General features: G+C 39.0%; 1 pseudogene across 1 annotated transcript; it reads right to left on the bottom strand.

The window, feature by feature from the left end:
* Positions 1–74,416: 74,416 nt before the first annotated feature.
* LOC147623284 (germin-like protein 8-2 pseudogene) lies at positions 74,417–75,301 on the bottom strand (annotated as a pseudogene). The gene has a single exon (XR_015269361.1). The product of XR_015269361.1 is annotated as a germin-like protein 8-2 pseudogene (transcript).
* Between the last annotated feature and the right edge of the window lie 68,878 nt (positions 75,302–144,179).

The raw sequence follows: 144,179 nt of genomic DNA on the forward strand, positions 1-144,179 counted from the left end.
ACAAGCTACAAGCTGCCGAAGGGATGTATAGCCGAATCTTTTCCTTGCCATTGGAGAAGGTGAGCTACAACATGTGAAGCTTCTTTTGAACCACAAGCCCAAGCTTGTCAATGGCTCCCTTTAACCACAGTGCCCTTTCTCCTCTTCACTATGCAGCTTCCCATGGCCAACTAGATGTGCTTTCGCTGTTTTTGGAGAATGGGGCTATGGTAGATACATTGAATCATCACCAACAGATACCATTCATTTTTGCTTGCAGGCATGGAAGAGTAGCTTGCGTTGAGATGTCGGTGGAATGGGGAGCTAATGTCTTCATATTTTATGCATCCCGTGGCAGGAGTTGCATGTACTACATTGCAAACAGTGGGCCTTTAGATAATTTGGAAGAAGCCTCTGATTTGGGAGCACACCTTTGCATTTTGTGGCCCAAGGTGGGTCAATTGAATGAGTAACAGAGCTTTTGGCATGGGGTGCAGATAGGGTGCAAAAAAACTCTCAAGGGCACACCCCTTCTTCATCGTTATGTAATACCATAACACAACATGTGCATGTGCAACTTTTCCCTTTGGCTGTAGAGCCCTTGGTATGGCCATTTCCGTGGCAATTTATGAGCAATCTTGACCCTGAAGCACAAGTTCTCTTGGAGGCTACCATGGCACATGCTATTGATGCTTTGGAGGAGAAGCATATACTTTTTGTTAATGAGAAGCGGATCTTTTATGTACTGGCCATGCCCAGGTCTCATTTTTTATCTTTGTATGCCTGGACTTCGTGCCGGAAGTTTTGCCTGGATAAAGTGGCCAGTGATTATTGTTAAAATTGGTTTTTGTGCTTTTGTTGGTGTTAGAGTAACCTTCCTACCGGAGGCTTTTCTCGAGGGATGATAGTGGTAATACAGTAAGTGATAGCTTGTTGGATGAAGTGCCCAGGAGCTCTCAGAAATGGCTTGCTGTGGATGAAGTGCCCAGGAGCTCTTAGAAATAGCTTGCTGTGGATGAAGTGCCCAGGAGCTCTTAGAAATAGCTTGCTGGATGAAGTGTCCCCCGGAGCCTAGATGCCAGTGTGCTCCGACCACTCCGCCCCCAGTGTCCTCGATGGCTTCGACCACTGATGCCCTTTGCTTGCTCTGCTGCCGTCATTGCCGGTGCCCTCCACCCTCCGACCACCGATGCCCTTTGCCTACCGTCATCATCGCCGATGCCCTCCACCCTCCGACTGCCCCGTCACCGTCGGAGCTCCTTGACCGCTGTCACTGCTGGCGCCCTCCGACACCTCCAAGCTCCCCAATCGCTCCGACCTTCTCCGACCCGCTAGTGCCCTTTGACATCTCCAACCGTCGGTGCCCTCTGACATCTCTGACGTGTATCAACTCTGATGGAGGCAACACCCCTCCCCCTTTCTCCCAACGTAGGGAGAGATTCTCTTCGAGATCCTGAGCACCATCTTCCTTTCCCCTCTCCTTTTCCCAAGGCAGGGAGAGATTCTCTTTGAGATCCTCTTGAGCACCACCTGAGGAGGAGGACACCCAAGGAGGAGATAAAGGGAGCACTCTTTTGGCAGCAGGACACAGTCTCGGACACACTCTCATGGACGAGGACACTCTCTCTTGTATCACATTCATTGTAGCACATTCTCGGTGAGAGCAGAGCCTTTCTTGTACCATTCCTTTCAGTATCTTGATATACAGTGTTACACTCTTGTGGTGTGGGTCTCTCTCTCTCTGTATGAGCGAGGTGAGTGGGTGGTCAGTGGTGTGTGGTGTGAGTGAGAGGTCTGTAGGGATACTACGGTGCTAGAGGTGGTGGTCGGAGAGCACTGTGGACAGTGTAGAGCATAGGCCTTGCCTGTCTAGCTGGTGAGGTGGACTCATCCTTGGCGGGTATACTTCCCTGAAAGGATCCATGCTCCCTTTTTCCCAACCCTAGTGTTTGTGTCCGTAGTCCTCGAGTTCCCTAGCGAGGATCGGTGGAGTCATCCACAGTTAAGACAAAATTTGGTCATAGCCCAGAGCTCTGCCAAGCACACGTCCCAAGCAGCAGTGTTTTGCCCAAATCCCAAGCCCTCTTGAATCCTTGCGTTGAGCTGTTAGAAGCACATGGCTTTTGTTTGGGACATCATAGCATAGCGGAGGCTACACTCCAACCCACACACTTGTCAATCCGTGAATGCAACCCGGTTAGCGCATAGAGGCTATCCCGAATGGGAGAAGAAGAGTTAACCACACACTAATGACCCCTAGTCCTACTCAATCCTTCTCAACACTCAAGCAATCAATCTTACATAATCAAAGCATCAAGATTAGGCTACACTTAAGCACACAAATGCAACTTATGCAAGGAACCTAATATGCAAAGAGCTATCACACAAGCCTCAACTACACATTATTTCAAGCACAAGCTTCATCAAGAGCTCTCTATAACTCACAAATCAAAACATCATTAAGAAATCTAGATTAGCAAGAGTGTAGACCAAAACCTCATATCATTGAAAATGTAAAGAATAGAAAGTACATGATTGAAACAAGAATGGAGATGGAGAGCCTTGGGAGAGCACTTGAGAAGGAGCTATGGAGCAAGCTCTCTCTATGAGCCTCTCACCCAAATGACCAAAGAGTGTGCTCCCTCTCTCAAATGGGCCACCTTTTATACAAAAATTCTAGAACTTCCAAAAGTTCCCATGTGGGATTATTGTCAAGCCCCCTCCCACATTCATCTACAACTTTGAACTCTTTTCAAGAGCCCTAAGTGTCTTTTTTGTTGCATCCTTGTATTGATCTTCATTTGCATGCAACACTCCCCCCTTCCTATTTTGCGCACGTCCTCGAGCGCGGTAGTAGCAAGAGCTGCAACAAAAAAAACAATTGATACGAGTAAAGTCCCTTATTGAAAAGAAAAGAAAAGAAAAGAAAAGAAAAATCAGCAATGATGACTTCACAAGTGAGCATACAAGTGCAGGGCTGATTAAAGTTTTAATGAGTACTAAAATGGGTGAGTAAAGACTGGTCAAAGTGAGACTTAAGTAGTAGATAATGCTATGCAAAGGCAAGTGTGCTTTGTACACCGCCGGTTATGACCGTAGTCTCAATGTCCTACCAGTATGTAAGTTACTCCTAAATGGCATACCTACTCCTAAATATGAGCAAAGGTGATTGGAACTCTCGTTTTTTTTTTTTTGATATGTGTGTAGAAGTTGATGAAGATTAAGGTTCTATCCCAAAGAGACCCAAGCAATGGCCAAGAGACCTCCGCCAAGAGAATCTAAAGACCGCTAAGTATCTCAAGGGCGACAGACCCTTTTTCTTTCTTTTATGACCTAAGGAATACCCCATGGAGATGAGGGCATCGGTCTCGAGGGCCCATAGTGTACCCCAGAGTCCTACCAACATCTATCAAGGCGATAGATTCCTCAAAGGTCTTTTTCTGAAGCTTTTAGACACCAGTGTTCACCCCATGGAAACCAAGGCATCGGCCCCAAGGTGCTAAGACAACCTCAGGTCCTACCAAGCATTTCACATGGCGGTAGACACTTCATGTCTCAATTTACTTTGTACATATTTTTTTTAGGGTATAATTTTTTTATAAATTTTTATTATTCCTAGCACCTAGCTCATATCTAAGAGGTAGCTACCACTAGGGATAACTAATATACCTTGAAAACATAAGTACTTGGTATACTCCATTGGTATATATCCTACACTGTCTTTAGATAGAAATATCTTTTACTAAGTCTTCTAAGACTCTAGAATTCACTCACCATATTTTAACAACTAATCAAAAATTGAAACCAGCCAACATTGTGTGAACATGCAAACCATATATTCGAAAGATAAGAGCACATAAAGAAATAAAGATTAAGATTTGAATACACCTGTTGTAGTGCCCTTTTGATGTTGTTCGTTTGCATTGATGCATTGCTGATTTTGTGCAGATTACTCCTCCTTGATCTTTATAAGCGTAGCATGTCTCCCCCCTTCCTAGTTTGTTTGCACGATAGGTGGACTATTGGGGCGTGTTTGATGCACTTGTTACTTACGGAGATTTCTGCAAAATTTTTATTAACAAACACAAAAAGAAAAGAAAAAAATAACATTTGCCATTGGTGCCAAACACCGAATATAGCCGACGGGAAAAACCCAATGGGAGAAAAGTGCCCTGGCTTGTCGATCTTATTGTGGAGTCGTTGAACTTACCCTTGCGCTGGTGGTGGAGATTATCTCAAAAAGAACATAATCCTTTAAAGGCGTAAGGCACCACACTATTCAAACATTGATCTACCAAAGAGCTTCAATTGTAGTGTTAATGCCTTATCTTTGGTTTTAGGTATGTCCTTCTTGGGTGGGAATTTTATCAATTGTCGAGGAATTTGAGCAAGATAAGAGGATTTAGGCATTGAAATGCTAGAATCTATGCTCAAATGAGACTCCTTTGGAGTTGGATGTGTCTTAGGTACACCAGTTGATGATGGAATTGTGTAACAAGGAGAATTTGGGACAACTGGTGTTTCAATACATGTTTTAGGAAGATCAACACAAGTAGATTTGTAGGTGCTATCACAGCCACCTATCCTATCCTGAAGAGTTTGTGTTGATTTCTTTTGCACCCACTGATATGGAAAATTAAGGGAGGCTCTTGGCATCTTTCTGAAACACTCTTTTACCTTTAGCACAGCATGGCATTTTGGAATCTTTTTGAAACACTCTTTTACCTCTAGCACAGCATGGCATTTTGGAAGCCAAATTGCTGTTGCACCCTCATAATAGCCTTGTGCCTTAAGAACCCGTTTTGGGACCCATCGAGTAACAATCCGAGGTTTGGGCTTGGAAATGATGTGCTTCTTAAGAGGCTTAGCAACTGGATTAGATGGTACAATTTTGTACGCATCTTTGGGTAGCCACATTGATAATTCCTTTTTGCCTGGCCTTCTTTGAGCAGCAACTAGATTAGTTGGAACATGCCAGCCATGGCCCTCACTTGAGTACTCATCAATTATCCACATCATTTGTTTTGGAGCTTCAAGAGCAGATTTTGAATGTGGGTTGGGTAAGGTAGAAAAATTACCCCTTTGACACGATAAAGCTTGTGGAGTAGCCGAGACTTCCTTAACATGCAATGCTGTTGTGGATGCATTCCTATAGTACAAATCATCTAAAAGGGCACATGGTTGTACCATTCGTATAGGAATAATATCATATCCATCTGAGTCACAAAATTGAATTGGCTTCGGTAAAGCACATGTCGATAATGTTGCAAGGACATGACTCCATTCTAATGGATCAATTAAATGCTCAGGGAAGGGTTGTGGAATGTATGCCTCGTCTGATACACTTCGATTACCCTTAAGTCTCTCAGTGTTGAAATCCCTACATGAGGCTCCACACATCCATAGATCTTCTCGCCCATCTGTTAATGTAACTCTCGAGCCCTCAGATGAAGCAGAATCAAACTCATCTATTGGAGACCTTGTTACATCACGATATGAGTGATTCCTTAGGTTGACCCTTGTGATGACAGAATCATGTCGGAGGTACAAGTAATTGTATCCCCAATCTTGTATCATTTTAAATTGTCGCATGAATGGTCTACCTAATATCACTTCGTAGTTTGGATGTTTTCCAAAATCCACTACTGCAAAGGTGTGCTCATATTCAATCCCACATGTGGTGACCAATATGTTCTCGAGCAGCCCAAGGGGATGTTCTAAGCTTCCATCTGCTAGCTGCAAGCGCATCCTGGTACTCCTAATAGCTGGTTTGCCCCACTTTTCCCAAATGGACCTTGTCACAATGCCCACTCCTGCTCCACTATCAAGTATTGCAGTTGAAGATACTTTTCGCACTTCTAATGGGAGGGTAGCATTTCCCTGATCGTCTTCACAAAATTTTCCTACTTTGTTGATAGGAACTGGCATTACATGCTTTGTCTCAAGGTGTATAGTACACTCATGGTGACCCTTTTGTAGCAATACCTTCTCTGACAAACATGTGGCAATATCATTCCACAACTCAGGTTTAAGCTTTATCAACTCAAGCAAAGGTAAGGTACAAGCCACTGGTGCTGACAAAATAGCCTGCACCATACTCATATCTTTCTCCTTTGTCAACCTTTTATGCATGGAGGGTATCCTCAAGGTTTGAGAACAGTTCTCATATTCTCCCAGATATGATGGTAAGGTTTTCATTGTATGCTTACTTCTAGGAGAAACAATTGTTTGAACTTCCTCCTGGATGCTCGGTCGTCCAAATTTGTTTTCCGTGCCTCTGGTAAAATCCACCTCAGAGAATGGAGGCGAACTAATAGAAGACATGTTCTCATGAACTTTCTCATGAACTGCAGCCCATATCTCATTTGCCATGTCCTCATTAGCATCAATAACTTCATCATTGCATGGGAAGACAAGGCTAGGTGGTGGCAGATTACCCCCTTTCAATTGAGTGTCAATTGGTGCAGACCTTTCGCTCTGAGCTTGTGAAATGAACTCACTTTTCATTTCCCGACTTGACGACACTTCTGGTATGGTTTCTAATGTTGGCTTAAGAGAGGTTGGGCCCCGAGGAATAGGTGGTGGTGGTCCCTCAAGTATTGACTGAGCTTCCCTAATGAGTTGCTGGTGTACAGCTAGATTGATCTTCTCCTCACGAGGGTTTGGGTATTCTTGAAGCTTTTTGGGTAGCTCAGATAAAGCTGCAATGCGACTTCTATGAGCATCCATGATGGCATCTAGAGTCTCATTCACTTTATCCACAAAAACAGAACCCCCAGAGCTATCCTCAGTCGTACTAGCCTCATCTTGTTTAGCACTAGGCCCAGGTTGAGGTTGATGTTCCTCATGCACTTCTTGGGATGTAAAAGTTTTATCCCTCATGTTTTGTTTAGAGGTTTCCTGAGAACTAGTGGATGTACTTTTAGTTTGTTTGCTTCGGTTCTTCTTCCTCCGAGTGGTCTTTTTTCTACTAGACTGTAGGGTCTTGTCCACTAGATTTGTCTTTGCATCCCTAGTTCGAGGTGTCTCATCAGTTTGCATTTCTGCATTTCGTGTCTGTGATCGAGTCATGACTCTAAGTGGCACGACATCCTCATTCTCAGATGAAGGTGGCGATGGAACTGTACCTACAAGGTTGAGTGAGACCTTTGGTTGAGAGGTGCCTTCCTCATGTGGTTTCAGCAGACAGTCTTTTGGGAAGTGTTCTACACAACACCCTAGACAATATCTTTCAATTGGTGGAAACTGTTGTACTGTTATATTGGATCGAGATGCTTGCCTTGAGCGATGTGGACAATCACGAGCCCAATGGGGTTCTCCGCACTCATAACAGGGGCCCATTGGTTTGGCCTCTACTTTCCTTGGCTGCCATTGACCTGAGGGGCCTGGAGTCCTAGGTTGGTAGCCACCTAGCAACATTAAAGAGTTTTGTTCCCCTGATTGAGCATCCAGTGCTGGGCTTGGGTATGCGGGACTTTCAAAGATATTTTCTTTGGATGAATATGATGCGTATTCTTCTTCCACATAGCCTGGGTTTACCAAGTCTCTACACATATTTGAATTGTCATAGTCGACAACCCTCACAGGAGCAGTCCCTGGAGCTGGAGGTTGAGCACCAAGAACAGGTCGTGCTTGCTCTTGTGCCATCGGTGGCTTACGTTCAAAACTAGTATATTGTTGATACATTTGTGGAGCCACTCCACCCCTCGGCTGCTCACGTTCCCGTCTCATTCTCGCAATGCGAGTACATTCCTGTGTGGTGTGGGTAAAGTTCCAAGCACAGGCTTGGCACCACTTCTTTGTGGGTTGGTTTGTGACTAGAGGAGAAAAGGTATTACAGTCCTCTGTTTTATGGTCACCGCCACATGCTCCACAAAGATGAGGACCTGTAGGAAGTATACTCCTCATTCTCTGCTGCTGTTGTTGTGGCTGCATGGGTGGACGATAGGTCTGTCCCAATCTCCTTAGTACTAAGTTAGCTATCTGGTCTGGATTTACTAGCGCGCTAGACCCTGAACTTTGGTCATCACCCCACTGATTTCTAGGTTTCACCTCAGGGCCAGAACCATCTTGGAACTTGAAGTTATCGGTGAAATCCATAGCATCATGGCAACACTCATTGAAACCTGTATGCTTCTTTGCATAGAGATGTGTATGCAGTGTCGAATTTTTGAGGCCTTTTAAGAAGAGAGAAATTAATCGACTTTGGGCGGGCTTCTCATCTTCTGGGCAACGATTAATGTACTGCTTCATTCTATTTACACAGTCTCGAACACTCTCATTTACGCCTTGCTTGAAAGAGTAGATGTGTGCTACCGTGTCATGTTGAATTCCCATCAAGGAAAAAGCAGCAATGAATCTCTCTTCCAAAATTCGTAAAGAAGTTTTGTCTGAAGCTTCTAATGCCTAAAACCAAGCAAGGGCTTTTCCTTCAAGGGTGAGTCCAAACCCTTCTATTTGAGTATGCTTATCAGCAACTTGCTCAGCTCGAACTGCTTGCCTAAAAGCTGCTACATGATCGTATGGATCTCCCGACCCTTCATATTTCTTTACCAATTTCTGAAGAGTTGATGGCCTTACTTGTCGTGAATACTCATCATAGGGCCTACGGCCTCTCACTCTCAGTGGAAATTGTTCCTCTCTTTGGAAGGATGGTCCACATGTTTCCAAAATTGGTGTGGGTACCCTATTACCAGCCTCACCAAACCCTTCCAAAGATCTTGTCACCTTCGTTTCAGGAGGTGCATTTATGGGAGGCTGAGTTGGCTCCCCTATCCTCTGATTGTTATAATGAGAAAGATGTTGGTGTGGTGTGACTTGTGGTCGCACATGTGGTGTAGGACGATATCTTGGTATCGGATTGGGATTCCGAAAGGGTTTCAGCAATATCTGCCAAATTGCCTACCGATTGGGTCCCACTTTCCTGCGTAGGTACTCTAGAAGGTGCCCTAGGTCCTATGGCAGAATCTACACGACGTCCCGACCGCAAGTGCATAAGGTCAAAATTTTGTTTTGGTTTTGTTATGTGTTTTTGTTTTGTTTTGGTTTTGGTTTTTTGTGTAAAATATATATATATATATATATATATATATATTATTTAACCTACCTAATCACTAAAGGCAACTAAAAAGAATATGTGTAGTGTACTATCTACCCTATTTTTTTTATTTGCTTTTTAAATGTTTTTTTTTATTTAATGATTTAATGATTTAATGATTTTTACCTTTTTTTTAACACAAAAATTATGAATCACACTAAAAAAAATACTAATTATGCACAAAGTTACAAAAATGAAAAAAAATATAGGTTACACTAATTATGCAAAAAATTAAAAATATGAAGAAGTACAGAATATGCAAAAATAATAGACTCCTAAAAAATACTCAATTTTTTTTCTCTTTTTATTTTGTTTTGTTTTTGTTTTTGTCTGTTTTTGTTTTTGTGTGTTTTTTTTAAACTTATAAATTTCGTGCCAACTATAAAAATATGAATTTACTAATTATGCATCTTTTACAAAAATTCTAAAAAAATAAAAAAATAAAAAATGCAAGCTACCTTAATTATGCAAAAATTTAAATGATGAACAATGGTTTCCAAAATACAAAAATAAATTTTTTTTTTTTGGGTTTTGTTTGGTTTTGTTTTTGTTTTTGCCCCCTTTTTTTTAATAACAAAAAGTTAAAACAATGCAAATCACTCTAATTATGCTAAAAATTACAGAAATAAAAAAAATAAAAAATATGCAAACAATATGGACTCCTTTAAAAAAAAAATTTTAATTTTTTTTAATTTTTTATGTTTTTTTTCCTTTTTCTCTCTATTTTTTTTAATATTTAATTGTTTTCTTTTTTTCCTTTTCTTTTCTTTTTTTTTATGTTTTTTTTCTTTTCTTTCTTTCTTTTTCTTTTTTAATCTTTTTTTTAAAAAAATTTAATTATTTTTTTAATCTTTTTTCTCTTTTTTTTTAATAAAAAAAATATTATATTTTTTTGTTTTTGTTTTATTTAAAAATACAAAAAAAACATTGAAAAATTAATTTAAAAAATAAAAAAAATAAAAAAATACCACCTACCTTATCTTTCGCTCGCCGTTCGCCGGATTTGCCGCTGGCGCACGTGGTCGTCTTCAACGTGCCAGCTGCTCTTCTTCACCCCACCGCCTTCTTTGCTCTGCTCTGGTTGCGCTCCTTGCCCTGGCTGCAGCAGCCTTCAAGCTAGCCTTCGCCAGCCCCTCTGTCTCCTTCCACCACTTCTACGTCACACAGCCGCCTCTCCAAGCTCTCACCACCCCTTTGCTGCTCATCGCCGGCCCCTTTCACCTGAGTCGGCAGCTGCGTCTTCGCCTCTACAGCCAGCCAGCTTCTCCGCCTCTTGCCGGTCGCCTCCACACCAACGTCAGCCCTCACTGGCCGCCTCCAGTTGCTTCAGCCCGCCTACGCCTCTGTTTCAGACGCCGTCAGCTTCTTCGCCTCTCCCTTCGACTTCTGCTGTGGCCCGTCACCACCGCCTTCGCACCGGCCAGTTCAAGTTTTTTTTGTTTTAATTTTTTTTTATTTTTTCCTTCTGCGCTCGCTTTACGGCAGCAGCAGCCGCCGCTTGCCACCTCCTCGCCTCCTTGCTTTCACTTGGCAGCCTCGACTCCCTTAGCTCTGCAGGCGCCTCTGCAGGCCGCGCCCTTCGCTTAGCCAGGCGACCAGCTGGCCTTCGTTTCCTTTCACGTAAGTGTATAATATATATATATATATATATATATATATATATATATATATATATATATATATATATATAAGCTGCCTTCTGCTGTCAACGTTTCTACGCTTCCCACTTCTACTCCAACGCCTTCGTCTGCAGGCTGCGCTCAATGCAGCGCTCAATACAAGCTGCGCTCAATGCAGCTGCCACGTCAGAAGTATAAATATAGTGTGTATATAAATGTTCTCTTCCTCGCTATAAGCCGGCCGCCCACTCCAACTGGCCGCCCACAGCCAATGTATATATATGTGAATATATAGATATATATATATATATATATATATATATATATATATATATATCTATATCTATTTATTTTTCTTTGCTGCGATTATGGAAATGCCTCCCCACACGATAACAACACAACAAAACATCAAAAGAAAGGTCGCCTCCTATGCTTTCAACCTACCTCTTGCCAACTTGCAAAAAATACAAAAAAAGAAAGTACTTAAATTCTGATTAATGGCGGGATTACTCAACCGTAATGGGGTTTAAATTTTTTTCTTGCTTCTCATCAAAAAAATGAAAACACACAAGGCACCCTTGAGATCACACACTCAATGCCCTTGCAAACTCTACTCTAATCTACCCTAATCCACGATTTTGCAATCAATGGAGCACTTAGTAAGAAGTAATGGTTAACATCCTTCACTAACTTAGGTGTGCGTTCCCCGGCAGCGGCGCCATTGTTTGGGACATCATAGCATAGCGGAGGCTACACTCCAACCCACACACTTGTCAATCCGTGAATGCAACCCGGTTAGCGCATAGAGGCTATCCCGAATGGGAGAAGAAGAGTTAACCACACACTAATGACCCCTAGTCCTACTCAATCCTTCTCAACACTCAAGCAATCAATCTTACATAATCAAAGCATCAAGATTAGGCTACACTTAAGCACACAAATGCAACTTATGCAAGGAACCTAATATGCAAAGAGCTATCACACAAGCCTCAACTACACATTATTTCAAGCACAAGCTTCATCAAGAGCTCTCTATAACTCACAAATCAAAACATCATTAAGAAATCTAGATTAGCAAGAGTGTAGACCAAAACCTCATATCATTGAAAATGTAAAGAATAGAAAGTACATGATTGAAACAAGAATGGAGATGGAGAGCCTTGGGAGAGCACTTGAGAAGGAGCTATGGAGCAAGCTCTCTCTATGAGCCTCTCACCCAAATGACCAAAGAGTGTGCTCCCTCTCTCAAATGGGCCACCTTTTATACAAAAATTCTAGAACTCCCAAAAGTTCCCATGTGGGATTATTGTCAAGCCCCCTCCCACATTCATCTACAACTTTGAACTCTTTTCAAGAGCCCTAAGTGTCTTTTTTGTTGCATCCTTGTATTGATCTTCATTTGCATGCAACAGCTTTTACGAAGAGAACTTGTGCATCTCGATCCTAAAAACCTCATCATCCACACTACCTCTAAAGCCAAAAAGATATAGGCGTCAACCTTCGTACAACCAGTACCACCCCAGAAGTCTTTCTTCATTGGATTTTGACAAAATTACTTTTGATGCGCAAAGATTCTATGAAGGAAACCCCCACATCTAGGTGCTGAGATCAAAGAAGCTAGTGTCGTAGAATTTTTAAAACGCATGCTCGAACACCAAATCCAAGGGGGTGTAGAGACCCAAAGCCATGTCTCTGTTGACATTAACTTGTTGAAGCATTGTGCACTTTAAGCCCAGGCCATAGGGCTTCTCGAAGGGCTGAGCCTAAAGCGTAGGGCTTCCCGGATCCCCTCCCCCTCCCCCCGCTTGTTCAAGCACATCAACGCATGTATAGAGAAGGCATAGTGTTACCTTTCCCTTAAAAAATCTAGGGTTGGTATCCCTTCTGCACCTTGTATTCATGGAATCTACATTCAAGTTTGCTTTTAGACACGGTGGAAGTACAACCAAGGATTGATTAGGCTCAGTGTGCTCCTTTCATGACATACTTTGATCTCCTCCCTTTGTTCCTTGAGGTGCTTCTTGTTGTTATGGTCCCTAGCGTTAGAATGAGTTATATATGTCTTGTTGCTGTTGTGGATGTCTGTAATGCCCCTTTCATGACATGCAATGGTCTTCTCCCTTCGTTTCTTGAGGTGCTTCTTGTCGATGTGGTCCCTAGCGTTAGAATAAGTTGTGTTTGTCTTGTTGTTGTGGACATCTGCATTGCCCCGATCGACATGTAGCATTTGGTGACTTTACAGTCTCGCCCTCACTACACTGACTTGAATTTGAATCCAATATGTGGTTAACATACTCCCCTTCCTAAACTCGATCGCGTCCTCGTCGTGATCGGTAAGAGGTTGTCGAGGCAAGCTAGGAAGTGTCACACTTGGTTGGTTCTCCTATCTCTCCAGAAATGAGAGGGAGTGGGGGAGTTAGTAAGATGGAAAGAAGTTAGTGGAGTACTAGCGATTAAGTAGACAACTAGTCTTATGGGCTCTGATATGAGTTTTCTTTCTTTCCAATCTTCTAGAAAGCACATTGTAAGTTGAAGTTTCATATCATGTTTGAAAAAGTAGTTCGGATTAAGTTTGATTGAAATTGGGTTTACCTTTCTTGCCATATCCTATTACCGTACCTTCTATCTTGGCTTGATCTATAGAAGCAAATTCTCCATATTTATGACCAACCTTTTCTTTTGGAACCTTCAAACAAATAAAAGATTGCCTATTATGAATTTATGCGCAACCATCAAATTTAGGCGAAATAAAATATCTACATGACCGAATTTGTTACCATATTATAGTAGTGATGTGTGTGAACACACTTAGGACCGCCGGGGCACTTTTTCCCTCACTAGGAGGTTTTTTCCCCCGTGCATTGTATATACGCCCATTATCTTCTAGGGCTTGTTATCTTTCATTTTTGGCACTCATAATACACTACTGTGTTGTGCTCAAGCTTCCTCATCTTCTTGAAGTTGTGTGTGCATTCCTGCAACCCTAATTCCAACAATTGGTATCAGAGCAGGCTTCCTCCTCCCGGGCAGCATCACCGGCACCTGCCGCTTCATCTCCTCCGATTGCAACGAGGTTTCACGAGCGTCTGCAGGTCGTTTCAGAATTTTGATCTGAAGTCATTTCGCCCTCCGTTTTTGCATTCCAAGTACTGCGCAGGCAAAATCGTCCTACTGTGCAGATTTTCTGTCAATATTAAAATCTGCAGGACAGGTGCCCATTCGTCTGTTTTGGGCTGTGCTACATAGCACAGGTCGATTTTATACAGGTTTACCTCTTACAGACAGCATTTACATCTAGTAGTACAGTCATTGGCCATGGCTGACAACAATGATGTATTCCGCATGTTGGCTGCTGAGGATAAGTTGGATGGCACCAACTATCCATTGTGGGCATATATGATGCGACATGTATTGGTAGCAAAGGGGTTATGGAACATTGTGCAGGGTATTGATGCACGTCCTATTGTGGCTGGGAATGCTGCAAACACATCAGAAACAGGTACTGTAGATGATGGTGCAGGCACAAGTGCTGTAGCAGCTGTTCGAGAACCACCACTTTCAGCAGAGCAGATTCGTTGGGATGGTAGAGATGCGCAGGCTCATGCCTTGATTGCGCTGTCTGTCAAACGTACCATTATCCCACATATTCGCTCTTGCAGGACTTCTAAGGATGCTTGGGATGTACTTGCCACATTGTATCAGGCAAGAAATGAGGCTCGTGTTGCTTACCTCCGAAAACAGTTGGAGAATGAGCATATGAACGAAGGTGATTCTATGGATAGTTTTTTGACAAAGATCAAGGATTTCAAAGAGCAGCTCATTTCTGCAGATGAAATCCTGTCAGACAGTTCACTTGTGCAGACTGTTTTGAATGGTCTACCAGATTCTTATCAGGGTTTTGCTTCCACTCTTCGCTTGATGATGAAAGGCAATCCCAATGCCTTATCATTTGAGGAGTTAGTTTCTGTTTTGCTGCAAGAAGACCAGTCAAGGCAAAACAGGAATAATATGCGTGTCGCAGATCAAGCTTTCGGTGCTAGTCAGAGAAGCGGGAAAGGTAAAGCTGGCTTTTCTTCTAGTAAGCAGAAATCTGCAAATGCTGCGCAACCAAAGAAGGAAGACAAAGATGAGAAGAAGGGTGACAAACAGAAGACATTTTGCAAGTACTGTAAGGGAAATGATCATGTCATCAAAGCGTGTCCTAAGCTGGCTGCGAAAGAGGCTAAGAAGAAAGAGGCTGGTATGGCTGTTGCAGATGCCTCTCCTTCTAACAATGAATCTGCTAATGTTGTGCTAGATACAGAATGGGCATTCAATGCGCAGTGCAGTTATGACCCATCTTTGCATGACACATGTATGTCTGCAGTAGATTCAGATGTATGGTACTTTGACAGTGGTGCCACTAAGCATATCACCTCGCAGCGCAGTTTATTCACTTTCCTTGAGTCTGCTCCCACAGGGAATACTGTCACTTGTGCCAATAACTCCTCTTATCCCGTTAAAGGAGTTGGACAGATTGTGCTGAATGTTGCAAATGGCAACACCTTTACACTTTTTGATGCATTGTATGTGCCAGGGATCAAAAAGAATCTGCTGTCAGTCTCCGCATTTGCCAAAACAGGTTTGGTTGTAAAATTTGTGGATGACAGATGTACTGTTCATGATCTCTCTTGTGGTGACATCATTGTAGCATCTGGAACACTATGTCGAGGGCTGTATAAGCTCAATATGGATGGCAAATGTGTAGAGGATTCAGCATGTGCTATTATGGATACGCAGGCTATTTCAAATGCAAAACTGTGGCATGCACGTTTTGGTCATCTGAATTTTGCAAGTTTGCTGCGCCTGCAGAAATCTGAAATGGTGTCTTCTTTGCCTAAGCTTGAGGCACCTGTCAAGCATGTTTGTGAGGGCTGCATATTGGGTAAAATGCAGCGTGCTTCCTTTCCCAAAGATGGATCAGTGAGAGCTGAACGCAGATTGCAGCTTGTTCACAGTGATGTTTGTGGTCCCATGCAAACTCCATCATTTGGAAACTACCTTTACTTCGTGACTTTCATTGATGATTTTACCAGGCATGCATGGGTATATCCTTTGAAGGCAAAGTCCGAAGTGTTTTTGTGCTTCAAACAGTTTTTGGTTATGGCTGAAAATGTGTCAGAAAGTAAGATGGGCACCCTCCGTTCAGATCGAGGGGGGGAGTATATGTCTTCAGAATTTAATGCATTTCTGGCTGAGCGTGGGATAAAACACCAATGTACAGTGCCGTATACACCACAGCAAAATGGTGTGGCTGAGAGAAAAAACAGGTCTCTCATGGAAATGGCAAGATGTATGGTTAAGAGTCAAAGTCTACCACATGGTTTTTGGCTTGAGGCTGTCATGTGTGCCACTTATGTACTAAACAGGTGTCCCACCAAAGCATTACAGGTTGTCACTCCATATGAGGCTTGGCATGGCCGCAAGCCATCTGTTGGCCATTTACGTGTTTTTGGTTGCCTGGCATATGCGTTAGTGCCTGTGCAACATCGCAGAAAATTGGATGACAAAGCTGTCAAATGTATTTTTGTTGGATATAGTGCTGAGAGCAAAGGCTAAAAAAAAAAAAAAAAAAAAAAAAACAATTGATGCTGGAGATCACTTTGATGTCACACTCTATCAGACAGCTGTTGGTTGCCTCATTTATGTATGCATTACGAGGCCAGACATTCAGTTTGCAGTCTCACAGGTGAGCAGATTTATGCATAGCCCAGGCATTAAGCATTGGCAGGCAGTGAAGCGTATCTTTCGCTATTTGAGTGGTACTCGGCATCTTGGGTTGTTTTATCCCAAGGGGGGATCATTGCCGCCAGATTTACATGCTTTTTCAGATTCTGACTGGGCTGGTTGTTATGACACACGCGTGTCCACGAGTGGTTTTTGCTTCATGCTTGGAAGCTCATGCATATCATGGTTGAGCAAGAAGCAGCCTACTGTGGCCACTTCTAGTTGTGAAGCTGAGTACAGGGCAGCTTTCACAGCTACGGTTGAGTGTGTGTGGCTCAGACGCCTTATGGCTGATTTGGGTGTTGGGCAGCCATCTGCCACCACCATCTTCACTGACAGTCAGAGCGCATTGGCAGTTGCGCGGAACCCAGTGTTCCATGCTCGTACGAAGCACATTGAGGTGCACTACCATTATGTCAGGGAGAGACTCTCTGCAGGAGAGATCAGTTTGGCTTATGTGCCAACACAGGATAACCTTGCAGACCTTTTCACAAAGGCTCTGCCTCGTGAGAAGTTCGAAGCTTTTCGCAAAGCTTTGGGCTTACTCCCTTTTGTGGATTCGTCCACATAGCTAGACACTTCCCTATACATGAGTGCTAGCTCTTGTTCACCGCATCACTCCAGGGGGGATTTGTTACCATATTATAGTAGTGATGTGTGTGAACACACTTAGGACCGCCGGGGCACTTTTTCCCTCACTAGGAGGTTTTTTCCCCCGTGCATTGTATATACGCCCATTATCTTCTAGGGCTTGTTATCTTTCATTTTTGGCACTCATAATACACTACTGTGTTGTGCTCAAGCTTCCTCATCTTCTTGAAGTTGTGTGTGCATTCCTGCAACCCTAATTCCAACAGAATTCTCCCCCGTAATCTTTTCATCTTTCTTGACAAGTAAGCATCAACAAAAGGGCCTTTGCATATAGATCATGCCATAAACTAATTTTTGTGTTTCCTCACTATTGCTGCTTGAAATCCACATTTGGTGGACTTTGTCCAAGGTGACATTGAAGGTCTACCTCCTTTCGTGCGTCCTCCATAAGAATAATCAACCGGATTCATGGCAACATCTCAAACAATGGGGTGTTTGCCTAATCATCGGCTTTCCCCTACTTTTCCAAGCTCATGTATGCCATGGTTGGGATTAGACCCTATACCAATAGTAGCTCGGTATCACAAACCTACAGGTTTGTGAACACCTAGGAGTAACCACACAATACATTATGTATTTTCTTTTTCAATTGTTTATCTTGGGTAGCCTAACATCCTTGCAGAAAAGAAAGGAAGGAGATAAGGCCACGTGGTAATAATATCTTGCATGCGGTAATAATATCTTGCAAAAAAGCAAGGAAGCCACGTGGTATTTAAAAACAGCCAGAAGGATCTAGGTCAAAATAAAGAAGGCCTACACACTGTCTTATCAAACACGTGGATAAGAATAAAAACACTATTGAGCAAACCATAAATGCTAAAAGCCTATGGCAACATTGACAAGGGCCAGGATGTAGAAGATCTTGAGATTACTTGCAGCATTGTCCTCAGGGTGGGCTGGTTGTCTTCTCACTTAAGAGGCTTTCAGGTCCTAAAGCTTCTCGGGAGCCTTTATAGTCCAAGGTGTCCAAACCGCTGTGAGTTCATCATTTGCCTCTCCACCTAATTAATCTGCAGCGAAAACCTTACTGCTATTTGTGTATTTTTGTATTTAGGGTTTGATTCGAGAAAATATTGCTTGATTTCCTTTAGAAGGTCCTAGATGTTCTGCAAAAAGAGCCACTAGAAGCACTAGGTGTACTCCATGCTCTGAAGCTTGCAAAACAAGTTTTTTTAAAAAAATTCTTTTACCATGTTTTGGGTGTGCTTGGGTACCATACTTCGTGTAGTGCATATTTGAAATCTTAAAATGAACATGAATTTGAAAGCATACTTGGAAGCAATGGTAGATTGACATCCGCAATCGATGAGCTTGAAGCCCGTTCTTATGTTTGATGGGGATTCAAAAGTACCTCACAAATTAGAAAATTACAAATTCATTACCACATTTGAAAATGAGTTTGTATCATGAATCAATACGTAGGACTAATGGCCGCCTTCAACACTGAAGGTGTTTTGGTCCACTTTCGATATCAAAAGTGCTATTTGGGAAACGGGGGAAGGGCACGTTCTCCTATGTTTATTAAATTTCGGGGACGACTATGCCAACTCCCTGCCATACTTTATGTATGGTTTTTAAAAAAAAACTTCACTCACACAAACGAGAACGAAAATCCTATGACTTGATGAATGACATGTAACTCAGATCGAATTGTGGTAATGAATTTGCAATTATCCACCTTGCGATGTACTTTGAGATCTCTGTCAATGTCTATATTCACAGGCTTGATGTTCATGCTGGTTCGAGCTCTATAAGCTGTTCATATAAACTTGAGAAAGATACCCGTATGAAGAAGACGTGTTGCAGAAGTAATATGGGTTGCAGTGTCCATCTTCATTCAAGCGCTTCAAGATGTATATGTGAACGGAAGGACACGTTCTTTCCAAATAAGTTGACAAGCAATCAACAGGATAAGGGTACCCAAGCATTCTAGTTTACTAGCTTGGATCCAAACCTCGCTTCCATTCGGGACTAAGTACCCATGCACCCCTGCAATTTCCCACCATTTAAAAATAAGAATCAGGTACTCGGCCTACTTAACCACTGTATGAAGGGTGCCTTGCTTTTTGCAAGAACTCCGAATCTGAGAGGAGTTGCTAAACCTGGAGATTTGGGGTTGCTTTTGGCAGGCACCTACATGAAGGAGAAGAACAGAGCTAGTGGACTTGGTCTGGGGTCATATCTGAGCAAGGCGACTTCATTTGGTGATATTCCTCAGCAGGTCGACTTCATACAGGGCTGATCGACTTGTTAACAAGGTTGCAAATTCAGGTTTTCAGCAGGGCACGTTTTTGGCATCAGAAGCGTGCTGTTTTGCTCTGGTCGCACTGTAAACATGCTAGACAGCAGACTTGTGTCTACTTCTGGAGGTGTTCCAACCAACCCCAAGGCAGTGGATATTGTTGGAAAGCTCTGGTAGAAAGCAACTACTCACCGTACAGGGGAGGTGCAGGGGAAAACAGGGCGGATGTACCTGTGAGAAACTCTTGTGCAGAGTGGATGTATGTGTGAAGAGACGTGTGCAAGGCGGATGTACCTGTGAGAACTCTTGTGCACGGTGGATGTACTTGTGAGTGAAGATACTTGTGCAGGGCCTGCACCTGTGAATACTCTCAATTCTATTGTTTGTTGTGCAATGTGTATGTTTGATGCACTCGGAGCAATCATGTGAAGGCCGTCATCTTGTACTTAAAAGCAGAATCCTTTTGGTAATCTAACCTAAAGGAGGAGGAGGGGGGAGGGGGGGGGGGGGGGAGCACGGTGGTCGGTCTTCTTTGGTCCCTAGTGTGGTGTACTATGCAATTTCTCTTAAGTGGCCTTGTTATGTCATGTTAAGTGCTCTTAATCTTGTTTTTTTGGGGGGAATTGGCCCATTTTCAGTCCCTAGTGTGTTGTACTCAGCAATTTCTCTTTTGTGGCCTTGTTATGTCATGTGAAGTGCTCTTTATCTTGTTTACAGCTAATTTGATCCCGAAACACAAACCCACCCATTACAGAATTATTTACGTCTGTTCTCGCTCAGACATCCTCTGGCATCAACCTCCAAGGACCAGCATCAGCAGGTCTTAGAATTACTGACACCACCAATAGTCGAATGTCTTACAGATTTATTTTCTGAGTCCATTATAGTGGTATTGGTGTTGGTTCTGTTGAATCTAACAATTGCATCTCCTGGTTGACTTCCACCTGTGGTATCTAGACTGTCCTTGGAATCCATGTGGTCTTCCCTTGGATCCAACTCCTATAAGGAAACTCCCTCCTTGCTGAGTTACAATCATTGCAATGCCTGTCTCTTCCTTGCATGCTTCTATAAAAATTCTCTCGATGTTGGATCTTGCTCTGACATTGTGCTCGCCAATTCTCCCAATGCTTCATGTCTACACCAAAAACCTCCTCTTCTTTCTTAGAGATGTGAATCTGGATCATCTCCTCCCAAACCATGAGGGAAAAGCCAACTTTCCTATCTGGTCCTAGACTTGTGACATGCAGGCTCTCTACATCCCCTAGTGCACGATATTGGCTGCAAGAAACCCTAATGAAAAGCTGGGTATTCCCTGAAGTCCCTTCGGGCCTTGCAGCAGGTGCTATTGCTGGACTATCGGCACTCGAAGCCTTGTCTACCATCTTTCTTCCTCCGCAACGCACAGTCGAGCTTTGTTGACGAACGCAAACACACTTCGCATAGACTCTCTTGCCCTAAAGATCTGTGGGCAACACGAGCCTGCACACGTGCAACCGCTCCCTTGAACCTTCTAGCCCCTGCGTCCCATTGTGCATCTCACACGTATCTCCAAATCTGAGGTTGACAAGTGGCACGTCACTAGTGGGGATGGTTACCAAATCATTTGAACTTTTGGGCGTGTTAATCACTTATTTAGGGCCCTTCTTCATATGCATCCATTGAAAAATTAAACATATGTTTCTCACATGTATCTTTGGGTCTCATGTGATGTTCGAGTTGCCAATTGGCAAGGAGTTGCTCATGGTGTGGGGATAGTCCCCACATCATATGCACTTATATGTGTGTGACCTTTGATAGAGAAGTACTAATACTAGTAAGATTATCAATGGAAGGTTGGGAACTTGATGATGTTCATGTTCTAGTGCACTAGCCTATGATATTGAAACGAGGTTGCCATTGCATCAAGAGCTCATATGGCACCACATAGTACAAGTCATCACACTCGTTCGAGTAACTTTGGCACTTCTTGACTTGGATTTAAAAAAAGGAATACTATGAAAAAACGTGGCCAACTTCCATCTAAGCTAGGTACAGACTAAACACCTCTAATGCTATTAGTATTAAAGAAATGCACGATAAACTATATTCAAAGTTTTTTCACTTTGTACACCTTATGCGCATGATGAACAAGATTCTTAATTGCTTTAGACTAAAACACCTCTAATGCTATTAGTACACCTTATGCATTTTCTTCTTCCTTCTTGTTTGCCTTTACATCATGATTTTAAGAGATAATGATGGTCTCATAAATTATATTCAAAGTTTTGTCACTTTGTACACCTTATGCATTTTCTTCTTCCTCCTTGTTTGTCTTTACATCATGATTTTAAGAGTTGATGGCGCTCTCATACATGAAGGAGCAAAAATCAACATAATCTTCCATGCTTGAAGAATGGATTTTTCTAAGTGCACTCTGAGGTTGTTAGTGTTCATTTATGCTTTAATAAAATTTCATGACAAATTCCACCTTGATTAGAAACTGATTAGTATGTATAGAGAAGGCTATGTTTATGATAATCTAAGGTGCACTTTGAGGTTGTTATTAGTGTTTTTAATTATGCTTTAATAATTTTTCATGGCAAATTCTACCTTGATTACAAACTATTCTCAGTATGTATAGAAAAGGTTATGTTTATGATACTTTTAGTAAAACTTGTGCTTAGCTTAATGTGTTCTACCTAAGGTGTTAGCATGATACGCTGGCTACTTTGGGGCAGCTTGGACAAAAGTGGGACATTTTCAAGCTTCCTGAATCTGTGTTCGATGTATCTGGGCTGAGTTATACAAACCCAATCACACATTCCCACGTTTCCATGCCCACATACTTGGCTCGAGATATGTGGCAACCATGTAGGTTAGACAAGAATTGCCATGACATATCTTGGGTGAGATACATGGCACCATGACCGAGCAATCTAGTCAGCATCTCAACGTATCTCGGGCGAGATATGTGGAGTTGCTGACTAGATTACCCAGTCATGTTGCCATGCCAACTCAATATGTATAATTATATCTCGGGCAAGATACGAGTAATTGAAATAATACGAAATATTATATCCTGGGCGAGATATAAAAAATGAAAAATGTTTCTTAGGCACAACAAGAAAATGAAATAATGTTTCTCGGGAAAGATATAAAAAAGGAAATAATGTATCTCGGGCGAGATATGAAAAAATAAAAAAATGTTTCTCGGGTGTAGCAAGAAAATGGAATAATGTATCTTGGGCGAGATACGAAAAATGAAATAATGAATCTTGGGTGAAATACGAAAAATGAAATAATGGGCAAGATACAGATAATGAAATAGTGTACCTCGGGCGAGAGAAGAAAAATGAAAAAATGTGTCTCAAAATTCTAATATTATGTATCTCGATCGAGAAACTAGAAACGAAAAAAACTCAGGCGAAAACTAATTAAGTAGAATGTATCCATGGCAAGATTTATATTCTAATATTATCTCGAGCGAGATAATAAAAATAAAGAAAATGTTGTCAGTGGCTACGTATCTCGCCCGAGACAACTGGGCCCTAAAATTCCCTTCTTTTTTTCTTCTTCACATTTTTTCCTGTGCACTTTCGCTATCTCTATGTGCTTTTGCTATCTCGTCTAAGTTGCCCCTATCTTGCTGTACTTGTCGATCACGCCCAAGCTGTCGAGCACTTGCTATCGCCCCGAGCTGCTGTCGCCCTATTTACCCTAAGGTGTGGAGGGTTCCCCTGTGTTATCGAGTGACGTTGTTGCCAATGTGCCCCTCCCTTTTTCCTTTCCTTTTTCTTTCAGATCGCTTTTGATCACACAGATTGAGAGACAGAAATAAAGAAATACAGCAAGAGAGTGCCAATAAGAGAGAGAGAAATACAGCAAGAGAGTGCCAACAAGAGAGAGATAAATACAGAAATATATATCATGTGCTAAAGAGAGAGAAAGAAAGAAAAAATGTGTGCTAAAGAGAGAGATTGAAATAAAGAAAGCGTGTAGTAAAGAGAGAGATTGAAATATTGAAATAAAGAAAGCTTGATTAAGCATGTACTAAAGAGAGAGATTGAGAGAGAGAAATAAATGGCATAGCTCATCGTCAAAATATAGAAACAAAACAAAGTCATCTCACTTGGGTGATACAAAGCTATCCATGGAATCCCATCATGGAATACCAAGAAACATGGAACATGAGAGGAGCGAGGGGTGAGAGAGAGAGACAAATAATGGGAGAGGTTTTTGGAGGGTTTTAGAGAGAGAGAGAGAGAGAGAGAGTTACATAATGTCCACCCTTTAGTTGTATGGGGACGCCCGGATGCTAGTGTGCCATCCTAGTCAATTGGTATTATGGGTGATCCCACATTAAATACTGATTACTTAGTCAATTGGCATAGCTTGAGACCATGCTTGACGGGTGTATGTTATTGAGGTGTAACAAGTAGTGCCATGCTTGACAACTATATTGTGGTCAAGTGAAACAAGCTGACTATGCTAAACAACTGCACATGGGCGAAGCGTAACAAGTGGTTTATGTAATTGATATGTCATGCTAATTGAAAGTGTAACAAGTGGCAATACACACCATGCTAGATGATTTGTATAATGATACTCTCATCATAGTGAAACAAGTGGTAAGTGTATGTTGTGTTTGTGCCTATCAACGTTTCATATTGGGATTAATTATAGAGAAGGAAAATTGATTGAAACAACTAATGTGCTTACGTTTGTGAGATAGGTGATGAGCAGTGCATGTGTCGCATATGGAGGATCTTGTTTATATCATCTTGGAATATTATTATTTCATATTATTTTGTTAGCCACGTGCCAAAAGATTGTACATATTACTAATTGTATATATTTTAGAAGAGTTTTGATTATTTACACTTAGTGTATGAACAAGCTCTAGTGTGTGACCTATTTTTGTAAAAGTGAAAAAGTATGCCCAATTTTGTACGCACAACTATTAATAGCTCCTTGGGCTATTTATTGAATAGAAATCTCAAAATAATCATGTCATGGAAGTGGAGCTACACGCATGAGGGGGGAGATTACACCCAATCATGTGTTCTTTGATTTTATGCTCTTGAGTTATGCTATGGTATCTATGGTTTATTTTTGTTACTTATTAATTTGTGGATTAATCAATTCTCCATGTTCCTTGGTCCTTGTTGTAACAGAGAGAGAGAGAGAGAGAGAGAGAGAGAGAGAGAGAGAGAGAGAGAGAGAGAGAGAGTATTAAGTGTGTACCAAAGACCCAATGGGCTCTCATATCTCATCATCAAACGGAAAATAAAATAAAAATAAAACAAAGTCGTGATACAAAACTATTCATGGAATCCCATCATGGAATATCAAGAAACATGGAACATGAAAGGAGCGAGGGGAGGGGTTTAAGAGAGAGAGAGAGAGAGAGAGAGAGAGAGAGAGAGAGAGAGAGAGAGAGAGAGAGAGAGAGAGAGAGAACATTAAGTGTGTACTAAATAAAGACCCAATGGCTCATCATCAGATTCAAAATAAAATAGAAACAAAATAAAGCTTTTTCACTTGGGTGATACAAAAAGCTAATCTTCCTCATATTTACACCTACCATGGGCTCCTTTCTGGGGCTCTGATCCCTTTTGCAGGCATCACCAAATTTCTCCTCACACCGTGTTCAAAGAAAATGTTAAATAGAAACAAAATCAACCCAAAATTGTAAATTCTTGAAGAAGAAATGTGCACATGGGGGAATTGTTCAAAAATAAGAAAAAGCCTTTGAAATTTTTCTTTGGGTAATAACCCTAAAACTTTATAAGGTTCATATGCACCGAAAAATTATAGAAGTCCAATTGTGCACATGTGTGTGTGCCTCTATGTGAAAGCACTTAGATCCCATATGAATTTGAAACCTTTGAACCTGTAATTAAATCCAAAATGTGGAGTTTACCCTAGGACCAAGAACATAGGTAGAAATAATATTAGCTCCTTGAAAAAAATAAAATAAATAGAGTAGAAAATGGTAAGTGGTAAAATGTACATGGTATTTGGTAAGTGGTTTTAGTTAGGTTAGAAGGTGGAAAGAAATCCATGATTTTCATGGGTGGTTTATGAATGCATGGATACATGGGACTAGTGTCATGCTTGTCTCTATTTGTTAACAAGAAGTAAGTATTAGTTCACTAAGGTCCAAGCCCACAAAATGAGAGGTATGCATGAGTCACCAAAAATTAGGCATTAACTCTTAGAGCGCTAGTGGAGCATGCAGAGGCTAGAATCCCCTAGGCTAGAAATCCATGAACTTTTTTGAAGCCTTCTATGGAGTCATAATCACCTTCTTACATACTCTCTTGCACAAAGTACAAAAAATACTTCCTAATTTAGATAGTAGAGGACCTTGAATTTTTGGCGTTTATTATAGTTGATAGAGCTTATGTGGACAATCAAATTGAGGAGAAAAATTCATGGACTTCTTGGCAGCTTGGGGAGTGCAAATAACCAGAGCTAACGGTACTTCTACATATTATTCAAGTCTTACTGTAGCAAAGTGTTCTTAGGATGCACATGCACATGTACATGGGATGGGTCTAGGCATATGGGCTTAGGGTCATTTACTTGCACATGCACATGCACATGGGATGGGTCTAGGCATATGGGCCTAGGGTCATTTACTTGTGGGATTAGGGCACTTGGGCCTTGGGACTATAAAAGGCATGTGCTCTAGGACTATCATAACCTTTTGATACCTTTTGAACCTTTGACCTTTGGATACATTCCTTTTCAGCCATTCCTTAGTATTAATTTCTCAAGCTTTCCCTAATCTAGGCTAACTAGGCTAATCCATGACTAACCTAGATGTTACTTTCTTTCATTGGTATCTGAGCTCTGGGCTTAGATCTTAATGCTTTGATTAGGAGATTAATAATTTTTGGATTACTCTTATCTTAGTTTTTGGAAATGCATTTTCTTGATCATGATTAGTGTTAATCATTTTTAGAATTGAGTTTTACACAGTTTTTAGATTTGCTATTTTCTTGTTTTGAGAAGATTAGCAATCAAACTTGTGCTAGTCATTTTTGAATTTGTATTAATCACTATTTTCAGAACCCTGATCCACTTCACAGTTTGATTTCTTGAAGTTCTTGATCTTGATTTCTTGATTTTCAAAATTAGGGTTTGTAGAGAATTCTAGTAACAAATATTCAATGATTTTCTCGCATTATCTTGCTTAGAGAGCCTATAGTTTCAAATATCAATCCTTAAAGCCCTTATTTCTTCAAAATCAATCCCTAGATTGCTAAATCTTGGAGTTCTTGGAGAAGCATTGCAAGAAAAAGATTGCTATGTAGAAAATCAAGGTTGCTGTGTAGAGTTTTCAGATTATCGTGAAGAATATTCAGATTGATGTGCAGAGTTCTCAGATTACTGTTACAGAGTTGCAAAGTGCTGTGCAGAGAGCAGATTCATTGTAATTCTGAACAGATTTCAGTGCATTTCAAGATTAATGAAGTTTTCAACAAATCTTGGAGTAAGTGCACAAACTTGCTATTGGGAGAGACTACCAATGATTGATCGGTTGGTAGCCTTCAAGGATTTACAGCAAGTTGGGCAGCATAGGAGGGGTCTTCTAATCTAGCTTGCCAAGGGAGCATTAAAGGGTCTTGACAACAACATCAAACAAGATTACATAGTTTCTTCATTGAGCTATAACATCCCTCAGAGAGTGGTTTGCAAGACAATTTCCATGTATGCTTGAAAAATATTGATGATCAAAGGCAAACAATTGGTAGCACATTGAGCTATAACAACTCTCAGACAGTGGTTTGCAAGACAATTTCCAGGTATGCTTGCAAAATATTGATGATCAAAGGCAAACAATTGGTAGCACATGTGCTTTGACAAACAAAAGTCACATTATTTAGAATTTGTACATGAAGACTCCAAAACAGATGTATGTCCTTCCTTGTCACAAGCTAATTGTTAAAAGGAAAAGCTACCATAAACTAATACTAAAAAAAAGTGAGAAAAGCAAATCAAATTGAGGAGAAAAATTCATGGACTTCTTGGCAGCTTGGGGAGTGCAAATCACCACAGCTAACGATACTTCTACATATTATTCAAGCCTTACTATAACAGAGTGTTCTTAGGTTGCACATGCACATGGGATGGGTCTAGGCATATGGGCTTAGGGTCATTTACTTGCACATGCACATGTTATTATGATGCACATGCACATGCACATGGGATGGGTCTAGGAATATGGGCTTAGGGTCATTTACTTGTGGGATTAGGAAACATGGGCCTTGAGACTATAAAAGGCATGTGCTCTAGAACTATCGAAACCTTTTGATACCTTTTGAACCTTTGACCTTTGGATACATACCTTTTCAGCCATTCCTTAGTATTAATTGCTCAAGCTTTCCCTAATCTAGGCTAATTAAGCTAATTCACGACTAACCTAGATGTTACTTTCTTTCATTGGTATCTGAGCTCTAGGCTTAGATCTTAATGCTTTGATTAGGAGATCAATAATTTTTGGATTACTCTTAACTTAGTTTTTGAAAATGCATTTTCTTGATCATGATTAGTGTTAATCATTTTTAGAATTGAGTTTTACACAGTTTTCAGATTTGCTATTCTCTAGTCTTGAGAAGATTAGCAATCAAACTTGTGATAGTCATTTTTAAATTTGTATTAATCACTGTTTTCAGAGCCTTGATCCACTTCACTGTTTGATTTCTTAAAGTTCTTGATCTTCTTGATCTTGATTTCTTGATTTTCAAAATTAGGGTTTATAGAGAATTCCAGTAACAAATATTGAGTGATTTTCTTACATTATCTTGCTTAGAGAGCCTATAGTTTCAAATATCAATCCTTAAAGCCCTTATTTCTTCAAGATCAAACCCTAGATTGCTAAATCTGGAGTTCTTGGAGAAGCATTGCAAGAAAAAGATTGATGTGTAGAAAATCAAGGTTGCTGTGTAGAGTTTTTAGATTATTGTAAAGAATATTCAGATTGCTGTGCAGAGTTCTCAGATTACTGTTACAGAGTTGCAAAGTGTTGTGTAGAGAGTATTTATTGTAATTCTAAACAAATTTTAGTGCATTTCAAGATTAATGAAGTTTTCAATAAATCTTGGAGTAAGTGCACAAACTTTAACTTCATTTCATGTTTGTTGAATATTATGCAACTATGGCTTGCTCAACAAGCAACAAACAATAATACTTGGTGAAAGATTAAGTGAATCTTGATAACTTTTGACAAAGATTATATAACAATTGCAATGAAATTGTGAAAGCTTCAAGAGCTATGAGTTACAGAGAACAACAATGAAACGATGCAGCTCTTGAGCAAGAAAGTGTGTAGAAACTGTTAAATCTTTTCAGATTTGTGCAAAAGCAAGGTCTTATCATACATTAGTGTTAATCTTTCAAAGACTAATGTTAAACACACTTCTACAACAAATTTGATCAAGCTATAGTACTAATTTTGATGAATGGAGGACAAGATTATCAAGCAAAACAATTTCATGGGTTGTTGGAATGCAAGTAAGATTGACAGTTTGATGCAAAAGTTGATGTATGCATGACATAATGACTTAAATCCATGTAAAAAATGATGCATACTAGGCAAGCAATGATGAATGTATTCCCTGTGAGATGGATTCTTGCTGCAAGTGTTTGTTAATCAAGAAAGCCTCACTGGGAGTTGAACCCAGACCATTGGCACTTAGCCAATATTCTCTGTACACCATAAGGCTTGAGTTGTATTAGGCTGTTGGGAGAGACTACCAACCATTGATTGGTTGGCAGCCTTCAAGGATTCACAACTCGAGTTGTGTTGGGCTATTGGGAGAGACTACCAACCATTGATCGGTTGGTAGCCTTCAAAGATTTACAGCAAGTTGGGCAGCATAGGAGGGGTCTTCTAACATAGCTGGCCAAGGGAGCATTAAAAGGTCTTGACAACAGTAGCAACAAGCTTACACTTTTTCTTCATTGAGCTATAACAGCCCTTAGACAGTGGTTTGCAAGACAATTTCCATGTATGCTTGAAAAATATTGATGATCAAAGGCAAACAATTGGTAGCACATTGAGCTATAGCAGCCCTCAGACAGTGGTTTGCAAGACAATTTCCAAGTATACTTGCAAAAGATTGATGATAAAAGGCAAACAATTGGTAGCACATGTGCTCTGGCAAACAAGAGTCACATTATTTAGAATTTGTACATGAAGACTCCAAAACATATTTATGTCCTTCCTTGTCTCACAAGCTAACTGTTAAAAGGAAAAGCTACCATAAACTAACTGTTAAAAGGAAAAGCTACCATAAGCTAACTGTTAAAAGGAAAAGCTACCATAAACTAATACTAAAAAAAAGTGAGAAAAGCCTATGTAGAAATAGAGGTCTCATTCTTAGCAGCTGAAACCAAAACAAGCTTTGGCTGCACTCCTCCAAGCTTGTAAGTGCCATCAAGAGCATTGGGAAGCCCTAGCGTCTTCAGTGCAATATGGGATGCCTTCTGATTAGAAACCATCATATCTCCAAACCTCTTCAGTGCATCAGCACAGGCAACATTTTGATGACTTGAGAGCAGAGGTAAGGCCATCAACGTTGGTATTCAACATTCACGGTTTGCAGCATAAGCGTCTCATGAGCAGTTCTTTAGTAACAAGCACCGCACATGCATTTTGATGACTTAAGAGCAGAGGTAAGGCGGCCATCAGAGTTGGTATTCAACATTCACTGTTTGCATCATAAGCGTCTCAGAGCAAGTGCTTCAGAGCAAGCAGCTCACAGGCATTTAAGCGTGAAGCAAGTTTCATAGAAGCAAGTGCAGAGACGCAGTGAGCAGACAGTGCATAATTCTTCGTTTCATCTCAGCTCAGCAAAGATTGGAGGTTTTCGTTTCACCTCAGGCCTTGTTTTGCCTCAGCTCATCAGCAAAGAAAAGTGCTTGTTGACTAACCCTTGGCGCAATGCTAAGGATTCGCTTTACTTAAATCTTAGGCTTCGTTTCGTCTCAGCTCAACAACGAAAAGCAATTGTTGTTAAGGAAAAAAAGAAGCAGCAATTGTTTTGCTAAAGGAAAAGAAGAAGAAGAGAGCTTTGCTATACAGAGCATAAATCATTAACCAAAGAGCTCTCATCTCATTACCAGAATTGGCCGATGAAGAAGCTCAAGGTGAAAAGAAGCCACCAACCTGATCTTAAGTGAAGTGAGGTTTTTTTTAGGGTTCTTATTTTTTCACACCTTCTTTAATTAGTCCACATCCACACCTCGTCTAATGCTTTCACACTCCCTTGTCCCATATACCTTTACCCATTTTTTTAACCTTAGACTACACTTTCTTTGATCTCCCTCTTATAAATAATTCCCTTCTCACATTACCTTGCTACCTTGTCATATTCTTTTCATTTACATTCACGGTACATACATACCTTGCTACCTTGTCTTATTTTTTTCATTTACATTATACTCATGGTACATACATACACTCCTTGAGAGATATGGGCATGCATGGAGATTGATTTGGTTGTTTCTTACATGTGAGTTCACTTTCAGGGTTTGTTGGGGCATATTTGTGTGCATAAGTGCTTTGTGAATCTTACTCACACGCCTTGGAATTCATTGATAATTTTTTTTCGTGATTCATACACTTGTCATTTGTGGAGTGTGTTCACATGTTTTTGGGTTTGTTGGGGGGCTTGTTCACATGTTCTTTTAACGCATTGTGAGACTTGTTCACACATGAGTCCTTTTGTGTGAGATGTTCGCTCGCTCTGATCTTTCATTGGATATTGTTCACATGCTTAGGGCTTTTATGGGGCGTGTTCACATGCATTAGCACATTGTGGGCTTTATTCTTTTCACACACATTGGCGCTTAATTTGGGTGCATTCACATACAGTGTGAGTTCATTGTGCATTGTAGCACACGCTTTGAGCGTCGGGTAGTGTTCACACACAGCCATGGTTTATTACTATTACCCCTCTACTACTTGCCATGGTCCTCTCTTCCTTTGGCAATGACATCATCTTGTGAGTCTCGATGATTGGGGATGCATGTGATGCTAGATTTTTAGTGGGGATTCTTCGTATGCAGTATCATGGGTTACCTGACATGATCGGATTATACATCACTTTTGCTGAATGTGTGCATACATTTGGGACATCTAGACTTCAACCATAGGATTCTTCATCATCTATTTCACGTGATGAGGAGATACTCCATTTAGGCCATAGATGGATGATGGAGTTGCAGAGTTTATTGTCTATACATGTATGTTCCTCATTTATGGGATGAGAGATTGGCATCTTCAGTGATCCTTTGACTGTTGGTCATTGAGATATTTCTTAGAGGCAGATGGACCAATTTTTCTCAGTTGGGATGACTCCTATGGTCGCTTATTTGAGTGTCCTACATTCTTGAGTAGTCATGATTATGTTCCTGAGGATGTATACCACATCGACATCGGCATAGATGATGATGATGATGATGTATCACACCCACATACCCATGATGATGTATCGTGCACACATACACATGATGATACTGATGTATCACACACACATACACATGATGATAGTAATGTATCGCACACACATACACATGATGATAGTGATACATGCACACATGATGACACTGACACATGCACATGATGATGATGTATGTGATAGTGATAGTGAGAGTGATGTGTGTGAGTTAGATCATGTGGTCATGATCTTGATGGCAGGGATGGCAGCGAGCATTTCAAGCATTACCTATAGCACATCTCAGGTGTGCCATACATGATGGTTCTTATGTGCTACGACCATTCCACATTCTTTCTACTAGGAGTGTTGATTCCACTTGGTGGATACCTCGAGTTTTGGATTCACACCATGGTCGTGTGGATGAGATTACGAGTTTTCCCTTTGACCTTGGTGCTACTAGGACATTGATATCAAGAATCCCTGATGTGTGAGGCTATATGACTAGCTTCGCCCCATTGACGGTGTTTCCTTAGCCTCCCCATTCACACCAGATCATCATAGGACCACTTTCTTTGATTCAAAGTGCCCTAGATTTCCCTTTGATCCAGGCGAGAGCTTACCTAGCCTCATCATTGAGAAGGGAGTCCACTGACCTTTCCATTTGATCCAGGCATCGTCGGAGATCACCTTTCAGTGGAGCGACATTACTTCACGTTTGACCTAGGTGGCCGCACACTGATGGGGCGAGGGGAGATACGACCTACCCTTTGGACCTAGGTGGCACGAGATCTATGTCCTTGATCATGCGATTTTTTTTTGGCTTTTGTATATAGCCTTTTGTATGTGTATTTTCATGCATGACCACCCTTAGATTTTGAGGAAGAAATCATATTAGGAGGCGATGGTTTGTAAACAAATTGTTCTTAGGATGCACATGCACATGGGATGGGTCTAGTTATATGGGCTTAGGGTCATTTACTTGTGGGATTAGGACACATGGGCCTTGGGACTATAAAAGACATATACATGGGTGAATTGTTGACCGGATTATGGGTCAAATGCTTTCACAAAGCCACCTTTTACCACTCCCAATGTACCTAAATTTCCTACCATCTATGGTAGTGGTGGCAAACCATACAATGTGGGAGGTTTCAAAAGTGGGAATACTTCTCAAAAGCCTTCACAAGTGGGTGTAAAGACAACCAATCATGGGGTGAACAAGACCAAATTTGTGAGGGAACACCACATCAATGAGATGAGGAACAAAAACCAATGCTACAAATGTGGTGGGAAGTACCACACAAAGAGCATTGAAAGGAGTGCAAAGCCGACAATGTCAAAATTAATATGGTTTATTTGGAAATAGTGGATGAGACTAATGAAAAAGAAATGGAGCCATATGAGTTTGTGGATGCCAACCATTCTTTATAACTAGAAGTGGAGTTTTCTTTTAACTCCAGGGGTTCTCTTCGTGATCATTATGATTATGATTATGTCTTACCTTATACTTTGGGTGCTCCAAATGCATATGAACACAATGCTACTCTTTGTTCCATATCCAATGAACCCTATGTCGGTTGCACACAGGGGAACATACATTGAGACTTAAGGCTAAGGTCAAGGGAAGAGATGCATTTGTGTTGGTGGACAGTGGTATGACACATAGTTTTGTGAACCACAAATCATTGGCAAATCTCAAGTTGTAGGCTAGATGCATTAACAATGAAGAGAAAAGTTGAAGTGGCAAATGGGGATAATATGGATTGCACAGTGATTTGTAGAAATGTGGAATTGATGCTCTCATAGGAATATACTCGCAAAGATGAATTGTTGGTTCTAGATATGGGGCCGATTGATATGATTTTGGGGTGTGATTAGCTACCAACCAATTGTATGCCAAAGAAACCAAGACTTGTACATTCATGGCAAAAGAGGTGGAATACCTTGGTCACATTGTGTTGATGGCATAAAGGTGGAGCCCAAAAAAGTGGAATGTGTAAAGAATTGGCCTACTCCCACCAATCTTACTCAAGTGAGGGGCGTTTTAGGTTTCTCATCATTTAGCCCTTTAGTGCCATTTGCGTAAGTGACATCTATTCTGCATGTGTTTATCCTTTTAGGTCGAATGAGCCAGTTCATTGAGAAGTATGCACATATAGTAGCTGCTTTGATGGATAAGTTGAAGAATGAGGCATTCTTTTCATATGTAACAGCACAAAATAATTTTGATGAGTTAAAAAGGATGCTTACTTTGGCACCTATTTTGGTATGCCCGAATTTTTCCAAGGTTTTCACTATTAGAGAGGATGCATGTGGAAGAGGTATTGGTGCCGTGTTGTATCAAGAACATAGAGTAATTGCATATGAAAACTGAAAACTTGATGAGTGACAAGGAGATGGAAATGAAATATATGACCAAGAGATGATTGCTATTTTTCATGCAATCAAGAAATGGCATCACTATCTTTATTGAAGTAAGTTTTATGTGCAAAGTGACCATAGGGTTCTTCAATTCTTCCTATCACAATCAAATCTTTAACCTAAGCAAAGAAGGTGGTTGGCTACCCTTCAACAATATGATTTTGAGGTCACATATATGAAGGGAAAGAAAATGTGGTGGAGTATTCACTTTCTAGAATGTGGGAATGTTCACAGAGGTGCATAACAATTGGATTGAGGATATTCATGAGAGGAATAAACGCTTGATCATGAGGCCTCACAAATAGTGCATAAAAATACAGGATGGTGTTTGTGATGATTTACCTTATTTCTAGTTACAAAATGGTCTCCTCTTATCTCACAAGGAAAGGGTGTATCTTGTACCCCACTCATCCCTTCAAGAAAAAGGTCATGGATGAGATGCATTCTACTCCCATGGTGGGAAACTTGGGTTTGTTCAAAACCTATGATGTCATAAGGAAGAGATTTCATTGGAAAGGACAAATGGAGAGAAGTCAAAGAGTATGTTGCTAAACGTATGCCTTGTTAACTTAACAAGGATCCCACATGTAAGCCTGTTGGTTTGCTTTAGCCCTTACCTATTCTGGAGGGTAAATGGATGCATATTGCTATGGATTTCATTACTGGCTTGCCTTCTACGACAAGGGGATCGGATGGCATCTATGTGGTGGTTGAATGATTGACAAAAGCTACCCATTTTGTACCAACAAAAGTGAGACACTCAGCATCTATGGTGCCACACCAATTCATGGAAAATGTGTTCATGTTGTTGCATGGTATACTACAGAGCAAATAGTGAGCGACCGAGATGTGAAGTTCATGGGCACATTTTGGTTTACATTGTTTGATAGCATGGGTACTAAGTTGATTCCTAGCACGGCCTATCACCCGAAAACCGATGGTCAAACCGAGAGGGTCAATAAGTGTCTTGACACTCGAGGTATTATTGCTATGAAACACAACATGCGTGGGATGATTGGTTGCATTTAGTGGAGTTAGCCTTCAATAGCACCTATCATAGTAGTATTGGAATGTTGCCTTTTTAGGCTTTGTATGGCTACAAGGCGCATGTACCAATCATAGTATTCAAGCAAGGAAATGAAAATCCATATGCAAGGGAGGAAGTGGAAAGAATGCAAAATATTTTATAAACAAGCAAAGAGAACATCAAGAAGTCTCAAGATCTGGTCCGTGAGGTCCCGAGTCTAGTCAGATCTTGGTTTCTCTTTACCAGTTCTTGAGTAGCCTTCAACTTTGTTGTTTCTTCTTTACAATATGAACAGGAACCCCACTATAGTTGTTCATGTTATAACGCCCAAATAGAATTTTATAGGCATAAAATTAGATTTGTCTCATTGTTTTTCTAAGATTAGCATAGGATTTATAAGCCTTCAAGTAAGGCTTAATGATGAGTAACCTAAATAGCCTAGGATTTTTAACCTTATAGGCTTAATACCATAAACCTTATACCACCGGTCGATGTTCAAAAACCAAAACACCACCATAGACTATGAAAGAGAAGGATGCACCCATAGACCGTTAGTGAAAGAGAGAAGGTAAAATTGAAGCGTTGTGGAGTTCTAAGGGTGGGGGATGAATGCTCGGACCTTATTGAGTACATCCATGGTAGAGCTGATTGAAGAGAAATGGATTATAGTCTCAAACCACTTTTCTTAGGACATGCATGGTTTTCTAAGAGGTGGTAGTAGTTTTGTAGTGGTTTTGAAAGCTTTAAATAGATTAAAGCTTTGTTTTGAGGTTTTAACTCTTGGACAAACTTCCCCTTCTTTATCAAAGGGTTACAAAGATGTTGTTTATTTTGTCTATAAAGCTTTGGGAACTACTTGTACTATACAACTAAAAAGTTGCAAGCTTTGTAAATTCAAGAATATTTTGCATGATTTTATAAATCAAACTTAGTGAAACTTGTAACTAGAAGAGGCTTACCTTGCCTTTATAAGTAATTCCAAAAAGGATCAATAAGTCCCCATATGTTTTTTTTTCTTATATGTGCAAGGATTTTATGCATGAAACACAACAATTCAATATGTCCAACATGTGCACCTTGTAATGCAGTGCCCTACTTATGGATATCAGATATGTTATGCTATGTAAGAAACTCAGTAAAGTCTATGGGCTATCGGTATGAGGCCTGTATCCTATGTGCAAGTTTGTGTGGGAGTGCGGTACTCTTGTAGAAGCCTAGGTGCTCAAAGAAAAAGAGGTTGTTGTCAATGGTGAAGTAGCTCTCAACAAGATCTTTGCTTTCTAGGAAAGCCCGTCTCTTGTGAATCTGTGGTCTCAACACGTCCATGACACACATTAGCAACCATAAACAAAATGGTTAGCATAGTTGTGAACAACTTGTTACATTTTTCGGTGAAAGTTTTTTGGAAAGGAGCAATTTGATCAATAAGGCCAATCTCACCATATTATTTCCTTTTAAGTGATTTGCTATAACTACACAACATTCATGTGGGAGGAATTCTCACTAGGATAGATAACATCATCAGAAAATGGACCTTGTGTGACAAATTTATCAACACTTTGGATGAGGTCCCCAGTTTAGTCCCAAGGGGACCTAAGGGCTTGTCAGAAAGAGGGTTAGTAATGGTGCATGTTTGGGAAATTTTTCTTTTTGGAATCCAAATAAATGGCTTTCCCACATAATAAACTTGAGCAAAAAGCAACACCTTTGGGATCCACACTTACCAAGTGCTTACCTTCTTTGGTTGGTGAGTTGCAATTAGAGTCTCTTTACTTGAATCACATTTTTTTTTGGCCAGGTTAGGTTTTTTTCGGTTGGCAAGTGTATTGCTACTACCAAGGTTTGGTAGTTCTTGTTAAGATGTGGAGCCAATTCTCATCTTCTCTAGGCTCAAGAAGATATTTAGCATCAAAGTTCAGTCCCACGGATGACACATCATCAGAATGGGATTTTTTCAAAAAGATAAACACTTTTAGCTTCCTCTTTTTCACTTTTGTTAGTGTTGGCAAAGTCTTTATCCTCTACATGACGCTTTGTTAATTGGGTGGTGGTAACTCTAATTTTTGAGATTGACCTTCCAGGTTTTTGGTGCAAGTAAACATGGTCAATTTCCCAGTCATGGATCATTCTAAGTTGTCTGCAATGAACTACAGCTGGGCCACTGAAAGCATGGAATGATAACATTGGTGTAGAAGCACCATCCATGGACAAAGAGAAGGGCAACATTGCCATGAAAGCTTTTTAGCTTGTAGTCTTGATAAGTATGAGTTAATTGTGATTAGTAATGCACATTGGCCTATATAACATGGCCCCCTTTTCACACACACTTATTAATGTCCACCCTCCTTGGCCTTTGATCCATAAGCCTATGTCCCCCACTTACTCTTGGCCCCTTGGCCTATTCAACTTATGGTTGGCCCTTACTAATATGTACACTTTGTGTCCACACTCATGTGTCCACCACTTCATTATGAACCATCCCCACCCGAATATGTTTGGTCCTTGAAACATGCACATAGTAAAACCATAGTATGAATGGTTTGCATAAGCATCAATATGAATGACTTTGTACTTCTTTGCCAAAGCTGTCCAAGAGAGCATGATTTGAGCCTTTGAGACCTCCCAGAAACTTCATGTAATGCTCCCCAACTCATTCATTAGGGAAAATGTGGACTCATTTTTGGGCCCTCTAAGAAATGCCAAGTCATCATTCTATTACAAAAAGGGGGATCGTGGATAACTCTATCCATAGTACCTTAAAACTATATCATGTAACATATCATTGGAATTATCTTGATGAGAGGATTCTAACACACCAACCTCCGATAAATTTGGAGTTTTTATGGTCAAGTTATGGCCTCCCCACCAAAAAGTAACCTCAAAAGTTCCGTAAACGGAAGCCTCACCCTCATTGGTCCTTGTGGAATATTTCCTAGAATCTCAAAGAGCTTAAAAGGCCCAAAACTGAGTCTAACTTTTCCCTAATGTGTTGAGATCATTACTAAGACGTGTTGTATCCATTTGAGCCTCTATTATGCCTCATAAGAGTAAATTATGACAAGATTTTTTTCATTGTTTTGACTCAAAAATCAACCTCGGATGCATCCAAAAGGTGTTTTGTCCCCTCTACCATAGAGGCGGGCTACCATGATGCTTCATCTTGACGTAAACCTTTCCACTTGTAAGGTATTCATGTAAAGTACAGTTGCATAACACCTTCTCTCTTTCTCCCAACACCTTCTGGGAAATGTACTCCACCATGCCATCTTCACTCATGGGTGGAAGATCATCCAATACTTGCACCTCCAACCCAACATATGCCTTCAAATGTGATACGTGAAAGATATCATGTATTGTTGAAATATGCAAGTGAATGGGTGTGTGCGAGAACAAGCCCTTAGCAAGAGGATGTAAAAGAGAGTCTGTAAAAGAGTGGGTAGCAGTGAAAAGGTGAGAGGTATCTATTGGGAGAGAATAAAGGGTAGCATGAGAAGATCTAGGATGTGTGGAGATATTCTTGTGGGAAAAGCAAAAGAGGTGGAGTGAATCAAGGATGAGGTGTCCCCTAGATGTAGGGGAGGTGGCATAAATCAAGGAACAAATCAGTGGAGCAGATCATGGACAAACTTGTATAAATTAAAGCATTGGCCTAATGATTATTTGCTGGTTTTTGAGTATCCATGCCTACATTAAGCTATTAGTTAATTGCTCAATAATCTCATCTTAATCATCATCTAATCACTTGCTAATTATGTTGATTCTTGCATTTGATCCACCATAGTTCATCATCTTGCTTGAATTTTAACATGGTATCAGAGCCAAGCTTAGGATTCATCCAATTTTTGAGCCTAATTATCTTTCTAATCACCTTATTAATCATAATTAGGAGATAATCATTTTTAAAGTCTATTTTCAACTAGTTTCTGTACCCCCAGCTGGTGGAGGAGCTTTCTCTCTCTCTTGCCATAAAATTAGCCCAAACCCTCTTAGCCGCACTTGATTAGACTTCCCATGCTTCAGCAGCCATCTCAAATGGCCAAACCACCGCGCCAGATACTTTAGGAAATCGCGAAATTGTCAGCACTCCATTTCTGTGAAGGAAAACTAAGATCTACACTTACACCAATGGAATTAGTCTAATTTCACTTAGCCCTAGAGGTTTTCAAGGGTTCTCTACATGCTGGTGATATCAGATTTGTGAATTTCCTCAAGGAGAAGTGGCATCAAGCTCTGCATCAAATCTACAAAGTGACTTTGGTAAAACAGAGATTAAGCATTCATGTTTGGTCAAATCTTTTGTTTCTTGGCTTAATCCTCTTTCTACTAGACTAACTGTTTATTGATGCCTTTGAAAGGAGTTGAGCTCATTTGAACTCTAAGGCCCTAGATCTGGACTCCCCGCACACTCTATTTTTTGCACACAAAATAGGGGACTATTTTACTAATCAGTGAGATTAATAATCACTAATCAATGCATTTTGGTGCAATTGAGGGTTCAAAGTTACCATTGGGTATCTGATACATATCCCTATAACTTCAAATTGCAATTCGGAGATGGTTTAATACTCCAACCATTCAGCATAGATCTGTTACCCTTGGCTTTATGTAATTTTTGGTGAATTTATGCTGATATATATGTTGTAATCATCATTTAGCACCAGATTTGAGTTGTAAAATGGTAGACACTTCCCTTAAATCTTGAATTGGATCAAGAGGTAAGACTCCCTTCACATCATCATGAGTACGGCACAAGAAATAGCTAAATTTAATGGGGAGCAGTTTCATACATGGAAAACAAAGACCATGTATTTGATCATGAGGAAGAATTTATGGGGGCTAGTTGAGGGAAGAGATGAATGCCCAGAGGAGATTGGGGAGAATGAGTGGAAGAGCAGGAATGAGAAAGCATTAGGACTCAGTGCACCCAATTTAAATGATGAAATCATTCACCATGTCACAGGGATACAACGGGCAAAAGATGCATGGGATGAACTCAATAAATTATTTGGCACTAAAGCAAAAAATTCAAAGATAAATCTACTAATGTAATTCTACAAACTTGACATGAAGGAAAGTAAACCTCTAACCACACACTTGAAAAAATATAAAAGCATTAAGCAACAACTAGCAACCATTGGTAAGAAGGTAGAGGATGATGAGGCACTAGCAGTGCTTCTAAAGAGTGTGGACAAAGGAGAATATGAAAACATTGTGGCAATCTTAAAGAATGTACCTAAATTGAAGCTACACCATGAGATAGAAGGAGCTCTACTAGAGCAAGAAACCAAGGTCAAAGAGAAGAAAGGGTTGGACCCTACAACTAGAGAGGAGAGAGCATGATACACTCGAGGAGGATTCTCACGAGGATGAGGACGAGGAAGAGGCTGGGGAGGAGGAAGGACCTTCACTTGCCACAACTGTGGGAAGCTAGGACATATGGCTAGAGACTCCTACAACAAACCTAATGAAGAAGGATCGACATCCGCAAACTTCATGGAGACTCATAAGGAAGAGGAGTCAGGACGTCTTTTCTGAGAGAGAAAGAGAGAGAAACCCCACAACCCAATGTAGCCTGCCCCAACAGTGTAAAACCACCTGTGAGCCACTAATGATGTAGGCCATGTGGTAGATATATGTGTGATCACTTTAGTTAAGACCATGGGCCCTTGTACTGCCTTGGACACATAGTGAGAGAGTGTCAAGGACTACAGTTAGGGACTTGAGGCACTAGTCAAGGGCAACCAAGTAAGAGACAGAAACTTGGTATAGGGTTCAGGTGTACTAGAGTTATTTGCTTGAGGAGAGGTGTTGAAATATGCAAGTGAATGGGTGTGTGCGGGAACAAGCCCTTAGCAAGAGGCTATAAAAGAGAGTCTGTAAAAGAGTGGGTAGCAGTGAAAAGGTGAGAGGTATCTACTGGGAGAGAATAAAGGGTAGCATGAGAAGATCTAGGATGTGTGGAGATATTCTGAGAAAAGCAAAAGGGGTGGAGTGAATCAAGGATGAGCTGTCCCCCCAGTCAGATGTAGGGGAGGTGGCAGAAATCAAGGAACAAATCAGTGGAGCAGATCATGGACAAACTTGTATAAATTGAGGCATTGGCCTAATGAGTATTTGTTGGTTTTTTAGTATCCATGCCTACATTAAGCTATTAGTTAATTGCTCACTAATCTCCTCTTAATCATCATCTAATCACTTGCTAATTATGTTGATTCTTGCATTTGATCCACTATAGTTCATCATCTTGCTTGCATTTTAACATGTATCCTTGTAGTAGATGGAAGTAGCAATTAATAAGAAACTTCACCAACTCTTCTCAAGACTTTGTATGGACCATAATAATATTGTGCAAGCTTTGTGTTAGTGCTACCTTTGAGAGATCCATATCGAGTTTTAGGTATCCTCAAGAACACAAAGGCCCCTTCTTCGAATTCCAATGGTCTTCGATGTGCATCTTCATAATTCTTCATCTTAAATTATGTGGCAATCAGCTATACATCAAATAGCCATTTAAATCTATACAAGGGAGAACAAGAAAAATCAAAGCACTAATATGTTCCAAATGGCTATGATAGCCATTTGGAGCCATACAAGAGAGCAAGGAGAATCAAAGCACCAATGTGCTTGAAATGGCTATGATAGCCATTTGGAGCCATGCAAGGGAGAGTAAGGAGAATCAAAGCACCAATGGGCTTGAAATGGCTATGATAGCCATTTGGAGTGATATTGTTGGAATTAGGGTTGCAAGAAAGCACACAAAGCTTGGAGAAGAAGAAGCAAGAATGCACACAACACACAATGTATTAGATTGTGTCAATGTACAAAAGATAAGTTAGCCCTAGAAGGATGGGCATATATACAAGCCGGGGGAAAAAACCTCCTAAAGTGGGAAAAAGTGCCCCGGCGGTCCTAAGTGTGTTCACACACATCACTGCCTATATATATATATGGCAACAAATCCCCCCTGGGAGTGATGGTGTGAACGAGAGCTGGCACTCATGTATAAGGGAGTACCATGCCCGAAGTAGATCAGTCCACAAAGGGGAGCAAGCCCAAAGCTTTGCGGAAAGCTTTGAACTTCTCAGAAGCGCCTTTGTGAAAAGATCGGCGAGGTTGTCCTGTGTTGGCACATAGGCCAAGCTGATCTCTCCTGCTGAGAGTCTCTCCCTGACATAGTGATAATGCACCTCAATGTGCTTTGTGCGAGCATAAAAAACTGGGTTTCTCGTAACTGCCAATGCGCTCTGACTGTCAGTGAAGATAGAGGTATCAGACTCCTGTCCAACACCCAAGTCAGCCGTCTGAGCCACACACACTCAACCGTAGCTGTGAAAGCTGCCCTGTACTCAGCTTCACAACTAGAAGTGGCCACAGTAGGTTGCTTCTTGCTCAACCAAGATATGCATGAGCTACCAAGCATGAAACAAAAACCACTTGTGGACACTCTTGTGTCATAGCAACCAGCCTAATCTGAGTCCGAAAAAGCATGTAAATCTGGCGGCAACGATCCCCCCTTGTGGGATAAAACAACCCAAGATGTATGGTGCCACTCAAGTAGCAAAAGATGCGTTTAACTGCCTTCCAATGCTGAGACCCTGGGCTATGCATAAACCTGCTCACCTGTGAGAGTGCAGACTGAATGTCCGGCCTCGTAATGCATACATAAATGAGGCAACCAATAGCTGTCTGATAGAGTGTGACATCAAAGTGATCTCCAGCATCATGAAGACTCAACTTCAAACCTGTCTCCATTGGAGTAGCAATAGGCTTGCAGTCTTCAAGGCCAAATCTCCGCAACAATGTCTCAATATATTTTGTCTGACACAAAGCAATACCTCCATCACATTGCTTAAATTGTATCCCCAAATAATGATGCCAATACCCCAAATCTGACATCTCAAAAGAGGCATTCAAATCAGTCTTAAAATCAGCAATATGGCTCTCATTTGGTCCTGTGAGCAGCATGTCATCGACAGAGCAATGATTAGATGTACATCATCCACACGTTTAACATACACAAAGTGCTTTCTGTTGGACTATTCTGAAAACCATGTGCAGTCAAATATGCATGTATCTTTTCATACCATCCTCGTGGAGCTTGCTTTAAACCATATAAAGCCTTTTTCAACCTGCACACTTTGTTTTCCTGCCCTCTTTGAACAAAACCACGAGGCTGCGATACATACACCTCCTCATGCAAATCTCCATTCAAGAACGCAGTCTTTATGTCCAACTGATGTACATTCCAACCATTATGAGCTGCCAATGCACAAATGCTACGAATGGTAGTCATACGACAAGTGGGAGCAAAGGTCTCATCAAAATCAATGCCCTTTTCTTGAGCATAACTCTTTGCAACAAGTCTAGCCTTATAGCGATCAACACTGCCATCTGGCTTTCGTTTCAACTTAAAAACCCACTTACATCCAATGGCCTTTTTACCAATAGGCAAATCACATAAAGACCATGTACCATTCTTCATTATAGCAGCATATTCACTTTGCATTGCAGCCAACCAATTTTCTATTTTTTGTGCCTCATCAAATGAAAGCGGTTCTTCCCCTTCACACATACTAGACACAGCCAAAGCATAACAATTTGATGCATAAGAGGCATGCTGAAAACCTGAACGAGTATGACTAGATATAGGTGCATCAATTTTACTATCACGCAAGGTTTGCACCAGCCATTTAGGCATACCTCTAGCCTGCTCATTTTCAGCCCTATCCTCAAAAATTACATCCTGTAAATCTGCATCAGAAATAGGCTGATCTATGATGTCGTTTGAAATCTGCATAGGCTGAATATTTGCCTCATTAGGACTTACATTTGAATTCCCACCTGTAAACAGAGGCAACAATGTATCCAATACATCCCGTGAGCTCACACCTGTCTCTTTGGTACATGATAATAAGGGCTGCACAGCATCTTCCACAAAAACAACATCTCGACTAATCAAGATACGCTTTGACTGCGAATGATACAATCTGTAACCCTTGCTCTCACCACTGTAACCAACAAAAATGCATTTGATAGCCTTATCATCTAATTTTCTACGTTGTTGCATAGGCACTAAAGCATAGGCCAAGCAACCAAAGACACGCAAGTGACCAATAGAAAGCTTCCTGCCATGCCAAGCTTCGTATGGACTGCAAGGCCTTAGTGGGACACCTGTTGAGTACATATGCAGCACACATGACAGCCTCAAACCAAAACGCATGTGGCAAAGCTTGGCTCTTGACCATACATCGTGCCATCTCCATAAGTGACCTGTTTTTCCTCTTAGCAACACCATTTTGCTGAGGGGTATACGGCACTGTACATTGGTGTTTTATCCCACGAGACTAGCCAGAAATGCATCAAACTCTTTAGACGTACTCCCCCCTCGATCAGAACGGGGGGTGCCCACAGTACAATTGGATACATTTTCAACCATAAGAAAAAACTGTTTGAAGCACAAAAACACTTCGGACTTTGCCTTCAGTGGATGCATGCCTTGAGTAATCATCAATGAAAGTCACGAAGTACAAGTGTTTACCAAATGACGGAGTTTGCATAGGCCCACATACATCACTATGTACAAGTTGCAATTTGCGAGTGGCCCGCACAGAACCATCCTTTGGAAACGCAGAACGCTGCATTTTGCCCAAAATACAGCCTTCACAAACATGTTTCAATGGTGCCTCAAGAGGGGGCAATGAAGCAACCATATTAAATTTCTACAAACGCAGCAAACTAGCAAAGTTCAGATGACCAAAACGAGCATGCCATAGTTTTGCATCTGAAACTGCCTTTTCATCAGAAACTGCATTTGCTGAATCTTCCACACACTTGTCATAAGAATTGAGCCTATACAGCCCACGAAACAAGGTGCCAGATGCAATAATCGTATCACCAGAAGTCAAATCATGAACAGTACATCTGTCATCCACAAATTTGACTACAAGTCCAAGTCTAGCAAGCGCAGAGACAGACAATAGATTCTTCTTTATCCCTGGCACATACAAAGCATCTGAAAGTGTGAAAGCGCTGCCATTTGCAGCAGTAAGCATAATTTTACCAACGCCCTTCACTGGGTAAGAAGCATTATTGGCACATGTGACAGTATTCCCATTAGAGACATCCTCAAGACAAGTGAACATATCATGATGCGAGGTAATGTGCTTTGTAGCACCACTGTCAAAATACCATACATTAGAGTCAACAGAAACTACCAAACAAGCATCATGTACAGATGGGTCATACTGGCAATACACGCTAAATGCCCATTCTGTATCCTGCATAACATTTGCAGAATCTGCATTTGTAGAAGCATCCGCTATTGTGGCTACATTTGACTCTTTCTTCTTTGCCTCTTTAGCCTTTAGCTTAGGGCAATTCTTAATGACATGATCATTTGCCTTACAATAGTTGCACCTGGTCTTTTTCTTGCCTTTATCAAGAGCCTTCTCAGACTTATTGTTGCTACCTGTGGAAGGAGAAGAAGTTACAGACCTACTAATAGGAGAAGAAACAGTGGAAGGGACTGCCTTACCACTTCTTCTCTGCTGTGCTGGGCAGCAATAAATGCTTGATCAACTGCACGCTGCCTGGCCCTATTTTGCCTGGACTGCGCTTCTTGCAAGAGCTTGTTGACTAAAGTATCATACTTGACAGCATCAGGTCTGTCCTCAGTAAGAAGTCTCCACGTGGAAGCAAAAGTCTGATATGTCTCAGGTAAAGCATCAAGAACAGTCTGCACAAGAGAATGATCAGGAATAATCTCACCTGTAGAAATCAACTGTTCTTTGAGATCTTTAATCTCAGCAAGAAAAACATTCATGTCATCATCTTCCTGCATAATCTTCAATTCTAGCTCTTTACGCAGGTAAGAGATTTTTGCCTCGTTACGACCTGCATACAAACCAGCTAGAATATCCCAAGCCTGTTTTACTGTTTTAGCTGAACGAATATGTGGGGTGATGTTACGTTTGACAGAAAGTGCAATCAAGGCATGAGCCTGCGCATCTTTACCATCCCAACGAGCTTGTTTAGCAGTGGGTAAAACAACAGTAACAGTAGAGCTGCTAGAACCTGCAACATCCTCAATAGATCCTACATCCAAAGAGCCTGGACATACATCCATACCCTGCACAATGTTCCACACTCCTTTTGCAACCAAAACATGCCGCATCATGTATGCCCAAAGTGGGTAGTTGCTGTCTCCATCCAGTTTGTCTTCAGCAGACAACATGCGAAATACATCATTGTTGTTATCAGCCATGGCCACTGACTGAAACTGATGCAAAAGCTACCTGTAATGAAGCAAATATTGAACAGAGAACAACTCGTGCTATGTAGCACGGTCCACAATAGAATACGTATGCTTGTTTTGCAGAAAACTACACTGTCAAAATTTCTGCACAAAATGACGAAAACACCTGTGCAGAACTTGAAATGCAAAAACGGAGCCCGAAACGACCTCAGATGCGATTTCTGAGAACGCAAAGCCCTATGGGTATATTTGCAGAGTATAGGAACCTGCAAGCGCTTGTGAAAGCTCACCTCAATCGGAGAACGTGAGTCGGAGGGTGCTGACGGTGTAGCCCTGGAAGCCGATGCTTGCTCTGATACCAATTGTTGGAATTAGGGTTGCAGGAAAGCACACAAAGCTTGGAGAAGAAGAAGCAAGAATGCACACAACACACAATGTATTAGATTGTCTCAATGTACAAAAGATAAGTTAGCCCTAGAAGGATGGGCGTATATACAAGCCGGGGGAAAAAACCTCCTAAAGTGGGAAAAAGTGCCCCGGCGGTCCTAAGTGTGTTCACACACATCACTGCCTATATATATATATATGGCAACAGATATAAGGGAGAGAAAGGAGAATGAAAACACCTATGCGTGCTAAGTGGCTATGATGTTAAAATGTAATCAGGGGAAAACTTCCCAGGAGGTCACCCATCCGAGTACTGTCACTACATGATGCACTTAACTATAAGGTTCTAAAAATTGATCTAGCCATCCAAACCCTAGAATCTTAAGGTGCTAAAGGCCGCCAGTCTATCTAATTTGAGGTAATCTTACAAGTAGGCGCCCCTTTCGAACATCCCCCCTTGGTGCTAACTTGTCCACTTAAGAATATGCGCAAATGGCTATGAGTGTGCATGTGGGAGTTTTTGGATTTAAATGTACCGATAAGCTTACTAAAGTAGATGAAGCAATAAACTCAACAAACACGAGTTTAGTTTAGCAAAATAGACCTTGGATTTACATGTGTGTGAGTACTGTTTGACACATGGTATCATCCAATTGAACCTCAAAAATTGATTCGTTGGGCACGTCTTTCGAGACCGTACATGTGAGGTGATATGCGAATCATACGGTTGAGGTTTAACGTTCAGCAGAAATAGACCTTGGATTTACATGTATGTGAGTACTGTTCGACACATGGTATCATCCAATTGAACCTCAAAAATTGATTCGTTGGGCATGTCTTTCGAGACCGTACATGTGAGGTGATATGCTGATCATACGGTTGAGGTTCAACATTCTCAAGAGAAAATAAAAACTACTATTTTTTTTTCAAATCTAGTTTCTAGTGTTAGTGGAGAGAGAGAGAGAGAGAGAGAGAGAGAGAGAGAGAGAGAGAGAGTGAACTTCTCTCTCTCTCTCTCTCTCTCTCTCTCTCTCTCTCTCACACACACACACACACACACACACACACACACACGCACACACACACACACATGCACCATCTCAAAGATACATACATACACATATACACAAGGCAAGACTTAGATGGCCATTTGGCGCGATAAGGAGGTTATGTAGAATTTGTGATCTCCTATGCGCGCCAAAAGGCTCTACACACACAAACACACACACACTTTCTCTCTCTCTCTCTCTCTCTCACAAATGACATTTTGGAGGTCATTTGTAGGTATGGTTAGAGAGAGAGAGAGAGAGAGAGAGAGAGAGAGAGAGAGAGAGAGAGAGAGAGAGAGAGAGAGAGAGAGAGAGAGAGAGAGTGTTATAACCTAAAAATCAAGCTAGTTGATGGAAATCTTACCTCTCCCCTGGGTATGGTTAGAATCAACAAGTTGGATTCATGTGGACTAACCTTTAGTCATGTCTTTGCTATCATGGACTTCAAAAAGCCTATGACATATGATGCGATCCTAGGAAAACCATTTATAAGATAACTTAGAATGATCCATGACTAGGAAATTCACCATGTCGATTTGCAGAAAAAAGAAGTGACCATAAAGGGCAATCTCATAAATTGGGGTCACCACCCGCTTACAAAGAAGTGCATGGAGGAATGAATCTTGGGCCATTCTAGCCCCTTGTGCACTAGTACAACATTGTGCATTGTGCTTCCACAAGTGCACAAGTGTAGCTACTTGGTAGCCAATTTTTGAATTGTTTGGGTGTGTACAAAATGGTATTTGACATAGCTGATCACTGAGTCATCGAGCAAAAGGAAAGTTCTTTGTAATGCTGCTTGGTGCTTTATCTCAGAAGAGATTTTATTAGGAAGTTATTGGATGGGCCACTCTAGATGCATGGTGGATTGGGATTCTAGAACTGCTTAATTAAAATGTTTTGTTCAGTAAGTCATTCTTCTATCGGAGGACGAAACTATAAACTTGCATAATGAAGAAACTTTTTTGGTTGTGCCCTCCAAACGCATTGCATGTGCCCTCTAAATGTGAAATACCTCCAACCTTGATCACTCTTGAGAATGTCTTAGACTTAGGGTGTAATCAAACATTTCACACAAACAAATCATCACTGAGGCCTCATCACAAACAAAAAATCTTAAGTCCACCTAAGCTCAAAAATCACAATGGTGGACATTTAAACGTCTTTTTAGAGCTCAAAGTTCCCCCCCCCCAATGACTTGATTTGGGTATCCAGAACTACCAAACCTCAAAAATAATACACCTAACAACCTAAGAGACCTAAGGCCAAAAGAAAATTTTCTTCAAGCAAAGATACTTCAACCAAATGAAGAAGGTAATTAAGCACCTGACATGTGTGGGTCTCAAAGGCATTTATTTTTGCTTAAGGTTATTATGAGGGAACGTCAACTGTTTCGATTCTAAAAAGAAATATGGCCAAACCTACACCATTATTGACCCTATATGACAAGCCTATAAGTCCCCTTGACATTAATTCGGACCTTGTCCAAAGAGTTGACACATTTGATGTTATCCATTCTAGTGATCTCGAATTCCTTCCACATGAGTATTATGTAGTAAAAGGACCTACCATGGTGAGATAGGCCTTACAATTGATCAAACTTTGCCTTTACAAGAAACTTTAACCCTCATATTCACAAAGAAGGACTTCCATAAAAAGCAAAGATCTTATTAAATGCTGCTTCACCATGGAACACCTAGGCTTGTGCAAGAGTAACTCACTCATGCATGGAGCACATAGGATAGCCTCATTAACAACAACCCATAGACCATTTACTAAGTTTTGTGCATAGCATGGCATATCTCGGTATGCATGTGTAGGGCACTACATTACAAGGTGCACACATTAGACACATCGAGTTATTTCGATGCATTAAAAAAGTCATTGAAAATATAAAAAAAACATATGGTGATTGGTTGACCTATCTCTTAATTTTCAATCGGCCAATAAAGGCCTAAACTCCTCAATTGCATGATCTCTCTTAACAACTACCAATCACTTCTTAACTTTGAATGTGTGATCCATGTCAGTTGACATATTGTAAGCTCAAGCAAGAAAGGGAAAGGTATAAAATACATATAAGAAGTTGACTCTCAAAGAAAGAAGAAGCAAAGGATAAAGGAGTTAAAGGTACAAAAGGGAGTTTAAGTCAAGTTTCTTGTGCCAAATGGGCAAGCATCCTAAAGCTGTAACCTCTTTGTTTTCCTAAATAATGGTTTTCACTTATTACTTTTGTTGTGTTTTAGGATAATGTTACTGCAAACCATGGTGGGCATGTTTAATGTCAAAGTAATGAAAAATGTCTTACCTCAAAATAATAGAAATGTGAGAGTTGAGGATGAAACTACCAGGAGTGACAAACGATCAAAATGTGTGAGAGGAGAGAAAATTACAAGATCGAGGATGCATAGTTGTTTTGCTGCAATTTCCCATTTTGCATGTCAGCCTGCTTCTTATAATAATCTGCCTGCACATGTCCAGGCTTATCACAATAAAAGCATCCACGTGTATCATTATACTGCCTTTGCCAATTTTCACGACCTCTTTGACTTCCCCTGCCTCTGAATTGGCCTCTTCCACCTGCATGTTGTTGTTGTTGTTGTGAATTCTGGGACTGTTGTTGCTGCTCTGCTGGCCATAATTCTGATTACCTATTCGGCCACCTCCTTGGCCGTGCCCACGGCTTCCTCTACCTCGTCCTCTTCCTGAAGTTGTGTAGAAGGCCTGTTGCTCTGAACTGTTTTTGTTTTGTGACTGTTGGTCTTCACTCCCAAGCTCTTCTCTTCTATAATCAGCATAGACACCAAATATGTGAAATTGGGAATGTTTTCCCGAGTCTGAATAGACGTCTTGAACGCCTTGTATTGTGGCCCGAGACCACGTAGACAACTTCCACCTTATCATCATCATCATCTACTGAAATGCCAATAGATGCAAGGGATTCCACCTTATCATCATCATCATCTACTGAAATGCCAATAGATGCAAGGGATTCCACAATACCCTTGATCGTCAATGCATAGTTATTCACAAACATACTCTTTTTCTCCACAGTATGAAGTTCATTCTTCAATTGTATCTTTCGTGCCTTGGTATTCGTTTCATAGAGTTTTACCAAGGTGTCCCACGCCTCCTTGGGGTACTTGGCATCCTGTATGTACCCAATCATGGTGTCTGTTGTGTATACTGATAGAGAGCCAATACATAACTTTTCTGGCTCCTTGGTTCCAATCCTTGAACTCTTTCACATCTGCAGCAGTCGGATTGATCTCTGGTATCTCTAGTGCCTCTTCATGCTCACCTTCTAGATAGTCCCAGCAATAACCCTTTCCCATCAGGAAATTTGTCAGCCTGAACCTCCAAGCATGGAAGTTGTTCTTATCAAGCTTCTCAGCAATAATCTGGTTTATGCCATCATTTGACATCTTGCTAGACACACAAATTTGCCAGAAACAGCACTCTGGTTTGTCCTGCACAAACTGTTGTATTTTCTACAGCGGTACTGTACTACACTCAAATGTCATAACCAGTGACCTCAATGTGCATACATACACCCAATGGCAAATGTTGACCTCCTTGCAGCACACACAATGTCTGCACAACCAATCTATCTTCCTACAGTTCTTAAAACAGAGTTCTGCAGAGAATCGATGACTTACCTGCAGTGCTCAAAATCGCCTGCTTTTCAAAAAATGGAGGTCCTAATGCACCCAAAACGTGTTTTTAGCCAGAAAATGTTTTTCCAATAGGACTCTATAGTTGACCTATAGCTTTACTCCCACAAAGAAAGCTCCTCAATCAGAGATCGTTTGCCGGTGCCTCCCGTAGAGCTCCTGACAAGGGTGTAGTCGCCAACACAAATAGGGAAGAGTAGTTGAAGCTCTTACCCTCGTACCGCTTCCTGTGCTTCTCTTTCTTGTAGCTAGCCCTTAGCATGAACTAGGCTCTGATACCATGAAAAGATGCAGGGGAGAAGAGAGCTTGAGCTCTTGCAAGCACACACACACTCACAAAACCCTAAAGAGAACACACAAGGTGAGAGGCTGAAAATCTTCTTCTTCTTCTTCACACAACACTCAACACTCCATATACAAAGATAAGAGTACACACCATATGAAAGGTACTCAACTAAATACATACTAGGGTTCTCTATAGTGTGAACCCAACTAAATGAGCTGGCGCTATAACTATGCCAGTCTCTAGAATGGCTGTCACACAGCCTGTCATCCCACTGGCCGCATATCACCCATGATCTCACCAAACATGCCAGTGGTGTAAGTGTGGGGCCTATCCCCCAGGCGGGTCATCAGTGTGTCCACCGCCTCACTAGATGAGCTCGATATCTCAACAGAATAGTCTATGCATAGGGGCTATGCATAATAGGCTTTGTATAAGCGCTATGCTTATGTATAAGGGCTATGCATAAGCCTATTGCATAAGGGCTTATGCATAAGCGTATTGCATAAGCCTATGCTTAAGGGCTATGCATAAGGCTATGAATAAGGGCATGCATAAGTATATACATAGCCTTATGCATAAGGGTATGCATAGGCCTATTGACCAAACCCTAATCTCTGGCACCTAAGGGTGCAAAACTTGAAGAGAAGAAGCATAAACAAAGAATGGAAAAAGAGGGCTTACCTCTTCTTTGAGAATCTGTATGAGCCGTCCTGTGGCCTAAACCCTTGGTGGTTGTTCGCTTTGAATAACCTTAGTCTAGCTTCTTCAGTGCTTTTTTTGAACATCTCGTCTTTCAAAAGGGAGATATTTATCCTGGATGGAAAATGTCTTAGTCTTTCATCATCCCCACTTTCTACATGCCACCCCCATATTAAGGGCATGTGGTTAGATAGAGCAGAGGAATTATCTAGTATCCTAATTTCCAAAGTATGAGGTACCCAAGAAGCCTGGTGACTAAAGAAGACCTTACCCAGCCTGGAAGAAGAACCAAGGTACTTTAAACTGAAGTAAGTGTGTCGAGGATCATTCCTCCATTCACCGAGACCCCACCCATCTACCAGGCCTAGCCTTCCACTAAGTTATCCCCATTTCATCTTCTCTTGCCCCATAAGGATGTTGCTTTCTCCACACGTATCAGCTATAGCTTCTACCATGTTAAAATCCCCCATAAGGATCCCCGAGCATTGCATGTTAAGACCTGAGAGCCAATCCCATATCCTACCCCTTTACTTTGTAATTATGAGGTCCATAGACATTATTAACCCAATATCTCTCACCCTCTACCTAGAGTTCTACTACAAGGACTCTGCCCATTGGGGTGGGTAGCAATAAGCTCGGGGGGTTCACTATAAGTAAACTCTATGTATCACGTGCGTTCAAGGCCCATTTTAAAATCCCTTATCTGTGAATTTTTCATGAAATAAAACATACCCTTTTTCTATTCAATCTATGAATACCCCCTTTAAATGGTACCCTTCTGTATGTAAAAAATGTGTAAAGAAAGGATTTAAAAAATCCCTTCTATTGAACCCATGTGCTACACTTACATATTTATGAGTGACCTCCCCGAGGCAATAAGGCAAGGCTTCAAGGATTCTTTTATGATAGTCATAACTCCACTGTACCTTTTATCAATGCCCCTATAATACACCACCCAATCCTTAAATCTCTCCCTTCTAACCTCCTTTCTACCAAAAAGGTTGTGTTTCTATATGGCTAACAAAGGCAACTTCCATTCTTTCACCAGACTCCAAAAAGTTACTTTCTTCTTTTTTATCCTTGATACCCTTTAGATTCCTTGTAGCTCCCTTTATCTCATCCTTGTTAATAATTGAATAGTTGTCTAAGGGACCATCTCCTCCTCTTGACTATCATCATCAGGGTTAGGATTCTGGGCCATCTGCCAATCAGTTTCCACATGTCTATTGAACTCCAATGGAAGAGGTCTCACCATCCATTCCCCCCAGAGGACTAATAAACTGGTTAGAGTAAATCACATGGCTAGGATGCTTGGGGGAGTTAACTAAAGCCTTCTCTTTTTCAGAATACCTATTTCTGGGTCTTCTAGCTTCTTCTTTGGTTGCTCTAAGATTGTTTTTCTGTTGGGTTTTTCAACCACCTTAGTCCATCCCTCTTTTTTGTAGCTACTCCCTTGAGGGTCCTAAATCCCCTTCCTCTTATCCTCATTAACCTTGCTCCCTTCCTTTTCTATATTATTTGGTCTCACCCCCTCAAGATCCTTGTCCTCCTTATAGTAACTTCCTTCTATTTTATTTTGTATTGAGCATCACAAAATCTAGCTATGTGCCCTAGATCACCACATTTTGAAGCAAGCTCCAAGGAAAGGCATGAATTTGAGAACTAATTCAAATTTTCCCAAATCCCCAAGATCTATTTCTAGGGTTTTCAGAGTTTTGAAGCTAGTATTCCATGAGATACATATGTTGTTTGCCTGATGTCCTAACTCATCTTCCTTGGGGATAAACAAAGGTGGACCCAAAGATTTTTCTAGTTCTCCCAGCGACGATCGAAGCGAGGGAGGGAGACCTACCAGTTCTACCCAAACAGGGCAGGCCTTTTTCAGACTATGATTCACATCAAACAGGGGGTCAAATGGGATTGCATGTACTAGCTTGGGGCCCATAAACAGAGGCGCTTTACAGAAAATATCTGAGACAGCCTGTCCTTTAGAGAATAGGACATTAATAAAAGCTTTCTCGAGATAAAAGTTCTATACCACCAATTTTTCATGCAGCACATCATCGAGCCATTTTCCCAGTTCAGCTTTGGAAGGGGACCTACTCGAGAAAAATATAATAATACTCCAGTAGGAGAATAGATTAACCTGCTTCTTTGCCAAGTGTACTGGACCCCACCCATCTACCAGGCCTAGCCTTCCACTAAGTTATCCCCATTTCATCTTCTCTTGCCCCATAAGGATGGTGCTTCCTCCACACCTATCAGCTATAGCTTCTACCATGTTTAAATCCCCCATAAGGATGTTAAGACCTGAGAGCCAGTCCCATATCCTACCCCTTTACTTGTAATTATGAGGTCCATAGACATTATTAACCCAATATCTCTCACCCTCTACCTAGAGTTCTACTACAAGGACTCTGCCATTGGGGTGGGTAGCAATAAGCTCGGGGGGTTCACTATAAGTAAACTCTATGTATCACGTGCGTTCATCAAGGCCCATTTTTACATACCCTTTTTCTATTCAATCTATGAATACCCCCTTTAAATGGTACCCTTCTGTACATAAAAAATGTGTAAAGAAAGGATTTAAAAAATCCCTTCTATTGAACCCATGTGCTATGCTTACATATTTTATGAGTGACCTCCCCGAGGCAATAAGGCAAGGCTTCAAGGATTCTTTTATGATAGTCATAACTCCACTGTACCTTTAATCAATGCCCCCATAATAGACCACCTAATCTTTAAATCTCTCCCTTCTAACCTCCTTTCTACCAAAAAGGTTGTGTTTCTATATGGCCAACAAAGACAACTTCCATTCTTTCATCACCAGACCTTAAAAAAGTTGCATTCTTCTTTTTATCCTTGATGCCATTTAGATTCCTTGTAGCCCCCTTTATCTCATCCTTGTTAATAATTGAACAGTTGTCTAAGGGTCCATCTCCTCCTCTTGACTATCATCATCAGGGTTAGGATTCTGGGCCATCTGTGAATCAGTTTCCACATGTCTATTGAATTCTCCAATGGAGGAGGTCTCACCATCCATTCCCCCCAGGACTAATTAGCACTCCATGGAGAAATAGGAAGAGCTTTTTAGTTTTGTAACCAAGTTTCAGTTCTCAGTTTTTTAGGTTTTGAAAGAGTGAAAAAATAGGTATCTTTATGATAAAAACCAAAAGTAAGTCCACTTCAATATACATCTCTATTTTGGAAAATGGTTCATGAAAGTTATTGATTATAGCCACCTTGATAATTTTAAGTACCATATAAGTATATTTTGCTACATAACTTGAGTCTTACATAAGACTATTGTAAGGTTCTACCAAACCTGTAATTTGGACCCAAGGGACATACGAGCTAAAGAGAGGACTAGTTTAAAAGAAAGTACATTCTCTCAGCGTAAGTTTTCTTATATGCATGCTTGATACATAAATGATGATTTCATTTTCATGTATTTATGAGAATACAAAGACATTTCATTTAATATCTAAAGTATCTTTAAAATCATCAATATAAGTGCCATGCGATAATCAATCACTACACGCCAACAATCACAACAAACAAATAACTAAAAAGATATAACATTGTGACAAAAAGATAATATTATCTAGATGTCTTGAAATGAACATGTATTTTTGGTCTTTTTTCAAAAAACAAAAGTTTTGAGGTAAAATACATATAAGGATTGAAGGGATATCTACTCCTTCTTCACGTGTGTAGCAGCTCAATGTAAGTTGTTTGCCCTCTATCTATGCATAAACATAAGGGCCATATAAATAGATAAGAACTTATTACCACTTTTCTATCGTCTAGCCATGTGTCCAATAGATAGAGCATACATAGCTCTATGTATGCTCTATGCTCTGTTTATGCTCCATGCATGCTACACATGCACTATTTATTACGCATACATAGAGCTATGTATGATCCATTTATGCATACATCTAGAACTTTGTATGTTCTATTTATTGAATACGTAAAGTTGTGCATGCTCTATGTATGCATGCACCATAAACCTTTACATGCTCTATGTGTGCAGACATAGAACTATGTATGCTCTATTTATGTATGCATAGATCTATGTATGCTATATGTATGCATAAATGGATCATACATAGCTCTCTGTGTGCCCTATGAATGCATACATAGAGCATAGAGAGCTCTATGTATGCAGCATAAATGGAGCATACATAGCTATATGTAGGATCATGTATGCATACATAGAGCATACAGAGTTCTTAATGTTGCGTAGATTGAAACAAGTAAGGGTGGTTAATGCATTTTCTTAAATGATGTAAGAACCTACTTTCTTATATGCATCATGAAATAAAAGAAAAGTAATGTTTTGACTCCTATGCTTGCCCGTCTCACACAATTGACTTGACTTAGACTCTTATGTGTGTCTTTCAATCGCATGCAGGTTGGATAATGATATATACATGAAAGAATTAAAGAGAAAAGGATAAATGATAGCTCTCCACCATGTTTTAAGGTTTTGAGCAACACAAGAGGACAACTTTTTAACCCATCCTCCACTTTTTGGGCGTCAAGGTATCTCCCCAAAAGTGACACAAATGGAAAGCCCAATTACACACACTCACTAGCTTAAGACTAACCATCCTCCACTTTTTGGGCGTCAAGGTATCTCCCCAAAAGTGACACAAATGGAAAGCCCAATTACACACACTCACTAGCTTAAGACTAACCAAGATAATTTCACTTACCTTTCTCTTAGCGAGGCAGATCTTATATCCTTACCTGCTATATTGGAGAAGAGGCAACCACGTTGATGCTAGTAATTACTTGAGAACACCCACCTCCCATTGTCATGAGGTAAGAGTTATCTATGTAGAGCTTGGGACCCTCCTCAACAGAGAAGAGATCTCTCACACTCTCACACACAAAGCAATGAAGGAGGTAGTGTGCCCACCTAGTCCCAAAAGAGTACACATTGGAGATGCAGAGAGACAAGGAGTGAAAGAAGGTGCTACATGGTGGTAGTTAGACTTCCGGAGCATCATAACTCCTCCTTCTCGAGGGTGTACTTTTAGGAAGACCTAAATATACCGTGTATGTAAACGGTATTAAAAATATCATTTTCTATGAATTCTAATGTAATAAAATGAGCCCTTTTTCTTTATAAATATATGGTGTTTTTTTCAATATGCCATTAGAAATCCCCTTATGTAGGTAGATGTCTATAAATATTTCTCAAAATCTTTGTTTAAAAAACCCCTCTTAATGATCGCACATAGTAGATTTACATATTTTTAAGTGAACACCCCTCAATGTTGCCCTTGAGGTGTAATCCTCATTCTCCAAGATCCATAGTGATTCCTTGTGTTGATTCCCTCATATTTCTACTTTGCAAGTGTTACAAAAAGTGGGGTTGTGCCTACACCTCTCACCATCCTTAGTGTGGCTCTTGAGACAAGCATGAGCCTCAGGGGCATGAATCTCCATGGTGTGAACTTTTAACTAGCATGAGCCTCATGGGCGTGAACCTTTATGGAGTTAGCTAATTGCATAGTACATTCACAAAACACATGCACTTTAACAATACATTCAGAGGTTCTTCATAAAAACATATCTACCTTCATAGCACTTACTTGAGCTTCGCACACATCCACTCTTGAACCCATTGATTGAACTACATATGATCTTGTGACACAATGATCTAGATTACACTTAATTTGAGACCATTCAGGTTGTGAACTAGCTTTAGGCCACTCCACCTTTGTATATATTCTTGTTTTCTTCTTTTTTCTCTCAGCTTTCCTCTTTTTCTTATCTTGCATCCACACCCACTCACACACACCCACAATACACAATCACAACTTCCTTGGAGGAGTTGCATGCTACTTGGGTAGTCATTCATTTATCTTCAGTTCATCATCACTTTTTGCTTTAACATTCATTTATTGAATTAGAGAAATATGTGATTCTTGATGTTGTCACGTTGTGATTCTTGATTTTGTAAAGCATAATTCAATGTTGTAATGATAATTGTGTGGCATAGTACCCTACCCCAAAGGAAACACACCTGCACATACATTTAGATTAGTTCACTTCATGCAAAACACACAAACGCCCACATAGAGAACAACAAAAAACCATAAAACAAATAGAAAATAGTAAAAAAATCAAAACAAAAAAATAAAAAGAGACATTGTTGAAAGAAACACGAGTGCGAAAGGGTAAAACAACAAACTTAACGTCTATGAAAGGAATCTTCGCTGGAACACGGAGCCACACTTCCCTTCCCCTTGAAAAGCTAAAATTGTGTCTCGCAAACATTATTGACTACAAGGAGATATCTTTTTGAGGAGGTTAACCATATGCATTTGCAGTCTTGGAAAGTGATGGTGTCAGTTACCGCTAGCCTTCTATACGAAGTTAATGAGACTGAGGTCTTCTTGTGTGCTCCCCTACCACAACAAATTGCAGGATGGGAATTGAGAAATTCCTAACCCCATATCTCCTAAAAAACCCTTTCTTTGACTGTGAAATTTTCATCTACGAGGATTTCATAGAACCACCAATGGCTATGAAACCGACCCATCAATGAGTTTTACTTAGGCAACAATGGTCTTGATATATCTCCATCTTTTCAATAACAAGAACTCCACTCTCATGTGAAAAAATGGTTACCTTTAACATTGATATTCTCCCTGCAACACTGGATCGAAGGAATCCCACGGAGCCTCAATGTCCCACTGATGGGTAGTGTATTGGCATCCTTAAACAAATGATCAATCCAATCACACATGAAGTGGAATATGTTGATGGCTAGATCTACAAGATTGTGCAACACCAAGGAGTGAACCAAGAAAATGTAGTTGATCCTTTGAACCCCAAGGATCAGAGATTCATAAATAGAGAAGGGTGTAGTGTGTATACAGTCACTTATGGGAACATCTACTATCCTAATATTCTCATAGCAACAGAAACCCCTTTTCATCACACAAACATGCGCTTAGAAAGAGGGTCTCCTTCAATGTTAATGGGCAGGTTGCTAGTTATAGATCTTGTGGAGAGGACTCTATTGGAAAAGCTAGATCCTCTTGCATTGACTAGACACCCTTGCTTGGTTAAATATTATTCTCATGTGGAAGTACCAATTGTTCACACCACATTACCAAAGCATACAACCATTCCATCAATTAGTTCGGAACTACCTCATATGTCCCCATATGTCCCAACTGAGCATTTAGCCTCTAGACTTCTTGAGAAACCTAGCAAAAGTCACCATCACATCAAGACCCTATGTGGAGGGACCAAACCTTAGAGAGTATTGTTGGGAACTCAACTCTAATTTGGACGTGCATTAGAGACCTAGAATACCACCATTTATGCCAAGAAGTAGCGTGACTATCCCTTCACTAAGGATGGTTGGCATGCATCAACAAAGACCACCACTTGTTATTCCATTCGTAGTATCACTTGTAGTACCAAACCCTCTAGTTCCACGAGAACCTCTAATAGCTTCTATCGGATTAGTGGGGATATCAAGCATGTTATATTGTTTTTATTTTTGTTCATTTCAAAAATTAGTTATTCTAATTTTTGCACTTATCTATGGCAATCAGGTTTTGACTCGTCCTCTGGTACAACATCGCCTCCGATGCGCTACGAGCTCCTATGGTAGGGCGAGGAGGAGAGTTCTCTTCTTCCACAACGCCCTCCAGGTGCGTGTCCCATGCACATGATGAGACACAAGCTTACTATGAGGAGAGATCTCCATGTTGGTGTGTGAATTGTCGAGGCACTCACCGATGTGACGGCAATGTCATGCCCATGAGCTCAAGTATGGAAGATGTCGTGATATACGAGCACTAACGTGACAGGATCAACTTATGGTAAGTGATGCTTCTTATTTATTGTGCATTATATGGCTTCAAGTCCATGATCTACTTGGCCTATTGTATTGGTGAATTACAACCTCCCTCCATGGGTGGCAATCAAGAAAGGTCATATCATTTATAAGGTAGGAAACATGGATGTGTACCTTAAGCCTTTGATTGAGGAGCTTGAGACACTCTGGCGAGGTATCAGAGTACATGATGTTTCAAGGCCAATAAATAGGCATGAGGCGGAGGTGAAACATTAGGGGAAGGTTGAGGTCTATAGGGGAAGGTTGAGGTCTATAGGGGCCCTTTAAGATGCCATGTGATTAAAAGGTTATTAAGGAAAAGAGCCAATCGTGTGATGCCATGTATACAAAAATGTTGGGTGATTAAAGGTGGTCAAAAGATTCTCTAGAAGATGCCTTTTGTACTTTTCATTTCCAAAAAGTGGGGGGGAAAGTTTTTGAAATTTCCATCCAGAATCTACTCGTCGAGCTCTTTCCATAGATATGTCACATGATATAGTTTTGCTCGCTCGATTTCAAATTCAATTTTGGCAGGAAACTTTGAAATTCAAACTTCTAGCCGTTTGAAGAACAAGAAGATATCTAAAGTGAAAGAAACTTAACGTTTTAACAAAAAGTCATTAAAATCATAATATGGCAGCTTAAAGGGTCCCTATAGACCTCAACCTTCCCCTAATGGGAGTTTTTCTTTGGACGATGCATGACTATCCCGGGTTCTCGAAATGCTCAGGTACATACTTGAACCTTATATTCTTAAGGCTTTAGCCTTTAAACTTTAATTTTATATCTCTATTTTATATCTCTCTATCTCAATCATCTCAATTTAAAAATAGGTTTGGCAACCTCTGGACATCATTTATGTTCGATTAACGGACCATCACTTGTTTGGAAAAGACCATCTACACTTCAGAAGGTGGTGTATGACAAACATCATTGATTTCTCCCTCTTTACATCCCAAGTATGTGCCACCACATGATGTCTCACCACTTGTGATGAGAGGTAGAGATTGGTTTGAGGCATGGAGAAGCACTCCCAATCCACCACCAAATGGGATGTCTACACACTCAATCTTCTTTTGACTTCGATATTGGTGTGACATGAAGATCAATCGTCTCTTAGATCCCAAGCATATCTTCAAAAATGTGGAAACAAATATTTGGGACCATTTAATTGGTAAAAGAGATGCAAAGGGTGCAACGGAGGACTTACAAAACATTGGACACCTTCAAAGTGCATGGCCAATTGAAAGTGAGAGTGGCAAAATAGTTCTACCAAAGGCACCATGGGTATTAAACAAGAGGGAGCACAATAAGGTGAAAAGTGTGGTTGCCTCTTTTTTCATACACCAACGGGAGTAATTCATTCATTGAAGGATACCTTCACAAAAACCAAAAAAGAAAGGAGAGGAACAATTATATGGCCTCAAGACACATGATTAGCATAAGATATTATAGGTATATAAATATTCGCTTATTCATTTTCTCTTTATGGTACAGAATTTGTAAGCTCATATACTAACTTCCATTTTTTTCTATGCATAGTTTATTCTTCCAATTTCTATAGTTGGTTGTGGAGACAAGAAGGTGAGAGAGGCTATTTATAAAATGGAAAGCTTGGTGAGGTATGAATCTTCTCTTCAATTCACTAAGTTATATTGCTTATTTGGAATTCTCAAGCGCTGATAAGTTATGTGTATTGGTAAATAGTACACACAATTGCTATGTATGTAGGTACATATTCTTAAAGGAGATAGATCCTACATCCATTGAGATGGCTCGTCTCAATGCTATTGAGGTAGTGTGTATAATTGAGGACAACTTTCCTTGAATAATTCTCACTAACCAATTGCATCTTGTGGTGCATTTGGTTGATGAAGTGGCGTTGTGTGGTGTTGTTCATGTTTGATGGATGTTTTTTCTTGAAAGGTTCATGAAAACCTTAAAGAACTTTGTGAGACAAAGAGCAAGTCCGGAAGCAAGCATGGCAGAGGGATGGTTAATGCAAGAGTCTCTTGTATATATCTCAAAATATCTATCTCGCATAGATCCTTCCATGACATGATTGTGGAGCAATGAGGAGGATGAGCGACTAATCACTAATATGCCTTAAGGAAAAGGAAGGCAAGGAAGACTGGATGAAGCATTATGCCATAAGGTGAATACATTCTGCATTCTAAATAGTCCCATCATAGAGAAGTGGACTGGGAGATACAAGGATGCAATCAATAGATGAAAGGATGAGAGAAGAGCTTTCAGAAGAGAAAATAGAGGCTTGCCATTTCGGCCTAACTTGGAACCTCTACCAAATATGATCAATATAGAATGGATTTGTATGGAAATATCAATGACATCGCAAAATGGAGAGATGATCATAGGAGAAGAGCATGAGTATGCAAGAGGATGCGACCCTCAAGGAAGTACATTCTTCATCTCTATCTCACGTATATACCTTATTTAATGCACTATACAAATTGTCATGCTTTTGTTTAATGTTAGTACAAACTATATAAATTTGCAATATGGTGAGAGGGAAGGAACTTTCACATAGAGCGTGTGGATTCTAAAAGAAACACATTTGATTGTGGTGTGATGACAACTTTTGAGCAATAAAGTCGAGCTAGTAGACATGATACCAATGTCATAGAGGACAATCTTGAGTATCGTGGAACTATTCAAGATATTCTTGAGGTTGGATTTAGAGCATTTAGTCTATTCATCTTTGATGTGTCAAATGGTTCAAGGTGATATATAGAGGTGCTCAAGCAACCGTGAAAAAATATCCAAATGAGTTCTTTCAAATTGATTCCACCAAGTTTTGGAAGGATGAGAAAGATAACTTCGTACTACCTCAACACTGTAACAGGTTAGTAACCCAACCAATCCTAAATTAAATCTTGATGTAGTATAATAAAAGTGTAACCCCCTTGCTTTGTGATACAAGTTTTCCCTCGTTCAAAACATATCTTTCAAGATCAAGATGTTGAGGCCAAATCTCTGGATGAAGTGCTAGTACTACCTCAAATCGTCTCATTGGAAGAAGATGAAGAAAACATTTTGGATGGGACTGATGAAGAGCGTGAAGAACATCAATCAAAAGAAGATGATGAGTCACCTATCAATCATGACAATTCTTCATTGGATCATGATAGTGATATTGAAATTGATATGGAACCCCATCTTCCATTAGATATAGACATTGATGAAGCAACACATATGGATTTATTACAAGATGGGATAGATTCATGATCTTGACATTGTTTCGCTTCCCAAAAGTTTTCAACTATCTTTTTTTTTCTCAAAACATGGCTCTAAGGGTTTTAATGAACGTTTTTTTTAAAGCTATATATCATTTTTTTGTGTATGTGACATGTATTTTTAAAATTCAGCATCCAACAACTCTATGGAATTTCATGCAACAAAAATAGTAGCGTATTTTCGTTGTTCAGTAGCGAAGTCATAGTATAGCAGTGAAATTTTGCTGCTGCTAAGACGTTGCAGCAACGGAATTTCGCTGCTATAAACGTTCTACACCAACAAAATTTTGTTGTTAATAGCACTGTTCAGCAGGGAACGAAATCCTCGACATCTCGACAAAAAAAGCGCTACTGAAATGCTGCTAGAAAACACTGTTATGCCCCCAACGTGTTGTAGTGATTTGTTAAATAGTGATATTTAGTGTGATAAAATAATGTGGCACTAAGCATCATTCTCATAAAAACTTACCAAAAGACTTTTCTTATGATGTTGTGTGACATTTTGTTGTGACATTAAACGTCACCCCTAATGGCATTAATGATTGACGTGTTAACATCTCCCGTATCTTGAAAGCTTACACATAGAAAACCCATGTGTTTTTTGGGACATAGTGACATTAACATAGAAGTTCTCTTGTATCCCTCGACTTTGGCACAATAAAGAGGATGGAAAAGTAGTTGGAGAGGTACCATAAGGCAAAGGACTAACTTGTAATATAGATGACACATTACAAGATAAGATAAATAAATTTGGTATGTTCAATTCTCTAGAAATGAAAAAATGGCTTGATGTAAAGAGGCACAAGTGGAGAGGTCAAATGTAGGAAAACATTTCAGGATAAGACCAAGACATCTTATATATCCTCTTAAGACTACACAACTCCCTAATAATATGCCACCTAGATAGCTAGAACAAACTCTACGAAAATCAAGAGAGGACGTTGAAGGCATCAATAAGAAGAAAGAGATGGAATTTACAAGAGGATGTGATTGGCATGTACGTAAATCAAACTAACACGTCCATCTTCAATTAACTGTGAGAAGAGACAATAGTGAATTTGTTGTTGTTTTCTCCATTAAGTTATGAACAGATCTTTGGGATATATTTACATTACCACAACAATGTGAGGAGGCATTATTTTCTCTAAAGCTTACCTGTTATTACTTTATCTTCTGTAATGTGTGCTTAGTGAGAGAATAACACTTAAAGGCATTACTCATGTACATAGTTCCTTATGAGAAAGGCCAAACCTAATCATCGGTGGATTTAGGGTCTTGCATTGGTCCCTGTAGAAAATATTCATAACACAAAAACTCAGAAATTAAGTGATGCAAAACTATTTGATGGGTGCAAAGTGTAGAGGCTTACCATATTGTCAACACATATCCAATTGACGTTGGCGCCCTTTCACTCAAGTTGCTTGAGGAGGGCATATTGCCATGCTTTAAGGAATACCTTTTCTCTGTATCACTTTCTACCTAATTGACCACTCTTTGTTAGAAGCATGAAGCATAAATAATTAACAAAAATGAAATGCACATTATGTGGAAAGCATAAATACTATTACTATTTACAAAGTATATGTGGAAAGCATCCTAGCTACCATTCCTAAGATGGGAGATCCCTATGCTCTCCATCCACTTGGTTGCGGCCTCCTCCTACTGCTTATATCTATACTAATTTGTGTTGTGCTTCCCAAATCAATTGTATAGAATACCAGTGATTTTCTTCCCTTATCTTTACTATGTGTGTAACATCACTATGCCAATGCTTCAATACATTCACCGTGTGATCATTAATCCATCTATGATGTACCTCTTCACTGCCTAGTGCTGGCCTAAACTCACTCCTCATTTGATTGACGATGCAGTCCTTCTTTGTTTGATCTAGTTTATGCCATGTACTCATAAAGTCATGGGAAAATACTATATTGCATAACTCATGGATTCCAATCTCCATCTCGTTGTCAATATCAATGTGAGGAACACATTTCCCTCCACTATTTGGTATTTGAGAATGAGAAAAACTGGGGGTAGAGGGGTTTGTGTCGAAGCGGTGAGATGAGTGTGAACATGGTGTACCCTCACAACTAGCAATGGGTGGGTGCTCACAAGGAGGCAGAAGAGAATGTGGAGCCACCGCCATAGCAACAACCTGACGAGAAATCTTGTCTTTTACAGCTTGAATTAGTCGAGCAAGCCATGGGCGGGGTTTATGTGACTTTCCGTGGAGTGTCCACCATCAACATGGCTTCTGTGGTGGTGGGTTGTGATGGTTGTGCAAAAGTATTAGCCCTTCCCCTAAAGTAGGCTTAAGACATAGCCCTTTTCTCAAGGCTCATTTGGGAGATGAAATTGTAAAACTAACTCAGGGGACATTGCCTATTTAGTAGGCACGATGGAGATATTTGGGATGTATACAGGTGAGTTGTCTTGTGTGTAATCCATGGTCTACACACACAATTAAAGGTGGTTATGCGCATGACTATGCAAGGGTGCCAGTGTTTAGGGTTTAGGGTTTACATGGCATAAAAATGGGGCATCATCATGCTCATGTTTACGCCATGACTCTAATAAGGAGAGGAGCATGGTCTTGAAGGATCTACCTACCTAAAGCCTACATACAAGGGCAGCATCAAAAGAAAGAAGATGCATTAAAAAAAATGAGAACGCATTTAGGAAGATTATCGAATAGATTGTAAGCTAATTAAAGTCTCGAGTGAGGGCTTAAACAGGAGAGACCAAGAGAGAGCTTGAGCCTCGAGAGAAAACAAGTGAAAACCCTACAAAACAAACATAAATAAGACATATTAACAAAACATTGAAATCACACACACACAATCAAAAGCACAGGCAAAGTAGAAGGGCTACCTACTAGCTAGTGTCACATGCTAGGGCTTGTAGCATGAGAGAATCAGAAGAAAGAGTTAAGGGAAGGGCTTAGGTTCAATCCTAAGGGATGGAGGGGGTGCAGAGAGGAGAGAATACCAAAGAAATAAGCCCCTCTTTTGAAACCTACAAAAATGTGAAATCACAATAAGTGATTTAGTGCGGTTCTGTTAAAAATCCCCAGAGTCGAAATAAGCATTGAAATATCCATTGAAAAAACCATGGAAAAAGGCGTCAAAATAAATTCTTATTTTTTGACACTTATTTTGATGTTTATTTTGACCCTTGCAACTTTTCACTTTAAACCCACAATCAAATGCGTATTCAACATACATGGAGCCTGTGAGTGTTATGAACATTTCAAATTTCATCGATTTAGAGGAGAAAATGTTGTGCCCGTGCAATCATTGCAAGTATCAAAATTTTCAACGTCAAAGAATTTAGAACGAGCATTCTAAAAATGGGCTTTATTTCCATAGAGCGCTTGAAACATCTATTTGTTGATCTCTTTATGCACCCAGACAACAATGAATCAGTCAATCACATGGATATCCAATCTGAGAGTGGAGAAAAGAAGCAAGGGTATAGCCAAGCTCGATGGGATTAGAACTCGAGAAATCTTGGACAGTCTATGATAAAGTTCTAGAGCATGACATGGATGTCATGATAGATGCTCTACATGACAAAAAGTAACAGAGTAGACAATCATGATGAAGAGCATGAAACGGCCCAAGAAGAAGATGACATAAGAAGAAGTATGGGGAATGACATAAGATGACGTGTGGAGCATGCTTCTTAAGAGGAGAAAGATCTACATAGGCTTGTTTGTCTACCACTTTATCATGGAGTATGTGCTTCTATTTTACGCACTTGCCTCTACATATTGAACTTGAAATCAATATATGGGTTGTCTCATACGAGCGTTTCAAAACTAATGGGGTATGGGTCCCTTCATCTCTATATGTTTCACATGTTTTCATGATTAGTATTTAAAGTGGATGCCACATGAATGTCTTCTCTTTCTCCTAAGCTATTCATTGTGATAAATCATATAGGTTATTTAAGAATAAAATTATACTAGAAGATAATGATATGCCTTCGGACCATGCACGAGTCAAATCAATGTTACACTCCATAGGGATGGACTACAACATACACCATGTTTATACACAGAATTGTATTGTCTTTCGGCAAGAATACGCCACTCTTCATGAGTGTCCATGGTGTGGTTCATCGAGATATAGGCAAGATGTCCAAAGGACAAAGGGTCCTTGCTAAAGTCTTATTGCACTTCCCCATCATTCCATACATTCAAACAATGTTTAGATGCAAATCCATTGCATCTTTAATGCCTTGGCATTGGAACACCATATCCATAGATGACATTATACATGTGCGTGTTGATTATCCAACATAGAGTCATATTAAAGATAAGTGGGTGGCCTTTAGGTAAGAGCCTCGTCACATTTGCCTTGGAATAGAAATGGATGGAGTCAATCCATTTGGCTTACGAAATTCATCATGTAGTACATGGCCCATTTGACTAGTTAACTATAACTTACCACCATCGGTAGCGATAAACAAGGGGTACCTTTTACTTTCCTTTTGATAGTTCCAGCAGGGAAGTATAAGGTGAAGAACATGAACGTCTACAATCTACGCATGTTATGGGATGGTAACAAAGTTCATGATGCATCCAAGCAATTTGGAGAAAGGCTACTATAAGGTCCAAAATAATTAAATAGTTGTTGGGTGTAATGTAACAAAAATAAGGTCCAAAATATATAAATAATGGGCCATGGGAAAGGGTACTATAAATAAGGCCTTGGGTTCATTGTAGGGATCTTTTGGTCATTCATATCTTGGACACTTACATGTACTCTTGGCTCCTTTCATGGAGATGGCCTTTCATGTTCTAGGGCTCAAGGCAAGCTTGATAGCCACCCTCATAGTGAGAGGTTAAATCACTTAGGCCTTATGCAAATACCTTATGCAAATACCTTCTTTGCTAATGTGCGTGTCGATTTTGGAATACTCTAGGTTTCACGTGCTCAAAAAGTAGAGGAAGTATCATCCATTGTGTATGGAGCAACACTTTGGCAAGAAGCTCGATTGATTGTGAACATATGTGTGCCTATTTTTAAAATTATGTGCCTGGTTGATAGGGAAGGAGCCACCATGGGCCTTATCTATGAGCTCATGGATTGCATGGTGGAGATGATAGAGAATATTCAAGGGGTTGATTCCACCAAGTTAAAGTAGGTTAGAGATTTTTGTATTGAGCGTTGGTATATGTTTCATACACCCTTGCATACTATGGGCTATGTTTTGCATCATGTTTGGAAAGGAGAATACCAAGATAGATTTTAAAATTACCTTCAAATCTGAAACTTAAGGGTACAAAAACCTGCAGATTTTGAGGGGTTGCAGAACAAAAACCTTCAAAATTTGAAAATTTTCTTTATAAATAATTTCACAATTTTTAGATGAAGGTTTTTTACTTTTTGGGAAAATAGTTTTTTTCGAACACTGCCTCTCTCCCCGCGATCTCTTCATCTTCCTTGTGGTCTAGTGCCCTTCCAGCTCAACCTCGACATCCACTAGCCCGCCCCGCGCACCTCTCCGTTCTTCCTGGCCAACCTGCCCCTCCCCAACCACGTGCGTGAAACGGCCTTCGGCATCAACCAGAACATAGTTTTTCCATACCATAATCATATGGAATACATATACGAGTATGAAAGTATGATTAAAGTATGGTAAAAACCTCTAGTTTGAAATATACGTGCTTGAAACAGCCTTCGGCATCAACCACCAGAACATAGTTTTCCCATACCATAATCATATGGAATACACATACGAGTATGGAAGTATGATTAAAGTATGGTAAAAACCTCTAGTTTGAAATAACGTGACACTACCTTGTTGAGTATTTTTTTTTAAAAACACATGAGAATCCAGTCACTAAATATGATGGAGAATATGTAAAACTTATAGTTTGGAACAGTAAAGATCATGAATAAATGTTAAAACATTTAAACATTATAAATCAAAGTCTCATGATTCAACATGCAACTTGCTAAAGATGAAGCCAACAACAAAAATACTAATGTGCTAAAGATGAAGTAAGCTAGAAGAACATGAATGAAGTAGTAGCAAAGCTACTTAACAAGATCCTCGTAAATCATATCATCATCGTCTCCCTTTGGAAAGAACTCAATAATAAGAGCATCATCATTGTCGTCGTCGTCATCATCAAAGTCAAGGGCCTCAATAGCATACGAGGATGAGGCCTCACCACAGTTAGCCTCCTGAGCCTCCTCCTCCTCAATAGCCTCCTACAGCTCTTGTAGAGCAATCAATTGATCACCATACTTCTCTTTGTTGAGCATTTCCAATGTAACCTCCATCTTCTCATAACCTCGCTCCTTGATTTTACATACATGAGATGAAGGTTTGTGTTTACAAAAACATGCTTTTCAGTATGTGAAGGTTTGAGCCCATTTCTTATTTTGTTGTTAATGAGAGAAAATGCGCTCCAATTTCTTGCACATGGTGAAACACAAGTGCCTTAAGAGAGCACTCGGATTCCTAACTACTACAAATTAGGTGTGCATGTCTCAAATGTTTGCCACCATTTCACACCCTCTTGCATTAATTTTTCTTCTTTTGTAATTGTACACAAAAATGAATCTCCTTCTCACCTGTACTTATCATACTCATCAAGAATATTTCCTTACAATTCCGCATCACCTTTTGTGTAAGCCTCAAGCAGAGTCATCCAATTCTTATGCACCTCTGGTCCAAGTGCAAATTACACTATACCCGGGTTTTTTTCGAACACTGGAGAGAGGGTCTGCTAGAAGAGGGAGTTGTTAAGGCACAGTGGAGATAAAACCCACCTTGGGCATGCCCTGGGCCAGGTAGAACAACTCGGTGGCGCGAGGATGCACGTGGGCAGGGTTGAGGTCCTTGCGCATTGAGACCCGGGAAGTTGGCCACGGCGCTATAATGGCCGAGCCCAGTCCTTTGACCAGGGGTTCCACATTACAAAACAGCGTTGACGTGAAGTCCGAGGGGTCGGCGACTCGGCTGGCTTGCAGGTCAGCCTGCCGAGGGTGAGTGGGCCACTGTCCCGCCACGCGCACGGCAGTCCTGCAGAGGTCGGCGGCACTCACCTCGACTATAAACGGCAGCCAGAGGCGACGTAAAATACTTGCAAAAGAAAATAAAATGGCCAATGAAAATTACACTAAAATACAAAAAGAACTTGTTATATTTCAACAAACCCTTCAATTTCGAGGGCAAACCATCAAAAATCAAGCCCGCCTGCAAATATATATGGTTGTAGCTTGTCTTCACTCTTATTGAAGAAAATATTTGAAGCACCTCATATCTCAACACATTAGTAGAAAATTGTATGAAGCCATACCCATATTATGCTTCTAAGATTATGGGACATAGAGCAACTTTTATTAGCAAAAAAACATAATGCCTAATAGATATGGTTGATCTTGAACACATTATGTATTAATTTTGGTGAAACTCATGATTTGCACACATACAACAGCTAGGTAGTGGATTGCAAGACTTCATTACAAACTATACATCTATAAGTATATACATTTGAACACAATGATAGTAGTTGAACAGTTAATGGAAGACCTACCACAACGAACCACCTACAAAATTGTGTATGTAGATTTCCATGACTTTCCACTAGCTAGAGCATATGCATTCATCAATCTCTAATAATAAGACCAACATATTCTACCTTCTTCCACTACAGTTTATGGGTATGGAAACCACTTTCCTACCTACAAACTATATGACTACTTTTAGTCTTGTTTAAGAAAGTGTTTCTACTGACATGCATCTACATATTCCCTTACGTTAAAATAAACTAGTCATGCTTGATTGTAAGTTGATGGAAACGCAAATCATGCTCTATTCTTGAATGGATTTAAGTAGTCACTTCATTGAAGCTCTATACACTCATGTAATGAAAACTACTATGATGATTGTTAAATCCTCTTTGAAATCATCGTTTGTAATAGTCACTTTAATGAATCTCTATGCACTCATTTAATGGCAAATACTATGATCATTGTTAGATCCTCTGAAAATTATCTTTTGTACTTTAGTTATATGTCTTTTCACTTATCATTTATGCATGTCAACAAAAAATATCTTTTATAGTTTGTTGTATAGCTTTTCACTTACAATATATGCATGCCAACAAAAAATATTCATACTCTTACAAGTTATATGCCTTTTCACTTTTCATATATGTAGGTCAACAAAAAATATGCATACTCTTCATACTATCTTATTTTGAATTGAAGAGACTCTTGCACTCTCTTTTCTTGATAATGTGTATCTTCTTACGCTATTCAAGCACTTCGGGAAGAGTTTTTTAGTTTTGTAACCAAGTTTCAATTCTTAGTTTTTTAGCTTTTGAATTTTAATTATAAGTCATGGAGTATCGTTGTCTATTTTTTGGATTACATCATAACTTCTAACTTCACATAGTTATTTCTAGAAAAATAGCACTCTATAACCAATAAATAAGTTTTTTTATAAAGGAATACCCATGTTTTGTTAGAATCAACATTTCTAATCCTATAACAAGTAAAGAATGGTGTTGTTTGAACAATAATTTCACTACTATATCTTTCCAATAACATCTTAAAGCACAATATGCTTGCTCATAGAAAGGAGTTCATGGAAAATTTCTATATTAAAGCTATATTTGTTTCTCAACTACAAAGTAATATAGCTTGTTTATAATATCATTAAGCATTCTATGACTAATAAGAGCACTATTATTCTACTGTATGAAGATCATCCTAAAGCCCCCTTGAAAAGTTTCTTAGATGAAGTTTCAATTCACATTATAGTTGAATTTTTAATAATAAAAAGATACGTTGTAATTTGCAAGAAAGAGAATATGCCGGAGTACAAAAAAGAGTGTGCATCATGTCTTTCATGTTAGTAGGTCAAAAGAGCTCCTGGGTGTAGGAGATAGCTTAGTGTTTATCTAGGATCTTATGAGACTCGGGGTTTTTTCTTTTTATGTTTCTCATTAGATGGTTGGGGTTGCTGATTTCGTAGGGAATGATTAACATGTCAAGTTCTAAGTGGCTGATCAAACCGGGAGACTACGACCACACTTGGGAGAATGTTTCTTTGCTCTCATTTAGTTTTAATATTTTTCCTAAAACATCCTCTGGTAAGGAAAGGGATAATATTATATTTTGGGGAGATTTTTCATGAAACATGAACCTTGGGAGAGTATCATCTCTCAAGGATGCATCTACTATTTAGCCCATTGTTTAGTGGCATAAGTGACAATCATGTGAAGAATAGGGTTGCATCATATGGGTGGTGCATGCCTTCGGGGGTGAAAATTATGCTCAAGTTTTGTAGTCTTTCGCTTAGCAGAGTGTCTTTCCATTATATTTGATTTGGAGCATAAGGTTAGATGGTAGCTAAACCCACCAATTGTCCTCTAGGTTTATTTTCTATGTGTTGATGAACCATGGATTACACGTCCTAGAATTCATTCACGATTATGCTTTTATGCGTGTGGATCTTGGATGGACACTCAAGTAAGTGTTATTATTGCTTTCAAGTATTTCAACATCAAGCCAAGAGGCCTTGTTGTTGAAGTAACTTTGACATAATCTCGTTCTCTATCCGATGGGTAAACAGTACTGGTCAGCCCGAATCTCAAAATATCTCTCTCGCTCACTGTTCCTCCATAAAATTACCTCAAGGCTCTGAAAGAATAGCCCAAAAAATATCGAATAAGAATTAGTTAGATTACCATGCACGAAAACGATAAAGATAGCAATCTTTTCTTAAAACCAGAATTAGTTAGATTACAAAACACTGGAAAATGGTGTTGGTTTCCTTTCGCGAATACCGACTAAACTGTGCGGAATCTCCAAATGGCCCGAACACGGACTTTGTTCCTCTTGTGATGATCTAACTTTCTTTAATACTTCTCTTTGACAAATATAGTTATCCACCCCCTCATGGGAAGCCTTTACTAAAAATTAAGGGTCAAGTTGGTGTTCAGGCCCTGTTTCGAGCGCCCGTTGTGGTTATATTTACTATGTAAACTCCCATGCGAGTTTCCTTTAGTCTAAACTTCCCACTATGACCCTCTTATACATTATCGAAAATGGTTAGGTATGGAATATAAATCTCTTACAAATGACGGCACAAAATAGGTATAAAAACTCTAAAATTGGCCAAAAATCGACATCTCTAAAATCACTCAATTTGTGACCAAAATTAAAAGTATTTGCCACTTTTAAAACATTTAATATAGATGCCAAAAACCACCAAGTCAACTGGACCCAAAAATACATACATAGGAGTACGTTACATCCTCTTTTGAACTTGAAAGTATAGAAACATTGGGCAACTATTTCAAATTTTGAGTGTAATGTGCTGACATGTAGTGTAATATTGGCAAATTTACCTCAGTAACAAATACAAGATAGCAAATTTGGATTTTCTTTCCCTATAAAATAGCCCAACGCTGTTTGAAGGCCCTTTTAAATTAAAATAGCCAGTGGACTAACATTAGTCTCCATTTTGTTCCCCATTTGTGTATCTTCTTCACCTATATCAAAACTTCCTGGAAATTTCAGATTTGAATCAACATGATCCCTATTTTCAAAACAAGAGACAGATATATATGATAGTTAAATATGTATTTTAGAATCAATCGATGCATACCATAAGACTGCGATTTTGCTTCGTACTGTATCTTGAAGTTTCTAAACACACTCATTTTAGATACTCCTTGGATTTAAATTATAATAAATGAACTTACTCAAGAGCTTACATTGGCAAGTTTATTCGGCAACTCCACTAGTACGGAAACATCGATGATATTATTTAGAAGATGAAATTATTTAGAAGATATTATTATATAGTAAGGCATTGTTCCTTGTCACAGCTAGGAGAGGGTGGTCCTGACGCTAGCAGTGAGGAGGTCCACCTCTTTCTTCTCGATGCCGAAGGCCGTTTCGAGCACCTGGTCGGGGAGGGGCGGATTGGCCGCGAAGAGGGCGGCGGCGAGCTGCGAGGTGCCCGGGTTCTGGCTGTTAAGGGCGGAGATGGCCAGGGCGGGCTGGTGCATGTCGGGGTTGAGCTGGAAGTGCACTAGGCCACGGGGGAAGACGAAGAGATCGCCTGGGGAGAGCGTCTGCTGGAAGAGGGAGTTGTTAGGCGCGGTGGAGACGAAACCCACCTGGAGCATGCCCTGGGCCAGGTAGAGCACCTCGGTGGCGCGGGGATGCACGTGGGGAGGGTTGAGGCCCTTGGGCTGGAAGTCGATGCGAGCGATGGACAGGCCCTGCGTGTTGAGGCCCGGGAAGTTGGCCGCGAAGGCCAGGTTAACGGCGGAGCCCAGTCCTTTGACCAGGGGTGCCGCATTACGAAGCAGCGTTGACGTGAAGTCCGAGGGCTGCACGTGGCTGGCCGGCTTGCAGGTCAGCCCGTTGAGGGTGAGTGGGCCGCCGTCCGCCACGCAGAAGTCCTGCAGAGGGTCTTCATCGGCGGCACTCACCTCGACTATGAGCAGCAGCGGCGGCGCAGAGGAGGCCAACAGCATCAGCGCGGCCAGAAGCAAGTAGCTGACTGCCATGACTGAGAGACTAGCAAAGAGTGAGCAAGCGAGTACATATTGAAAAGTAGGCACTCGTCGCTGCAATTTATGAACGGCGCCCGAGTTCAAAGATTCTACTCTCTCCCACGCCACGCCACAAGGACGGGTGAACGCTATCTGAAAGCAACTGGAGTTCGACTCGGTTCGCCGGTCAGCATCTTACGAAAGCGCTGCCATAAGATGAAAAACCCGTGATCTAAGTTTGAACACAATCCCCATGAAATCTTAGGGTCATTAGGATACTTTCACTCTTCTACAAAGCATCAATTTGGGGTCCCTACAGGCTACAAATATATATGGCTGCAGCCTTCCTTTACTCTTGTGGAAGAAAATATTTGAAGCACCATAGATCTAAACATATTAGTAGGCACTTGTATGAAACCATACCATACTATGCTTCAAAGATTATGAGACATAGAGCAACATTCATTAGGGAAAAAAATATGATGCCTACAGATATGGTTGATCTTGAGCACATTAGGTATTTGGTGAAGTTCATGATCCGCACATGATAACTAGGAGGTGGATTGCACTACTTTATTGTAAACTATACATCTATAAATGCAAACATTTGAACCCAATGATAGTAGTCGAATAGTTAATGTGAGACCTACCCCACCATCACGTCGCGAGCACCTACCAAATTATGTATGTAGATTTCTTCGACTCGCAACCAAGTAGAGCATATGCATTTGTCAAAGGAGGTGGATTGCACGACTTTATTGTAAATTGTACATCTATAAATGTAAACATTTGAACCCAATGATAGTAGTCGATAGTTAATGTGAGACCTACCCCGCCATCACATCACCCACCAATGTTGAATAATAAGACTAGCACATTCTACCTTCTCCACTACACTATGTGGGTCTGGGGACCAATATCCTACCTAAAAACTATAGGACTATCTTTACTCTTGTTTAAGAAAGTGTTTCTACTGACCTGCATCTACATAATCCCTTATGTCAAAATAAAGTCATGCATGATTGTAAGCTAGTGGAGACACAAATCATGCTTGTAGAGCCATATTTAAGTGTGGACACATTGGGCAAGTGAACACAAATCATGTGTTAGTGACTTCATGATGCAACACACTAGATGATCAACTGGGCAAGTGAACACAAATCATGTGTTAGTGACTTCATGATGTAACACACTAGATGATCAACCTTCATTGTCAAATATATGGCTATGTCTACCCTTGCGTAATAAAAGCTTTTACTTAGTACTACATATTGTTGAAAATCAATTCTCCATCCTTGTCATGATTAACTACTACAATGCCCCTTTTTCTAGGTGAAGCCAATGAGACACGGATTCCCTGAAGATCAGCTTATTCTGGGTAAGGCCATCAATAGTCTGATGGTTAAGAGACAAGTTACATAGGCATGGCATACATGTAAGTGCAGAATGACATACCCATACTAGACTATACTAAGGGTAGAGGGAGATCTTCTCCAGACATAATATCCTCACACTCTCACACTGCAGGCTACAAATTGTAATGCCGCATTTCCAAATGTCATATATAAAGTTATACTTATGGATTTCAAAAACCTTATATAATTATTAAAATTTGGTATGATTATATAGATAAAATGAAATAGTGAAAAAATAGGTATGCTTATGATAAAAAACCAAAAATAAGTCCGCTTTAATATACATCACTATTTTGGAAAATGGTTCATGAAGGTTATTGATTATAGCCACCCTGATAATTTTAAGTACCACATAAGTATATTCTACTATGTAACTTGAGTCTTACATAGACAATTGTAAGGTTCTACCAAACCTATAATTTGGACCCAAGGGACGTACGAGGACGTACGAGCTAAAGAGAGGACTAGTTTAAAAGATAGTACATTCTTTCAGCCTAGCTTTCCTTATATGCATGCTTGATACATAAATGATGATTTCATTTTCATGTATTTATGAGAATACAAAGACATTTCATTTAATATGTAAAGTATCTTTAAAATCATCAATATAAATGCCATGCGACAATCAATCACTACATGCCAACAATCACAACAAAGAAATAACTAAAAAGATATAACATTGTGACAAAAAAGTAATATTATCTAGATATCTTGAAATGAACATGTATGTTTGATTCATCAATTTGGGGTCCCTATAGGCTACAAATATATATGGCTGCAGCCTTCCTTTACTCTTGTGGAAGAAAATATTTGAAGCACCATAGATCTAAACATATTAGTAGGAACTTGTATGAAACCATACCATACTATGCTTCAAAGATTATGAGACATAGAGCAACATTCATTAGGGAAAAAAATATGATGCCTACATTAGGTATTTGGTGAAGTTCATGATCCGCACACGATAACTAGGAGGTGGATTGCACTACTTTATTGTAAACTATACATCTATAAATGCAAACATTTGAACCCAATGATAGTAGTCGAATAGTTAATGTGAGACCTACCCCACCATCACGTCGCGAGCACCTACCAAATTATGTATGTAGATTTCTTCGACTCGCAACCAAGTAGAGCATATGCATTTGTCAAAGGAGGTGGATTGCACGACTTTATTGTAAATTGTGCATCTATAAATGTAAACATTTGAACCCAATGATAGTAGTCGATAGTTAATGTGAGACCTACCCCGCCATCACATCACCCACCAATGTTGAATAATAAGACTAGCACATTCTACCTTCTCCACTACACTATATGGGTCTGGGGACCACTATCCTACCTAAAAACTATAGGACTATCTTTACTCTTGTTTAAGAAAGTGTTTCTACTGACCTGCATCTACATAATCCCTTATGTCAATAGTAGTTAATCATGACAAGGATGGAGAATTGATTTTCAACAATATGTAGTACTAAGTAAAAGCTTTTATTACGCAAGGGTAGACATAGCCATATATTTGACAATGAAGGTTGATCATCTAGTGTGTTACATCATGAAGTCACTAACACATGATTTGTGTTCACTTGCCCAGTTGATCATCTAGTGTGTTGCATCATGAAGTCACTAACACATGATTTGTGTTCACTTGCCCAATGTGTCCACACTTAAATATGGCTCTACAAGCATGATTTGTGTCTCCACTAGCTTACAATCATGCATGACTTTATTTTGACATAAGGGATTATGTAGATGCAGGTCAGTAGAAACACTTTCTTAAACAAGAGTAAAGATAGTCCTATAGTTTTTAGGTAGGATAGTGGTCCCCAGACCCATATAGTGTAGTGGAGAAGGTAGAATGTGCTAGTCTTATTATTCAACATTGGTGGGTGATGTGATGGCGGGGTAGGTCTCACATTAACTATCGACTACTATCATTGGGTTCAAATGTTTACATTTATAGATGCACAATTTACAATAAAGTCGTGCAATCCACCTCCTTTGACAAATGCATATGCTCTACTTGGTTGCGAGTCGAAGAAATCTACATACATAATTTGGTAGGTGCTCGTGACGTGATGGTGGGGTAGGTCTCACATTAACTATTCGACTACTATCATTGGGTTCAAATGTTTGCATTTATAGATGTATAGTTTACAATAAAGTAGTGCAATCCACCTCCTAGTTATCGTGTGCGGATCATGAACTTCACCAAATACCTAATGTAGGCATCATATTTTTTTCCCTAATGAATGTTGCTCTATGTCTCATAATCTTTGAAGCATAGTATGGTATGGTTTCATGCAAGTTCCTACTAATATGTTTAGATCTATGGTGCTTCAAATATTTTCTTCCACAAGAGTAAAGGAAGGCTGCAGCCATATATATTTGTAGCCTATAGGGACCCCAAATTGATGAATCAAACATACATGTTCATTTCAAGATATCTAGATAATATGTCACAATGTTATATCTTTTTAGTTATTTCTTTGTTGTGATTGTTGGCATGTAGTGATTGATTGTCGCATGGCATTTATATTGATGATTTTAAAGATACTTTAGATATTAAATGAAATGTCTTTGTATTCTCATAAATACATGAAAATGAAATCATCATTTATGTATCAAGCATGCATATAAGCAAAACTAGGCTGAAAGAATGTAATGTCTTTTAAACTAGTCCTCTCTTTAGCTCGTACGTCCTCGTACGTCCCTTGGGTCCAAATTATAGGTTTGGTAGAACCTTACAATTGTCTATGTAAGACTCAAGTTACATAGTAGAATATACTTATGTGGTACTTAAAATTATCAGGGTGGCTATAATCAATAACTTTCATGAACCATTTTCCAAAATAGTGATGTATATTAAAGCGGACTTACTTTTGGTTTTTTATCATAAACACACCTATTTTTCACTATTTCATTTTATCTATATAATCATACCAAATTTTAATAATTATATAAGGTTTTTGAAATCCATAAGTATAACTCTATATATGACATTTGGAAATGCGGCATTACAATTTGTAGCCTGCAGTGTGAGAGTGTGAGGATATTATGTCTGGAGAAGATCTCCCTCTACCCTTAGTATAGTCTAGTATGGGTATGTCATTCTGCACTTACATGTATGCCATGCCTATGTAACTTGTCTCTTAACTATCACACTATTGATGGCCTTACCCAGAATAAGCTGATCTTCAGGGAATCCGTGTCTCATTGGCTTCACCTAGAAAAAGGGGCATTGTAGTAGTTAATCATGACAAGGATGGAGAATTGATTTTCAACAATATGTAGTACTAAGTAAAAGCTTTTATTACGCAAGGGTAGACATAGCCATATATTTGACAATGAAGGTTGATCATCTAGTGTGTTACATCATGAAGTCACTAACACATGATTTGTGTTCACTTGCCCAGTTGATCATCTAGTGTGTTGCATCATGAAGTCACTAACACATGATTTGTGTTCACTTGCCCAATGTGTCCACACTTAAATATGGCTCTACAAGCATGATTTGTGTCTCCACTAGCTTACAATCATGCATGACTTTATTTTGACATAAGGGATTATGTAGATGCAGGTCAGTAGAAACACTTTCTTAAACAAGAGTAAAGATAGTCCTATAGTTTTTAGGTAGGATAGTGGTCCCCAGACCCATATAGTGTAGTGGAGAAGGTAGAATGTGCTAGTCTTATTATTCAACATTGGTGGGTGATGTGATGGCGGGGTAGGTCTCACATTAACTATCGACTACTATCATTGGGTTCAAATGTTTACATTTATAGATGCACAATTTACAATAAAGTCGTGCAATCCACCTCCTTTGACAAATGCATATGCTCTACTTGGTTGCGAGTCGAAGAAATCTACATACATAATTTGGTAGGTGCTCACGACGTGATGGTGGGGTAGGTCTCACATTAACTATTCGACTACTATCATTGGGTTCAAATGTTTGCATTTATAGATGTATAGTTTACAATAAAGTAGTGCAATCCACCTCCTAGTTATCGTGTGCGGATCATGAACTTCACCAAATACCTAATGTAGGCATCATATTTTTTTCCCTAATGAATGTTGCTCTATGTCTCATAATCTTTGAAGCATAGTATGGTATGGTTTCATGCAAGTTCCTACCAAAATATGTTTAGATCTATGGTGCTTCAAATATTTTCTTCCACAAGAGTAAAGGAAGGCTGCAGCCATATATATTTGTAGCCTATAGGGACCCCAAATTGATGAATCAAACATACATGTTCATTTCAAGATATCTAGATAATATTACTTTTTTGTCACAATGTTATATCTTTTTAGTTATTTGTTTGTTGTGATTGTTGGCATGTAGTGATTGATTGCCGCATGGCATTTATATTGATGATTTTAAAGATACTTTAGATATTAAATGAAATGTCTTTGTATTCTCATAAATACATGAAAATGAAATCATCATTTATGTATCAAGCATGCATATAAGCAAAACTAGGCTGAAAGAATGTAATGTCTTTTAAACTAGTCCTCTCTTTAGCTCGTACGTCCTCGTACGTCCCTTGGGTCCAAATTATAGGTTTGGTAGAACCTTACAATTGTCTATGTAAGACTCAAGTTACATAGTAGAATATACTTATGTGGTACTTAAAATTATCAGGGTGGCTATAATCAATAACTTTCATGAACCATTTTCCAAAATAGTGATGTATATTAAAGCGGACTTACTTTTGGTTTTTTATCATAAACACACCTATTTTTCACTATTTCATTTTATCTATATAATCATACCAAATTTTAATAATTATATAAGGTTTTTGAAATCCATAAGTATAACTTTATATATGACATTTGGAAATGCGGCATTTCAATTTGTAGCCTGCCGTGTGAGAGTGTGAGGATATTATGTCTGGAGAAGATCTCCCTCTACCCTTAGTATAGTCTAGTATGGGTATGTCATTCTGCACTTACATGTATGCCATGCCTATGTAACTTGTCTCTTAACCATCAGACTATTGATGGCCTTACCCAGAATAAGCTGATCTTCAGGGAATCCGTGTCTCATTGGCTTCACCTAGAAAAAGGGGCATTGTAGTAGTTAATCATGACAAGGATGGAGAATTGATTTTCAACAATATGTAGTACTAAGTAAAAGCTTTTATTACGCAAGGGTAGACATAGCCATATATTTGACAATGAAGGTTGATCATCTAGTGTGTTACATCATGAAGTCACTAACACATGATTTGTGTTCACTTGCCCAGTTGATCATCTAGTGTGTTGCATCATGAAGTCACTAACACATGATTTGTGTTCACTTGCCCAATGTGTCCACACTTAAATATGGCTCTACAAGCATGATTTGTGTCTCCACTAGCTTACAATCATGGATGACAAGCACACGAGGTGCGATGTCACCCAAGTAGTGAAAACAAGGGGAGAAAAGCCATGGTTCATTGACATCGGTGCATAGGTAATCCAGCCAGAAGGAGAGAGGAGAACATACAGCTTCTAGTTTTTTCTATCTCTCTCTTGTATCTGTAAACGGGAAGAGACACGCAGTAGCAATTGAAGAAGGAGCTTTTTGAAGATGCTTTCTCCCAAGCTTTCGAGGAGGCTTTTCTTGATATTTCTTTGCACCTTGCACATAGCAAGGAGAGAAGAACGGTGTCTATAGCAAGGCGGCCAGACAATATACGAGCTGGTTTTGGTCAGGGACTCATCTTCATCTTGCACTTGAATTTGATTTGTTACCATGGCCTCAGAAGATTCCAAGCACCCCAAGGGTCCGTAGCATGGCGGTCATCCATCTTTAGATACCAATATGGCTGATCTGGATGTGGGTGATCATGGATTTGTGGATTTACATGCACATACTTTATTAGAATCATGCACACATTGTATTGAACAAATTTTACTTGTTCCTTCTCAAAGTTTACAGACCATGCAAGAGAATCTTAAGCATTTGGTTCGTTGGTTCAGAGTTTTGGAGTGTCCCAGTTGATCCTCTAGGGGCATCTACTCTTGGGGGGGTCAACTCAAGACACCGAAACACCCAGGAATCAGTAAGTGGTAGCTATGCTCAAGAGCATGAAGCCTCTTGTGTTTAGTGGGGAAGAGAAGGAGCATAATAAAGATGCAGTGAACACTTTTTTACAAAACTGGATGGCACCTTTTGAAGCATTCTCTTGATGATGTTCGCACACTCGAGGCAAGTCTCGCACTTGAGGGTAAGGCCTACAAGTGGTGGATGACTCCATGTGAGAGCGATCGACCTACGACATGGGCTACTTTTGAGGCACTTCTTGGAAAAGAATTCTTACTTGAGAGCGAGAAGGCTTGTAACTAGGATGCTTGAGAAAATTGTAAGATGGAAGGTCTTACATTGACCCAATATATTTCTAAGTATTTCAAGATAATTCTCAAGCTCAAAGGCTTGGATGATTTTCAGAAGGTATGAGGTTTTTTGCATGGTTTAGATAATGAATATAAGACTAAGGTTAAATCTCAATATCCTAAAACTTTAGAAGAGGCCATTAAAAGTGTGTAGATCTTCGATCATAATATCGAGAAGAAACGCACGGACAAGACACCTTGGGTTGGAGCATCTGACTTCCATAGTTCTAAGGGGAACAAATGGAAGGGGGCCAAACAAGGTAATGATGCTGTTAAGAAGACTATGGGGCCAAGGGGTCCCTGGTCTCTACAAGATTATGAGCAAGCTAAAAATAAAAAATTATGTTTTATTTACAATGGCTACTGATCACGATAAACAAAATTGTCCAAAGAATCATGGTGCAAAGATGTCGATAAGGATGGTAGTAAGGCAGTGCACATGGTGCAAGTCTTGCCACTTGAAGCTTCTCAAAAGTTTTCTAAAGTTCAAGTATGCCATACCGATGCCGCACATGGGTGTTATGTAACCTCTACAATGTGGGTACCCTCTTTTGGGCCTTATGATTTGGTTGGGATGCATGGATACATCAACAAAACGGACGAAGAGTTCGTCATGATTGATGATGGGGCTACACATAACTTTTTGAATAATCATGTGATTAAAAAAATAAAATTACCACAAAGTCCTAGTGATCATAAATACATGGTATCTCTTGATAATGGGCATGATAAGCATGTATGGGACGACACAGTGGTGGTTAAGCAAGTACCACTCACTATTCAGGGACATGAAATACACTTAGATTTTCAGGTTATGCATATTACGAGAGTTGATGTTATTTTGGGTCGTGAATGGTTGTTACATTTAGGATCATTTCTTTCTTGTAGTTATCTAGATAACACTTTTGATTTTGAGGTCAATGGTAAACAAGTTCGTTTGCAAGGTGAACGTGATGCTCCCCCATCTCCACTCATTTATTCTACTAAAGTGGACCGCCTTGTACATTCTCATGAAATAGAAAATCTTTTTTTGTGTTACATTTCTCCTTCAATTTTGTCTCATGATGATGCTAGTGGTGGTGATTTTAATTCCAGTTTGAGTATTAAATCTCTCAATTCTGTCATATGTGAACAACATGTTAGTGCTATGCATAATAATGAACAAACTAAAATTTTTCCTAAGCTCACTCAACAAATTTCTAATTCTTTGCAAAGTATTTTTCTTTAATTTCATGGTGTTTCCAAGTGACTTGTTGTCTGGTTTGCCCCCTAAGTGCAATGTCCAGCATGCCATTGAGGTGCTCAAGGATGATAAGCCTTCATATAGGCTTAGCGCCAGTGAGATAGAGCGTCAACTTGCAGACTACCTCAGCCAGGGGCTTCATTAGGCTTAGGAATTTTCCATGGGCATCACCAATTTTACTGGTGAAGAAGAAATATGGGTCTATGTGTTTATGTATGGACTATCATGGTTTGAATGCAATCACAATAAAGAATAAGTATCCGTTACCACGAGTTGATGAGATTTTTGATCAACTGGTGTGCGCGATACTTTAGCAAGATTGACTTAAGGTCAGACTATCATCAAGTTTGCATTCGCACATGGAGGATGTGCCTAAGATAGCTTTCTGTATCAGATTTGGGCATTATGAGTTTTTAGTTATGTTGTTTGGTCTAGCTAATGCTCCAACTATGTTTATGACGCTTATGGGGATAGCGTCTTATGCTCGTATCTTGGTCGATTCGTTGTAGTATTTTTTTATGATATTTTGATCTTTGGTCACACCAAAGAAGAGCATTTGCAGCATGTAAGATTAGTGTTCAAATTGCTAAGGCAAAACACACTTTAAGCTACAGAGAGAAAGTGTGAGTTCATTGTCTCGGAGATCCATCATTTGGGTTACATAAATTTGGCAGAGGGAATTTAGATGGATCCTCCGAAAGTAGAGGCAATCCTTAAGTGGCCTCATCCAACCAATTTGGAGGAATTATAGATATTCCTTGGGTTGGCAGGGTTCTATCGTAAATTCATTCGAGATTATTCTAAGTTAGTGGTTTCTATGATGGACCAATTAAGATTGGGGTGATGACCAATTAAGGCTATCAGTCACAACTTTGATTGGGGTGATGACCAACAACAAAGTTTCGATCGCCTTAAGGTTGCCATAGCTATCGCACCTATTGGCAATAGTAGATCCTAAGCAACTGTTTGTGGTTGAAATGGATGCTAGTGACCGTACATTTGTGCTTCTTTATGGAGGAAGACCGATAGCTTTTGAGAGCAAGAAGTTGGATAGAGCTCAGCAGAATTATTATGTGTATGAGGATGAGCTTTAGAAATCCATGCACATATTTCCTAGTTAGCCTACCTAGGAAAGTGTTTCATTTTCTCTAGTTTGCACTTTTCCTAGATATGTTTATTTATATCTAGGGAATTATGTAGTGAATGCTTTTTTTTTCCTATATAGAGAATGAACGAAAGCTCCTTGTGATAGAGGTAGATGCAAATTTTTGTCTAGAGGATGAAACTACAAGAGAATGAGGCTGTGAGCATGCAACGTGGCTATGCAAGGGAGGAGAGAGGAGAGCAAATCCAAGTTGTATGAATCATCACCATGATCATCATTGATGTGAAGATCCTCCTCCTCGTGTTCTTATCATTCTTCTCCTCACTTGGATCCGCCATGGCCACTTCCTCATTTTCATTGGCTCCATCATGTGCATCCATTACCTCCACCTCCTCCATGACTTGAATGTCAAGATCTTGGAGAATGACCTTTCCATAAGGAATAACTTGCACTAAATAGCACCATCTCGCATTGATATATGGACAGAACACAACCTTCCAAGATCAAAAGAGTTTTCTTAATGCCCAAGAGAAAATAAAGTTAAATTAAATATTGAAACTCACAAGTTTACCTATTCACAAATCATGGTGGGTAAGACTAGAGTGTCCTTATTGGATCGTCAAAGCTTTGTAGGGTCTATCTACTTATGCCACTTGGATGTTGCCTTAGTGTTGCATTGGGACCTCTCCCTATGTGCTTCGTGAACCACTTAACATCAAAAGCACAAACCTCAAAGGTTCAGAATCCAAATTTAAGGATGTTGGTGATGATGCCACAACAGTGCTCATCATCCATGAGTCCCCACGCGAGGACCCCGCAACCTTGTGTATTTCTCATTGAGTCAATATGGTGAGTGCATAAATGCCTCTCCTCCGACCAAATGGCATTGTACAAAGTAAACTACAATGAAAAAAAAGAGTACATATGAAAATGACTAGCTACATTAAGAAAAGCAGGCAAAAGAACTATTGGAAATGTGTGTTGGGAGAAAGCTATGGATAAGGAGATGGATGCACTATATGGAAATGAGACTTGGGATTTAGTGAAATTGCCTGAAGGCAAGAAAACCCTTGGATGCAAGTGGGTGTACAAAGTAAAACATATTAGTGATGGAAGCATAAGCAGGTACAAGGCTAGATTGGTAGCCATAGGATATGCACAGACATATGGCATTAATTATGAAGAAACTTTCAACCCAGTTGCCAAGATGACAACATTGAGAGCTGTGATAGCAGTGGCTACGTCAAAGCAATGGTCTTTACATCAGATGGATGTAAAGAATGCATTCTTTCATGGGGATTTGCAGGAATAGGTGTATATGTTGCAGCCACTTGGTTATGAGGATGTGAGTCACCTCGAGCATGTGTGCAGGTTGAAGAAAGCCTTGTATGGCTTCAAACAAGCACCAAGAGCATGGTCTGACAAGATTTTTGAATATCTTGTCACTATTGGCTTTCATGTAGCCAATGCAGATTTCTCGCTGTATGTGAGACACAGTGATAGAGGGGTTGTGCTTGTTGTCATCTATGTAGATGACTTGATCATTACGGGGGACCATGATGCAGAGATCTTCGATGTAAAGATCTTGCTCAGACAGAAGTTTGAGATGAAGGATCTGGGGAAGCTCAGATATTTCTTGGCATTGAGGTGATTAAGTCACCACATGGTATTGGATTACTACAGAGACACTATGGCTTGGACATGTTGTCCAAGTATGGTATGATAGGCTGTAAGCCTATCTCAGTGCCATTAGATCAGAATTGCAAGTTGAGTGTTGATTCAGGAGAGATTTTGGAGGATCCTATTATGTATAGGTGCATAGTAGGAAGCTTGATCTACATGATGATCACCAGGCCAGATTTGAGCTATGCTGTTGGGTTGGTGAGTCAATTTATGCAGGTTCCTTGGAAGCTACATTTGGATGCATTGAGACACATACTAAGGTATGTGAGGTCTACTTTGCATTGTGGACTATTTTATGAAACTGGGACACAGATATGTGTACATAGGTACACAGATGCTGATTGGGCTGGTAGTATCTCTGATAGAAGATCTACTAGTGGCTTCATGTTTTCTTTTGGGAGTGCTGCTGTGACTTGGAGCAGCAAGAAGCAGCCTACGATTGCTCTATCCACCAGTATAGAGAGGCCAAGTACAGAGGTGCTGCTAACTATGGAAGTATGTGAGGTAGCTTAGTTGAGAAAGCTACTTGCAGATTTGGGTTTATCAGTGGATAGACAAGTTGTCATTTTTTGTGATAACATTAGTAGTATACAGTTGGCCAAGAACCCACTTTTTCATGCTCACACGAAGCATCTAGAGGTCCACTACCATTTTGTCAGAGAGAAGGTTTTGGTAGGAGACGTTGGCCTTGTTTATGTCAGGACACAGGATCAGGTCGCTGACATCTTCACCAAAGCATTGGGTACAGAGAAGCTCCTTAGATCCAAAGCTTTGCTTGGTGTACATGAGATGGAGTTGAGCTCGAGGGAGAGTGTTGAGATATCGAGCTCATCTAGTGAGGCGGTGGACACTGATGACCCACCGCTTGGGGGATAGGCGCCACACTTACACCACTAGCATGGTTGGTGAGATCATGGGTGATATCGGCCAATGGGATGACAGGCTGTGTGACAGCCATTCTAGAGACTGGCATAGTTATAGTGCCAGCTCATTTTAGTTGGGTTCACACTATAGAGAACCTTAGTATGTATTTGGTTGAGTACCTTTTCATAGTGTGTACTCTTATCTTTGTATATGGTGTGTTGAGTGTTGTGTGAAGAAGAAGAAGATTTTTAGCCTCTCACCTTGTGTATTCTCTTTTAGGGTTTTGCGAGTGTGTGTGTGCTTGTTGCAAGAGCTCAAGCTCTCTTCTCCCCTGCATCTTTTCACTCGCCAGGTTAAATATTGTAGAAACGACCAGGGTTGCTTGGAAGAATCACTGCGAGACTAACCGTCTCGACCGGAATACCCAGACCTAGACCGATCTTAAAGCTTACCTCTCGGAAAGAGGTTTTGTCCTCTGGGATTCCTTGAAACCAAAATGAATGAATTCTTAGAACTGAACAGGATAGCCAGACAATTGAAGAGTGCCATCAAGCTTTTGTCCTTCTCCTCAAATATTATCCACAATTGGATGAAGAGCAGCTGATGGCCAGGTTCATTCGAGGAATGAACGAGGCTGTGAGATCCTTGTCCCCACTGTGCAACAAAATCAGGGGTGCTGGCAGCGGAAGTAGAACTTCTTGCCTGGGACAAGGTCCCACACTCGGGGCCTCGCCCATGGATATCCAGACAAGAGACTAATCCACCGGTTTTTCCAAAACCGAACCTGGAAAAACTTCCTTTGCCCAGAAAGCACGGACGATTCCACCACGATAACTTTTCCCTAACGTAGTCAAAAGCCTTAACTAACTGAGCTCATTTGACCGAACCCGTAAGTCCCATAGTCAGATCAGGTAAAAAGACTGTACTTGGATCATAGAGACCAACACTTTTTTCCTCATTGAGAGGCACAGCCGTTGATTCTTTTCCATAGAACAATTTTTGTCCGAAATTTACTTCATCTATCAAACTAAACAGAAATTCAGTCTCGATTTACGGATCCATCAGTCCAGCCTAACCCCATCTAGTCCCATGGGTTAGCCAACCGCCCAACCACTATAGTGATGGGATCCAATTATGAATTTGGTTAGGTTTTGTCCCGGGTACCAGGGAAAAGAGTTCCCAGGCCCCCTAGCCGGATGTTCATGCAAACATAAAACTAGTCACACCACTTACACACCCACCAATATGAAATAACTCAAATTTAAGAATTTTGGGAAATATGCACAATTTTGGGACCATTCTTTGTTAGATCCAATACAATGTTTACTGTGCGATATGCAAGATTTATTATTGGATGTTCTCAACAAGCATTCTTTGTTAGATCCAATACAATGTTTACTGTGCGATATGCAAGATTTATTATTGGATGTTCTCAACAAGCATTTGAATAATGCGATATGATTTATATACTATTGTACATTTGTAACAAGTATATATGATGTTGGTGGTGGGATAATGTAAATTTGCCTGCACACACACACACACATGCACACCAAGAATTAAGCTTGTTTATATCACATAGCCTCCAGTCCATCAAACACAGAAACTTTAACAAAGAAAGGATATTCAATGTAACTTTAAGTTGTAAGAAAGTCTAGGTGATAGAATTAAAAAGATCACCATCTGTATTGAATCAAAATTCTTGAACAATGGGTGAACCATAAATCTAAAAGCTTAAGAAAGCCTTACAATCTGAATAATGATTGAACTATGAGTTTGGTAGCTTCATACAACATTGCTAAAAGATTACGAAGCTAGTTGCCCATGTGCTAACAAATCATTCTTGCTCAACTGCACTGACATGTTGATTCAATTGATTCTGTTTGGCCTTCAGTATTATAGCCTTTGGAATCTTGATTTTCTCTGGAAGTCGTCCACCCTTGGGCTTCCATTCCCAAATGATGTAGCTAGTATCTTCCCAGTGCTGAGGATCATTTCTGTTCTCTCGTCCCAATACTTGTTCCAGCAATCCTTATAAACCTCCACATCACTTGCATTCTTCTTCTTTGAAATTGGTGCCCAATATTGTATCTGAACTTGTAGATAGTTTATCGAGTTGTTGTTTTGATCAACATCACTTGTTGTCACTCCCAACCATATTAGGTAATTTGCATCACAAGGTTGTACAAGCACAAAATCTCCTTTAGACACATCAAGAGTCGGGTTGAACTCTTCAGCAGGTTTGTTGTGCATTGGACCATAATAATGGTCCTCATTTACATCAAACCCTTCATCTACATTATCCTCCACTTGAAGGTTAAGAGGCTCAGCTTTTGCGCATACACTCCTTGGCCAAAAGTCATAAAATCCAATGTCTTCCCTTGCACTAGGGGTTTGCATGTTTAGCATAAGATTCTCCCAATAGGTAAGGACCGGATTGATCCACTTAGCATAATCACTTTTGTCTCCTTTCTCTTGCAAGTGCTCTTTCCACCAATTGACATGTTTCTTTAAGCCCTCCACAACCTTCTCATTTTCCTTAACATACTCAAAGGGTGGCAATACTTTTGGAAAACCTTCAAGAAGCTTGGGTCCTCCATGGTCATTTCTTTTCCATAACTCTATACCGCTTTCTGGCAACCAATCAACATTTTTGGGGTGTACTTTGTATTGCATCAAAGGTATTCCATCACTCATATAAAACCTAAATTACAATGGCTTTGAATGTCCAATCAAGCTATTGGCTCCATCATGTAAGCATCCCTTGACAAAGCCTTTGAAGTCTGCCACCTTTTGTAGGAGAAAGGGTGCTGGATGCATGCTAACACACTCATTAAAGATCTTCATCAAATGTGGAAATGTGAAAATGGTTTGTTTCCTCAACTTCTCAGAGAAGCGACTAAACAATGCATCGATATCTTCATGAGTATGACCAACCATAAGAAAAACAAGCTGCACCATGTCAAACACTCCTCGTGCAACCAATAGGGATAGATAGGCAAATACATAACGGTTCTTATTTTCAGAACCACAATTGTCAAGTTGCAACAACAACGTCCTCGGCAATCTCTTAAAAAATGTCCTTGAATTTGATGGCATTAAACTTGAGGCATTTCCATTGCCCCTATCCTGCACATGTGTGTTAGTATGAAAGACTGACTGCATATGTGAAGAAAAATTTCCCTCTGTATCCACATTTGTTTCTGTCTCTGCATCTGCATCCTCAATGCTCTGCTTGCAATATGCATTTCTCTCCCATATGCTGATATAGGGCCATAGTAGACAAAACACAATAAAAAAGATCTGTTCGTGGTTCAGCATCTGAGTTTTGTGAGCTCAAGTCACCATACATGTGTTGCTCTCCTCTTTCTAAGTTTCTTAAACATTTTGAGAGAGATGAAATTGTGAAGTTAGGATCACTTGGCCATAACCCCAAGGCAAAGTGACCATAAGCTGTTTGTCCATGTCCATGAGTGAGCATTCCTGTTAAGGATACTGGAAGCCTCTCAACCCCATTGAGAGATTTAGGAACTGGTTTAATTTGTGGTATGGCAGTCTTTTTCTAGTCCATCTTATCATGTATAATACACAAATACCTGTTTGGGTTCATTTCGGAAGAGCTCCTCCAAGCATAGTATAGATTTCTACAACTCATTTGTTGCAACATGTGTGCCCTTCTTTGTGCCATGTATCTGGCACACTCCTCTTGATTTTTTGTTGATTCCAACTTGACCTTGATTGCCGTACAAATGTCGCATTTTGAGAAGGTGCCGGTTTTTGATAAACTAACTGTCTTGAACTCTGTGTTCCACAATCTTGAGAATGATGGTTGTGATAGTGGCCGGTATTCGAACGAGACAAGTGTGTCATTCACTTCACGCAATATGTCCACCTGTTTGTAGATTGTTGGTAGAACACGTTGGGTCTCGTGGGCTCCATGCATAGTTGTCCTTGACCTATGTGGCATTTAATCGGCATTATTATCTATGAAGCCCTGTATGATTGATTTTGCCATCTCAACATGTGTCATGCCCTTCCGTATTATCCCACTGTTGCCATGACTGACATTACATGCACCATTCAAGAACTTCTTTCTGAGCCTATAGAACGTTGACTTACCGATGCCATGCATTACATACCATGCTTTACTACAAACCTTCTTTCCATCAAATGTGAACTCCAAGCACTCTTCATCTTGACCTTGTCTATATGCCATGCCCATGCAATCTAGTACAAATGTGTATCGTGTACTATAGCTTTGTCCCCAAAAGTGTACCCTAGCTTGCATGATTTTGGATCTATCTCCAATTTGACAACATCGGTTCTCGCAACAATCAATGGTTGCGACGTTGTATGTTTGCAACATCACATTTTTTGCCAGCTCCATGGGTTTTATCGTAATTTTTCATTACCCTTACCCTATGGACATAGCTCCTTTTCTTATTTGTCCCTTCAATGATATCATAGTCAGTGATCATGGCATCATGGTGTCTGTCATCAGAACTATCGCCATCATTGCCCTCTACATCATCATCCTCTTTTTCATCACTTAAATTGTTTAGGCTGTCAATATTTTTTTGCATGAAGTGATCTTGAATACCCTCATCAATAGAAGAAGATTCTGTGTCCTTCACTAATGGTTCACCATTCTCAAATGTGAGTTGCCTGATCGGCCAACTAACCAAATTCAAACCTGAAACACAAGTTAAACTTGGATGCAAAGATCCTTCTATAATGACACCCAAGCTACTCTCCCCTAGTTCTCTACAATTTATAGCCTCGTATGGGTGGACCAGCAATACTACTCCATTGCCAAGTTTTGTAGATCTGTTGTCATCCCAGAGGATGACACTTTTCTCTTTCCAGCTCTCCCTATCTATAAAGTGATCTTCTTGATCAATAAGAAGTTCTGCAAAATTATCCTCTTTGGTATTAGTAATGTCTCTGTCCATAACAAGGTTGACCAATGGCCATTTGATGATGCTTCCAACTGCTTGAGACATTGTTCTTGCATCCATTGTGGCAAATGGAATGAGAAATGTGTCATCAAAGCTTTGTTGAACATGTATTGCTGCACATGTCTCACCAATGAATTGAAAACCACATGTTTGAGATGCATCAATGGAATGAATAACCCCGCATGCCTTCCTTGCAGAACCATCAATGAGAAACACTGAAGCACCTTGTTTTAGACCTTGCAATCCCTGAGAAAATCAAAATCTCAATAAGAAAGACTGAAGCGATGTTTTTGCGGTAGCACACAAAACTATAAATGTAATTCAATCTCAACATGAGTTCAGGCTCCAACCCAAGTTTGAATCTCACCTATCAATGCTAATTTGCTAGGAGGCTAGGCTCCATCTAAAGCTTGAGCCTTTGCCTGCATATACTAGCTTGTTAGTAGGAGGCTCCATGAGGCTCACCATCATATGTTAGTTTTCTAGGAGGCTCCAGTTAAAGTTATCATCCTCACTTGCATCATATATTAGTTTGCATATGTTAGCTAGAATGGTAGGCTCCTCCAACAAAAGTTAAAGCCTCACCTGCGGATACTAGTTCGCTTCTAGGAAGCTGAAAGTAAAGTTTGAACCTGACCCACAGATGCTAGTTTGCTTGGAGGCTCCAACCAAAGTTTGAGCCTCACCTTCATATGCTAGTTTGCTATTAAGAGGTCCCAATTGAAGTGATAATCCTCACCTCATGTATATGCTAGTTTCCCAAGAGGTAGGCTTCATCACCCTCTGCATCTCGCCACACCGTTTCATTGGGATATTGAGTCAAGATATGGTGTCAATTAGCCATCAATGTTTCATAGCTACAAAAGGCAAAGGTGAGTGGTTACAACAACAGAAAAGGCAAAGAGAAAGCAATAGAGAGAAACGATATGCTAATGAAGAGAATGTGACATGGAAATGAGCAAATGGACATTGGATTTGAGACTCTTCTCCTTCGTGAGACTCAAACTCAAGTTTGAGCCATTGTGCATTATATAGATTTTAGTTGAATTTTTAATCGCATAGTTCATAAGTATATTTGGGTGTATGGGGAAAGAGGGAAGAAAACAAGAAATCTCAAGCTCAAGGCTCAAACTTGAGTTTGAGCCTTGTCTATTACACAAGTAAGTAGAAATTGAGAGGGAAGCTAGGATAATCCAATAGAACAAGTGGGGTGTGGGTGAAGATGGGTATATAACCAAAAGTGAAAGTAACTATAATCAAAAGACTTGGGCTTGGGCTTGGGCTTGGGCTTGGGCTTGGGCTTGGGCTTGGGCTTGGGCTTGGGGAAAGAGCCATTGTGCATTATATAGATTTTAGTTGAATTTTCAATCGCATAGTTCAAAAGTATATTTGGGTGTATGGGGAAAGAGGGAAGAAAACAAGAAATCTCAAGCTCAAGGTCAAGCTCAAGGCTCGAACTTGAGTTTGAGCCTTGTCTATTACACAAGTAAGTAGGAATAGAGAGGGAAGCTAGGATAATCCCATAGAACAAGTGGGCTGTGGGTGAAGATGGGTATATAACCAAAAGTGTAAGTAACTATTATCAAAAGACCAGGGACCTGGGGCCTGGGCTTGGGCTTGGGCTTGGGGAATGAAACCGAAACCGAAACCCAACTTTTTGTCGCTCCTCTCTGTCGGCCCGCCCCCTCCCGGTGCACGACCCGCCCCCTTCCTCCTCCGTCGGTGCACACGCTAGCCCACCCCACTCTCTCCTCTCCCGGCGCAACCAGCCCCACCCCCTTCCTCCTCCGTCGGTGCAGCCCCCCTCCTCCTCTCCCGGCGCAGCCAGCCCCCACTTCCTCCTCCGTCGGCGCATGCACACGCCAGCCCACACCCCTCTCTCCTCTCCTAGCGCAACCAGCCCCACCCCTCTCCTCTCCCGGTGCAACCAGCCCACCCCCTTCCTCCTCCGTCTCGGCGCACACGCCCACACCCCTCCTCCTCCCGGCGCACCCCCTTCCTCCTCCGTCGGCACACATGCCCACACCCCTCCTCCTCCCGGTGCAAACAGCCCCCACCCCCTCCTCCTCTCTCGGCGCAACGCCCCCCCCCCCCCAAAATTCAAATTCAAACTCCCCCCCTCCTAATTCAAAATTCGAACTTCCCCCCAAAACGAAATTCAAAATTTGAACTTCCCCCCAACGGCCGAATTTCGAAATCCCCCCCGCTCGCACCACCCCGAAATTCCCCGCCGACCCTAAAAAATTTTCGCCTTCGCCTTCCCTCACCGACCTCAATCGCACCAAAGAAAATTTCTGCCTTTGCCCTCACCAAAAAAACGGCCGACCACGCGTTTTCACCCAGACAAAAAGCTGCGCACCCTGGAGCAATTCTCTGTTCGCAATAATCTCTGCTTCCTGTGTCTCTGCAGCCCTGCGTTTCAAACAGTTGTTCTGTGTGCACGATAATCTTGGATCTTGGAGGCTTTCTGTGTCTTTGGAGCCCTGCGTTTCTAACAGTTTCTTTTCCTCCCACAATCGGCACGTCTGCGTTCGTTCTGACCTCTGTTTCGTGCAGAACCATCACGCCATCGGATACTTCAAGCATCCATCAAGACTGTGCGACATCGGAGACTTTCATGCGCCCATCTGCATTTCGTGTGTTCCCTCGTCTAGTTGAATACTTTAAACAGCAAGTAAGTCCTTCTTTAATTGATTGTCTACACCGATATAAACGCTTACTTGATTGCACGCTAAGTGTGCCATTTGTCAATCGTTGCTCGTCGTAGATTGTTTGCACCTCTTGCTGCTCTCTTTTGTATCTTCACATATGTCGAGAACCTGTAAAACTAATCTTTGTGCACATTATATAATCTAAATGATAAGGGTTCACAACTTGGATATAGACTCCACCTTAAGTTCGAGCCTCCCCTACATAGAACTTATGTGTTAATGCTTGACCTAGATTGAGTCTTTGTTCTCCATGTTAGTGCACCGGCCTTAAGGCTCGAACTTGAGTTTGAGCCTTTGCTCTCCATGCTAGTGTACCCCGCCAGCCTTAAGGCTCGAACTTGAGTTGGAGCCTTGGCTCTCGATGCTAGTGTACACCGGCCTTAAGGCTCGAACTTGAGTTGGAGCCTTTGTTCTCCATGCTAGTGTACACCGGCCTTAAGGCTCGAACTTGAGTTGGAGCCTTGGCTCTCGATGCTAGTGTACACTGACCTTAAGGCTCGAACTTGAGTTGGAGCCTTTGTTCTCCATGCTAGTGTACACCGGCCTTAAGGCTCGAGCTTGAGTTGGAGCCTTGGCTCTCTATGCTAGTGTACACTGGCCTTAAGGCTCGAACTTCAGATTGAGCCTTTGTTCTCCATGCTAGTGTACTCTGGTCTTAAGGCTCGAACTTGAGTTGGAGCCTTTGTTCTCCATGCTCGATCTTAAGGCTCAAACTTGAGTTGGAGCCTTGGCTCTCGATGCTAGTGTACACCGGCCTTAAGGCTCGAACTTGAGTTGGAGCCTTTGTTCTCAAATCTAGTGTACACCGGCCTTAAGGCTCGAACTCGAGTTGGAGCCTTGGCTCTCGATGCTGGTGTACACTGGCCTTAAGGCTCGAACTTCAGATTGAGCCTTTGTTCTCCATGCTAGTGTACTCTCGTCTTAAGGCTCGAACTTGAGTTTGAGCCTTTGCTCTCCATGCTAGTGCACCTCGGCCCCTTAAGGCTCGAACTCCAGTTTGAGCCTTTGCTCTCCATGCTAGTGCATCCTGGTCCCTTAAGGCTCGAACTTCAGATTGAGCCTTTGCTCTCCATGCTAGTGCACCCCGGTCCCTTAAGGCTTGAACTTAAGTTTGAGCCTTTGCTCTCCATGCTAGTGCACCTCGGCCTTAAGGCTCGAACTTCAGATTGAGCCTTCGTTCTCCATGCTAGTGTACACCGGGGCCTTAAGGCTCGAACTTGAGTTGGAGCCTTTGTTCTCCATGCTAGCGTACACCGGCCTTAAGACTCGAACTTGAGTTGGAGCCTTGGCTCTCGATGCTAGTGTACACAGGCCTTAAGGCTCGAACTTCAGATTGAGCCTTTGCTCTCCATGCTAGTGTACTCTGGCCTCAAGGCTTGAACTTGAGTTTGAGCCTTTACTCTCCATGCTAGTGCATCCCGGTCCTTTAAGGCTTGAACTTCAGATTGAGGCTTTGCTCTCCATGCTAGTGCACCTCGGCCCCTTAAGGCTCGAACTTGAGTTGGAGCCTTTGTTCTCCATGCCAGTGTACACCTGTCTTAAGGCTCGAACTTGAGTTGGAGCCTTGGCTCTCGATGCTAGTGTACACCGGCCTTAAGGCTCGAACTTGAGTTTGAGCCTTTACTCTCCATGCTAGTGCATCCCGGTCCTTTAAGACTCGAACTTCAGATTGAGCCTTTGCTCTCCATGCTAGTGCACCCCGGCCCCTTAAGGCTCGAACTTGAGTTGGAGCCTTTGTTCTCCACGCTAGTGTACACCGGTCTTAAGGCTCGAACTTGAGTTGGAGCCTTGGCTCTCGATGCTAGTGTACACCGACCTTAAGGCTCGAACTTGAGTTGGAGCCTTTGTTCTCCATTCTAGTGTACACCGGCCTTAAGGCTCGAACTTGAGTTGGAGCCTTGGCTCTCGATGCTAGTGTACACTGGCCTTAAGGCTCGAACTTCAGATTGAGCCTTTGTTCTCCATGCTAGTGTACTCTGGCCTTAAGGCTCGAACTTGAGTTTGAGCCTTTGCTCTCCATGCTAGTGCACCCCGGCCCCTTAAGGCTCGAACTTCAAATTGAGCCTTTGCTCTCCATGCTAGTCATCCCGGTCCCTTAAGGCTCGAACTTCAGATTGAGCCTTTGCTCTCCATGCTAGTGCACTCCGGCCCCTTAAGGCTTGAACTCCAGTTTGAGCCTTTGCTCTCCATGCTAGTGCATCCCGGTCCCTTAAGGCTCAAACTTCAGATTGAGCCTTTACTCTCCATGCTAGTGCACCCCGGCCCCTTAAGGCTCGAACTCCAGTTTGAGCCTTTGCTCTCCATGCTAGTGCATCCCGGTCCCTTAAGGCTCAAACTTCAGATTGAGCCTTTGCTCTCCATGCTAGTGCACCCCGGCCCCTTAAGGCTCGAACTTAAGTTTGAGCCTTTGCTCTCCATGCTAGTGCACCTCGGCCTTAAGGCTCGAACTTGAGTTGGAGCCTTTGTTCTCCATGCTAGTGTACACCAGCCTTAAGGCTCGAACTTGAGTTGGAGCCTTGGCTCTCGATGCTAGTGTACACTGGCCTTAAGGCTCAAACTTCAGATTGAGCCTTTGTTCTCCATGCTAGTGTACTCTAGCCTCAAGGCTTGAACTTGAGTTTGAGCCTTTGCTCTCCATGCTAGTGCATCCCGATTCCTTAAGGCTCAAACTTTAGATTGAGCCTTTGCTCTTCATGCTAGTGCACCCGGCCCCTTAAGACTCCAACTTAAGTTCAAGCCTCCCATACATGGGACTTCGTCTTAAGGATCAAACTTGAGTTTGAGCCTTGTCTCTCTATGCTAGCGTACCCCTAGCATATGAGTGCACAACTTGGATCTAGGCTCCAGCTTAAGTCGAGCTTCTGTATAGATTAAGTAATGCAAGTGAGGCCCTTGCTATTCAAGAAAACGTTTTGTAGCATGCATTAAGTTTCTTAAGTTTGATAGGTTTTGATTTGATATGTAGCATTTAAATCCATTTTTTTCTAAGGTTTTGAAACTTTTTTTTTGCTTCACAGGAATGGAAGCTAGCAGAGCGCCCGCTACCTCGCAACCACATGGTGCACCAATCTTTACTCTGGATGCTCTCGAAACAACAACTCAAGCCAAAAGTGTCACTCCTAGAATTAAGGTGGATAAAACCTTCGAATTGAGTAACAAAGAAGGAGTAAAATGGTTTGTGGATAGCTACGATGCTAGTGCAAACTTCAAAGGAGTCCTCCATTTGTTTCTGTCTCAAGGTGATACATCATATGGAGATATGGGGATTGTGGTAGGCGCTAAGGATGATGTGGATGCAAGAGCAAACCCATGCTTCACATGCACTGTATTGCCAGAAGGAGAAACTACAAAAGCAAATAAGTTTTGCTTATCATTGGAAACTTTTCACCCAGCAGACATGACTGGCAATAAACTAGGAAAGGACAATTCTATTGTAATGTCAAGATTGAAGATCATTGACTTTTCCAATCAAGAAGACTCAGGGGTGGATAATGTGGAGGACCTGGTGAAAGTAGTGAGGCATGCAACGAAGGCTTTGGATTCACGAAAAAAGTCCATACCTGAAAAGGAGACAACAACCACTCAAGTTAGGAAAATTGTGGAGAAAAAAGGCAGGGCCATAGTGAAGAGTGCACTTGAAGCATCTACAAATGCTGGTGCAACTTCTTCAAAACATAAAAAGGAGGGTGACAAAATAAAAGTCCTTGATGTAAGCGCAATAGCAGCTGAAGACATGGCAGGCTCTCAGGTGCAAGAAGAGGAGCAAGCACTTGCAAAGAAGAGAAAGGTAAAGCACTCTACAAAGGTTCAAGAAATCTCTTTAAAGAGGCAAAGGACAAAACTAGCAAGTGGTTCAAAGGAGATAGATGCGTCCAATGACGAGCTAATGGAGGTTGAGACTCTAAACAAGGGCAGTAAAGCAATTATCTCATTATAAATAAAGAAGGGATATTATCCCTTTGGTCTAAATGAGGTCTTCAGCATTGATGTGATGAAATGTTATCCTGCTCCTTCAAACTATGTGTATAGAAGGTTAAATAAGGATTGGGTTTGTATTTTGACCCAAGACTTTATTGAGGACCCAAAGCAAGAGGAGATACTTGCAATTTTGATACCCTGTAATCGTACTACAAAACAACCCCTTGATAAACTCGCAAAAGAAGATATTCATAAAGTTGAATATTGGATTATCTCTGGTCAACACTCCATTAGTGCTGCAAAAAGCTTGCAAGCTCTAAATATGGCTAAAGTGACCCCTCCACTGCGTCAGCAATTCAGGTTCAGGAGATCAAAGATAATTGTAAATTGTCCGCCCAAGATTTCTCGTGACATTTCCAAGGATGCGAATTTATTTGTTGCAAAGTCAATGCAAAAGGAGCCATTCCTCGATCAACTTCTACAAGCTCGAGCACAATGGCATGCAAACGGTCGTCCTAGTAAACCTTTACCTGGTGTCAATCAACCCAAGATGGACGAGTCTTGGAAGGTACTCTTTTGATTCTTTGCTATATCTTGGTCATAGACCTACATTACTTCTTCTTTACTTCCTCATAGATCTATAGTTTTAAGTATAGCAGTAGCATAAGAAAGATGCATGTAAGGCTTCTTCTCAAACTACATAAACTTAATAGTTTGGTTTGAAATTGAACTTCAAGCCTCACCTCTCTGTGATGGTGTAGCACTTGCATATCTAATTGTGGCTCGAACTTAAGTTGGAGCCTCACTTGCAAGTGCTAGATTTGCATACGAAGGTGATGCTCAAACCTAAGATCGAGCATCACCATTATATACTAGTTTAGCACTGCAAGTGAGGCTCAAACTCAAGTTTGAGCATAAGCTCCAAATGATTGAAAACCCATAGATGCATAATTCCTCCTAATATTTTGTGATATCTATAGTGAGGGGGCTAACTTCTTACTTTGCAACTTTGCAGGCCTTTGTGGAGACCACGGAGCACACACTACATAAGAATTTTGTCAAAAATGATTTACACTTGCTTCTATGTGATGATGATGTATGGCAGAACTGGGTTAAGATCATGAGGCTTTATGCAAAAGGCTTGCTACCAAATACAAAGGGCGAAACTCAAACTAAAGGTCTTGATCAAAATCCCAAACTTCCAACTTTGAAGAGTAGGCAAATTCAGCAGGCACCAGGAACAGTCACACTAGGCCCAACGTTGTTTAGGTGCATTTTAGGCCTTCAAAAGAGTGAAGTTTTGGACATTCAAACATCACTTCTTGACAAGAGAATATTGCTTAAAAAGGGAAAGCAAACCCATCAAAGAATGGATATGGAGGAGATGGCTTGGAAGCTAAAAACAGATCGAGTTCTCAAAGATGCAATAACCGCCTTCTATTTTGATCTGACAAGGGAAAAGATGACTTGGGAACAGGTGTGTGAGACATATAAGCTAGGGGAGTATGAGTATAATCAATTGAGGAGCTACAGCCAGTCCTTTGTTAGTGATGCTCTCAATCGTTCAAAAAAAAATCCTTCACTTCCAAAAAGTATAGTAACTTTACTGAATCACCTATATAGAGCATCTATGGGTATTGTATCTCAACAAGAGTCTATTCCTTGGAAAATTAGGGGGGTGGGTTTTGATATGACAAAGATTATAGCCTTCTGTAGTGAAGAGCATGTACCATCTGGCAATCATGGACCTACATGGTACAAAGGAGCAGCTCTCGTCAGAATTTTTCTCCAAGTTGGCACTTGCTTTGAACACACTAAACTTACAATATGAATATATTCTTGTGTGTTTTGTTGATTTCATCACCATTGGAATGCTTATCGAAGGGATTTCTAGCCAGTCAACAAAGGTTCACTATGAATTTGGCGTGATCCACACACAAAAAGATGATGCCTGGACATCTGGAATAGTTGAGATTGTAACTGTTATTCTTTTCATCAGCAAGGTTGACAAGTTTGAGGCCATTGATAAGGTTCTCACAAAAAATGTATTCATCTCAAGCTCTAGTGGCCAAAATAGAGAATTCATCGACAAAGGCTTTATTGATGGTCTCATCACTCACAGGGTTTTGTCCTGAACAGAGCTATGCTGTAGAGATATATTGTGGTGGAGTTGTGCTAGAGGAGAGTTGCTAAAGAAGAGACGATGTATTGCTTTATGCAAAGATGATTTGGAAGCGATGGCATTAGAATCAAAGTGCTCTGCTCTTTTAGATGGTCACCCGTCCAGTGGTGTGGTGCAAGTGGCGGCACAAAAAAGCAAACACTAGATGATGCAGAAAAAGAGAACCTTCAAAATCTTCACATTGATGACCCACCAAGTACAGAGGACGAAGAGGAAGGTGATGATATTGACAACAAAAATGACATAGATGATGATAAAGAAGTTGGGGATGCTATAGACTTTGAAGATGCAGGGCAAAGGAATGAAGAGGACCAAGGGAATGATGCTCTATTCAATGAGGATGCCGAAGACAATTTTGAAGATATTAGAAGGCATGAAAATGATGATGAAGGTGGGAATGGTGATGATATATTGGATTCTTCAAAAACCATGGAAGCTACAAATGTTGGGGTTGCTATGGCCGTCGAGAAGATTGGGGATACAAGGCTTTCCATGCTCATAGCCCATCAAGCTCATAGCCCATCAAGCTCTCAACCAAAGAAAGGTAGAAAAGTGCATTGATAGTGCTTATTATGAATGTACAACGAATGGTGATCATTGAAAGGATCTTATCAACAACTAATATTAGCATAGGTTTTGTTCAAAGTGTGGATTTGTTGAAATAATTATTAGTCTTTTGATTAATACATTGGCTTTTTTGGATTCACTTTTAACATTTTTCTATTAAAGTGAATATTTCTATTCTATTTATCCTTTATTTCATGCCAACGTCTAGTACAAATGATGATGCACACTTACTATTAAGAAATTACTCCATATCCTAGTGTAGCAGTGAGGCTCAAAATTAAGTTTAAGCCTAATACAAATGATGACGCACACTTACTATTAAGAAATTACACTTACTCCATATCCTGATGTAGCGGTGAGGCTCAAACTTAAGTTTCAACCATACCTCCACTTATGTCCAACCTTGGGGATGTCTTCCAGCATAAGGCACAATCTCAAGTTGAGCGATCTTTACATTGCCCTTGTAAGTGAGGCTCAAACTCAAGTTTGACTCTTATGTTATGGTTCCTAATTCATTATGGTACATCAGTCGAAGTTTAGTAATCTAAGTTTGGATACAAAGTATGTGTGTAGATATAAAAATGACTAGTATTGTATTAGCCTTGGTGTATTATTTAAATCCTAAAAGTAATAGCATTTTATTTTAATCTTACAGATATATACAAAGAAGGGAAAGACGAAGATAACATTGCTCAACTAGAACATCATCATGAAAGCCCTACTAGAGAGATCAACTCTCATGATTTAAATGCTAGAAATAATGAAGACAACATGGTGGAGGTAGATCACATCGATGATTCAGCTTTGCAAACATCTTCAAGGCCTTCAAGTGATAGGAGTAAAGAGACTAAGGACATTCCTAATTTGCAAGTTAATGTTGAGGTTAGTGAGAATAAAGATGAAGTTAATGAAGAGCTTCAAGAGACTTTTGCAACCAAGGAGAGATAAGAAGAGATTGTTGAACAAATGGATGAGGCTACATATGCTACAAATAAAGGGAAAATAGTTGAAATCAAGGACTCTGTGGGCAGAGGGTGTTGAAGAAATTGATGAGGCTACATATGCTACGAATAAAGAGAGAATAGTTGAAATCAAGGACTCTGTGGTGGCAGAGGGTGCCAAGAAAACTAAAGGTATATCTTTTTCAATAGGATGTTATTTAAGATGATTTATTCAACAATTTTGTGTGTTGAAAAGTATGTTTCTCAGCGAGAGTTGTTTTTGCAGGTATAGCTGCTTCTAACAATCACAAGTTAAGTACGCAAGAAATAGAGCAACGTGTTGAGGAGCTACGTTCCGATACACAAAAGAGTAGGCCTCTAGGAAGTTTATATTCTTTTGAGAGAGATGGAGATAGATTAGTATTTCAATCTTCAATAGGAAAATGCAATCAAGTCTAGGAGCCATCGTCATAGATGAGTATGGGAGCATGAAACGAAAGTAAACTTGTGGATGTTTTGTGTGATTAGCTCTCATTGATAATATAGGATCACTTGTTTTAATATTGTTAGGTATGTAAACACATTAAAGTGTTATCATTCTTTTGTATTGTATGCAAAAAATATTCCTCGTGCAATCACCATAAAGAAACATGCACTTATACTTGATCTTAATGGAGTTTTACTCAACAAGGAAGAGAAGAGGCATCCACAAACAAATTTTATTCGAATTGATATTGGTCGCACCACAGTTGTTATTCGCCCCGGGTGTTTTGAATTTTTGGATGAGATTTGCCAGTACTTTCATGTTGGTATTTCTTGAATAATTCTCGAAATTCCTAAATTTGTCTTAAATTGCGTTTTTCTCAGCATCAGCTATCTTTCATCGGTATACTTATGGCATCATTGGCAACCAGAACACTCACCACCTGTTCACTCAGGGGCCTTTTCGATAGTTCCTAGCTCATAGTAACCGGCAATATAATCACTTATAAAAATCAAGATGGAATCTCCGTTGAAGATCAGCAAGATCAACCAATAGATCCATATAAAAGAGCCATGGACTCATTCGTTGAGGACGAGCACAGTCAATCAACCAGATCCATACCCGATTTTTAGAAAACAACTCTTACTCCTTGTTCCAATATCTTCCACGATGCACGTGTGGGTATCAGAGCCTGAGCATCGTATGGTCAGCACCCTCTAGGATCCTTTTTGCAGGTCACCTAGTGCTTCACTCATAGGCCGCTTCCTTGCTCCCTCATCCACCGTACCGGAAGCTTACCATTTAAATAGAACCGAGGTTGATCAAGACCTCGGCTGACCATGCTACGTGAGACGTCCTCCGTTGACTCTTCGTCAGCTGTTGCAACTTTATGAGTTAGGTCTCCACGACCTTATTCACTCACAAGATGGTCAAAATGCTTCCCTAGCATTCTTGACATAAAACAGTCATTTACAAACAGGTCACAAATTTAATTTCTATAATGAGCTCTCATCGTTCCACATTATCCCTCATCAGTCCACATTACTTATTCCACATTCCATTTATATGTGTACTCATTCTCATCCAATCACACCATTTTCCATCTCATCACCTCAGATTCATTCACATCACATATCATTTATTCACGTCCCAATTCACATGTCATCACATCTCATCCATTCACTCATATCGACGTCACATCATTTCACATACACATTCGCATTCATTATTCTACATACACATCCACATCTATACATCCACTTCCACATCCGCATTCATACATCCAAATCCGCATTCACATTCATACATCCACATCCACATTCACATTCATACATCCACATCCACATCTACGTTCATACATCCACACATCCATTTTCCACATCCACATCCACATCTACATCCATACATCCAAATCCATACATCCACATCCACATCCACATCCACATTCATACATCCACATCCACATCTATACATCCACATCCACATATACATCCATACATCCACATCCATACATCCACATCCACATTCATACATTCACATCCACATCCACATTCACATCCACATCTATACATCCATTTCCTTCAACCCACATCATTCACACATCAAACCACATCATCTATACATCCATCCTCATTAATCTACATCATTCACACATCAAACCACATCATCCATTCACATCCGATTCACATGCCGTCATTCATTCACATCCCTTATCATTCATTCATTTCACGATTCACATTCCTTAACATCCTATACCATTCATTCACATCCTAATTCACAGGACTTCACATCCATTCATCCATTTTCATTTATCAAATTCATATCACTTCCATCCATCCATTTACATCTATCTGATTCCTATCACATCACATCACATCTATTTATAGAATGTAAGAGAATTCTAATTTTTTGATATAAAGATTCTTTACGCATCTAATTAGGCACAACTTTAGTAGGAATAACACTTTTATAAAAATCCTTTTATGCATCTATTTAGGCATAAATTCAATTTTAAGGAAAATAACACTTTCAAATTAAAAAAATAACCTTTTATGCATTTTACAATGCATGAATTCCATTTTAATGAGAGTAACACTTTCAAAATAAAAATAAATCTTTTATGCATTTTACTATGCATAAATTCCATTTTAATGAGAATAACATTTTCAAAATAAAAATAAATCTTTTATGCATCTATCTATGCATAAATTCAATTTCAATGAAAATAATACTTTCAAAATAAAAATAAATCTTTTATGCATCTTTCTATGCAAAAATCAAAATTGATGAAAATAACTCTTTTGAAATAAAAAAAGATTTCTTTATGCATCTTTCTATGCATAAAATCAAAATTGATGAAAATAACTCTTTTGAAATAAAAATAGATTTCTTTATGCATCTTTCTATGCATAAAATCAAAATTTTTGAAAATAACTCTTTTGCATTAAAAATAAAATACCTTATGCATTTATTTATGCATAAAAACAAAGTTGTTGAAAATAACTCTTTTAAAATAAAAACTTTCTTTTATGCATCTATTTATGCATAAATTCAATTCTGATGAAAGTCACACTTTTATAATAAAACAATTTCTTTTATGCATCTAATGTATGCATAAAAATCATTTGATGATGAAAATCACACTTTTAATATTTAAAAAAATCTTTTATGCATATGTTCACGCATACAAATCATTTATGATGAAAAACACTCTTTTAATAAAAAAAATTTCTTTTATGCATAAAAATCATTTATGATAAAAATCACACTTTTAATATATAAAAAATCTTTTATGCATATGTTTATGCATACAAATCATTTATGATGAAAATCACTCTTTTAATATAAAAGAATTTCTTTTATGCATCCATTTATGCATAAAATCATTTATGATGAAAATCACACTTTTAATATATAAAAAAATCTTTTATGCATATGTTTATGCATACAAACCATTTATGATGAAAATCACTCTTTTAATATAAAAGAATTTCTTTATGCATCCATTTATGCATAAAAATCATTTATGATGAAAATCACACTTTTAATATTAAAAAAATCTTTTTTGCATACAAATCATTTATGATAAAAATCACTCTTTTAATATAAAAAAATTTCTTTTATGCATCCATTTATGCATAAAATCATTTATGATGAATATAACACTTTTATAATCAAATCAACAATTTCAATATGCTTCCTTCTATGCATAGAATTTAATTCAAAAGAAAGTAACACTTTTTTAATAAAATATTTTTAGTATGCATTTTCCTTTACCTAGGATGAAAAATAACACTTTAAGAATACATATATAATGGGAATTACTCTTTTTGAAAAAGTAAAACTTATTTTACACAATTTTAGAAAATTTTGCCATAATCTCCTTTATATGGCTGACCATTTTTCAATTTTTAATCTCTAAAATTAATTAGAATTTCACCAAGAGTATTTAAATCATTCTAATGTAAACATTTTCTACTTATTTAAGAGAAACATTATGAAAAACTTGATTTTATCCATTAATCATTCATCTAGGATAAAGAATGGTTGGATTTACTAAAGAAGAGAGGGGAATGCCTTTTTTCAATGAGACATAACATCATATTCATTTTAGAGAAGACAAAAATCATAAAAACCATAAAATGAATAGAAAAGAGAAGAATCTCCAACTTACAAAGGAATTTGAGAGCTTTCCTTTGGCTTGATGGTTTGAGGGATCTACTCTTGTTTGAAACAAGAGTGGCCACCAATCTTTAGAAGAGGGAAGGTCAAAAACTAATGAATTATGAGTAAATTCATAGTTTTTGAAACAAGAGTGGCCACCAATCTTTAGAAGAGGGAAGGTCAAAAACTAATGAATTATGAGTAAATTCATAGTTTTTGGCTCTTGGGAGAAGAAGGGTAACAGTGCAAAAACACTATTAAACTTCAACAAAGGGGAAGGCTTCTATTTATAGGAAAAAGTGAGCCTCTAACCAAACAAGCTGGTTCTAGAATTTTCCAGATTAGTTTGGTCAATTTTTGACCATTTTTAGGTCAATTTTGCTCACTTTTTGGATCTAATTGAAACAGGAGAGAGGAGATATAAAAATATCTCATTATTTGGGAGTTTAAAACTCTCCCACACATGTGAAATAGGTGCCTCCTTAATGAGGGGAATTCTCCCATATTGAGGTGTCAAAAATACATCATTTCTTCTAAATATCTCTCTTTTTTAACTATTAACCTTGTCCTTAGTCAACTCTTCATCTTATGTGAGTACTTACTCATTTTTGGGGAGAATTTTCTTTATTTCTTCCATTTATCTCCTCCCTACATTTGGATGAATCTTATTGGTCCATAGGAACCTTAATTTAAAATTTTAAAAAAATCTTGACTCCTAGGATAAGGCCTCTTGAACAGTTATACTTGATTTCTAATGCACCTTCTGAAAATCTTTTTGAACTTCTGTTTTGGGAGAACTTATTTAAATACAAAGAGATATTTTTCCATCCCAAAATATTTAAAAACTGAATTACCACTCTCTAGAAGATTTTCTCTCTCTAGGCCAAAACTGGTAGAAATAAGATCTTTTATATTTTTGAAGAGGGATTTGATTATAGGGAAAGATACTAGACATCCTGAGAGGCTAGGGAGGAATCTTATAAAGCCATTGGACACCTTAGTAAAGAATACCAAACCTGTCTCAATGGCCGAAGCAGTAAGAATGGCAGTTAAGGTCCCACCAAAGCCTGCTGCACCCTCTAATTTTAAAAGATTCCAAACCCTAGGAAGTACTTCAAACTTTCCACCCCCAAAGAGGTAGCAAGGCAGCCCAGTTCAGAATCAGGATGTGGGAAGATTCAGAAGTGAAGGAAGACCCTTCCCCTAGAACACTTTCTCAGGAGCCCCACCTCTTTCAAGGATTCAGGAGGGACGAGCTTAGAAGTGAGAACCGGTGTTTTGGATGCTAGGGTTTTGGTCACCAGCTAAATGACTGCCCGACTCCTGCCATGTCAAGGGAACAGGGAAGTCAAGGACTGAGAGTGCAGAGACCAGCCCCTTCCTATCACTCAAATCAGGGTCCATCTCGTCAAAATCAGGGCAATCCTTTAATTTTTATTTTCTTTAAAAATGAAAAAAATGATGTTATGCCTTGTTGGAAAGGCTTTCCCCCTCTCTTCATTCTTAAATTCAGTCTTTCTTTATCCTAGATAAGTAATAAAATTATTATAATTAAACTTTTCATATTGTTTCTCTTTTAAAAGTAAAATTTGATTAGTTTAGAATGCTTTAAACCATTTGGGATAATTTTTAAGTAACTTGAGGATAGAAAAATTTGAAAAATGGTCAGCCATACAAAGGAGGTTATGGCAAAATTTTCTTAAATTTTGTGAGATAAGTTTTATCTTTTATTATTCAAAAAGAGTAATCCCCACCATTTGTGTATTCTAAAAGTGTTATTTTCATTCTAGGCATAGAAAAATGTATAGTAGAAATATTTTTATTATAAAAGTGTTATTTCCATTAAAATTTAAATTCTATGCATAGAAAGATGCATATTGGTTATTTTTTTAATTATAAAAGAGTGATTTTCATTAGATTTAAATTCTATGCAATAGAAAGATGCATATTGGTTATTTTATTATTATAAAAGAGTGATTTTCATTAGATTTAAATTCTATGCATAGAAAGATGCATATTGGTTATTTTTTTATTATAGAAGAGTGGTTTTCATTAGATTTAAATTCTATGCATAGAAAGATGCATATTGGTTCTTTTTTTAATTATAAAAGAGTGATTTTCATTAGATTTAAATTCTATGCATAGAAAGATGTATATTAGCTATTTTTTTATTATTATAAAAGAGTGATTTTCATTAGATTTAAATTCTATGCATAGAAAGATGCATATTGGAAATAATTTTTATTATTATAAAAGTGTTACTTTCATCAATATTGATTTTTATGCATAAATGATGCATAAAAGAATTCTTTTATTATAAAAGTGTTACTTTTATCATAAATAGATTTTTATGCATAAATAGATGCATAAAAGTATTTTCTTTTATATAAAAGTGTTATTTCCATAGAAGTTGGATTTTATGCATAAATAGGACATAATTTTTATATCAAAATAAGAGTTCTCTTTAATCCTATGTTTAAATCCCATGAATATTGGTAAATGAATAAGTAAATACTTTGTGAGAGAAAATTCTACCGTTTCATATTCTCTAGGATGGTAATGAGAAAACTCAGAAAAACTATCGAAGTCAGAATTTTAGATAAATGATTAATTTATTCCTCATAGGAATTCGTGATTAGTTTTGAATTCAGTTAAGCAAATACTCAATGAATGAAATTCAGTAAAGTAGTAATTGAAATATTAGCCTTCGAGAAAGTTAGTTCAGGGAGAACCTTTCCAGACTCAAACCCTGAATCAGATTATGACCAAGACTTAATCTCCTTCGTTAGTTTCAATAAAAGACGATGTGACCAGTTCTTTAGGAAAATTTCACTCAAATCTTCCACCGAATCTGAAATCAAGTTAAGACCCTTGATTCTGATGTGAGGATCAAGGTTATAGAATTCAAGAAATTCTGTTGGAATTTTAGACCTGTGATGGATTTAAGATATACCCATTGTATTCAAAAGAAAATCAAAATTGAAAACTTGCATAGAAACCTTGTTTTCTTAAAGAACTGTCTTACACTAGAATGTTGGAGGGACCATTTGGTATATGTGTTTTTCTAAGGGAAGTTCGGTTGCATTGTTCAAAGGACGTCTTACGCGGCAAAACCTGCCCAGGTCTTGACCAGCCTGGGTATGGTGAAAAATGGTGTGATTCCGATACAATGGGTGAGGGCCGACAAAAAGTGGTCCCTGAGTGAAGTGCCAAGACACCTAAGGAGGATCCTGGAGGGTTCTGACCAAGTGATGCATGGGCTCGCGCTGCTTAGGACACCCATGCGTATGATGTCGTGGAGAAGATATATATGTATGATGACGAAAAATTATTGTAATCTATTTTTACTGGATCTTGTTGCTGACCAACTGGTCTTGACGGAGGGTCCAGAGTGATATCTGTTTTTTAGAAACAAAGAATTGGATAGAAATTTTGAGTTATGATATCTGTATAACCAATAAATGTTTATCAATGGATTGTTTTATAAGTTAAAGTTTTTTAAAGAGGAGTGTGTGCGTATTTGTATTCTAAAGGAAAAGTTAAGAAAGGCATTCAATTATGGGTGGGTGAGTACTTGTCTGGTTCTACCAATTCCACCCAGTGGTTGGGCGGTGGCTAACCCATGGGCCGGATAGGCTGGAATCAGTAGAGTTTTAATAATAAAATTGATTTAATAGGAATATGCTTAGAACTCGAGTAGTTAAATAAAAGCCAAAAGACTTCTCTAATGAGTAGATCAACGGCTGTGCCTGATTCAATTAGGAAAAAAGCATTGATCCCTTCAAGTTAAGTCTATAATAGTTTTTCTTCTATCTGGTTTATTCAGATGAAGGTTAGTTCAGTATCTTGACCTCATTAGAAAAACTCGTTAAGAAATTCAAAATGGTGGAATCGTCCCCGTTTTTCGGGCATGGAAAATTTTCTCGGTTTTGGTTTTCGAAATGACCACCAGCTTAGTCTCATACCCAGACATTCGAGGGCGAGGCCCTCCTAGATGTGTAATCAAATTGATGAAATTAAACTTTTCATATTATTTACTCTTAAAATAAAGTGGAACTTGATTAGATTAGAATGATTTAAATTATCTTGGATAATTTCTAGTAAATTTTTGAGTGAAAAAATTGAAAAATGGTCAGCCATACAAAGGAGGTTATGGCAAAATTTTCTTAAATTTGGTGAAGTAAGTTTTATCTTTTTATTATTCAAAAAGAGTAATCCCCACCAGTTGTGTATTCTAAAAGTGTTATTTTTATTCTATGCATAGAAAAACGCATATTAGAAATATTTTTATTATAAAAGTGTTATTTTCATTAGAATTAATTTCTATGCATAGAAAGATGCATATTGGAAATATTTTGATTATAAAAGTGTTACTTTCATCAAAATTGATTTTTATGCATAAATAGATGCATAAAAGAGTTTTTTTAATAAAAGTGTTACTTTTATTAAAATTGAATTTATGCATAAAAGATTTTTTTTGAATTATTAAAGCATTACTTTCATCAAATTTTGATTTTATGCATAGAAAGATGCATAAAGAAATTTATTTTTATTTCAAGAGAGTTATTCTCACATTAATTTTGATTTTATGCATAGAAAGATGCATAAAGAAATTTCTTTTTATTTCAAAAGAGTTATTCTCTTTAATTTTGATTTTATGCATAGAAAGATGCATAAAGAAATTTATTTTTTATTTCAAAAGAGTTATTCTCAATAATTTTGATTTTACGCATAGAAAGATGCATAAAGAAATTTACTTTTATTTCAAAAGAGTTATTCTCATTAATTTTGATTTTATGCATAGAAAAATGCATAAAGAAATTTATTTTTATTTCAAAAGAGTTATTCTCATTAATTTAGATTTTATGCATAGAAAGATGCATAAAGAAATTTATTTTTAGTTCAAAAGAGTTATTCTCATTATCGGATAGTTCTCTTGTCTCTACCGTTTTCAGCCTACTTGAATCATATCAGGGATTTGCTACCACACTCCGCCTCCTAATAAAGAGAAATTCATATTTGTATACCTTTGAATTTATGCATAGAAAGATGCATAAAAGATTTATTTTTATTTTGAAAGTGTTATTCTCCTTAAAAATAAAACTATGCATAAATAGATGCATAAACGGATTTTTATTAAAGTGTTATTTCCCACTGAAGTTGTTCTTATACATAAATAGATGCGTAAAGAATCTTTATATCAAAAATAAGAATTCTCTTACATTCTATAAATAGATGTGATAAGATGTGATATGAATCAGATAGATGAGAATGAATAGAGAATAGATGTGATGAGAATGAAAGTAATGAGAATAAGAGGTAAATAGATGTGATGAGATGTGATGTGAATCAGATAAATGTGAATGAATAGATGAGATGTGATGTCATGTGAATCAAGATGTAAATGAATGATATAGGATGTGAATGAATGTGTTAGCATGTGAATCAGGATGTGAATGAATGTGATAGCATGTGAATCGCGATGTGAATGAATGATAAGGGATGTGAATGGATGTGATGTCATGTGAATCAAGATATAAATGAACGATATAGGATGTGAATGAATGTGTTAGCATGTGAATCAGGATGTGAATGAATGATATAGGACGTGAATGAATGTGTTAGCATGTGAATCGGGATGTGAATGAATGATATAGGGGATGTGAATAAATGTGATAGCATGTGAATCGGGATGTGAATGAACAATAAGGGACATGAATGAATGTGTTAGCATGTGAATCAGGATGTGAATGAATGAGATGTGATGTGAAATGGATGTGATAAGATGCGATGTAAACTGGATAGATGTTAATGTATGTGAAGTGATGAGATGTATGGGTAGATGCAAGCTGATGAGATCTGATGAGGATAAATGAGGAAATAAGTGATGAGATAGAAAAAGATGTGATTAGATGAGAATGGGAATACTTATGAAATGACGTGTGGATTGATGAGATAGAAAAAGATGTGATTAGATGAGAATGGGAATACCTATGAAATGACATGTGGATTGATGTGGATGGATGTATGGAAGATGTGGATGGATGTGTGGATAATGTGGATTGATGCGGATGGATGTATGGATGATGTGGATTGATGCGGATGGATGTATGGATGATGTGGATTGATGTGGATGGATGTATGGATGATGTGGATTGATGTGGATGATGTGGATGGATGTATGGATGATGTGGGTTGATGTGTGGATAATGTGGATTGACGTGAATGGATGTATGGATGATGTGGATTGATGTGTGGATAATGTGGATTGATGTGGATGGATGTATGGATGATGCGGATTGACGTGTGGATTGATATGGATAAATGTATGGAAGATGTGGATGGATGTGTGGATAATGTGGATTGATGTGGATGGATGTGTGGATGATGCGATTGGATGTGATTTGATGTGGGGATGATGTGACGTGATAGGGATCGATGAAGAAAAAAAATTATGGGAAGATGAGAAAAGATGGGGACTAATGTGAAAGGATGTGGAGTGATGAGAAAAGATGGAAATATTGTTGGAACTGTATTTGTATGTGAAATCTGTTTTTAAATGATTGTTTTATGTCACGAATGTTGGGGAAGCATTTTGATCGCTGAAATGAGAGTGCACTTATACAAATTTTTCCATGATAGTAGGTTCCTGAGACAAAGGTCCACAATTGAGAAGTGCTTTGTTTTCAAGATGTCCACCATTAGAGCCACTTTTGGGTTGGATTTGGTGAGTTGAATGTGACGGGCCGGGCTCTAGGGACCTACGACATGCATGGATACAACTTGACCACACACAACAAACCTTAGATTGGGTGACCATGGCTTGTCATGTGTATGATCCAAGGTAGCATATTATAAATGTCTATCTAAATGTAGTCAGAGGTGATCTAGTGTGTTACAACGTAAATGACTTGAGTTTTCAGCATGTAGGATCCTCTAACAATTGCAACATGCGACATGAAAGGGAAGGATATGGAGGCCCAATTTTTGTTTTAGGAGTTCATTGATGAGATGATGGCAAACCATGGTTGTGAAAGTGCAGATTTCTTTAGTTTCATGAACGGATGAGGCTTAGGCTAACTAGAATGCAGTTCAACATGTGCTCAATGGGGGGGAAACTAATGTCCAGATAGATAGGAAAGGTCCTATCTATTTCATTGGGAGAAGATCATGTTTGCCCACACAACAAAGTATGTTTGCACCACATCTCAATGTGAGCACAAAGAAATGTGTAGGAAGTGACACATGGCTCCACTGAAGCTTCATGAATAGAGGCTTGATTGATATGTCAAAGGTGGTGCAACGGTCATGTGATGGATATGAATATTTCAGCAACAATGGAATCTTGGTTGAGCTGGTGGGAGGTGTGCATAGCACATTGGGGTCAGTCATGACAACAATACATAGAAGTAATGATGGTCCAAATACCCCAAGAACAAACCTAGCAAAAAGTAAGCATGGGAGTTGGCTTGTTTTGCAGGGGAAGGATATAGACGCAAAATTTCTTTTTATGATGCATGTAGTACCAATATGGAAAATGCAATTTTGTAAAACACTAAGACAATCTCTTAATCTCAAGGCAAGAACATAGAGAGAGGAACAACCTTGGAGAAACTAAAAGAACAGTTGTCTACAAGCCCAGCACATTATGTGTTAGGCTTGGGAGCATGGGAGCATGGGTTAGGACTAACCTTAAGGGTTAAGGTTAGGGTCAAGCATCCAAGGGTCACACATAGGAAATGGACAGTCAAGAATCACTTGAGGTCCCTCCTACATAATAGGGGCATGGGGCACACTCAAGGAGGCCAAGGCTATGTTATTTTAAGGCTTAGGCTATGGTCTCTTGATGTTATTTTGAGGCTAGGCTATGTTATGCTCTCTTGTATAGAGGATCATAACTACTCACCTACCATTTCACACTATAGCTACATGCTATTGGATTGGAGTTATACCTCTTGATGGTATGGGACATCAAGGTAAAGTTATGATGTATTTCATTATAATTCATGTGTACATCCCTTGGGCTCAGGGATGGTCGGGTGGATGAGTTTATGCATGTTTATGCATAACAATTATCTAGAGAGATCTTAGGGTTTTAACAATGGTATCAGAGCAATCTCTAGTTAATTGTTGATTTTTTCTTTCTTATTGTAATTTTTGGCATTTTTTGAAGTAAATTTTAATATTTACTAAATAAAAAATATTATTTTATTGATTTGTGTTGATGATTTGCATGTGGATCACCGATATGGCAGTTGGAATGCGTGTTACTACTATTCAATGGATGAATCGACAGTGCAGGGGAATTCCGTGAGTTTAATGCTATTTTTTTTCTATTTTTTATGGTTTGAAATAAGCATTAATGGAATTCTTTACTAAAATACCATATATTTTATTGTGGATATTTTTGGTAGAATGAATTCCCTGATTTTCTACAAATTTTAGGAGTTTTTTCCTAATTTTTTAGAAATGTTTTAAGCATTTTTATGGTTTAAAATGTATTTTTTATACATTTTTGCGGGTTTTTCCGCGGGTATGCGATCAAATTTCTGCCCATTTTCTTTTGAAATGCAATAGGGAGCAGCATGTTGATGCATTGAATGCTCTCCCATGTGTGTGGGACCCTCTTCGTCTCTCAATTCTGAATTTTCCTTCTATTTTCCTCTCGCATGTATAAACACCTCTTAAAAAAGCACATTTTTTTATTAATGTTAATCATAATTAGTATTTGATTATGCTTAAAAAGATTAATCAAATATTAATCTCTTTGTTAACAAAGAAGGAGGGAGTGAGAAGAGTGGAACGGAGGAGAGAGGAGAGAGGAGAGAGGAGAGGGCTCCTTCCTCTCTATCTATCTCACATCGCAACACCGGGGGGGGCTACTGTGCGCTGGGCGAAAATCGCCACCCCCCCAATCGTTTTTTTAAAGGCTTTTTAAAAAAAAACTTAGTTAAAAGTTTTTATTTTATTTTTAGCTTCAAAATATATTTTAAAAAAGAGTTTTTTTATAAAAAAAAATCTTCTCAATGCTTTTCAAAAAAGCTTGAAAAAAAGGGAAAAAAGAGATGTTTTTTGGAATCTCTTGGCTTTCCGCTTTCCCGAAACCTTTTGGCTTGCCGAATTTCGGAAAATCTTTTGACCTTTCGGATTCCGAAAACTTTTGACCTTTCACATTCCAAATTTTTTTTTTTGTCTTTTTATTTTCCCAAAACTGTTGGCTTTCCGTATTCCGGGAAGAGCGTTGGGATTCCGAAATTTTTTGACTGTTCGTATTCTAAATGCGTTCGGGGTAAATTAAAAATTTCAAAAAATTCTTGAAAATTAGTAGAAATTTGGACAAAGGTTATTTTAAATTTTTGGAAAATGTGGGGTTGGTGTTTGACATGTGGTGTGTCCATTCGGGTGCCCGTGACCATTCAAATTCCTTTAAAATATATATTTTTTGACCTAAAAAATTAGAAAATCCCTTAAAATTATAAATTTTCATTGGATTTGAGAATTGTCGAGCGGAATTGGAAATTTCATGAATGATGGGGTTCTCAGGAAAAACTAGGAATATTCAAGAAATTATTTTTACAAATCCTAGAAATTGGTATTTTTTAAAATAATAATGGTATTTTGGTAAATTTAATTACTAAAAATTTTCCTAAAAAATATAGGTTTGGAATGCCATAAGATAGGTTTGGTAGAATTTAAAATTATCATATTTTGAGGCCCTATAAAATTGGAAAAAATTTGAAAAAAATCATGATAATTTTTTTTCTCGAGAATTTAATATTTTCGAGGGTTATTTAATGTTGAAGTACGTTTTCTTGTGCTGACATTAGATTGATGTGCGGGTTATTTGCATATTATTAATATGATTATACCTCGTATTCGTAGATATTTTTGTTTAGATTAATTTTGAACAATATTTTCATGATTTTTTACCATTGTTTATCTATTCTTTTTGGACATGTTCCTTAATTTCTTCAATGATGGCTAGAATCTGCGTGTAAAGTGTGTTTCACCTTTGACACTTTTCTATGATAATTTATTTTTCACTTGTTTAAGTGTGGTATATGCTTAATTTCCTAAGCCTAAGACAAATTCTATCATGGGTTAGTTGATCGGTTTGTTTTGGTGGATTCTATTGCATGTTTTCCAAGTTTTATATGGACTCATCAGGTTTTGCCTAGATCACTTGTTTCTAGGGGTTTTTTTAATGAGTGCTATATACATATGTTTCACTTGCTTACTTTGGAGTTTTGCTTGAACGACATCACATTCATATACTCTAGATTAACAAGTTGGCCACCAATTTTAATGCTTCTTTTGGCATGATTAATGTCCATTAGATGGCATGCATTGATTTTTATGATCAACTATGGTTTTTATGGATTCGAGGAGCTTTTATGCTTTTTTCCATGGTTTTATAAGGATCTTTTGATCTTCTGGATAATTTCATGTGCTTTGAAGGTAGCATTTGCCTTCTTTTTTTGCACGTAATTTTGGACTATGATTCTTGTACTCTTGTACATATCCCAACTCAGATACCTAGTTGCTTATGTATCTAGGTGAGTTATTTTTCTATCCTAACTTTATTGTGTTTTGGGTAGTTATCATTAGAAAGGCGCCGATAATTCAATTTCTTTTCTAAATGATGTACTCAGAAAGAGTTATTCCTTGATGTGGTCTCAAGAATATAGAGACAGATTTTAGTATGTGAAAGTCTAGGATAAGGCCATCTTATTCTTTTTATACAGGATTTTATTCATTTTTTCCTAGACGGCATACTAGGGAGTTTCAAATTGTTAAGGTATGTATGGGTGGTATCATGGTGGTATGGGACGCTAGTGATCCCTCACATATATTATCTTATGGGATAATTTAGGCTCAAGATTGTTGCTTTGCTTACATCACTTATCATGTTGACCTCAACATTCAAAGACAATCTCATTTTCTAAATTCACTAGAAGTTATAGTGTGGGCATTCTCTAGATAAACTTCTTTTATCTATAGCCTGCATGTATTGATGAGTGTAATCTCATCGGCATTTTCACTTGTTGAAATCTCTTTCTTTAGAGTTCAACGAGTTTATCTTGTTGTGTTCAGATTAAGGAAATTCATATTTTTCCTTTGTTAGCTTTTCTTTCTCTTGCTCCGTACTATAGGTGATTTATATAGTCAACCTGATGGTTTACGAATGGACATATGTGACTCATCGAGATGTTGAGGACTCTCTATGTTGATATGGGTAACTCGGACGTCGATAATTCCATGAGCAGATGTGGGGTACATCGGGCCACCGATGGTGGATACCTGGTTCCTGCTGTTATAATGCCATGTTTTCCTACTTTATTCCGAATGGTTTACAATGAGGAAATTACTTTGAGTATGAATTCCTGCTATTATAATGCCATGTTTTCCTACTTTATTCTGAATGGTTTACAATGAGGAAATTACTTTGAGTATGAATTCCTATGATCATCCACAATATGATGGGCAAACAGAGCGTATGAATCAGATTGTAGAGGATATTCTTCGTGCATATGTCTCTGAAAAAGCATCAAATTAGAAAAAATATATTCCAATGATGGTTTATTTAAAAGTTCCTAAAGATTTTCAAACTTTGCCAAAAGGAAAATGCTCGAATTTATCTCCTAGATATTGTGGTCCATTTCGATTTATACATCTGATTGGCATGGTTAGGTATGAACTTAAACTATCTCCACATGATGTTAGAGTTCATCCAATCTTTCATATCAATAGATTGAAAGGGAAATTGGGAGGTGGGGATAACACAGTTACTCCTCAAGAACTCGTTGAAGTCAAAGAATTATCCTTTGTTCCACATGAACCTGATAAGGTACTTGAATTGAGGGAAAGGAAACTTTGTAGTTGACTAATTCCTGAGGTTAAAATTAGGTGAAAAGATAGGGAAATAAAGGATTCAACTTGGGAGTCGGTTGAGATTGTTCAACGTAGTTCTCCTTCTTTTCATTGTAAGAGTGCAATGTTTTGAGAGAGGGGAGGTATGTTATATGCACATTATGTGTGCATATACTAGGAGGCTAAGCCACATTAGGCTTGTGAGCATGGGAGCATGGGAACAAGCTCTAGTGGAGCATGGGTTAGGACTAACCTTAAGGGTTAAGGTTAGGGTCAGGCATCCAAGGGGGGTCACACATGGGAAATGGAGAGTCAAGAGTCACTTGAGGGCCCTCCTATATAATAGGGGCATGGCGCACACTCAAGGAGGCCAAGGCTATGTTATCTTAAGGCTTAGGCTATGGTCTCTTGATGTTATTTTAAGGTTAGGTTATGTTATGCTCTCTTGTATATAGAGGGTCATAACTACTCACCTACCATTTCACACTATAGCTAGATGCTATTGGATTGGAGTTATACCTCTTGATGGTATGGGACATCAAGGTAAAGGTATGATGTATTTCATTATAATTCATGTGTGTATCCCTTGGGCTCGGGGGTGGTCGGGTGTATCCCTTGGGCTCGGGGGTGGTCGGGTGAATGAGTTTATGCCTCATTTATGCATGTTTATGCATAAAAATCATCTAGAGAGATCTTAGGGTTTTAACATGGTCCAAATAGTTAATCACAGGGAAACTGAAGGAACATGCATGTATAAGGCGCCTGCCCCCCTTAGAGGTGACAAAGAAAGTGCACATCACAAGAGAATAGTTGCTATGGTCATTTATATTGATGCTGAGGCCACACATCTTCTGGAGTATAGCGTGCATGTATGAGATTGCAAGTATGCGGCGCGGAGAACACATAAGATCAATTTTAAGGCACATGAGACAACTAGTACTCCTGAAAGAACAATGGAAGTCCAAGAGTTCCGTGTGATTGCAAGCAAGGTGAATGAAGCAATGTGGGAAATCTAAATGACATGCATTGGCAGTAAGGTCACATGCAACAGAGCACTTCCTGGGGGCAAGAGTGTAGGCAACACATAGCTGGATTTGCAAAAGGGTATTCCTGCACCATCATTCAAAGGCTATTGCAAGCACGCTAATGTCCTCATTAGATAAGGAATGTGGTTTTTCCTTGATCACATGCTTTATTGCTATATTGTAAACACCAACACAGACCCAAAGCCCAATCCACCACCCAAGGTATATCTAGTTGATATGGCAACTAACCTCACAGATGAGGTATATTCATTATGGGAAGGTGGATAACAAGTGGAGAGAAAGAATGCAAAAGGTGTTATGTCCACCCCACCTAGTTGTGGTGGAGCTACAAGGTCCTTTAAAACAACAAGTAATAAAGAACCACCACATGGGTCCACTACTAACATAGAGGCAGGTGGCTTAGGCATGCTAAATGGCATAAGAGTCAAGTACCACAAGTCTATATTAGAGGAAGCTATCGTGGTAGAAGAAGTGTAGAGGTAAGAGCATAAGCATGAACATTTCAAGATTGAATCGCACGGGAATGATGCACACATTGGAAAATATGATGTTCATGTGAAAGACAAACCATGTTGTACATGTGCAAATTTTGTAGATAGAGAATCTAAGAAGAAGCCATATCTTTCATATAAGCGCTTGAAATTCATTTTTTTATGTGTTATTAGCTTATGCCAGAATGATAATATGACCACCAACCTATCCTATTAAACTTGGAGCTCTACAATGCGTTGTCTCGTAGGAGAACCTACCTTAATTTTTAGACCATTCAATGCATGGAATTTTACACATCTTGTAGTATTTTGGGACTTTTGTAATGTCAATAGAAGAAGCCTAATTGTAGAGGGTTTTATTGTGTAATATCTTTATCTTCCCCCTCTCTCCCTCTCGCTATGGATTGTGCATTTTCAAGTAGGTATGGTATTGTAGAACATGGTCTTCTATTGATTAATGGTGTTTGCATTATGAGCATTCAGTGTTAGAAATCTTAGGGAAATGAGAGGGGAACAAAGAGTTAGCGAGAGAAGAGAGAGGTACGGTGGGCCAAAAAGCACAGGAACCCTTATCTGAAATTGCATGTACAAAAAAAAACAATACATACTCGCTCTTTCCCAAAAAAGTACCAAAAGATGCCTTTATTATTGTGGTGTAGAAATTTGAGGAAATATGCCTTTACTATTGACAATAAAAAATAATAAATGTGTTTTTACGTCTATGCATAATGAGACCTCTATGCATAGATATATTATTGTATAAGAGATCTATATGCATACATATTAGAGTATACATGTAGATCTAATATACATGCATGCATATGTATGCTTTATGCATGCATAATAGAGCATACAAAAGCTCTATATATATGCTTTATGTATGCTCTATAGGAGTTTTAAGTATTATATTCATGCATGGATAGATAGCATACAACTTGTAGCGCAATAAACATATTGTAATCTCAAGAAAGAAAGGAAAACGTACAAAATACACACAAGAATTTGAATCCCAAGAAAGAAGAAGCAAAGGATAAAGGAGTTAATTTAAATGTTGAAAAAGAAGATTGATCTAGCTCAAGAAGCATTGGCTTGGAATAAAAATAGAGAAGTGAGGCCAAACATCCTCCTTCAAAGTTGATGGCATAAAAAATCCATAAAGTAGAAAAACTCAAAGAATAAGGTTAACTACTGCAGCAAAGCTCAAACCTGAAGGATACAAGGTATCTTGATAAGTCGACCTCAACAAAGTCACTCTAGAAAATTGTTAGTCATAACTACTATGGGGATTCCCATTATTTTATTTCGGGAAATGTTTTTTGGATGTGCCTTTTATATCATCTACCAAGATTAATGTGTTTAATCTAGTTGTGTGTGTTGGTATGATATGTACTAGGATTAATGTTTTTAATAAGCTGTGTGCGCTAGAATGATATGGTCAAGATTAATGTGTTTAATTAGCTATGTGCACTGGCTAATATTATTTAGGATGAATTTAATGATTGAGTGGCAGATTATGTGTTAATTGTGGGTGGGACACATGTTTGAGAGGGCTAACAGCTTAGTCAAGCATGTGCTGCCATGGCTTCTACAAAGTGCTAAAAGTAATCGCACATGAAGTCTTTAATAGCACAGTCAAGTGGACCAGTTACATATAGCTACCCAGACAATATGATGGGAATATTTGCTTTGAGTTACCTCTAACATTTGGGCAGGTTCAAGTATAGATGGGATGCAACAAAACTATGATGGTGATTTGTGGTCAAGGCCAAGGAAAAGCAATATGTCATTGCAAGAGGTTCAATGATACATATTTCCATGGCTTCTTGGAAAATAGGGTGTCAAAAGGATTTCCAGCTAAAGAAGAAAGCACACGTATAATGTGTCATTACTATAACAGGATTGTGCATTATGTTTATATAAGAAAGGACACGTATAATGTGTCATTACTGTAACGAGATTCTGTTTATACTTGCAAGTGTTCAGTCTATTATGTCATTCCAAATGATAATTCCATGACACATCTAATGATACAGGAGGGTGAATACAATTATCCGATCCAACCTGGGACATGAAGGGATGTCATCAAGGTAACATAGGTAGTACTAGACCAAGAAAAATATAGACATTGGTGGCACGACAACTTTTGATGGATATTCTCACTGTTGATCATGTGGAAAATATGGGGGAGATAGAGCTAAATAACTTTCTCGAAGAGTTGATACCATTAGTATAAAATCAAAGGTTGTAGCTCTGCCCTCATTTTAATGCATTTCATTTTTCCAATCAATGAATATTGATAATTTTTATCATATACAAGCTCAAGGGCATCGTCACATGTGAGAAAAAGAAAGAGTCTATAGTTATAGGGGATGGTTATGACAACATCCTACAACTCAAAAAGAGGTGTATGTTCCCTTTTTTCATGGTGGCAGCCAATTTTGGAGTCAAGGCAAAGCCTTGGGGACAAGTGCTTTCTCTTCAAAATGTCTACCAAATATGTGGGTTCTAGATTGGATCTTGTGAATTGCATGCGTTGAACTGGTAGTGGTGACTTGCGTGATTCTTGGGTGCATTTTGACCACACCCATAGAATACATGGTTGAGCCACAATATCATGTTCCCTCTATGACCCAAGGTTTGCAATTGGATTTTTTGTCTTGTTTGTTCCTAGTGTCTACTCTGATTTTTAATGATATGTTTGTTCTTGTAGTTTAAAAGGATTGATGGTAATAGCCATATGTGAAACAAAGGAGGAAGATGCGGAATGGAAAATTCTATTTTGGGAGAATCTAAACAATGTGATGATTGAATAAGGATTCCCAGTAGGTGACTATAAAGGATTTATGGAAAATGAGGCTGGTGCTAATTGGATTGCGATATGTATTGTGTTCAATGGTGGCCCCAATAGTGTATTATTATATTAAGGTAAGGAAAGATCTTGTCTATTTCATAGGGAGTAGAGTCTACAAAAACACACCAAAAATTTGATGCCAGTAGAACATAGAAGAACACATCTTCACATGTGCGAATCATGGAGGCTTTCTCAAATGCCTGAGGTTGCAGCTCTGCAAGCCTCCCTATTTGAGATTTAGTGGGTTGAGGGTAATGTTCCAAAAGAAAATATTAATTTTCTGTGGCAATGGTTTTTGTGGTGGCACCAGAGAATTTCTCATTGGGGGAGTCTACATGAGGTTAGTGAAGCCATAGTTGTTTCATTTGTTTTCTAAACTTACAGCACAGAGAGAGAGAGAGAGATGATGGTGTAGCTGCTGACGACACATGCAGAAGTGATGGGTCGCAGGGGACTCGAGGGTTAGCTGGTGTGGGCGCCTTCTGGAGCGAGAGTGGCCGGGTTCATTCTGGTGTGATTGGTACAGCAGGCAGGCGAGTGGATTATGTGGTGATCAGGGATGTGGTGTATCCTCGGCTGACAAAGCTTCTGTGTCGGGAGAAGCTTGTATAAAATGTTTTGATCTGGGAATATATTGCTGGGTGTTTGTCTTGGTTTATGGTGCCCCTGTTTTGGGCTGTCTGTCTGGCGTGGGTTGGGTGGTGAAGTGCGAGAATTGTTCCAGCCGGTGGCTGGTGGTGCCCCCGTTCGTGTGTGTTATTCCAAGTTTGCGAGGTGGAAGGGCTATAGAGGCAGGCTTTTCTTTCTTTTTTTCACCTCACACCATACTGTCTCAAGCTCCTTAATCAAAGGCTTGATGTACACATCCATGTTCGCCACCTTATACTTGCCTGGTATAAGGAGAGTACGAATGATATGACCTTTCTTGATTGCCACACATGGAGGGAGGCTGTAATTCACCAATACAATAGACCAAGTAGACCATGATGTGGATTTGAAGCCAAATGGGTTAACACCATCCATTCCCAAGCCAGGACGTAAGTGACGGGGCTCATGTTTAAACTCTAGCCATTAATGCTCCACATGTTGCCATGCTAGTGAATAAGCTATACGATCCTCGTGATGCCATTGGTTGAGCAATGAGTATCATGCCATGTCATGAGTTCTACAATCCCATTACATTTAAACATGTGTTGGATTCAAGGAGGAATGATAGAGAAGTGTCTCAAAACCTTTCGGGGAACTTTATCTCCTTGCAAATCATCCCTATATCAGCTCTCTCCACATTGTAGATATTGTGTTGCATCTTTATTAACCCATCTAAATAGCATGCAATCATTGGGACATGCGTGTATTTTTGGGTAATCCATACCTAGCATAGAGAGCATTTTACGACACCCATCTCGTGAGTTTGGTAATAGATTTTCAGAGGGAAGAATCTTCTTGAGAAGACTACAACATAACATAAGAAAACATATGTCAAAATATTAGCAAGGAGAGTATATAGCACATGAAACAATTTTTATTTTGAGAGAATAGAATGAGGTGGTCTTACCGAAGAAGACTGGCGACACTTGCATCACTCCATCCATAAGTTGTTTGCAAGTTTAGTAGTTCCAAGTTTTCTCACAGTGTGGAGTACAAACATCCCTCATACAAAGGGGTTCTTGTCTCTCTATGCAAGGTTTCCTCCTCTTGTGACATTGGATCTTGCTCACTATCATCTATGACCTCTCGTCCAAATAAGTCATTCACCATGTTATCCCATGATGAGATTCTCTTCCTCCTCATGTGGCAATGGTTAGAGCACCTCATTCATTGGTTGGGGAAGATGAGTCTTAGCCATGCTTTTCATATGAATCCTGGCCACCTCTCACATTCTAACCAATGTCACCAAATAGTGTGGCATGTTACATAGCACTCTCCTATGGTTCTCCTCCATGTCATCATCCGCACTTGTTTGTGCCAATGTCTCATGAAGACTATACGTCTGGACATGCTCAATTGTTATACGATGTTGTCATATATATTGACCCTTGCATCGATCACACACACAACAAATTGTGTCTCTCAACCATGCCTCAAAATCAGCTTCTAGCCCATCAGACATCTTCAACCTGGCCAAAATTAATTTAGGGTTCATATACAAAACACACAACACTATCCATAACTGTTGAGAAGAATTACCAAGGACTTCACTGCTACACAGTAAAATGGCATTAGCATTATTTTGCTACGTAACAGCAGCAAAAATCCACTACCCATCATCAGTAAAATTTTGCTATTGAGCAGCAACCTAGAAACTGAGACTCCCACCTAAAATGTTGCTAAAATGGGAGTCAAGTTATCTACCTACTTCCAAGAGCCTGCACATGCAGAAGCTATGCCTGCATCCTGTCTATTCCTCCCATCACATCTCTTCTTTCAAGGCTATTACATCAATCATCTCTTCCTCTCCAAGGTAAGTGCCTCTTTCTTGCTTTCTCCCAAGGTTCCATTGAAAGATTTAATGCTTTCCCTTATCCCAAACTTTCTTGGAAAGCTTCTACATAGCTAAGTGAGATTTTCTTCCCCTTCCCCTCTCTTTCCCTCCCCTTTCTCCCTTGCCCTCCCTTTCCTCTCCCCAGCCCTAGCCCTAGCCCTATGCATAGAGCTCTAATAGAGAGCTTTGAACGAGAGATCTCCATCAAAGCTATCTATTAAGCATTCTATGCATAGAGCTAGGGTTTAGGCTTAATATAAACTAACTTATTTCAATCACTTATGCATTAGGAGTAGGGTTTAGGGTACTCACCTCTTTTTCCTCTTGTTCTCCTTGCTTGCTAATGTGTTAATGAGAACTAAATTTTTTATTTATTATATTTCTTTTTTGTAGGTTTATTCAAGTGAAAAAGGATTTAGGCCAATCCTCTCATAACGGCTTCTCATTATTAAAGAGGTAGGTCCTCTTTTTTAATTTTTTGTTATCATTCATGTCTTTGTGTTTTTGAACCCTTGGGTGGTTAGGAATAGAGTTAGGTCAATAGGCTATGTAGAAGCCTTATGCAATAGACTTATGCATAGTCTTATGCAATAGACTTATGCATAGTCTTATGCAATAGACTTATGCATAGTCTTATGCAATAGGCTATGCATAAGCCTTATGCAATACGTTTATGCATAGGCTTATGCATAAGCCTTATGCAATAGGCTTATGCATAAGTCTTATGCAATAGGCATGAACCATTATGTCATTGATTACAATCCTCAAAATCTCTGGTTGAATCCATATTTCCAATCATACATTCATCGGTGCACTTATGGCATCATTGGCAACCAGAACGCTCACCACCTGTTCACTCAGGGGCCTTTTCAATAGTTCCTAGCTCATAGTACCCGACAATATTTTCACATATAAAAATCAAGATGGAATCCTCGTTGAAGATCAGCAAGATCAATCAACAGATCCATATAAGAGAGCCATGGACTCATCCGTTGAGGACCAGCAAGGTCAATCAACCAGATCCATGCGCGGTTTCAGAAAACAACTCTTACTCCTTGTTCCAATATCTTCCACGATGCACGTGTGGGTATCTTCGGTGACTCAGAGCCCGAGCACCGTATGGTCAACACCCTCTAGGATCCTTCGCAGGTCACCTAGCGCTTCACTCATAGGCCGCTTCCTTGGTCCCTCATCCATCGTACCGGAAGCTCACCATTTAAATCAAACCGAGGCTGGTCAAGACCTCGACTGACCTTGCTACGCGGGACGTCCTCCATTGACTCTCCGTCAACAGTTGCAACTTTATCAGTTAGGTCTCCACGACCTTAATCACAAGATGGTCAAAATGCTTCCCCAGCATTCTTGACATAAAACAGTCATTTACAAACAGGTCACAAATACAGTTTCTATATTGAACTCTCGTCTTTCCACATTATTCCACATTAATCCATATTATTTAATCCAATTCCAATTCATATGTGTATCCATTCTTGACCAGATACATCATTTTCTATCCCATCACATAGGATTCATTCACTTCACATAAAATCCATTCCTTTCTTTCTTAATTTACATTACGTCTCCTCACATCCATTTCTCATTATATCTCATTCGTTCAGATCTTATATTATTCATTCACATTCTGATTCACACGACATCTCATCTCATCCATTCGCTCATATCGACTTCATATCCATTCACATTCATATTTGCATTCATTATTCCACACACACACATCCACATTCGTACATCCACATTCACATCTACATTTATACATCCATTTTCACATCCACATTCATACATCCACATCCAAATCCACATTCATATATCCACATCCACATCTACATTCATACATCCACATTCACATTCACATCCATACATCCATATCCACATTCCACATCCTCATTCACATTCACATACATCCACATCCACATTCCATATCTACATCCATATCCCCATTCACACATCCACATTCATATTCACATACATCCACATTCACATTCCATATCTACATCCATATCCCCATTCACACATCCACATTCATATTCACATACATCCACATTCACCTTCACATTCTCATCCATGCATCCATATCCACATTCCACATCTACATCATTTCTTTTACATACATATAACTACATCTATTCTTTCACATACATACATCTCCATCTATTCCTCGTTCATTTTCATCTAATTGATTCGTTTCACATCCTCATATCTATTTATAGAATACAAGAGAATTCTCATCTTGATTGTGTTGAACACATTGTAGTAGCTATCATCGAGTTTCAATGTATTCTTGTTGTTGTACAAAACATGGAGACCCCAAAAGAAATGAACTTTTTTGAAGAAAACTCGTGTAGTTATTTGTGAAATGGACAATGTAGTGAGATATTTGCCTTGTTGCTCATATTGAGGTGTCTAGCATGGCTAGCAGTCCAACGTCAATCACTTTATCTCTTCACTTTAGATCTAGCACTTATCTATTATAGAGCTGAAAAGAATTTCTTGATTCATGACTTATCCATTCTAGATCCTGTTCCACCACTTGGACATTATAGAGCTAGACTTTAGTGGTGGATGAAAGCTCCACCAAACGGTAGATCTAGACTCAAATTTCTAGTCGTATTGTATGACTTCCATAGGTTTAGGTCTACCACACATGGATACTAGCTCCACCATGTGGTAAGGCCAAAATTCCATGAAGAGACCATGGTTGCTACCTCCACCACATGGTGGATCTAGAGCTCAATAAGATACCACATGGTGGAGCTAGCTAGCTCCATGAAATTATACAGCTAGACTTCAATGGATGGTAGCTCCACCACATGGTAGATATAGACATAGAATTCTAGCTCTACCATCCCATATGGTGGAGCTTGATTTTAAGGGACTCTAGCTCTACCACATGATAGAGCTAGAATTCTGAGCTAGCTCTACCACGTGGAGCAAGAACGCATTCAAAGAACCAAGATCTACCATTTGTTCAATCTAGACCCCCAAGTAAAAACATTGATACAAGAGATTGTATATTGAGAGTCCCCTTAGAGTAGGATACACTCTCCAATTTTAAGACTGCATTGTAATGAACAAAGACTAAATAAACAAGAATTTATAATTTGACATGGTGAAAGTATCCTTATATACACAACTACTACAAATTAACATTATTAAAGATAGAAAGAGTCTCCTTGCAGTAGGATGCCCTTTGTCAAAATGATAGTTAAAAGTCTTCACCTACTCTACTAAAAAAATAATAATTTGCAAAGTTTGACCAAAAGATAAAAGGATAAAAGGATAAAAGGAGTCCCCTTAGAGAAGGATGCACTCCATTTATGACTTAATTATAATAAGACATTGTAAATGAACATGAATTTATTGCTTGTGCTAGAATTTGTTCAATGCTTTGCAAAGGCAAACATTTGAACAGTATGCTCCATAAGAGGCCTGATTACAATATCATATTTCAATATATGGACTTTTATTACATTAAAAAAAGGCCAAATCACTTGCATCCTCTACATTTGATTATAAATAGGGACAAACAAAATGAGCTTCATGGTGGTGTATTACTTTCATGATGCCTCCTCTTGTTGCTTTACTTGATTTTCACTCTCTGCTTGCCTCTCTGCCTCAGCTTCAGCCTCCTCTCATTGCTTTCTTTGAACTTCAAGTTGTTCCTGCCTCTCTGCCTCAGCATCAGCCTCCTGCTGTCGCTTCCACACCTCTGCCTTTTTCCTATTCTCTACTTCCAATTTCTCTTCTTCAAGCATCACATCATCTGAGAATTGGTTAGATTTTTCTTCAAAGGCATTATCCCATGTATACTCTTGCCGATCTTCATTCTGTAGCCATAAAAACAACCAATTTCTTAAATCTTCTGTCAAAAAACTATACCTTTCCTTAGAAGGTTGATGGTACAATTCTGGGAGTATTAACCAGGTTCCTCGCTCATTCTTATACACCTTATAGTAGCTATCATCAATTATCAATGTATTTTTCTTGTTGTACGATGGAGATCCCAAAAGGTCTCAAGCTTTTTAAAGAAAACTTGTCTATTGTGCACAACCCATGTGGATTTTGAACAATGCTCTTGTGAGAGAACACCTGCATACTTGGGCTTTTGTTGTGGAAATACTGTGTCAATTATTCCAGAGAGCTTAGTTCTCCTACATGCGCTCCTGGAGCAAATAAAAACATAAAAGAATTGAATACACTAATCCAAGAACTCATGTGCATCCTTGTGACATAGGACATAACGATATTGGTTAATTGGGTATTTTACCAACTCTACAGCTTGGCATCGTGACTTAGCTCAAAAAATTAAATATGAATTTAGGTTGAATGGGGTGATTGTTTGTTGCAGAGCATGGTATGAGATGCATGGTATACCAAAGACATCCTTTTACCATTACATGGAAAAGTTTGAGTCCGGTGTGTGTCAATATCTGCATGGAAACACAGGGGTATTGAGGAGAGGCCTACAACATGCTAGTGAGGCAAGAGCACTACTTGATGAATTTGTGAACATGAACTCCGAGCCTACACCACACAAAAGTAGAACAATGCTAGATGGCTCAAGGGAAACCAGGTTGTCGATTCCATCAATATTCAAGCAAGTTGACATTTTAAATGAAATCAATGCAACACTTGAGCAGTTGGGACATGAGAAGAGGCTATCAAAGTCATCGTTTAGTAGAATTTTGTAATTCTTCAATTCTTCCAAACCGAACTCGGAAAAACTTCTCTTGCCCGGAAAGCACGGGCGATTCCACCAGGATAACTTTTTCCTAACGTAGTCAAAAGCCTTAACTAACTGAGCTCATCTGACCAAACCCATAAGTCCCATAGTTAGATCAGGGAAAAAGACTGTACTTGGATAATAGAGATCAACGCTTTTTTCCTCATTGAGAGGCACAGCCGTTGATTCTTTTCCATAGAACAGCCGTTGATTCTTTTTCCTCATTGAGAGGCACAGCTGTTGATTCTTTTTGTCCGGGATTTACTTCATCTATCAAACTAAACAGAAATTCAGTCTCGATTTACGGATCCATCAGTGCAGCCTACTAACCCCATCCAGTCCCATGGGTAGCCAACCGCCCAACCACTGTAGTGATGGGATCCAATTTAGAATTTGGTTAGGTAACAGAAATTCAGTCTCGATTTACGGATCCATCAGCGCAGCCTACTAACCCCATCCAGTCCCATGGGTTAGCCAACCACCCAACCACTGTAGTGATGGGATCCAATTTAGAATTTGGTTAGGTTTTGTCCCGGGTACCAGGGAAAAGAGTTCCCAGGCCCCCTAGTCGGATGTTCATGCAAACATAAACTAGTCACACCACTTACACACCCAATATGAAATTGCCTTTTTCTCAGCATCAGCTATCTTTAAAAAAATCCTTTAATGAAACCATTGTGTCACTTATCTCAATCCTCAAAATCTCTGGTTGAATCCTTATTTCCAATCAATCCTTCATCGGTGTACTTATGGCATCATTGGCAACCAGAACGCTCACCACCTATTCACTCAGGGGTCTTTTCAATAGTTCCTAGCTCATAGTACCCGGCAATATAATCACTTATAAAAATCAGGATGGAATCTCCGTTGAAGATCAGCAAGATCAACCAACAGATCCATATAAAAGAGCCATGGACTCATCCGTTGAGGACCAGCAAGGTTAATCAACCAGATCCATGCTCGGTTTTAGAAAACAACTCTTACTCCTTATTCCAATATCTTCCATGGCGCACGTGTGGGTATCTTCGGTGACCCAGATCCCGAGCACCGTATGGTCAGCACCCTCTAGGATCCTTCGCAGGTCACCTAGCGCTTCACTCATAGGTCGCTTCCTTGGTCCCTCATCCACCGTACCGAAAGCTCACCATTTAAATCGAACCGGGACTGGTCAAGACCTTGGCCGACCTTGCTACGTGAGACGTCCTCCATTGACTCTCCGTCAGCAGTTGCAACTTTATCAGTTAGGTCCACGACCTTAATCACGAGATAGTCAAAATGCTTCCCAAGCATTCTTGACATAAAATAATCATTTACAAACAGGTCACAAATACAGTTTCTATATTGAACTCTCGTCATTCCACATTATTCCATATCAATCCATATTACTTAATCTAATTCCAAATCATATGTGTATCCATTCTTGACCAGATACATCATTTTCCATCCCATCGCATCAGATTCATTCACTTCACATAACATTCATTCCTATTTTTCTTAATTTACATTACGTCTCATCACATCCATTTCTCATTATATCTCATTCGTTCAGATCTTATATTATTCATTCACATTCTGATTCACATGACATCTCATCTCATCCATTCGCTCATATCAACTTCATATCTATTCACATTCATATTTTGCATTCATTATTCCACACACACATCCACATTCACATCTATATCCATACATCCATTTTCACATCCACATTCATACATCCACATCCACATCCAAATTCATACATCCACATTCACATTCACATCCATACATCCATACCCACATTCCACATCCATACATCCATAGCCACAATCCACATTCATACATCCACATCCAAATTCACATTCACATCCATACATCCATATCCACGTTCACATTCACATACATCCACATCCACATTCCATATCTACATCCATATCCCCATTCACACATCCACATTCACATTCACATACATCCATATCCACATTCCATATCTACATCCATATCCCCATTCACACATCCACATCCACATTCACATACATCCACATTCACATTCACATTCACATCCATACATCCATATCCACATTCCACATTCCACATCCTCATTCACATTCACATACATCCACATTCACATCCATACATCCATATCCACATTCCACATCCTCATTCACATTCACATACATCCACATCCACATTCCATATCTACATCCATATCCACATTCACACATCCTCATTCACATTCACATACATGGTCTTTCACATACATACATCTCCATCTATTCCTCGTTCATTTTCATCTATTTGATTCGTTTCACATCCTCATATCGATTTATAGAATAAAAGAGAATTCTTATTTTTTATATAAGATTTCTTTACACATTTTTTATGCATAAATTTCATTTTAAGGAGACTAACACTTTCGAAATAAAATCAATCTTTTATGCATCTTCCTATACATAAATTCATTTTAATGAGAATGACACTTTTGAATTAAAAATCAATCTTTTATGCATCTTCCTATGCATAAATTCATTTTAAATGAGAATGACACTTTTGAATTAAAAATCAATCTTTTATGCATCTTCCTATGCATAAAATCAAAATTGACGAAAATAACTCTTTTGAATTAAAAATAGATTTCTTTATGCATCTTTCTATGGCATAAAATCAAAATTGATGAGAATAACTCTTTTGAACTAAAAATAGATTTCTTTACGCATCTATTTATGCATAAATTCCATTTTAAGGAGACTAACACTTTCGAAATAAAAATCAATCTTTTATGCATCTTCCTATACATAAATTCATTTTAATGAGAATGACACTTTTGAATTAAAAATCAATCTTTTATGCATCTTCCCATGCATAAATTTATTTTAAATGAGAATGATACTTTTGAATTAAAAATCAATCTTTTATGCATCTTCCTATGCATAAAATCAAAATTGACGAAAATAACTCTTTTGAATTAAAAATAGATTTCTTTATGCATCTTTCTATGCATAAAATCAAAATTGATGAGAATAACTCTTTTGAACTAAAAATAGATTTCTTTATGCATCTTTCTATGCATAAAATCAAAATTGATGAGAATAACTCTTTTGGGTTAAAATAAATTCTTTTTGCATCTTTCCATGCATAAATCCAATTTAGTAGGAATGACACTTTTAGAATAAAAGAATTTTTCTTATGCATCCTATTTATGCATAAAATCATTTATGATGAAAATCACACTTTTAATATAAAAAAATATCTTTTATGCATATGATTATGCATACAATCATTTATGATAAAAATCACTCTTTTAATATAAAAGAATTTATTTTATGCATCTAATTTATGCATAAAATCATTTATGATGAAAGTAACACTTTTATAATAAAAAAATAATCTTTTATGCATACCTCACTGCATGAAAATCAAATATGATAAAAGTAACACTTTTATAAGTAAAAAAAATCTTTTATACATACTTCTATGCATGAAAATCAAATATGATAAAAGTAACACTTTTATAATAAAAAATAATCTTTTATGCATACTTCTATGCATGAAAATCAAATATGATAAAAGTAACACTTTTATAATAAAAATAATAATCTTTTATGCATAAAAATCAAATATGATAAAAGTAACACTTTTATAATAAAAAATAATCTTTTATGCATACTTTTATGCATAAAAATCAAATATGATAAAAGTAATATTTTTTATTATAAATCAATAATAATGAAAATAATACTTTTATAATAAAACTAAATTTCTTTTATACAAATAATCAAAATGCATCTTCTATGCATGAAAATGACACTTTAGAATATAGAAATCATAAGGATTACTCTTTTAGAATAATAAAAGATAATACTTATTTTTAAATTTTAAAAAAATTTCGCCATAACCTCCTTTATATGGTTGACCATTTTTTAATTTTAAGACTCTAAAATTATTTAGAAATGCATCAAGAGTATTTAAATCATTCTAAAGCAACATTTTTCTACTTATTTAAGAGAAGATTATGAAAAACTTGATTTTATTCATTAATCATTCACCTAGGATAAAGAATGGTTGGATTCACTAGAGAAGAGAGGGGAATGCCTTTTTGTAATGAGGCATAACATCATTTGCAATTTTAGAGAAGACAAAAAGCATAAAAAACCATAAAAAACCATAAAGTAAATGGAAAAGAGAAGAATCACCAACTTACTAATGAATTTGAGAGATTCTCCTTTGGCTTGATGGTTTGAGGGTTCAACTCTTGTTTGAGACAAGAGTGGCCACCAATCTTTTGGAAGAGGGAAGGTCAAAAACTAATGAATTATGAGTAAAATTCATTGTTTTTGGCACTTGGGAGAGGCAGGGTAACAGTGCAAAAACACTATTAAGTTTCAACAAAGGGGAGGGCTTCTATTTATAGAAAAAAGTGAGCTTCTAACCAAGCCAACTGATTCTAGAATTTTCCAGATCAGTTTGGTCAATTTTTGACCATTTTTAGGTCAGTTTTGCTCACTTTTTGGATCTAGTTGAAACAGTAGAGAGGAGAGATAAAAATATCTCATTATTTGGAAGTTTAAAAATCATTCAAGCATGTGAAATAGGCTCCTCCTTCATGAGGGAAATTCGCCCATGCAGAGGTGTCAAAAATGTATCATTACTTCTAAATATCTCCCTTTTTTAACTATTAACCTTGTCCTTAGTCAACTCTTCATCTTATGTGAGTATTTACTCATTTTTGGGGGATTTTCCTTTTATTTCTTCATTTATCTCCTCCCTACATTTGGATGAATCTTATTGGTCCATAGGAACCTTAATTTAAAATTTCGAAAAAATCTTCACCCCTAGGATAATGCCTCTTGAATAGATTATACTTAATTTCTAATGCACCTTCTCGAAATCTTTTTGAACTTCTGTTTCACGGGAACTTATTTTAATAAGAAGAGATATTTTTTCATCCAAAAATATTTAAAAAACTGAATTATCACTCTCTAGAAGATTTTCTCTCTCTAGGCCAAAACTGATAGAAACAAGATCTTTTATATTTCTGAAGAGGGATTTGACTACAGGGGAAGATACTAGACATCCTGAGAGGCTGGGGGAGGAATCTTACATTCTACCCCACTTAAAAAATGCGAGATGTCCTCATCTCGTAGGTGGAGTATGATCTTTTTTTATCTTCTTCTTCTTCAATCACTTCTAGCGTTACTACCTTGGAAGTGGACGGCCGATTTGGGAACAACTCTCTTTGACTTCTCCTATTCTGAGTTGGAGGTCTTGCATTACTTTGGGTTGAAACTGCAGGTTGGATAGAGGGTCTACCTCTGGGATTTCCTTGATTTTGGCGGATAGAACCGTGATTACTCTGGATGGAAGGGGCTGGAGTCTGGAAATTTGATCCCTGATTTCCTTGCCCTGAAATCCTTGATCCAAAAGGAGTTGGGCAATCCATACTACGATGTCCAAATCCTTGACAGTTATAGCATTTCACTCTCTTGTTCAAGGGTGGAACTTCTAAAGTTGAATTCCAGGGAATTGAGTTTCGAGAAAAGGACATTTCTTCCATTCTGGGAACTTCCCATATCCTAGGTTTGACCCTGATATCTCTTAGGCGGAGGAAGGTTGGAATCACCTTCTGGGAATAAAAACCTTTTGAAAGGTGATGGTGCTGGCTTTGGCGAGACTTTGACATCAAAGGATTTGGCAAAATCCTTCGCCATTCTTACTGCTTCAGCCATTGAGATAGGTTTGGCATGCTTGACTAAAGTATTCAATGGCTCGTTCATTCCCCGGATGAACCTGGCCATCAGCTGCTCTTCATCCAATTGAGGGGAATATTTAAGGAGAAGTGCAAAAGCTTGATGGTACTCTTTAATTTTTCGGGTTTCCTGCTTTAGTTCCAAGAACTCATTCATCTTAGTTTCAAGAAAGCCTGGGGGACAAAACCTCTTTCTGAGGCAAGCCTTGAGATCGGTCCAGGTTTGGGTATTTCGGTCGAGACGGTTTGTCTCGCAGTGGTTTCTCCATGCCACTCTAGCTGTCTCCACTATCTTCAACCTTGCAAGAGCCATTTTGCTCTTCTCATTGTACCCGGTGACATCGAAGTATTCTTCATTGATTCGATCCACTTCTCCACAGTCTCGCCCAGGTTTTCCCCTTCACCCTTGAAAGGTCCAGGCTGCGAACTATGAAGAGTTTTACGAACATCCAGGTCGAGTTCTTCTTCATCGAGTTGGGGGTTAACATTTCTACCACGACGACCTCGATCCATGTTCTTATCAATACGAAAATTCTTGTTAAGTTTCTTTATTTATGATTCGATCCGATTTTTTATTCAACTGATTCTACGGTTCTTTAAATAGGTCGGTTCCCCACATAATCATGGGATAAAGATGCTCATATAGAACGCATTATTAAATAACATTTCATTCAGAATATCTCATTCATATCTTTAACACCATCAGACTAAATTTTTCCATCTCAACAGTCCTCCATGGGGATTTCAATTTTTTATTTTTTTTTTAATTTATCAACCCTTAACTTGATTCACTGATCAAAAGTTAACAGTAATAATCTGCCAGCACAATCCACTAATCTCATAGTGATTGGGTGAAGTCATTAACGTCATTCTAGTTAAGAACATCATCACAGGGACGAGGGATTTCACTGACGTAAACGAGAACATGTGAACATGTTAATAACATATGTAATAACACAAAAAATCTTGTGATCACATGTTATATTCACAAAGCTTTCACAAGGGCCTAAAAAATTTATCTTTGTCGGGCATAAAAAATCTTCTTAGGTGGCCACTGACCTGCTATTATGTGAAGATGGTAACATGAGAACATGTGAATAGCCTATTTCCATGTGTAGCCAAGCTTTTAAGGGGTTCCCAAATGGCAAGTGACCTGTTATTTTGTGAACGGTAATATGAGAACATGTGAATAACTTGTTCACATGTGTTATTATTACAAAAAATCTTGTGATCACGTGAATATTAAATCCCTGACAGGGACTCGTCCCATTCATCCTCATTGCAGTTTTGCTCAGCTTATTACATTTCAACCAAATTTCAGGGATCATCATTTTTCAATCAGAATTCACCCACCACACGGATATCTGGACAGGTGACTAATTCTTCGATTCTTCCAAACCGAACTCGGAAAAACTTCTCTTGCCTGGAAAACACGAGCGATTCCACCAGGATAACTTTTCCCTAACGTAGTCAGAAGCCTTAACTAACTGAGCTCATCTAACCAAACCCGTAAGTCCCATAGTCAGATCAAGGAAAAATACTATACTTGGATAATAGAGATCAACGCTTTTTCCCTCTTTGAGAGGCACAGCCGTTGAGCCATAGAACAATTTTTGTCCGGGATTTACTTCATCTATCGAACTAAACAAAAATTGAGTCTCGATTTACGAATCCATCAGTCCAACCTACTAACCCCATCCAGTCCCATGGGTTAGCCAACCACCACTGTAGTGATGGGATCCAGTTTAGAATTTGGTTAGGTTTTGTCCCGGGTACCAGGGAAAAGAGTTCCCAGGCCCCCTAGCCGGGATGTTCATGCAAACATAAACTAGTCACACCACTTACACACCCAATATGAAATTGCCTTTTTCTCAGCATCAGCTATCTTTAAAACAATCCTTTGATGAAACCATTGTGTCACTTATCACAATCCTCAAAATCTCTGGTTGAATCCTTATTTCCAATCAATCCTTCATCGGTGTACTTATGGCATCATTGGCAGCCAGAACGCTCACCACCTGTTCACTCAGGGGTCTTTTCAATAGTTCCTAGCTCATAGTACCCGGCAATATAATCACTTATAAAAATCAAGATGGAATCTCCGTTGAAGATCAGCAAGATCAACCAACAGATCCATATAAAAGAGCCATGGACTCATCTGTTAAGGACCAGCAAGGTCAATCAACCAGATCCATGCCCGATTTCAGAAAACAACTCTTACTCCTTATTCCAATATCTTCCACGACGCACGTGTGGGTATCTTCGACGACCCAGAGCTCGAGCACCGTATGGTCAGCACCCTCTAGGATCCTTCGCACGTCACCTAGCGCTTCACTCATAGGCCGCTTCCTTGGTCCCTCATCCATCGTACCGGAAGCTCACCATTTAAATCGAACCGGGGATGGTCAAGACCTCGGCCGACCTTGCTACGCGAGACGTCCTCCATTGACTCTCCGCGTCAGCAGTTGCAACTTTATCAATTAGGTCTCCACGACCTTAATCACGAGATGGTCAAAATGCTTCCCCAGCATTCTTGACATAAAACAGTCATTTACAAACAGGTCACAAATACAGTTTCTATATTGAACTCTCGTCATTCCACATTATTCCACATCAATCCATATTATTTAATCTAATTCCAAATCATATGTGTATCCATTCTTGACCAGATACATCATTTTTCATCCCATCGCATCAGATTTATTCACTTCACATAACATTCATTCCTATTTTTCTTAATTTACATTACGTCTCATCACATCCATTTCTCATTCGTTCAGATCTTATATTATTCATTCACATTCTGATTCACATGACATCTCATCTCATCCATTCGCTCATATCGACTTCATATCTATTCACATTCATATTTGCATTCATTATTCCACACACACATCCACATTCGTACATCCACATTCACATCTATATCCATACATCCATTTTCACATCCACATCCACATCCACATCCACATCCACATTCATACATCCACATCCACATCCACATCTACATTCATACATCCACATTAACATTCACATCCATACCCACATTCCACATTCATACATCCATAGCCACATTCCACATTCATACATCCACATTCCACATTCATACATCCACATCCACATTCACATTCACATCCATACATCCATATCCACATTCCACATCCTCATTTACATTCACATACATCCACATCCCATATCTACATCCATATCCCCATTCACACATCCACATTCACATTCACATGCATCCATATCCACATTCCATATCCCCATTCACACATCCACATTCACATTCACATACATCCACATTGACATTCACATTCACATCCATACATCCATATCCACATTACACATGCTCATTCACATTCACATACATCCACATTCACATTCACATTCACATCCATACATCCATATCCACATTCCACATCCTCATTCACATTCACATACATCCACATCCACATTCCATATCTACATCCATATCCACATTCACACATCCTCATTCACATTCACATACATCCATTCTTTCACATACATACATCTCCATCTATTTCTCATTCATTTTCATCTATTTGATTCGTTTCACATCCTCATATCTATTTATAGAATACAAGAGAATTCTTATTTTTGATATAAGATTTCTTTACGCATCTATTTATGCATAAATTTTATTTTAAGGAGACTAACACTTTTGAAATAAAAATCAATCTTTTATGCATCTTCCTATAAATAAATTCATTTTAATGAGAATGACACTTTTGAGTTAAAAATCAATCTTTTATGAATCTTTCTATGCATGAATTCATTTTAAATGAGAATGACACTTTTGAATTAAAAATTAACCTTTTATGCATCTTCCTATGCATAAAATCAAAATTGACGAAAATAACTCTTTTGAATTAAAAATAGATTTCTTTATGCATCTTTCTTTGCATAAAATCAAAATTAATGAGAATAACTCTTTTGAACTAAAAATGGTTTTCTTTATGCATCTTACTATGCATAAAATCAAAATTGATGAGAATAACTCTTTTGGGTTAAAATAAATTCTTTATGCATCTTTCCATGCATAAATCCAATTTATTAGGAATGACACTTTTAAAATAAAAGAATTTTTCTTATACATCCTATTTATGCATAAAATCATTTATGATGAAAATCACACTTTTAATATAAAAAAATATCTTTTATGCATATAATTATGCATACAATCATTTATGATGAAAATCACTCTTTTAATATAAAAGAATTTCTTTTATGCATCTAATTTATGCATAAAATCATTTATGATGAAAGTAACACTTTTATAATAAAAAAATAATCTTTTATGCATACTTTTATGCATAAAAATCAAATATGATAAAAGTAACACTTTTATAATTAAAAAAATCTTTTATTCATACTTCTATGCATGAAAATAAAATATGATAAAAGTAACACTTTTATCATACAAAAATAATCTTTTATGCATACTTCTATGCATGACAATCAAATATGATAAAAGTAACACTTTTATAATTAAAAAAATAATCTTTTTATGCATAAAAATCAAATATGATAAAAGTAACACTTTTATAATAAAAAAATAATCTTTTATGCATACTTTTATGCATAAAAATCAATAATAATGGCAGAGGTGTCAAAAATGCATCATTACTTCTAAATATCTCCCTTTTTTAACTATTAACCTTGTTCTTAGTCAACTCTTCATCTTATGTGAGTATTTACTCATTTTTGGGAGATTTTTCTTTTATTTCTTCATTCATCTCCTCCCTACATTTGGATGAATCTTATTGGTCCATAGGAACCTTAATTTAAAATTTTGAAAAAAATCTTCACCCCCAGGATAATGCCTCTTGAACAGATTATACTTAATTTCTATTGCACCTTCTGGAAATCTTTTTGAACTTCTGTTTCACGAGAACTTATTTTAATAAGAAGAGATATTTTTCCATCCAAAAATATTTAAAAAACTGAATTACCACTCTCTAGAAGATTTTCTCTCTCTAGGCCAAAACTAATAGAAACAAGATCTTTTATATTTCTCAAGAGGGATTTGAGTACAGGGGAAGATACTGGACATCCTGAGAGGCTGGGGGAGAAATCGTACATTCTACCCCACTTAAAAAACGCGAGATGTCCTCATCTCGCAGGTGGAGTATGATCTTTTTTCATCTTCTTCTTCTTCTTCAATCACTTCTAGCGTTACTACCTTGGAAGTGGACGGCCGATTTGGGAACAACTCTCTTTGACTTCTCCTATTCTGAGTTGGAGGTCTTGCATTACTTTGGGTTGAAAGTGCAGGTTGGATAGAGGGTCTACCTCTGGGATTTCCCTGATTTTGGCGGATAGAATCGTGATTACTCTGGGGACGGAAGGGGCTGGAGTCTGGAATCTTGATCCCTGATTTCCCTGCCCTGAAAACCTTGATCCAAAAGGAGTTGGGCAATCCATTTGGGCAATCCATACTACGATGTCCAAATCCTTGACAGTTATAGCATTTCACTCTCTTGTTCAAGCGTGGAACTTCTGAAGTTGAATTCTAAGGAATTGAGTTTCGAGAAAAGGACATTTCTTCCATTCTGGAACTTCCCATATCCTGGGTTTGACCCTGATATCTCTTAGGTGGAGGAAGGTTGGAATCACCTTCTGGGAATAAAAACCTTTTGAAAGGTGATGGTGCTGGCTTTGGCGAGACTTTGACATCAAAGGCTTTGGTGAAATCCTTCGCCATTCTTACTGCTTCGGCCATTGAGATAGGTTTGGCATTCTTGACTAAAGTATCCAATGGCTCGTTCATTCCCTGAATGAACCTGGCCAGCTGCTCTTCATCCAATTGAGGGGAATATTTAAGGAGAAGTGCAAAAGCCTGATGGTACTCTTCAATTTTTCGGGTTTCCTGCTTTAGTTCCAAGAACTCATTCATCTTAGTTTCAAGAAATCCTGGGAGACAAAACCTCTTTCTGAGGTAAGCCTTGAGATCGGTCCAGGTTTGGGTATTTCGGTCGAGACGGTTTGTCTCGCAGTGGTTTCTCCATGCCACTCTAGCTGTCTCCACTATCTTCAATCTTGCAAGAGCCATTTTGCTCTTCTCATTGTACCCGGTGACATCAAAGTATTTTTCCATTGATTTGATCCACTTCTCCAAAGTCTCGCCCAAGTTTTCCCCTTCACCCTTGAAAGGTCCAGGCTGCAAACTATGAAGAGTTTTACGAACATCCAGGTCAAGTTCTTGATGACTTCGATCCATGTTCCTATCAATACAAAAATTCTTGTTAAGTTTCTTTATTTATGATTCGATCCGATTTTTGATTCAACTGATTCTGCGGTTCTTTAAATAGGTCGGTTCCCCACATAATCATGGGATAAAGATGCTCAGATAGAACGCATTATCAAATAACAATTCATTCAGAATATCTCATTCATATCTTTAACACCATCAGACTAAATTTTTCCATCTCAACAGTCCTCTATGGGGATTTCATTTTTTTTAATTTTTAATTTATCAACCCTTAACTTGATTCACTGATCAAAAGTTAACAGTAATAATCTGCCAGCACAATCCACTAATCTCATAGTGATTGACTGAAGTCATTAACGTCATTCTAGTTAAGAACATCATCACAGGGACCAAGGATTTCACTGACGTAAACGAGAATATGTGAACATGTTAATAACATATGTTAATAACACAAAAAATCTTGTGATCACATGTTATATTCACAAAGCTTTCACAAAGGGCCTAAAAAAAATTTCTTTGTCGGGCATAAAAAATCTTCTTAGGTGGCCACTGACCTGCTATTATGTGAAGATGGTAACATGAGAACATGTGAAGATGGTAACATGAGAACATGTGAATAGCTTATTCCCATGTGTAGCCAAGATTTTAAGGGGTTCCCAAATGGCAAGTGACCTGTTATTTTGTGAACGGTAATATGAGAACATGTGAATAACTTGTTCACATGTGTTATTATCACAAAAGATCTTGTGATCACGTGAATATTCAATCCCTGACAGGGACTCGTCCCATTCATCCTCATTGCAGTTTTGCTTAGCTTATTACATTTCAACCAAACTTCAGGGATCATCATTTTTCAATCAGAATCCAAATCAACTCATCAGTTCTCAACCAGAATTTAAAAATCATATCAACCACATTCGAATTCATCATCTGGATATCATTAATGCTTATAATTTCAAGTCTTAGATTTACTCGTATATACTGCCAGTAAAGAGCTAAAGTTATACCCTCGGTATATACGAGTAGTCATGGTTCTTGGAACTATAAGGTAAATATCATGTCTAAGCCTCAAGCAAGTCAGGGATTCCATACAATTGTGGTACTTCCATCTGAAGACCGAATTACCAAATTACGAATTTCAGCTTGAATATCAAGTTGTATGAATTTTTTATCACACACAATTACAACCTTTTTGTGCTTGTTGATAAGTTTTTGACATATTTGGCTTCTCGGTTGATCCTCATTAGCCAAATAGCTTTGATAACAACTGTAAGATCCCTCTCCCCACCATGCAATGGATTCGGGGTGCTAGCAGCGGAAATAGCACATCTTACGCAGGGCAGGGTCCCACACTCGGGGCCTCGCCCACGGATATCCGGA

The sequence above is a fragment of the Cibotium barometz genome, chromosome 27 (assembly GCF_041138505.1).
Source record: "Cibotium barometz isolate CiBa-2024 chromosome 27, ASM4113850v1, whole genome shotgun sequence".
NCBI classification, from domain to species: domain Eukaryota; kingdom Viridiplantae; phylum Streptophyta; class Polypodiopsida; order Cyatheales; family Cibotiaceae; genus Cibotium; species Cibotium barometz.